Source organism: Myxine glutinosa, chromosome 5, assembly GCF_964187855.1.
Source record: "Myxine glutinosa chromosome 5, kmMyxGlut1.1, whole genome shotgun sequence".
Lineage (NCBI taxonomy): Eukaryota > Metazoa > Chordata > Myxini > Myxiniformes > Myxinidae > Myxine > Myxine glutinosa.
In genome coordinates this window covers 49800637-49913856 of record NC_136265.1, presented here as the reverse complement: position 1 = coordinate 49913856, position 113220 = coordinate 49800637, and the positions used below count along the sequence as shown (strand labels likewise).

Below are 113220 nucleotides of genomic sequence, written 5' to 3'. Positions count from 1 at the left end.
AGGCTGATTGGTCTGTAGTTGCTGGGATCTGTTTTTGCACCTTTTTTGTGCAAAGCGGTGATGTTGGCAGATTTCCAAGCAGATGGAAGATAACCTTGAGAAAAAGAGAGGGTGAAGAGAATAGAGAGAGGGTGTGAAAGAGCGGCAGAGCAGGATTTTAGGACCCGTGGGCTGATACCGTCAGGTCCAGTTGCAGAATCAGAGTCGAGGGTTGACAGAAACTTTTCCACCTTGTCAGGAGGAAAGGACACAGAGTCCCGGAGCAGCTGGGTACGACTGGGTATGGTGGGTACAGAGAGGGATGGGTTTTGGACACAAGATTTAGAGGCAAACACAGAGTTGAGGCATTCAGCTTTTTCTCGTGTGGAGTCAGCCGTGTGGCCATTTGAGGTGAAGGAGGGGATGGAGGGGGAACAAACACCAGATTCAGATTTGACCAGACGCCACCAGGATTTGGAAGAGGGAGATAGATAAGAGAGTTCGGTCCTGAGAACGGAGAGATATTGTTTCCTGGCTCTCCTGAGGGTGGACACACACTTGTTTCGGGCTTTGTGAAAGGAAATGAGATTTCCTTCTGTTGGATTTGCCTTCCAGGAGACGAAAGCAAGTTGTTTCTGGGCAATAGCCTCACCACAAGATTCTGTGTACCATGGACGGGAGGAAGGGTATGACAACAGAAGATGAGATGGGATAAATCTGTGCATGAGAGAGAGCAGTTTGCTTTGGAAGAATTCCCAGGAAGAATTTATGTCAGAGGCATTAGAGATGTGAGACCAGTCCAGATGATTGATGGCTGCTTGAAGACCGTGCCAGTTGGCCTGAGTGAAATGCCAGACTCGTCGATGCTGAGGAGGCTCTCTGAGAATGGTCAGAGAGATGTCCACTTTAACAAGCACATGATCAGAAGAGCCGATTGGAGCACAAGAAGAGCAGCAGACATTTTCAGGGAAGTTAGTCATAACCAAGTCCAGAAGAGAAGATTCTCCGTTGACTGAAATCCGGGTCGGGAAATTGACAGATTGTGTCAGTCCCAGTGAGTCACAGAAGTCCTTTGCTGAAGAGCCATGGCTGGTGAGAGGGGTACCCACACCCAGCCAACTGGCATGGTGACAGTTGAAATCACCACATATGAGGAAGAGAGAGTTGGGATGGGTAGATAGAAGTTGGTCCATATTCTCAGACAGCGAGATGTAGATGGAGTCATCACTGTTTGGTGGACGGTACAACACACATATGAACAAAAGGTGGGAGCGAAGGGGAAGCCGTAGCCAAAGGTATTCCTGGGGTGAGGTGGAGAGAGGGCAGTGCAGGGCGAGTGAGGAAGAGAGTTTTTTTATAAAGATAGCAACCCCACCTCCAGGACGAGGCTCAGATTATTTGATAGCAACCCCACTAGTTATTTCTAAATGAACGTTGGCATATTTAAGGCGTCTTGTAACTCCAGCCTACAGTGGCCAGAATCTGGTGCTGCTTATCGCCATTAAGCCCCAATATTTATCGTCCGTCCCCCCACCTCTTTATCCCTCTGTAATTAATGTTCTCAATCCTTCCCCCATCGTAATTTCTCACCTCTCCGCACGATTGTAAAGTCAAGATGCAAGTCCCTTTTGCTAAGCGATCTACTGTGAGGTTTGATAGCACCCTACATGTAATATACTCGTGGTGCGTGCTTGCAGAATGCAGCAAATACTCAATGTGCACCTTACGTGCATACATTTGTTGAAGTGCATTGTGCTTGCATTCTGCAGGCAGATATGTATCTCAAGTAAATTAAGAATTAGTGATTTAGAAATGAGCTCATTTTTTTCTTAAGTTTACATCCATAGTCATTTTTTAAATGTAAATACGACAAAGGATATAAAGTAAGAGGTGGAAGACGCACGTGTTAGTGTTGCCGAGCAACCAATTCGAGTGTAAGCTCCATTGTCTTGGGTCACGTGACCTGCCATGTGCAGAGCGAGACTGCACTAACTGACCTATTTCTGGATATTATAATTTATGGACATTTTCCAGCGGTTTTGTGATTTTTATTTCCTGGGATATAGGCTTCGAGTTGCATCAGCATGCAAAATTTCAACTTTCTATTCCAATTAGAAAGTATGAGACTGCTGAAGATGAACTCCAAAGATGCCGAGGGGAGGTGACTCCGTGTGTCCCACAACCTGCAGTCTGTCTGTGATAACCCCGTGTGATGACGTTACCCACACCCGTTCACTTATCACAGACGGATTGGTTCAGAGATGCAGGGATGGATGGGGTAGAGGTTTGTTTTTTGACTTACCTTTTGCTGGGACGTCAGGAAGTAAGTACAACGTGGTTGTGCGGGACAACGTGGTTGTGCGGGTCAAGCTCTCCTGCATTCTTGTGGGATGCTCTGGGCACTGACTCGATCCAGCATCCGTTTATGGTGCCATTGGGATGAATTATTTTGGCCATATGGCAGTTTCCGCGTGCGTACGTTTTTGAGGCGAATTTGGTTAGACTGGACTGTGATTCCGTGGCTGAAAATCCGCAATGAATACACTTAAAAAACTCGATGGTATTTGTAGAATACTTACCCGGTGCAGTCAACTTGGTGCTAGACAACTGTTCTCTGTTTTTGAAGGTTTTTTTTTTCTTTGATCCAATATGGCTGCCAGACCACGTGAGCGATTACATCATAAATTTATATTCTCTAATATTATTGCTGTGAAGATCACACTCAATACATTTCAAACTGATTTCAATTTCAAAAAGATTAAGTGTTGTCCCTGTCGAATTATGACGTCATCATCAACATATCTTATTCCCCATGGAGAGTACTTGACAATGAGCCATGTTAAAAATTTTTCCCATTGAGCGGTTTGGGAGATATAGAAGTGTAGTGTTTTTCCAAGATGGCATCCGTACCACCTGACCTATGACGTCATAATTATGAATTTTAAAATTCTACAGACAGAGGCACTCCTATGGTAAACTTTTGTGTCAATCAGACCAACGGTTGCCAAGAAAATTAATTTTAATAACTGGAGACACGTACGCCACACGTATACACGCAACCGAATGCCTAACCATGCTTTTCGCTTCGTAAGCGCAGGGTAATAAAAGAGAAAGTGTGTCAGTCAGTGTGTCTCCTTCATAACTCCAAAACCATGAAACCAATCGGCCTGAAACTTTTCATGCATACTAAGGGAACTCCAAGGGAGTGCATGAATAAAAACTGGGTATTTGGGCAAATATAAACACCCATTTTAAAAATAACTAACGGACTTATTTTATTAAAACAAAAACAGGCTTTATCCTTTTTCAGCCTGTATTCACCTCACAGGGGTCTTAATCTGCCATTTTGCTTCGGCCTAATAAAAAATGCCTTGCCTTGGAACCATGATTACCACTCACGGACTAATTAAAGTACAGTGTATAATCAAAATCCGTCTTCAGATTTTAGGATCGGAGCTGGTGGACTAAATAATTGTTGAAATCTGGAGTGAAATCTGAAAATTTTGAGAAACTACAGATTTTTATAACTACGCGTATATCTTACTATCAATACGCAAGTTTGTGCTCCCTTCTTCTCCATATTTACAAAATAAAATGTGAAATTGCCAAAGCATTAACTTTTTCTACTGTTCTGTTTCCCTACTGTTTTTCCCAAAGTATCACAGAAAAGGAACAAAATGGTTCCATCGCTTTCCTGGACACCATGGTGACAAGGGTTCTAAATGAAGGTTGAACATTACTGTTTACAGGAAGTCCACTCATACTGACCGTTACCTGGATATTGACTCTTGCCATCTCATGAACCCCAAACGAGCTGTGATACACACCCTCCTAAAAAGAGCACATGATTTACGATTGACAATCAAAGTCGAGAGGACAGAGGTGAGGCGTTCCGAAGGCCAATGGCTACCCTGACAGATTGTTACCTAAAAGGGAAGCAATCTTGGCGGGGCCAAAACGCAGGACTGCCCCACAGCAACAACCAAAAGGTTATTGTGTTTTTCCTTTTATGCTGGGTGTGTCGCAAAGGATTGGCGGAGTTTTGAAATCGGCAGGTGTGAGGGTAAATGGCAAACCTGTATTCACAATGAGGCAGGTGCTAATGCATGTTAAGAACAAGCAGCGCAGGAAAGATCAGGGCAGCGGTGGTCTACAAGGTTCCCTGTGTTTCGTGGGCTGAATATGTTGGTTAGACAGGAATAGACCTAAGGACAACACATCACCAAGCATCGCAAGACCTTCAAGTGTAATTATCCTCGGAGATCTGCCGTTGCCAAACATGGGCTGAAGGCTGGCCAGTGGCCATGTTCCACTATGGGGTAGTGTCAGCATTTTGGGTGTGACCCCCAGTAAAGCCAGAAGATGGGTTTTGGAGGCATGGCTTGTGGAGGATACCGTTGCATCACTCAGTGAGGAGGTGGTTGACTTTCCATGAGCGTTTGGCTCACTCATGCGGGAACACACCAGGGATACTCTCATTGTAACATCATTATGTATTGCCCAACACAGAAAAAAGTACTCAGTCACAGGTCTCGTTCTAGAATGGCATTGATTGGTAGGCATGGCTGTGCCCACCCCCTTTTCACATTGATATGAGGGATTTAGAGTTATTTCTTTACTCTTCAGAGAGATCGGTGGATGTACGGTTGTTTTGGGTTACTGACCGAAACTTCGAGTAATTGTTTGCTCAAATTAAAGGTTGGAGAACACAAGATGTATTCATTTGATTTCACTCCCAACCACAAGTCTTCACTTAACGTATACTAGCAGAGCCTACCTGTCGCTTCGCTGACAGACCAATTAATTCATCCTGTGTGCCAAGAATTGCTATATTGGTCACTTTGGCGTAACTTTTCCCGGCTCCTTCTGCTTATTATTTTTCCACTTTGACAGACCCCTCCATTTTGGGCGAGAAGGAAAGGAAGACAGATTTACCTGTGTATGGAGTGCTTTAAATCCTCCCACCCACCCCTCCTCGTCCCAGTCCTCACATCCCACACCCCCTTTGCCCCCCACCCCCTCTCCTGTTTGTCCTGATGTCCCTTCCCACTAGAAATCTCCCACACACGATGACAGGCCTCTATTTTAGCGGGGAGGTGGGGGGGGGGGGGGGGGGAAGACGGGAAGGAGGAGGAAATTTTAATACCCTCTGCCACCACCGCCAGGTTAGTCCAGGTAGTATTGCATCGGTGAATCCCCCCCCACCTCCCCGTTAAAACAAAGGTGCTACACAGTGCACATTTACATAGAGAATTTACACTTCACCCCATCCCCCATATCCGTCGTGAGGCCACAGCTGCATAACCTATAACCTATCTCCACCCCTCCCCCCCCCCCCTTCCACACAAAGTTGTAATTATACGCCGAGTTGGAGTTTGTAAAGTGTTAAAACATGTGGCCATGCATAAGTAACAAAGCCAGGGTGTTTCAAAAAGAGTGATACAACTTTAAACGTTTATTTACAAAGAAAGAGAAACCTCAGGAACGTGAACCAAACATTTATTTAAAGCTTATGACATGGTATTGTTGTGTGCCTTCCCTGTAGTGAACACCGCGGGGCAACACGGATTACCAAACGAGCTTTACTCCAAGGCATTCAATCCAAAACCGATGGTATTCTTTACACGCGAGGGAAAGGATGATGACGAACTTACCTGGACGGCTTCCACCCGACGTCTTCACACCGAGATAATCAATTAACTCAAACCACACAGACTTCAATGTAAATGCCAATAATGAAATGATGTATGATAAAATAATGTCCTAACTGGAGCGCCCCCACACAAACTCAAATACAAACAATGGGAAAAAATAACTGTGAAAATAAATGCGTTAATTTGTGGGCACTTAGCTCCGAGGTGCTCTTGAATTTCATCAGGAATCGTCCCATTCCCTGCGTCCTTGTGCGCGAAAATATGCTCATTGGCGCAAAGTCTGTGTGCGGGAACAACCTTGGCGCGCAGCTCGCTTGTCCAGCCACTGAGCTCAAAGCGAGCAGGCTGTGCTCGTCCACTCGCCGTCTGCTCCACACCAGCACCCATGGCTCCCAGCACAAGAGCGCTATGAACTCCGACCACTCGCGGTGAACTCCCGAAGCAGAGCGAGATATGAACTCGTCACAGTTCACCGCCAAAGCCAGAAGTTCAGAGCCAGCCACGAGAAGACGAAGAAGAGAGGAGAGAGAAAATGTCAGGCAGAGCATTCCTTTATACTCAAGGCTCTGACGTCATCTCACGACGTCTCCGTGTCTGCTCCTATCAGCGAGTGCCATCTTAGCAGACCTTACTTGAACCAAATTCCGGACCAATCACTGCTCTTCAGGGCGTGGCCTCACGGACCTCCTGTGCCTGTGTGTTCACCAGTCCGGTGTTATCAGCGGTAGTGCTCAATGTCCTGCTTCGGGTTGGTTGTTATTTAGCGTGGTAAATGCGCGATTTCCTGGCTAGGTGTGTGTGCTGCATGTGTCATAAGGAACAGAGGAAAAATAACAGAGGCCATTACATACAGGGGATTAATTACCCATGATCCCTAACTAATTAACATAACCCCACCTCTTGTAATGGGAACGAAGATACGCGCTTACAAGACATACGGTCTGACTTATGTACATCAAGATGGCTACACGACATTCGGAGCATACTACCTATGCAATTCTGCCTGGACTAAGGTAATCACTGCCTACCCCCTACAAACATATCAGTATTTTCTATCACTGATTGCTATTGCAGTAAGTCACTGCTAGAGTTAGTGAGAACCCAAGGTCTGAAATTGACATTTACAGAAAATCCTTGTAATTGACGTTCTCGATATGTGCCCCTGTTCAGACAGGCATTGATCCTCACTCCAAATTTCAGTCCAACTTTCCTGTATGTCTCATGTGGCACTGTCTGGAGGTAGTCTGACACCTCCTGCTTCAGATCATCCAGTTTGGCAGGGCGGTTGACGTAGACAGAGCCCTTGGCAGCCCCCCAGAACCAGTAGTCCAGAGGGTTCAAGTCTGGGCTATGGGGCGCCCAGTCATGAGTGGTACCCAGGGCAACGAAGCAGTTTCTGAAGAGCTGCTGCAGGAAAGTGATGGCGTCACCAGCTGTATGTAAGGGTGCACCATCCTGCATAAACCAGGTCATGTTGAGCTGGTTTGGGGTTAACTTTTGGGCTCGATCATTATGGAACTTCTGGAACACGGCCCGGTAGCGCTCACTGTTGATCGTCACCATCCTGCTGTGTCATTCTCAAACCAGTAAGGCCCTAGCATTCCCCATCTGGCATTGAAGGTGCAGAAGCATGTGACCTTAGGTCCTTTCAGGTACCTCTCAGTGATCTCCTCAGGTGGTTCTGCCCACCAGAAAATGTTGTTGTGGTTGATGATGGTCTCATACCACAGATCCACCACTTTTGTCTTCTGCTCCACTGTCAATGGTGTAGTTGAGCTATGAAGCTAGAAATCCCAGGGAACAAATACCACGATAACACCACCAAACCCTGAAAAGGAAAACGGTATAGGTCAAAAAACAAAGACATGGCAGGAGGTCAGAGTTGTATCAATCTTTTTGAAACATCCTGAAAATATCCATACTGTATATGAAAAAACAAAGACCCACCCACATCTCTCATATGTGAATGGAGGAATAACCAATCCGCTCTCACCCAATCAATTACTCCAGGTGGCTAGGATTATATAACTAAATTGACTCCTGCCATGCTCTTCCAGCCAAAGAAAGCTGCATAACTGCAACCATGAAAGTTCACAAGAGAAAGATGTTACCCTTTAAATAGGAATTGTGGGAGCTATGCTCGCACGATAAAATCGGACAAAATGGATGAGGCCAGGAATGAAGTTTCTCTGAGCTATTTATTCCAAGCTCACTCAAACGAACTCAAAAGCACTGAATCAGCCCATCGAACGGGGGGCAATATATATCAGAAACTCAACACACAAAAGCCACGCCTCTCAGGCGGGGCGTGGTATGCAAATAGATAAGCCACGCCTCTAAACGGGGCGTGGTATGAAAGGCAAGCGTTCGCCCGGTAAAGGCAAGACTGAACACGCCCGGGCGAGTCCGGACACATGACCGCTCGCCGGTTGCGTCATCGGCCGGTGCAAGGTAATTGTGTCATGCTACCGGGTAACCGCGACATGCGCCCCCCCAGAATTAACATGCACCGGGAGAGTCAGTTTGAGGGGGGTCTTGATGACCCGGCCGAAACGACCACTGGCGATTCGTGTGGGGGTGGTAGGTGGCGTGGCGGTGGATGGGCGGGCAGGGGGCTTGGTTGACGGGGGACGGCCCCGTCGTGGAGGGAAGGGCCAACCATGGAGGTTGGTCGAGGTCCAAATGGGCCGGCTTGAGGCGGTCCACGGAGATGCGGTCCGGATAGCCGCCGATGTCGATGGTAAACGACTTGTCGTCCCTCTTCAGGACCCGGAAAGGGCCATCGTATGGCGGCCGGAGCGGTCCCCGGTGTGCGTCGTGCCGGATAAAAACGTACCCCGCAGTGCGAAGTGCTGGGGGGACGTGGGGTTGAGGGCAGCCGTGGTGGGCACGGGGGCAAATCTCCTGGCGGCCTCCTGGAGGACCGAGCGTTGGCGAGCCGCGGACCAGGGGCTGGTGGCATCAGGGATGAATTCGCCCGGCACGTGCAGTGGCTGGCCGGAGACCAGCTCGGCGGTGGAAGCCTGGAGGTCCTCTTTAGGGGCCGTTCGGAGGCCCAATAGGACCCACGGGAGCCTGTCGGCCCAACCGTCATCCTGGAGGCTGGCCCTGAGAGCGGCCTTCATCGAGCGTTGGAACCGCTCGCACAAGCCATTGGCTTGGTGGTGGTAGGCCGTGGTGCGGTGAAGCTTGACCCCCAAAGCCTGGGCGACCGCGTCCCAAAGCTCGGAGGTGAATTGCGGGCCTCTGTCGGAGGAGATGTCCGAGGGGGCGCCGAAACGGGCAATCCAGGTGCCAATGAAGGCCTGCGCCACGTCGGCGGATGTTGTTGATGCCAGCGGGACGGCCTCCAGCCACCTGGTGGTCCTGTCCACCATCGTGAGGAGATGGGTGAAGCCCCGCGAGGAGGGAAGGGGTCCCACCAGGTCCACATTGACGTGGTCGAAGTGTTGCGCAGGCACGTCGAATGGTGCCAACGGGGCCTGGGTGTGCCGGTGGACCTTCGCGCGCTGGCAGGCGACACAGGCATTGGCCCAGTCGCGGACGTCCTTGCGGAGCCCGTGCCAGACGAATTTCGCTGCCACGAGCTTCTGTGATGCTTTCCGGCCCGGGTGGGAAAGGCCGTGGAGGGCGTCAAAAATGTGCCGCTGCCATCCGGTGGGCACGATGGGGCGAGGTTGGCCCAGGAAAACGTCGCACAGGAGAACTGTGCCTGTGTGCTCGAAGGGGACGTCGGTCAACCGCAGGCCTGTGTCCACCGTCCGGAGGGCTTGCACCGTGGGGTCGGCGGTCTGGTCGGCCGCCATGCGGGCGAAGTCCACACCCAGGTGGACGGCGTTCGCGCCGGACCGGGAGAGGCAATCGGCCACAGCGTTGGCCTTGCCCGCGACGTGCCGGATGTCCGTCGAAAATTCGGACACGGCGGAGAGGTGGCGTTGCTGGCGGCCGACCACGGCTCCGTAACCTTGGCCATGGCGAGACCAAGGGTTTGTGGTCCACATGCTGTGGATGCGCAAGATTGGAGGTCTCGTCTCTTCAAAGCTGTCCATGTGCGCTCGCTTTCGAAGTAAAGTAACTTTTCACAATTGTGTTTTTGTCGAAACTGTATCTTTCTCTCGGTATATGTACCTATTGGGGTGTCTTTAATAGTATTCTTGGCGTTGGTTTTTCATACCTGTGTACAGAATCGTCGGTCTTTCTTATTGCGTATTCTGAGGCCTAAGTGTAGTACTAGGCTACCGTGTCCGACCTTGGCTTGAGGCTTTGTTTTTGTCTCAGCGGTTCTCCGATCGCACTGCAATTACTTTCCGGTCTCTGTTTTTCACGGTCTTTTCATCCCATACTTCCTTGTTTTAAAATCTAAAAAAAAACAAAACAAAAAAACATTTCCTTCTGTTCTTATTCGTTTATTCGTTCTTATTTGTTCGTTCGTTCTTCGACCACATTGTTTGTGATCACGTGATCACGTTGTTAAAAAATGTCTCATCTGACCCCTGAAGACCTGTATTCTGTCATATTCTATAACACCTTTTTCTTCTTCTTCTATAAAAGGATGCTTTCGACTTGCTCACCAAATCTATTCATTCCAAAAAAAAATTCCATCTCTTATAGTGCATCTTTCATTCATTCCCTAAACTCTCCAGCACTCCATCCTCCCTCCAGCGTCCTCAAATGTATTTTTGACTCGAATGTCTCAAGAAACTCATTTTGCAATAAATGTTCGTTTCCCATTAATCGTACATTTTTCAAAATCCCATCACCCCAAAATCCCATTTCCCATCACCCCTCCCCTCTAAATCTACCCCCTTGCCCCTCCCCTCCAAATCATCCCCATCACCCATCTCTTTCAAATCTTCCCCCTTGCCCCTCCCCTCCAAATCTTCCCAATCACCCATTCCTTTCAAATCTCCCCCCACACCCCTCCCCTCCGAGACTCTCCCTCGCTCCTCCCCTCCTAGACTCCCCTCTCACCCCTCCTCCTCAAAGCATCCTCCCCGCTTCTTCCCCCTTCCAACTTTCACCTTCATCTCCCTCAACCTTCTGCCTCGCTCTTCCCCCTCGTCAAATAACACCTCACTGCGCCCCTCCCAATCACCATCAAACCTTTTGTCTGCCCCATTCTTCCCTTTCTCCAAGCTATTCTGTAATCTCTGACACACCTTCAACAGCTCTCCCTACCTCTTCCTCCTCTTCCACATCTTACCCTACCGCTCCCCCCTCGCCCCTGTTCTGTATCCGATGCTCCCCCTTCCTCTTCCTTAACAGTATGGACCTCAAACATCCGGGGCCTTCACTCAAACTTGTCTGATCTCTCCATACAGGTTGCTTCTGACAAACCAGACGTGATCTGCTTAACAGAAACTTTCCTCCTTCATGATGTCTCTGATTCCTTGGTATCTCTCCCAGGTTACTCCCTCCTCCGGTATGATAGACCTGAGCCTCGTCCTGGAGGTGGGGTTGCTATCTTTATAAAAAACTCTTCCTCACTCGCCCTGCACTGCCCTCTCTCCACCTCACCCCCAGGAATACCTTTGGCTACGGCTTCCCCTTCGCTCCCACCTTTTGTTCATATGTGTGTTGTACCGTCCACCAAACAGTGATGACTCCATCGACATCTCGCTGTCTGAGAATATGGACCAACTTCTATCTACCCATCCCAACTCTCTCTTCCTCATATGTGGTGATTTCAACTGTCACCATGCCAGTTGGCTGGGTGTGGGTACCTCTCTCACCAGCCATGGCTCTTCAGCAAAGGACTTCTGTGACTCACTGGGACTGACACAATCTGTCAATTTCCGGACCCGGATTTCAGTCAACGGAGAATCTTCTCTTCTGGACTTGGTTATGACTAACTTCCCTGAAAATGTCTGCTGCTCTTCTTCTGCTCCAATCGGCTCTTCTGATCATGTGCTTGTTAAAGTGGACATCTCTCTGACCATTCTCAGAGAGCCTCCTCAGCGTCGACGAGTCTGGCATTTCACTCAGGCCAACGGGCATGGTCTTCAAGCAGCCAGCAATCATCTGGACTGGTCTCCCATCTCTACTGCCTCTGACATAAATTCTTCCTGGGAATTCTTCCAAAGCAAACTGCTCTCTCTCATGCACAGATTTATCCCATCTCGTCTTCTGTTGTCATACCCTTCCTCCCGTCCATGGTACACGGAATCTTGTGGTGAGGCTATTGCCCAGAAACAACTTGCTTTCGTCTCCTGGAAAGCAAATCCAACGGAAGGAAATCTAATTTCCTTTCACAAAGCCCGAAACAAGTGTGTGTCCACCCTCAGGAGAGCCAGGAAACAATATCTCTCCGTTCTCAGGACCGAACTCTCTTATCTGTCTCCCTCTTCCAAATCCTGGTGGCGTCTGGTCAAATCTGTTTCTGGTGTTTGTTCCCCCTCCATCCCCTCCCTCACCTCAAATGGCCACACGGCTGACTCCGCAACGTGAAAAAGCTGAATGCCTCAACTCTGTGTTTGCCTCCAAATATTGTGTCCCAAACCCATCCCTCTCTGTACCCACCATACCCAGACGTACCCAGCTGCTCCTGGACTCTGTGTCCTTTCCTCCTGACAAGGTGGAAAAGTTTCTGTCAACCCTCGACTCGGTTCTGCAACTGGACCTGACGGCATCAGCCCACGGGTCCTAAAATCCTGTTCTTCCGCTCTTTCCCTCCCTCCCTCTGTTCTCTTCACCCTCTCTTTTGCTCAAGGTCATCTTCCATCTGCTTGGAAATCTGCCAACATCAGCGCTTTGCACAAAAAAGGTGCAAAAACAGATCCCAGCAACTACAGACCAATCAGCCTTCTCCCAATTATCAGCAAAGTCATGGTGCGGTGAAGCTTCAAGCTTCATCATTGCTTCAGATATGAAATCTTTCCTCTTCTCCAATGGCTTGATCTCTGATCATCAATTTGGTTTCAGACCTGGACACTCTACTCTGGACATGCTGCTTCTGCTTTCTAAACAATGGATGGAGGTCCTCAATGCCAAACAGGAAATTAGAGCAGGCTCCCTTGACATATCACGTGCCTTCGATACGGTCTGGCGCCCCGCTCTGCTCACCAAACTCTCCTCTTTTGGTATCCATGGAAATCTCCACGCATGGCTGGCCAACTTCCTCTCTAGTCGTAGTCAACGTGTGGCCCTGAATGGGTTTCTCTCATCTCCTCTTCCTGTTCAGGCTGGAGTTGCACAAGGCAGTGTTCTGGGCGCTGTGCTTTTTCTGGTCTTCATCAATGATCTCTCTGACTCTCTTGAAAATCCTCTGTATCTCTTTGCTGATGACTGTACTCTCTGTCGCTCCATTCTTCATCCCTCAGATCGGCAGTCTGCAGCCTCCTCACTCTCTGCAGACCTGGACAAAATCACAGACTGGGCAAACAAGTGGAACATGTCTTTCAATCCTGACAAATCTCACACTCTTACGATGTCTCTCCGAAAAGACCGACTGGACAACCCTCCCATCCACTTTCTGAATAATCCTCTCCAAGAAGTTCTGTCACTCAAGCTTTTGGGTCTCACTATCTGCCATGATCTTTCCTGGGAAAACCACATTTCAAATCTGGCATCCAAAGCCAGTCGCCGACTGGGCATCCTCCGTCGTGCGAAGTCCTTCCTTGGCACACCTGAGCTCCTCACCACATACAAGGCTTTCATCCGCAGCTCAATGGAATACTGCTCTCCCCTCTGGGCTTGTGCTCCTGCCTCACACCTAGCTCGTCTTCACGCTGTTGAAACCAAAGCATTCAGAATCATTGGAATCTCCCGTGATGAAGCTAACTCCAAGGGTCTTTCACTCACTTACCGCAGGCAGGTTGGTGGTCTTTCCGTCTTCTACCGACTCCTCTCTGTCCTTGCCCCCCCAGCTCTCTCTGGGCTCTGTCCCGCAAATATTCCTGCAGGTCGCACAAGATCTGCCTGCAACCCTCTTATGGTCAAACTGCCAAAATCAAGACTCTCTGCTCACCTTCACTCCTCTTTTCTCCTGCCTCTGGAACAAACTCCCTCACTCTCTTCAATCCCACTCCACCCTCCAGGTCTTTAAAACAGCTGTTCACCACCATCTCTTATCTTCCCCCATCCAAAACCTTGATCTTTTCTACCCCCGCTAATTTCACCCCAATTCCACTTTTTTGAAATACCAACTTCTGTCCTGGAAATCCTTGGTGTCCTTGTGTTTTATTCTTCTCCCTCCGCCCCCCCCTCCCACACCTCCTCCCCCCCAAGCCCTCTCCCTTCCACACATCTCCCTGCTCTCAAATGTTGTGTTTGTGTGCTTCCCCTTCTCTCCCCATCTTGTTTTCCGCTCCCTCTTTTTATATATTTTGTTTTGCTGGTTGATTTGTTTGTGAAGTAAATGTTAGCTCTTTAACGAGCCTCGATTCAGTATACAAAAAAAAAAGAAAAAGAAAAAAAAAGCTGTTCACCGCCTTTATTAACTCCGAGGTTTCAACCAGTGCACCGCCATCTCATGTTATCCCCCATCCATACCCACAACCCTTATTACATCCACAAATCCTTCCTAATCGAACCCTTTTGCCTGCAGGTTGCTGTTTCCTCCCCTTCTTTTTCCCTGTTCCTTCATTTTCTTGCATAGTGTTCTCATACTCCACATCACTTTGCTCTTCCATGAGCCTCCCTCTTGTGGAGAATTTTTTCTTCTTCAGTATTTGTACATTTTGCTCATTCTTATTTTCCGACTCCTTTGCCCGGATGTTCAAAACTTTTCCGAATTTTAATTGTCCGACTTTATATATGATTTATGGTGAGAGATTAAAGCGTTTTGGAAAACTTTTCTCATGGCCTGGAATTTTTTTCCCTTTTCTACAAGATCGAGGCTCATGGAAGAGCAAGGTAAATTTGACAGTGGTGTAGCGGGGCAACAATTGGGCACAACCAGCAAGGGAATAAACTAACAAGAAAGGAAGGGAGGGAGAAGGAGAGGAAACAGTGAAACCAACAAGAGGGTTGGGTTAGGAAGGGTTAATGGAGGTAATAAAATCAAGGGTCACGATGGGGGATGACATGAGGTGGCGTTGCACTGCCTGCTTGAATTTCGGGAGGGAAGAGTGGGAAAGAATGGCTTTATTTTGCAAAGAGTAGGCGAGTTATCGTTGGTATTAGTCCATTTTTTTAAAAAGTTAGCTCTTCTTTTTTTTTTAGTCGTTCTATAGTGCCCGTGAAAAAATTATATAGTGCCTTTCTACCTATGTGAAAGGTAATATTACATGATCCCCGACCCCATTCCTGAGGGGGCATAGGGAAGTGTTTTAGCCCCCCCCCCCACAAGAAAAAAATAGATTCTTTCAAAATACCAGCAGGATTCGAACGGCACGGGACAACACTGGGTACCCGTGCTGCTTTGTGTACCGGTGCAATCGGATAGTTCTTAATAAATTGCAAATTCCTGCCGAAATCACCTTGTTCGAACGTCAGGCCTGTCCAGCCGGTTTGTGAAAGACTTGGGCAAAACAGTTCCCAAGCAAACACTACAAGATGGGTATAACTGCGGCTGTTGTAGTAGTAGTAGTAGTAGTAGTAGTAGTAGTAGTAGTAGTAGTAGTAGTAGTAGTAGTAGTCGATCTTGTCCTATCTATCTATAATTCCAGTAATCTCTGTGTGTATGTATGTATGTCTGTATGTCTGTGACCGCTGTTTCTCGACAACCACGGGTCCGATATACTTGAAACTTGCCAGGTATATTGCTGGGGACCTGAGGATGTGCCTTTTCAAGGTTTCATATTAATCGGACAAGTAGTTACCGAGCTATGTCCAAAAAACGATTCAACCAATCAGAGAGCAGCGAGCTATCACGTGTGCCGAACGTGGCGAACAGACTCTGCCTCGGACGGCACATTTGAGAGCGTATTCATTTATTTCACGTTGGCAAACTATGTTGGCGTTCAACTATGTTTTAAAACTAATTAAAACTAATTTGCGATTCATCATAACTGCGATATGCGACCTTCCGGACAGTGAAGACTGCACTTCCGGCAGCCAATCACAGAACGCGTTGTTGCGTAGGCGTGGCCGATGTGAGAGCGAGCCGAGCCGAGCGCGTGCGCCATTACGGTTCGTAATTCGATTTCTTCCGGAGAAAATAATAATTTCTCGATTTCTTATGCGCATTATTTCTCCCAATTCAGTCAGAGCGAAGGGCGGAAGCGAAGAGCGTTGTTTTTTTTGTTTACGGGCGTACGGGCGTACGGGCGGGGTAGAGCGTACGGGTAGCGTTTTTTTTTTTTTTTTGGCAAGGAACGGGCACCCACGTACGGGCATGCCCTAGTCTATATAATAATAGCGTAAGGACTCGACTTTGTTATCCCTTTTATGCCGCACCCAGTGACCCGATGCCCACGGCACTAATGGATTTACGATCTACGAACCGTTTATCTACGAACCTCTTTGTTTATCACGTACAGGCATACTCGAAAAATCTGAATTAGCCGACATTGGGGCCCAAAAGCATCCGATTAACTGCCGATACGACGCCATCTTACGACGCCATCGTATTGGCGTCTGCTGGGTGAAGGCAAAGCAAGCCGTCCGCTGATTGGACAGGCGAAGGCGACAGCAAGCCGGCCACTGAGTGGACAATCCCAGAATGGTGCTATGCCGATTCCTATTACGAATACATTCATTTTTCAAAAGTATATCGTAGCTTTGTCATTTAAGTAGATTGCAATAAATACGTTGTTCATATACGCACTCTTCATTCTCATCTTTCTTCCTAACTCTTACTCGGACAAGCAAATCCCCTATGCCATCCATAATGGTACACTCTATCCATACACCACATCCTCCCTTCCGTGGATGTTCCACGGGTTTCGGCTAGTCTATATAATAATAGCGTAAGGACTCGACTTTGTTATCCCTTTTACGCCGCACCCAGTGACCCGATGCCCACGGCACTAATGGATTTACGATCTACGAACCTCGCTTTTTGTTTATCACGTACAGACATACTCGAAAAATCTGAATTAGCCGACGTTGGGGCCCAAAAGCATCCGATTAACTGCCGATACGACGCCATCTTACGACGCCATCGTATTGGCGTCTGCTGGGCGAAGGCGAAGCAAGCCGTCCGCTGATTGGACAGTCGAAGGCGACAGCAAGCCGGCCACTGAGTGGACAATCCCAGAATGGTGCTATGCCGATTCCTATTACGAATCCATTCATTTTTCAAAAGTATATCGTAGCGTTGTCATTTAAGTAGATTGCAATAAATACGTTGTTCATATACGCACTCTTCATTCTCATCTTTCTTCCTAACTCTTACTCGGACAAGCAAATCCCATATGCCATCCATAATGGTACAATCTATCCATACACCACATCCTCCCTTCCGTGGATGTTCCACGGGTTTCGGCTCGTATTGAATATTCACCTAATCTGATGAAAAACCGCTCTTCTGGTGCTTTTCCTGCAGATGGCTCTACAACGTGGCGCGAAGAACATGCAATAACATGATGCAAGGGCTGTTTCCAATGTATCACAATATACACATATTACATACGCAAATGGCTGAATCTTTCAAAATCCTTTTTCTCCTCGCACATTCCACACATCCGACTGACATCTCCTCTCACACTCGTCCATCCAAACTTTTCACCATTATCTTTCACTTTACATTTATTTTATTAACAAATTATTTTTGTTAATTATTTATGAAAATAATTACTTTTGTTAATTACTTATTAAATTATTTTGTTAATTATTGATGAAATTAATTTTTTTTGTTAATTATTTCGTAAATTTTTTTTATTATATGATTTTAATTATTTTTTTAATTAATTATTTTGTTAATTATTTATTGATTTATTTTGTTATTTATTTATTAAATTAATTATTTTTGTTAATTATTTAGTAAGTGAGGAGGAGAGTGTCGCTGAAGCTGAAGGGAAAGGTGTATGCTGCATGTGTGAGAAGTGTTATGATTTATGGGAGCGAGACATGGGTAATGAACGTCGAGCAGCAACGAAGGCTGGAAAGGGTGGAAATGCGAATGGTTTGATGGATGTGCGGAGTATCGTTGAGAGAGAGGAAGACAAATGATGAATTGCGAAAGATGATGGGAATATTGCCTGTGATTGATGCTGTGAAGAGGAACAGGTTGAGATGGTTTGGTCATGTATTGAGGAAGGATGAAAGTGACTGGTTGAGAAGAGTGATGGAAGTTAATGTAGAAGGAAGTAGAGAACGGGGAAGACCGAGAAAGACTTGGCTAAAGATGGTGGAAGAAGAAATGCGGGCAAGGGGGTTAACAAGGAGAGATGCAGAAAATAGGGCAAAATGGAGAAGATTGTCATGGGGACCGCAAGGCTAACACCCCCGCTCTAGCAGGGAAAATGGCCTTAAAATGCATGTTGTTGTTGTTGTATTTAGTAAATGCTTTTTATTAAATTATTTTAATTATTTTTAAAATTAATTATTTTTGTTAATTATTTATGAGATTAATGATTTTTGTTAATTATTTAATAAATTAAATTTTTTATTACATTTTTTTTTTTTGTATACTGAATCGAGGCTCGTGAAAGAGCTAACATTTATTTCACAAACAAATCAACCAGACAAACAAAATATATAAAAAGAGGGAGCGGAAGACAAGATGGGGAGAGTAGGGGAAGCACACACACAAACACAACATTTGAGAGCAGGGAGAAGTGTGGGAGGGAGAGGGTTTGGGGGGAGGAGGCGTGGGAAGGGGGGAGGAGGCGTGGGAAGGGGGGGGGGGGGGGAGAGGTATAAAACACAAGGGGACCGAAATTAGCGGCGGTAGAAAAGATCAAGGTTTTGGATGGGGGAAGATAAGAGATGGTGGTGAACAGCTGTTTTAAAGACCTGGAGGGTGGAGTGGGATTGAAGAGACTGAGGGAGTTTGTTCCAGAAGCAGGAGAAAAGAGGAATGAAGGAGTGAAGGTGAGCAGAAAGTCTTGATTTTGGCAGTTTAACCATAAGAGGGTTGTAGGCAGATATTGTGCGACCTGTAGGAATATTTGGGGGACAGAGCCCAGAGAGAGCTGGGGGGGCAAGGCCAGAGAGGAGTCGGTAGAAGACGGAGACCACCAACCTGCCTGCGGTGAGTGAGTGAAAGGCCCTTGGAGTTAGCTTCATCGCGGGAGATTCCAATGATTCTGAACGCTTTGGTTTCAACAGCGTGAAGCCGAGCTAGGTGTGAGGCAGGAGCACCAGACCAGAGGGGAGAGCAGTATTCCATAGAGCTGCGGATGAAAGCCTTGTAAGTGGTGAGGAGCTCAGGTGTACCAAGGAAGGACTTCGCACGACGGAGGATGCCCAGTCGGCGACTGGCTTTGGAGGCCTCTCTGATTTGAAATGTGGTTTTCCCAGGAAAGATCATGGCAGATAGTGAGACCCAAAAGATTGAGTGACAGAACTTCTTGGAGAGGATTATTCAGAAAGTGGATGGGAGGGTTGTCCAGTCGGTCTTTTCGGAGAGACATCGTAAGAGTGTGAGATTTGTCAGGATTGAAAGGCATGTTCCATTTGTTTGCCCAGTCTGTGATTTTGTCCAGGTCTGCAGAGAGGGAGGAGGCTGCAGACTGCCGATCTGAGGGATGAGGAATGGAGCGACAGAGAGTAGAGTCATCAGCAAAGAGATAGAGAGGATTTTCAAGAGAGTCAGAGAGATCATTGATGAAGACCAGAAAAAGCACAGGGCCCAGAACACTGCCTTGGGGAACTAGAGCCTGAACAGGAAGAGGAGATGAGAGAAAACCATTCAGGGCCACACGTTGACTATGACCAGAGAGGAAGTCTGCCAGCCATGCGTGGAGATTTCCATGGATACCAAAGGAGGAGGGTTTGGTGAGCAGAGCGGGGTGCCAGACCGTATGGAAGGCACGTGAAATGTCAAGGGAGACAGCTCTAATTTCCTGTTTGGCGTTGAGGACCTGCATCCATTGTTGAGAAAGCAGAAGCAGCATGTCCAGAGTAGAGTGACCAGGTCTGAAACCAAATTGATGGTCAGAGATCAAGCCATTGGAGAAGAGGAAAGATTTCATATCTGAAGCAATGATGGATTCCATGACTTTGCTGATAATTGGGAGAAGGCTGATTGGTCTGTAGTTGCTAGGATCTGTTTTTGCACCTTTTTTGTGCAAAGCGGTGATGTTGGCTGATTTCCAAGCAGATGGCAGATGACCTTGAGCAAAAGAGAGGGTGAAGAGAACAGAAAGAGGGAGTGAAACAGCGGAAGAACATGATTTTAGGACCCGTGGGCTGATGCCGTCAGGACCAGTTGCAGAATCAGAGTCGAGGGTTGACAGAAACTTTTCCACCTTGTCAGGAGGAAAGGACACAGAGTCCAGGAGCAGCTGGGTACGACTGGGTACGGTGGGTACAGAGAGGGATGGGTTTGGGACACAAGATTTGGAGGCAAACACAGAGTTGAGGCATTCAGCTTTTTCATGTGTGGAGTCAGCCGTGTAGCCGTTTGAGGTGAGGGAGGGGATGGAGGGGGAACAAACACCAGAAACAGATTTGACCAGACGCCACTAGGATCTGGAAGAGGGAGACAGATAAGAGAGTTCGGTCTTGAGAACAGTGAGATATTGTTTCCTGGCTCTCCTGAGGGTGGACACACACTTGTTTCAGGCTTTGTGAAAGGAAATGAGATTTCCTTCCGTTTGATTTGCTTTCCAGGAGACGAAAGCAAGTTGTTTCTGGGCAACAGCCTCACCACAAGATTCCGTGTACCATGGACGGGAGGAAGGGTATGACAACTGAAGACGAGATGGGATAAATCTGTGCATGAGAGAGAGAGAGCAATTTACTTTGAAAGAATTCCCAGGATGAGTTGATGTCAGAGGCGGTAGAGATGGGAGACCAGTCCAGGTGATTGATGGCTGCTTGAAGACCGTGCCAGTTGGCCTGAGTGAAATACCAGACTCGTCGCCGCTGAGGAGGCTCTCTGAGAATGGTCAGAGAGATGTCCACTTTAACAAGCACATGATCAGATGAGCCGATTGGAGCAGAAGAAGAGCAGCAGACATTTTCAGGGAAGTTAGTCATAACCAAGTCCAGAAGAGAAGATGCTCCGTTGACTGAGATCCGGGTCAGGAAATTGACAGATTGTGTCAGTCCCAGTAAGTCGCAGAAGTCCTTTGCTGAAGAGCCATGGCTGGTGAGAGTGGTACCCACACCCAGCCAACTGGCATGGTGACAATTGAAATCACCACATATGAGGAAGAGAGAGATGGGATAGGTAGATAGAAGTTGGTCCATATTATCAGACAGCGAGATGTAGATGGAGTCATCACTGTTTGGTGGACGGTACAACACACATATGAACAAAAGGTGGGAGCGAAGGGGAAGCCGTAGCCAAAGGTATTCCTGGGTGTGATATTAATTTTGTTAATTATTTAATAAATTTAATGTGAAATTCACTTTACCGGCCTTTCACTCACTCACCGCAGGCAGGTAGGTGGTCTTTCTGTCTTCTACAGACTCCTATCCGGCCTGGCTCCCCCAGCTCTGTCTGGGCCCTGTCCCCCAAATGTTCCTACAGGTTACACAAGATCTGCAGCAACCCTCTTCTGGTGAAATTGCCAAAATCAAGACTCTCTGCTCACCTTCACTCTTTTATTCCACTTTTCTACCACCTCTGGAACAAACTCCCTCATTCTCTTCAATCCCACTCCTCCCTCCAGGTCTTTAAAACAGCTGTTCACCACCATCTCTTATCTTCCCCCATCCAAAACCTTGATCTTTTCTACCGCCATTAATTCACCCCAGATCCACTTTCTTGAAATACCGACTTCTTTCCTGGAAGTTCTGGCAGTGTGCATGTGTTTTACACCTGTCCCCCCCTCCCTTCCCTTCCCATGCCCCCTCCCTCCCACAGATCTCCCGATGTCCCTGTTCTCCGCTGTTGTACTTGTGTGCTTCCGTCTCTCCCCCCATCTTGTCTCCCGCTCCCTTTATTGTATGTTTTATGTGTCCGTTTTTTTTTTTTTCGTGATTGATGTTAGCTCTTACACGAGCCTCGATCTTGTATACAAAAATTTTTTTTTTTAAATTACATATATTCTTTTTGTCTTGACTGCTTTTCCAACTTTCTCGTAAACTCGCATTCGCGGTGTTCTTTAATTTTAGAGGATTTTTTTAAGACGAAGCAGTGCTGCCGATGACGTCATAAGGCAGGAAACGTGCAGACAGCAGGTAAGGTGTTTCCTAAAGCACACGATTCAGCCAATCGAATCGTCACAGATTCATCAACCGCCGATAAGCTTGTATTGGATTTACTTGATAAGGAAAGATAAATTTTGTGGTAACTTACTCGAGTGAACGTACAAATGTGCCCGTATACATACTTTTAACCTCTTTGTAGTCTTTCCTCAGAATAGACACCAACCCCACCTTTTCAAACCTCAGGTCTTTCCCGACCCCGTCACCCCAACCGCTTCCTGGCTGACCCGGTGACCTATCCACATGGTACAGATCTTTCACTTATTCCTTCACTAATCTCAATTGTGCTTCCTCATTCATTCTTTTCATTCGTTTCCCAGTGAGATACAGTATTACCTTCCGCTGTGACCGTCCTCGTCATCGCACAAGCTTCTCGTTCCTGTTTTATTGATTTCGATCTTACTTTGGCTTTTATCGTTGTCTTACGTACCTCATTCGTATTAATCGTTCCACCTCTATAAGTATAATAGTAATATTGAACTTATCTCTACATCCTTCGTCGTTCCTTAAATTTGTTCATTCTTTCCTTCAGAATATTTTTCTGTTATTATCTTCCTATAGCTCCGCATCAAGACCTTCGCTGCACGGTTTCTTCTTCTTCTTCTTCGCCCACTCGCTATCATTCTGTGTTGTTATCGTCGTCGTTCGTTCGTTCGTTCGTTCGTCATTCGTTCGTTCGACATTCGTTCGTCATTCGTTCGTCATTCGTTCCCTCCGCACCATCTGCCATGGCTTGTGACGCGGCGCAGCGCGGCGGGCTACACGGCTCGGCAATTCGATGTCCGATTTTCTGTCACGGTACGGCCGGACGTTCGGGGAGCTCGTCCGTGGACTCGCGGCCGAGCGAATGGAGCGATTCTCGGTAGAAGTCGTGGATAACGTCCCTGGGTGGTAGCGGAGGACCGCGCGACCTAGATGCGGAGGGCGGAGGTGCTGGGCTGTGCTGGGCGGTGCTGCGGCTCCAGCTGGCGCACCCCCAGCTGTTTCCCGCCATTTTCGGCGACGCTGTTTGGGCCGCGGTCCCAGCCGCCCCCAGCCCCGCAGACAGCCCGGCGGCTCCGAGGCCCGGGCCTGCGCGCCCTGCCCGCCACTCGGGCATGGCGTACTACGTGGTGTCCGCGGACAAGGCGGGCTGCGCGCTCGGCGAGTTCCGCAAGGCTGAGAAGGAGGTTATCGGCGGGCTTTGTAGGTGGGTTCGATGCGTATCATTTCAGAGGCCTCTCTCGTCCCCAGCGGTTCGCAAAGCAAACGGAAGCCACTTTCCTCGTTTTATCTCCACGCTCCTTCCTCCCGTTCCGTCTTTCTCCTCGTCAAAAACATTCCCACGTGGTCGCCATGCTGCCGCCCCGGGCCGCGTGTTTTTCCCCGCCCTGACTGACGAGTCCCCCCCCACCCGCACCCCCACCCTCCTCGCACATGCACTCGGATAGCATTTTAGCGCGTTCCGGTGAACCTTTAATGGCTGTTTTTACTGACAAACCATGGTTGGTAACGTTTTGACTGCGTGGGAGGGTAGTGTATGAGAGGGATGGGAAGGGGGAGGGGGAAATTCCTCCCTTCACCTTCGATGGGGCACCGGAACGTCTGCGCCCCCTCATGGTGGTCTTCGAGATACCTGTTTTCCCCTGTTGGGTCCTGAAACGACCTGCCGGTCTTCAGGTTCGATGCACTCAACCTCCTATCGATTCGGCCTCACCCCGTCCATAACAGCCCCGCCCCTAACAGCCTGCCCCTAACAGCCTGCCCCGCCCCCCCTAACAGCCCCGCCCCGCTCCTAACAGCCCCGCCCCTAACAGCCCCTCCCTGCCCCTAACAGCCCCGCCCCCTAAGAGCATCCCTCCCAGCCCCGCCCCCTAAGAGCATCCCTCCCAGCCCCGCCCCCTAAGAGCATCCCTCCCAGCCTCGCCCCCTAAGAGCATCCCTCCCTGACCCACCCCCTAAGAGCATCCCTCCAGCCCCGCCCCCTAAGAGCATCCTGCCCCCTAAGAGCATCCCTCCCAGCCCCGCCCCCTAAGAGCATCCCTCCCAGCCCCGCCCCCTAAGAGCATCCCTCCCAGCCCCGCCCCCTAAGAGCATCCCTCCCAGCCCCGTCCCCTAAGAGCATCCCTCCCAGCCCCGCCCCCTAAGAGCATCCCTCCCAGCCCCGCCCCCTAAGAGCATCCCTCCCAGCCCCGCCCCCTAAGAGCATCCCTCCCAGCCCCGCCCCCTAAGAGCATCCCTCCCAGCCCCGCCCCCTAAGAGCATCCCTCCCAGCCCCGCCCCCTAAGAGCCTCCCTCCCAGCCCCGCCCCCTAAGTGCATCCCTCTCAGCCCCGCCCCCTAAGAGCATCCCTCCCAGGCCCGCCCCCCTAGAGCATCCCTCCCAGCCACGCCCCGCCCCTATCAGCCCGTCCCCTAAGAGCATCCCTCCCAGCCCCGCCCCGCCCCTATCAGCCCCGCCCCCGAAGAGCATCCCTCCCAGCCCCGCCCCCTAGGCGCATGCCTCCCAGCCCCCTAACAGCATCCCTCCCAGCCCCGCCCCTATCAGCCCTGTCCCCTAAGAACATCCCTCCCAGCCCCGCCCCGCCCCTATCAGCCCCGCCCCCGAAGAGCATCCCTCCCAGCCCCGCCCCCTAGGCGCATGCCTCCCAGCCCCCTAACAGCATCCCTCCCAGCCCCGCCCCTATCAGCCCTGTCCCCTAAGAACATCCCTCCCAGCCCTGCCCCGCCCCTATCAGCCCCGCCCCCGAAGAGCATCCCTCCCAGCCCCGCCCCCTAGGCGCATGCCTCCCAGCCCCATAACAGCATCCCTCCTAGCCCAGCCCCACCCCTATCAGCCCCGTCCCCTAAGAGCATCCCTCCCAGCCCCGCCCCCCTAAGCGCATCCCTCTCAGCCCCGCCCCCTAAGCGCATCCCTCCCAGCCTCGCCCCCTAAGCGCATCCCTCCCAGCCCTGCCTCCCACCAGCCTCACCTATCATTAAATTGCCCGTTTATCTGCCCATTGCGCTCCTTACATCAAACTCTCCAGGCGATCCTTTGTGTACCCTAAATGTCAGTGGCCCCTTGTTTGGAAGAGTAAACTGTCATGATGAGTGTTTAGTTTCGCTGTGGTTTGTTGGTTTTATTTCTTCATTTACTTTAACTCTGCGCTTGCGGATGTGGCTTTTGAAACCTGATTGCCGGCTGACATGTTGACTTGTCAGTATTTGTTAATTTTGACTGTGGTTGGTTGTATCCATTACAAGCTTGAAAAGATGGCACGGAGGAAGCGCATTCACTTCTCACCTGCCGATCCTGGGCTCAATTCCGGATTTGCGACTTTAATGGAAAACTCGTCTTTGCGAAGGCTCCTTTCGTTGTCTGCGTCGGCAGACAATGCGAACGGCGGATCGAATCGTCGACAGACCGTTGATCGGAGTATGCTAGCCGCCGTGGATATCAAGGAGAAGCTACAGTAGTGGTTAACGTACTTTTTATTGACGTTTCATCGATTTATTGTCACGTCTGTGCCCCGCAGGCTCCTCGCGAAGTGTGCCATCCTCCAGATGGACGTCGGTCTCCGATGACCCATTTTTGATTAGTCGGTGAACGTTAAAGAAACCAATGCAGTTTTTGGATGAAAAGCAGGCACGTTATCTCCAGCATGCTGAATAATTTGCAAACCTTCCTGCTCTACTGCTGGAAAGGCGCACCACCCAGGATAATCTTGTTTTTATTATATATATATGTATACACACATGTTTTGCCTTACAAAGGTAACGGTGATTTTGAGCACCTGCGGGTATAAACAATGCGGAGCCTTGCCACAGTATATAGATCAAGGTAGATCTGAGAATGAATGATCTATAATAATCTATATTAACGTAGATGTGCATGGACACAGAGTCAGACACACGAAGACCCACCATTGTTACACTTGGTCAGGTGTTCTTCCGGAGTGTTAAGAGCATTGTAATTTGTTCCAACAAAGGACGGGCCTCTACTAAGTTGGAGCTTTCGGTTGAAACGGAACATTTCGAATTGGAATATGAAAAAGGTTGGAGGTCCGAGTTTTGCAAGAAATGCAGTTCATGTGCATGTTTTTCATGAAATCGAGATTACTCGAGCTGGTTGTGTTCTCCTTCACGAGTTTCTAGGGTAGAACAAAGTCCTCTCCATAGTACCCAAAGTATCCACCTTTAGGACCGTGTTTCAAGGACCAAGTTGGAATGGTTTGCCCAACTGAAGCTCAGACGGCCTCCAGCTGTCTGAGAACCTGTGTGGCTCCAGTTTGAGTGGCTCTGTGCGACTACTACTCCCGCTGGTGTGGATTTTCTGCCTTCACTCGATATTCTATTTTACGGATTTATACAAACGGCATTTCACAGATGTCGCTCTTTAACATCTGAGGAGAAGTTTGCCATCTTTTTTTTTCTGCCATTCTCCATGGACCCCCGCTAGAATAGATTTTTTGACTTTTCGATCTTCTAAATATTTTTCCTATGTCAATATCTTAAAAGCTCGGACGTTGTTGAACATCTGTCATCCGACACCAGAGGAAATATTTTGTAATGTTTTTTTTTCCCAATCGTCTTCATGGCGTGGTGATCCGATGTTCTCCACAGAAGAGGAATAGCCTGTTATTACCTCCGCCAACAAAGGTGGATGGGCTGCATGTTTTCACCCCCGGCTGTCTGTCCGTTTGTCCGTTTCTGAACAGGATATCTCAAAAAGTTGTGGACGGATTCGGACGAAATTTGGCAGAGACGTAGCGTATGTGACAAGGACGAAATGGTTAGTTTTTGGTGAAGATCCGGATTCGGATCCGGCTACTAGAATTTTTTAAGTGAATCTTCACCATTAGGAGATAGGGCCAAAAAACGATACATAGCAGGATATCTCAAAAAGTTATGGACGGATTCGGACGAAATTTGGCAGAGACGTAGCCTATGTGACAAGGACGTAATGATTAGATTTTGGTGAAGATCCGGATTCGGATCTGGCTACTTGAATTTTTAAAGTGAATCTTCACCATTAGGAGATGGGGCCAAAAACTATACATAGCAGGATATCTCAAAACGTTGTGGACGCCTTCTTTCAATTTAATGAGATTCTGTATTGTGATTTTCTGGTCTACTCTGGGATACAAAACGTAAACTGTTCACCTGGTGGAGGTATGCTCTCTATTGTGCCGTTCTAGTTGTGCGCTGTTATGGTTACCCTGCACATCCGAAGCAAAAAGTGCGGTTAAGCAATTGGTTAATCTCCGTCCGTCTGTCTGTCTTGTCATTTTATGATCGAGGAACAACTTACTTAAATTGAATGTGATATTTTGAACACGAATCCGAACATGAATAGAAAGACAATTTTCTCGTTTTACAGAACTTTCTGAATTTATCCCGATTGTACATGTGCGGAGAGGATTGAGATTTTTTTAAAAACTCTGTCTGCCTGTCTAACAGTCAACATTGAAAATCATTCCAAACAGGAAATTTAATGTTTTCAAGGATGTCTTAATTGACACATACGACAGGCAAGAATAACTAATGCAACGCGTTAGATAAGGTGATGTAATAGACGTTGTGGAAAATGGCTGTGCAACCATAATTAATTAATTAATGACTTTTACAATCTTTATTTTATTCAAATTTCATTATACTAGGGCATGCCCGTACTATATATATATGTAAAATTATATCCCCCCCCTCTATTTACATGAAATGGTTTGGTCCATTCGCAAAGCCAAAGCGAACGGCTTGCGAGTACGGTGACAACCCCCCCCCCCCCTCTATTTACATGAAATGGTTTGGTCCAAAGCGAACGGCTTGCGAGTACGGTGACAATCCCCCCCCTCTATTTACATGAAATGGTTTGGTCCAAAGCGAACGGCTTGCGAGTACGGTGACAATCCCCCCCCCTCTATTTACATGAAATGGTTTGGTCCAAAGCGAACGGCTTGCGGAGTTTGGTAAAGAAATCGCCATAGCGTGCACAAACGCGCAGGAAAGCGAAAGAATCGCAAATTAGTTTTAATTAGTTTTAAAACATAGTTTAACGCCAACATAGCGGCAACATAGTTTGCCAACGTGAAATAAATGAATACGCTCTCAAATGTGCCGTCCGAGGCAGAGTCTGTTCGGCACGTTCGGCACACGTGATAGCTCGCTGCTCTCTGATTGGTTGAATCGTTTTTTGGACATAGCTCGGTAACTACTTCTCCGATTAATATGAAACCTTGAAAAGGCACATCCTCAGGTCCCCAGCAATATACCTGGCAAGTTTAAAGTATATCGGACCCGTGGTTGTCGAGAAACAGCGGTCACAGACACACAGACATACACACAGACATACACACAGAGATTACTGGAATTATATCATTATATTGTTACGGTTTTCCACCGCCCTTCCTACCCTTACCAAGGGGGGATTAAGCCCCTTGTTATTTCTGGGCCTGGCGTAACCGAGACTTGAAACGCCTCTTCCGGGCAAACGCAAGGTAGGGTTTCGGGACCAAGTCTCGCTCGTACCTAAATACCTGCGCCGCCACGGAAGCGGGGAACCAAGCCTCGCACGAGCCACGTGTAATTTGAGTAGACCTAGCGGATTGCGTACCACGTGGTCCGTGCAGTCACCGTTAATATTGGACCCCGATTAGAGCGGTTCTATTCGTACTACGCTTAGTCAATGAGGGAAAACACGAGGCGGTCGAATAAAAGGAATAACACAATTTAATTATTATTTACACGTATGTACAATTTGGTAGAAAGCAGACACAGAGCAGAACTTAAGCAGTCTTATTCTTAAACCCCAGACACGGGCCCGGATCACACACACACAGGGAAATTGCAGGCAGAATGGTGTCCACGTGCTGCCTTGGTCATCCAGGAACGGCGGCCCGGCGTGCTCTCCACGGTCCCAGCATGTCCCGCCAAGATGGCAAGCAGGTGGTGGAAAGGGTCCTCGTAGCGCGTCTCCCGAACAAAAGGCAGCAGATGAGGCAGGAACGAAATGTACACGTCTCTCAGCGCGGCTGGGCGGTTCCACAGCGCGTTTAGTAACCAGCGCGCTATCACTTGCGTAACTCAATGCAACAGAGGCTCGTCCTTAAGCTCAACCGAGCGCCACTTTAATATGAGCACGTATCTTTGTTCATGCGCGTCTTTCTCCGATCTCGCAGCTCTATACTCTGCCGCGCTCTTCAATGCCAACTGCTCGATACTCTCCAAATGCCAACAACTCGAGAGTCCTCTTACTCTTCTGCTGACCACGCTCCTTCAACTCCTCTTCTTCTCCTCTTGGGGGCTTTGCACGACGGGTTATATGGATATGTCCTGAGCCCTCTCGAACGTTCCAACCACGCCCTGTGACGCATTTTCGGAGCCACTCCCTTTGAGCCCTGATTGGCGGCTCGCGCTTACCGTCAGCTTCTTCGCCGTCCTCATTCGGTCCCGACCCGACCTGCTAGGCCTGCCTCGTGTTAATTCGCGCCAAAAAGCCAAAGGCAGCACAAAGAGGCGTAAGAGGCATAAGGCAATGGAAGCGGCATAAGGCAATCGAGGACCTACTCCCATTATTCTACTCAACGCAAAACTAACACAGGAAAAGGACTATTCTCACACATACTAAGAGATAACTGCACTATCGCGAGGCTACATGTTGTTATGTGACTAAACTATGAGGGGGAAATTTAAACTTTATTGTACAAAACTCAAAACCGCAACAATATACTTTAAGACTGTGCAACACAAGTCGTCTGTCCTAATACAGGGAGTCTTCGATTTACGAACGTGTTCCGCTCCAAACTTGTTTTTAAGTCGGAACTTGATTTCCCACAGGCTCTGTTATAAGTGGTGGATCGGTTTTACAAAATAAGCCAAGAAAGCCAATTTAACACACAATTAAGCTGAAATATTGTACATTTTCAATAAATTATGGTAAATAATGCTCCTTCAATCCACTCAATTATAATAAATACAATTAAAACGTACTGTAAAACAACGTACTGTAAAATTCTTATTTTGTCCATCATTGTTACCTTTGCCAGAGGAGAGGAGGGTATTGCATTTGCCTCCGTTTCTTTGTTACTTGCAAAAATCGAAGATGTTCCAAGTATATTCGTTGGTCGTATGCGTTATTACTTTGCAAAAAAGGGAAAAAATATTTTGGCAAATATGTTCATCACATCACTTGTGTGTGTTTTTTGTGTTCCTCGTGCCATGTATACACACATCTGTCTGCTCACTAGGGGGTCTGTCTGATCACTTATACTTGCCTCTACAGGTCACAATTTTAAACCGGATCTTCACGAAACTTCACCAAATGGTAGAGTTCGTGGTTTGACAAAATCCTATCCATTTTTTAGGTCAAAAGGTCAATATATGCTGAAGGTCAACCACTTTTTATCAAATTTCAAAAATCCTCAATTTTCATCCGATTGACTTGAAGCTTGAATAGGATTTACATATCGGCTAACTGAATTCAACCACCAACTATTTTTGAGATCAACGTAGGCCAAACGGTCAACATAGGCCAAAGGTCAACAACAATAATTCCAAATTTCTAAAATCCTCAATTTTCATCCGATTGACTTGAAAATTGAATGGAATTTACACATCAGTTAACAGAATTCAACCATCAACTATTTTTGAGGTCAACATAGGTCACATAGTCAACATAGGCCAAAGGTCAACCACTTTTTGAAATTCCTAAAATCTAAATTTTCATCCGATTGACTTTGAAATTTGAAAAGGATTGTCATATCAGCTAACTGAATTCAACCACCAACTATTTTTGAGATCAACTTAGGTCATAAGGTCAACATCAGGCCACTTTCTTTCAAATAACTAAAATCCTCAATTTTCATCCGATTGACTCGAAATCTGAATAGGATTTGCATATCAGCTTACTGAAACCAACTACCAACTATTTTTGAGGTCAACATAGGCCAAAAGGTCAACATAGGCCAAATTTCTAAAATTGTCAATTTTCATCGGATTAACTTAAACTTTGAAGACGATTTACATATCAGATCACTGAATTCAACCACGTTATTTTTGAGGTCAAAAGGATGCTCTACTGAGTGCCATTCTACTTTGTTATGTTTTGTCAAGTGTCGCTCGATGAGTGATTTTTCATTCTGTCTGTTTGTATGTTAGTCGCCTACAGGTGACAATTTTCAACTGATCTTCATGAAACTTCACCAAATGGTAGAGTTGGTCATAACCAAGAAGCCTATTGGTTTGGGGGTCAAAAGGTCAATAGGTGAACAAAGGCCAAATGTCATCAACTTGGTCAAATATCTAAAATCCTCAATTTTCATCTGTTTGACTTGAAATTTGAAGAGGATTTGCATATCTGGTCAATGAATTATACTACCAAGTTTTTGTGAGGTCAACATAGGCCAAAACGTCAACAAAAGCTAAAAGTTCAAGACAGGCCAAATTTTTTAAATCCTCAATTTTTATCTGATTAACTTGAAATTTGAAGAGGATTTACATATCTGGTCACTGAATTCAACGACAAATTATTTTTGAGGTCTTCATATGCCAACAACTTATTTTAGGGATTTTGCAAGTATCGTGCTATGCACAACATATTTCTTGTTTGTTTGTGTGTCTGTTTGTCCCCACAGAACGCGAGTTTTCTCTAACCATTGGTCCGATTGCCAAGAAATTTTCATCACAGGCACACCTCCTCCTTTTGTTTTTTTAATGAAAATTATGACGTCATACGACACGTGGTATGGGCGCCATCTTGGATAAACCAAAAAAAAACTGCATCTCTATATCTCCAATACCGCTCAATGGGAAAAATTTGAAATGTGGCTAATTGTCAAGTACTACTCATGGGGAACAACATATATTCATGATGTCATTGGTGCCTTCATTATGACGTCATAATTAGACAAGTAGAGCGCTTGATCCAATCATTTTGAAATTGCTTGTGCACGATCTATACAAAAATTATATGGGATAATTAAATTGATGGCCTTATCGGTCATGTGGTTCGGCAGCCATATTGGATTGCACATAAATCTATGTCATCAATAAACCACACAAACACAGCAGCTAATACACACCTCACAAAATACAAACATGTCAAAATACATCTCCGATTGCTCTTTCTTGTTCCATTTCTGAAGAACGAATGACTGATTTTGGGAGGAAGTTTCACCTTTATCAGACATTTTACAACATCCCGTTTCATCTCCAATGTCAAGGTTCTGTGTTTCTTCATTGCAGGAATATCATTGCAATGTTTATCAGCCTTGCTCAGGGTTTGTTGTCACTAAAACGGTAAAATACATGGCACTACGAATGCAAAAGTGTGTGTAAAGAAAATAGCTCCGTGTACAGCACACTGAATACTGCAGACCACTCGACGCGCGGACTCTTTATGATGCGCACACTCTTTACGACGCGCACACTCTTCACGACGCGCACACTCTTCACGACGCGCACACTCTTCACGACGCGCACACTCTTTACGACGCGCACACTCTCTACGACGCGCACACTCTCTACGACGCGCACACTCTCTACGACGCGCACACTCTCTACGACGCGCACACTCTCTACGACGCGCACACTCTCTACGACGCACACACTCTTTACGATGCGCGCACTCTTTACGTCTCGCGGAAGAAAGATTCACACTCTGCCCAACCAATGAGTCCCGAGTTGCCCCACTCATTTATTGGTTCGTAAGTACGAGCGAATGTTCACATCTCGGACATAAAAAAAAAATATTGGGGTTCGTACGTAAATCTGGATGTTCGTAAGTCGAGGACTCCCTGTACGTCCAGCTCAACCCCAAAAAAGGAAGTACGTACTGTATGGCCACCCTCCCATAACAAAAAGATTGCATGGTAATTCTCATGATCTTGACTCCATCTTGAGAAAGTTGCATTTGATGTCTGTGATATTTCCGCCTTTAGCAAGATTTGGATCCACAAACTCTGGGGTGTTCTGTGCTTATGACTAGGGTGTGTTCTGCTTCGCTTGACCACCTTTATAACGCGGCAATGTGATTAAAAATTTTTTTTTTTTAGGGCTTGATTATATACTTTTGAAAAAACACTTTTCACCTTGTAATGTGTTTAATCCTCCGTAAACGCGTGTACTTCCAATGTTTAGGCAGTCGGTTGGGCATTGTGTAGTGTGATGAGTGACGATCAGACTCCACCCTCGTCCCAGCCAGTTGACACAAAGCAGCTGTGTAGCGAGCGAATGCCGTTTCTTTCTCCTAACTCATGTTACATCGGTGCTGTGTTGGAGCCGTGCCGGGGCCTTGTTGTACCGCAACATGCTGCGTTCAGGATTTCCGTTGCAGTTATCGGCCCATCGAGCTCGTGCCTGATACTGAATCGTACGTCGTGTTGTGCGTAGCGGTGCTCCTCATACCGAGGACGTCGCATCGAGGTCTTGCTTACCTTTTCCATGTGTTTCAAGGATTGGGTGAGGGGACGGGCGGTTGTTAATGGAGAAAATTAAAATTGGTAAACCGAAGGGTATGAGCAGAGATATGAGAGTAAAGGAAGGCTATGTTAATTAGGGAGGAGGAGGAGGAGGAGGAGAAAATGAAAATATTTGGTTGTGTGGGTGGGTGCAGCTCGGGTGGGTGCAGCTCGTTTATTAATTATTTTTTGTACGATTTTTCGGTTTCATACATATTTTTTGTAAATTTTATTTTGTATTTTTTTTTTATTCTGAGTAACTTTAGAAGTTGCCATTATTATGCACGTGTTCAGAATCGACTTGCATTTGCACACATTTTTGCCAGGCCGTAGCTGTTTGCGCAGCAAGCGAAGTCTTGGCACGGCAACAGGGTAGATTAGATTCGTGGGCAAATGGCTTGCGACATGTGCCACGGTAATTTCCAAGTTTCAGCCACGAAACCTTTCCTTCAGCCTGAATTTTGAGGAATAAACCGTTTATCTCCAATGGACATTGTTCTGTGGACAGCCAGGCTCGCGTTGTGCGTCCAGATGTGGCTTGTCTATGCCAGATGCTCGATGGCTTTGTGCCGTCTAATCTTTTGTGTGTGATACTTTAAAGTTGCAATCCCAAGGGTTTGGATCGAGCTTCATCAAACATGCTTGAGACTTCCAATTTAAGCCGGATATGAACAATTGCATGCAAACAAATTTTGAAAGGGCCATATTTTGATGGTGAATCCTGATGAAGTTTTTTTTGTGGGACTACGATGCATCATGCTGCCAGGAACACTCAGAGATGCGTTTTATACCCATCCTGACTGTAGACTGCTTTGCAAACTAGGTATTGCATCATTACCTCCGCTACCAAAGGTGGACGGATGTTTTCACCCCTGTCTGTGTCTGTTTGTCCGACTGTGAACAGGTTACCTCAAAAAGTTATTGACGGATTCTGACAAAATTTGGTGGAGACGGGTGTGTGACGAGGACAAAATGAGTCCGATTTTGGTGAAGATTCGGATACGAGAGTTTTTAAGTCATTCTTCACCATCGAGAGATGGGGCTAAAAACGATGTATAGCAAGATATTTCAAAACGTTATGGACGGATTTGGACAAAACTTGGCGGGCAGGTTGGGTATGTGATGAAGAATTGATTCAATTTTCAACAAGATCCGGATCCGAGAATTTTAAAAAGTGATTCTTCAGAGAAGGCTAAAAACGATATACGTATAGCACAACATTTCAAAAAGTTGTGGACGACTTGTGACAAAACTAGGTGGATGAGTTGGTTAGGTGGCAAGACCAAGCGGATTCAATTTTGGTTCAGGTCCGGATCCAGATCCGGCCTATCAGTGGAATACAAGACCTAACCTGTTCAGCCTGGTGGATGTATGTGCTCTACCGAGTGTCTCGTAAGGTATGATTTTGTTATTGGAAAGGTGGCATCCGATGACGGTGCCACATTGAAAGTCACCGAGTTCTTCAGTTCGGCCCATTCTACTGCCAATGTTTCTCTATGGAGATTGAATGACTGTGTGCTTGATTATATATACCTGTCAACAATAGGTATGGCTGAAACAGCCGAATCCACTAATTAGAAGTGATGTCCGCATACTTTTGGTCATTTCGTGTATTTTTTTTTTTTTTTTTTGGCAGAGGGATGGACAGAGAAATCCGACTGTTTTAATACATAGATGTTGCATGGCTTTAAAAAAAAGTTTCCTGCCCCCTACCCATGCCCCCTCCACCCTTCTACTGCTGCAAAACCAGTATTATATACGATGCAAATGTACTTTGTACATATGTACCATTTGTAATTATAGTTTTATAAACCATCCTGAGCCATGCAACGCATGAAAGGCTTATATAATATGTTGGCCTTTTATATAGTGTCGCACCTCGACATTCGCAGACCCCGCATATTCAACAACAACAACAGGCATTTTAAGGCCATTTTCCCTGCTAGAGCGGGGGTTAGCCTTGCAGTCCCCATGACAATCTTCTCCATTTTGCCCTATTTTCTGCATCTCCCCTTGTTAACCCCCTTGCCCGCATTTCTTCTTTGACCACCTTTAGCCAAGTCTTTCTCGGTCTTCCCCGTCCTCTACTTCCTTCCACATTCATTTCCATCACTCTTCTCAACCAGTCACTTTCATCCTTCCTCAACACATGACCAAACCATCTCAACCTGTTTCTCTTCACAGCATCAATCACAAGCTCTATTCCCATCATCTTTCGCAATTCATCATTTGGCTTCCTCTCTCTCAACGATACTCCGTACATCCACCGAACCATTCGCATTTCCACCCTTTCCAGCCTTTGTTGCTGCTCTACGTTCATTACCCATGTCTCGCTCCCATAAATCATAACACTTCTCACACATGCAGCATACAGCTTTCCCTTCAGAGACCCCGCATATTCGCTGTTGATAAAATGTGACTTGCTTTGCGTATCCACGGTTTTTCTGACCTGCTTTGACATTCATTACCCTGTGATTCTCGTATTCGTAGTTATTCGCGGCTTCTGACCTGCTTCGACATTTGCGGGTGTATTCGAGGTTTCTCTCGGGATTTTTGATTTTCCCTGATGAATCACGAACCGCCAGGAACTTAGCCCCCTTTTTCTCCATTGAAACAATGCCCTGACATTCGTGGATTCAACATTCGCGGCATTTTTCAGGAATGTATCTCCACAAATGTTGGGGGTCTAGTCGACAGTATTATGGTTAGCTGTAGACTCGTACATACACATCTCTGTGCATTTAGCCCTCAGGGCAGTAGGACGTGCACACGTCGCGGAGCAGTGAAGAGGTCAATCACTGATACTTGTGTTTGTTTTGAAACCTGCTGAGGGTGTTAGTAAAATTCCACGGTATGAAATTGTACTTTTCAATACTTGATGTTGCACATGCTGTCAAAAGTAATATTTGAAGATGAGAAGATGAGTCGCTGGAATCACATTCAGTAAGTAATATGCTTTCTTTCTGACCACAGCCTTGGAAACCTGGCTGTGTCTCCTGAGAGCCAGCGTGACCAAGAGCGGCGCATACGCCGCGAGATCGCCAACAGCAACGAGCGACGAAGAATGCAAAGCATTAATGCTGGCTTCCAGTCCCTCAAAACGCTCATCCCACATACAGATGGAGAGAAGCTCAGCAAGGTTAGCCATAACTTGAGCACACATCGCACCATTTGTTACTCCTATCAGTGCTGTGCCCCACGCCTGTTGGCTTGTGTTGCTAAGCCTTCATATTATGCCTGCATGCTTCCACCACTTTTCTATGCACGCAGCACAATTATTGTACCCGACTCGTTTTCTATTCCATCTCCAGGTGCTGCATGACGTCATCGACGGGCACCGAAGGGGGCCCGGAGATGACGCGTGCGCTTAAAGGGAGCACTCAGTTTTCACTCCGTTTTTGTTACTCCCGCTAGGGAGTAGTGCGTGCGTGCGTGCGCGCGCGAGTGTGTGTTCGTGTACAAGATATCTGGAAAAGTTCTGAATGGATTTGGGTGAAAGTTGGTGGGATGATTGCCCTTGGGATAAGGAAGAATTGCTAAGTTTGTGGTGAAGCTCAGGATATTATTCCGGATCCAGGAATTTTTGGGGGGATTTTTTTGGGTAATTTTTTTTTCTGTTTTACTGCATTAAAGCTTTTATTCTTATTCTTATTCTTAAATGATGTTTTTCTCCTCTAATTCCGAAATATATCAAAATAAATTCTCTGACAGGGCCTACTTTCTTTTTCATTTATTGTTTTGGGGAGAGGGGATGTTAAACAAAACGTATTATTCCAATTTGACCCACGGTGGGAGTATGCGCTCTACTGAGTGGCGTTCTAGTTTTTGTTTGTTTTCTTGTTGTACAACGCTCCTTTCCTATTCCATCTCCAGGTGCTACATGACGTCATCGCCGGGCACCAAAGAGGGCCCGGCGATGACGCGCTGAAAGGTAGTACTCGGTTTTCACTCAGGTTCCTTTCTTTCTTGTTACCTCCGCCACCAAAGGTAGATGGAGGTTAAGTTTTCACCCCTCTCTGGCCGTTTGTCTGTCCGTTTGTTTGTGAACAAGATATCTCAAAAATTTGTGGACGGATGCGGAGGAAATTTGGCAGAAATGTAGCATATGTGGCAAGGACGAAATTATTAGATTTTGGTGAAGACCCGGATTCGGAGCTTGCTCGTATAATTTTAAAGAGATTCTTCACCATTGGGAGATCAGGCCAAAAACGATACATAGCAGGATATTTAAATAAGTTGTGGTCGGATTTGGATGAAACTTGGTGGACCGGTTGGGTGTCGGACAAGGACAAATAGATTCGATTTTGGTGAAGATCTGAATATGGATTCGGATATGAGAATTATTTAATTGTTTAAGTGATTCTTCACCATTGGGAGATAGGGCCAACAACGATACATTCATTGCAGGATATCACAAAAATTTGTGGATGGATGTGGATGAAACTTGTTGGACAGGTTGGGTATGTGACAAGGAAGAATCGATTCAATTTTGGTGAAGATCTGCATCCAGATCTACCTAGTAGAATTATTTAAGTGATTCTTCACCATTGAGTGATGTGGCCAACCAGGCTGAGGTATGCTCTCTACTGAGTGCCATTCCAGTTGGTGCTGTGTTACGTGTTAGTGAAGCTTATTAGTGCTGTGTTATGGAAGCTTATTGGTGCTGTGTTATGGGAGCTTATTACCTCCGCCACCAAAGGTGGATGGAGGTTATGTTTTCACCCCTGTCTGTTTGTCTGTCCGTTTGTCAGTCTGTTTGAACAAAATATCTCAAAAAGTTGTGGACGGATTCAGACGGAATTTGGCGGAGATGTAGCGTAAGTGAGAAGGACGAAATGATTAGATTTTGGTAAAGATGCGGATTTGGATCTGGCTACTAGAATTTTTAAAGTGATTATTCACCATTGGGAGATGGGGCCAAAAACGATACATAGCAGGATATCTCAAAAAGTTATGGATGGGTTTGGACGAAACTTGTTGGACAGGTTGTGTGTGTGACAAGGAAGAATCGATTCAATTTTGGTGAAGATCCGGATCCGGATCCAGCTGGTATAATTTTTAAGTGATTCTTCACCATTGAGTGATATGGCGGAGGTATGCTCTCGACTGAGTGCCGTTCTAGTTTTTTTTTTTCCTTCTCTCTTGTTTTTTTCGGGTGATGTCCCAGCCATCCTTTGAGCTAGGAAGCTGAAATGTTGGCACAATAGTGAGCAAGTACTTTGGCAAAAACGTTATTTTTTGTTTTTTGATTAATCAATTAATTGATTAGTTACTTGTTGGCTTAGCGGTTAGGGTGCCGGCTTGGGATCCAAGGATCCTGGGTTCGAATCCCGGTCGATCGCTGAATTAACGCCAGGGGGGTTGACTCAGCCTGTCATCCTTCCGAGGTCGGCAAATTGAGTACCAGCTTGCTGGGATGAATGATCCCGGTGTGTAACCCGGTTTAGAATAGGTACACCGTATCCCTGCACATCGTAAGAGGCGACTAAAGGTTGGCGTCAGGAAGGGCATCCGGCCATAAAAATATTGCCTCAAACAGGGAACCATGATTGTCATGGGGCCCGCAAGGCTAACCCCCACTCTAGCGGGGAAAATGGCCTTAAAAACGATCATTCATTCATTCAATTACTTAATTATTATCGATTAATTAAGTACTTATTTATTTCCTTTCTCTCCTGGGCAATATCTCAGGCACCTTTTGAGCTGGGAAGCTGATATTTGGACATGATAATGACCAAGTGATTTGGCTGTAAAGGGTAGTTTTAATTGGATGAATCAATTAACCGATTATTTATTGATTAATCAATTGATCTATTAATTATTTATTTTTTGATTAATTAATTATTTAATTACCTTTGAAAAAGTTACAGCTTCAGATGAAACACTGGTGGTTTCGGTATGCTATTAGCCAATTGATTAATGAATTAATAACTTTACGATTATTATTTATTTATTTTAATTACGCAATTAATCAATCAATTATTGTCACACCTCTCCCTCCCAATACCAATACCGTCTCTATGCGTTGCATGGCGGCGACGAAGGAGCCCAGCAATGCCGTGTGCTGGAGGATATGTTATTTATTTGGCATGGGGGTACTTTGAATGTATCTGTACCTGTTACTTACTTTGCTTATACTAGGGCATGCCCGTACTATATATATATCTAAAATTATATCCCCCCCCTCTATTTACATGAAATGGTTTGGTCCAAAGCGAACGGCTTGCGAGTACGGTGACAATCCCCCCCCTCTATTTACATGAAATGGTTTGGTCCAAAGCGAACGGCTTGCGAGTACGGTGACAATCCCCCCCCTCTATTTACATGAAATGGTTTGGTCCAAAGCGAACGGCTTGCGGAGTTTGGTAAAGAAATCGCCATAGCGTGCACAAACGCGCAGGAAAGCGAAAGAATCGCAAAGTAGTTTTAATTAGTTTTAAAACATAGTTTAACGCCAACATAGTTTGCCAACGTGAAATAAATGAATACGCTCTCAAATGTGCCGTCCGAGGCAGAGTCTGTTCGCCACGTTCGGCACACGTGATAGCTCGCTGCTCTCTGATTGGTTGAATCGTTTTTTGGACATAGCTCGCTAACTACTTGTCCGATTAATATGAAACCTTGAAAAGGCACATCCTCGGGTCCCCAGCAATATACCTTGCAAGTTTAAAGTATATCGGACCCGTGGTTGTCGAGAAACAGCGGTCACAGACATACATACATACATACATACATACATACATACATACATACATACATACACACAGAGATTACTGGAATTATAGATAGATTTGCATGCATCATAAATGTGATGATATTTGAAACGAGGCTTGATTATAATCTGGTATCTCAGACCTAAAGCAAGGTTTACCCCTAAGTGATCAGGTGAGCATTCAAATCTCTCTTTAAATCACAAAATTTCAATTGTGTGCATTTGTTATTGTCCCTTGAACAAATAGTTGCACAACAAGTTGCCCCGTTTTTAGAAGTGTGTGCGTGTATTCAAGAGTTCTACAACCAGTCGAAGCAGGCAAATGTACATGTGATAAAATATGTCGCTACACCCCTCCCAGCAGATGGCTTGGAAGTACAGCCTTTACTCTGCCGTAACCAACCAGTTCCGCAACTGCTCGCAAGCCATTTGCAGAAATGCCATCTTGTTAGCGATTCAGTTGCGTCTGACCAAGTAGTCTAGTAGGAAGACTAGGTCCCTCTGCACCCCCCGGAGATATACTTCTAATCAGTGTTTCTAGATTGGAAAAAATGTGTAGAAAATGACTAGCTATGGCCCCAAGCTGAAAAAATGTCCCACATACCATTTTTATGCAAATTACTGCTGCAAATTTTATGCAAAATTATGCAAATTTTATGCAAATTTTTGATGAGGAGTAGAGTTGAGGGGTCTTTGAGGGCTTCATCGAGGTGCTCTCGGTTGCAAGACTGGGTCATTCTGAGAAGCACAGCAGGGTCAGAGATCATGATGTTCTCCTCCTCAGTGAATCTCTCCATCAACAGCCTCTCCATTGCCTCACACACTGTTTTGAGGCAAAAGAGGGACTTTGCGTAGGCCTTTCCACTGAGAACACCTTTGAGAGATCCACTTGTTACTAGTTGTGCCTCAAAGAGAATCTCTGCATATCCAGAACCACGCATCTTGTGTCCAGTGAGCATCCCGATGTAGTTCATGGATGTGTGGAAGGGTCCAATCGTTACTACATGACTAGCAAATTCATTTGGCCAGCGCCAGATGATGGGAAGGGCTTTCATGCAGACACCCAGATCAAATGTATTCAGGACCCATCTCTGACCCACCTCAGCAGTTGCTGCCTCGGAACGCTTCAGTAGCTCACGAACAACTGCGTTGTCTGTGATCGGTTGGTGGATAGGCGTGCAGTAGTCGACTGTTGATTTGCTGGGTGGGGGAGAACCAGTTGCAGAGGTGAAACCCCCTAGCCCAGGCACAGGCTGCAGGCCATTGCCATGCCATGCAGGCACCAGGCACAGACCGATCACAGACAACGCAGTTGTTCGTGAGCTACTGAAGCGTTCCGAGGCAGCAACTGCTGAGGTGGGTCAGAGATGGGTCCTGAATACATTTGATCTGGGTGTCTGCATGAAAGCCCTTCCCATCATCTGGCGCTGGCCAAATGAATTTGCTAGTCATGTAGTAACGATTGGACCCTTCCACACATCCATGAACTACATCGGGATGCTCACTGGACACAAGATGCGTGGTTCTGGATATGCAGAGATTCTCTTTGAGGCACAACTAGTAACAAGTGGATCTCTCAAAGGTGTTCTCAGTGGAAAGGCCTACGCAAAGTCCCTCTTTTGCCTCAAAACAGTGTGTGAGGCAATGGAGAGGCTGTTGATGGAGAGATTCACTGAGGAGGAGAACATCATGATCTCTGACCCTGCTGTGCTTCTCAGAATGACCCAGTCTTGCAACCGAGAGCACCTCGATGAAGCCCTCAAAGACCCCTCAACTCTACTCCTCATCAAAAATTTGCATAAAATTTGCATAATTTTGCATAAAATTTGCAGCAGTAATTTGCATAAAAATGGTATGTGGGACATTTTTTCAGCTTGGGGCCATAGCTAGTCATTTTCTACACATTTTTTCCAATCTAGAAACACTGATTAGAAGTATATCTCCGGGGGGTGCAGAGGGACCTAGCCTTCCTACTAGACTAAAGTGGTGTAACTGAACCGCCCCGGGTGTGGATCTGGCTAAAGGCCATCAAAATTTTACTGCACTCTGAACTCATTGCCACCGTCAAGTGAGCACTCTCGAAGACTTCCACCAATCAATAGATTTCCGCTTTATATGGATCCAAAATGGACGTTCTTAATTGCATTTATAAACACCCTTCTTTCTGCTTGAAGCTGTGATAGCATTAATCAGGATTGTTTACAGTTTGTTTCACATGAGTGAGCAGTAGAAAAGCTTTTTATTTGTTTGCATTTTTTATGCCTCTGCTGATGAAGTCGTTCGTCGGAGGCATTATGTTTTCGTGTTTTCCGTCCATCCGTCCGTTTGTCCGTGATGGGTTTTCGTAAACCTCGATAACTTAACAGCTGAAGGGATCTCAGTCAAACTTGGTACAAGTATGTATAATGATGCAAAGATTAACTGATTAGATTGTGGGGTCAAGAGGTCAAAGGTCAGAGGTCCCGTTAGGTAGAAATTCTGTTACCTAGGTAACTTGTGAGTCAGTGATGCGATTTTGACCAAACTTGGTAAAGGTATCCATTGTGATGCAAAGATGAACTGATTAAATTTCCGCATCAAGAGGTCAAAGGTCAGTCTTTAATAGGTTTTCGTTACCGCGATAACTTAACAGCTGAAGGGATGGATCTGAGTCAAACTTGGTACAAGTATGTAAAATGATGCAAAGATGAACTGATTAGGTTTTGGGGTCACAAAGTCAAAGGGCAGAGGTCATGTTAGGTAAGAATCCTGTTACCACGATAACTTGTGAACAAGTGATGAGATTTTGACCAAAGTTGGTGCACCTAAGTATTATGATGCAAAGATGAACCGATTAAATTTTGGGGTCGAGAGGAAAAGGTCAGAGTCTTTAATAGGTTTATAACTTGAGAACGGCTAAAGGGATCTTAGTCAAACATGGTTTCGGTATGTATAATGATATAAACATGAACTGATTCGATTTTGGGGTAAAGAAGTCAAATGTCAGATGTTCCGTGAGGTAAAAATTTAGTTACCGAGCTAACTTGTGAACCAGTCATGGGATTTTCACCAAACATGGTACAATTATATATTATTATGCAAAGATGAACTGATTAGATTTTGTGGTCAAGAGGTCAAAGGTCAGATGTCATCTTAGGTTACAATAATTTCGTTACCGCGATAACTTAAGAACAGTTGAAGGGGTCTCAGTCAAACTTGGTCCAGGTATGTATAATGATGTAAAGATTAACTGATTATATTTTGGTGTGTAGAGGTCAGAGGTCATGTCAGGTAAAAATGTGATAACTTTGAGAACATCTGAAGGGATTAAAATAAAGCATGGTACAAGTATGTATAACTAGCAGAGTTACCCGGCGTTGCCCGGAAAATAAATGGTCAGTCACGCATGTGTAGTGGGCTTTTTATCGTCGGAGGAAGCCAAGGGGAATCTTGCAGAAGCCCCTCTGCCACGACCCTTGGGCATACCCCTAGTCTAAATCTGATGCGCCCATGTTTTTTGTCGTGAAAAGTTACCCTCATGGAACCCCTCTTCCCTCTCTAAGTCACTTCCTTAGGCTGTCCATGAGGCACAACCGAACAAGCAGACGTTCACAAATAGGGTTGGTTGTAGATGATGTTGAGAGCCTGGTGTTTGGCTTAGTGGTTAGGGTGCCGGCTTGGGATCCTGGGTTCGAATCCCGGTCGATCGCTGAATTAACGCCAGGGGGGTTGACTCAGCCTGTCATCCTTCTGAGGTCGGCAAATCGAGTACCAGTTCACTGGTAATTCCCTGTGTGTCACAAGAGGCGACTAACAGGGTTGGCGGCAGGAAGGGCATCCGGCCATAAAACATTGCTCCAAAAAGGGGACCACGGTGCCCGAAAAAGGCCAACCCCTGCTCTGCGGGGAAAGATGGCCTCTAAAGGTGGTTCATTCATAGATGATGTAATAATGTGGGCGGAGGCATGTCGATTTCATTTTTATTTTGTTTGTTTGTATTTACTTTCTCAGGTCTTAGATTGATTTGCAAACACAGAATCGCATTACAAATCATATTTGGTCAAAAGGGCTTGCAGAAGTCTCCACTGTGTGCTTTGGATCACGTTGGTCATTGCTTGATGTGTGCTGGCAGGCGGCGATCTTGCAGCAGACGGCGGAGTACATTTTCACACTGGAGCAAGAGAAGACGCGCCTGCTGCAGCAGAATTCACAGCTGAAGCGCCTCGTGCAGGTGTGGGAATCCTGGCAAGGCCACACCTTGCATGTAAACTTTATTGAATCAAGGTTTTCGACCGTAAACCTAATTACGTTGGCTCAATCTATTTAGTTTCATAATTTTATCTAATGATAGTCTTTTCAATTAGTGTTTCATACTCTTACTTTATTGTGTGGAATGTAGACATATGTGGCATGGCATCAGGTGATGACCCAAGTGTTTCAGTTATCTAGCATTGGGTGCATTATTTATACTAGCAACGGTACCCGCCCTATCGGCGGGGCTTCAATTGGGAGGCCCAAATGAAAAGGCAAAATATCAGAAATTGAAGTTTTTATTTATTTTAAACGATTCATATAAACATCCGTTGAATCATATCACACGCAAATCATCAAAATATAAACAGTATCTTTGGAATTTCAATAAAAGCCACATCACTGTTCATATCGGTAAATATTATTCCATCGTGTTTCAAATCGTGATCGATACACTATGATCGTGATTATCGTGATCGATAATTGTGTTCGCAATCGCTATGTCGTATGTACTCCCGATACGTGTACCAAATTCCCGATACGTGTAATTGTACCAAATCAACAGTTAAAAAGATTTTGAGCCGATAGCTGTTACGGCCTTGGCAAGATCGATGGAGACAGCGATCTGTTAGCGATCGATGGAGACATGTTGCTTTCCCGGGTGCCGCACAAACGGCTGCACCGATCGCGCGGCACCCGGGAAAGCAACATCGGCACAATGAGAACAATGAACGTTATGCGAATGCGAATGTTATGCGGGAATCCAAACCTGAGAATGCTGGAGACTAAAGCTGAAATTGGGAAAACTAAATAGCCTATTTTACTCCTGGAGATCCCAGGATTATCCACCCAAAATATCTTTGCGATCGGTTCAGCAGTTTTTACGGTACCTTCGAACAGACAGACAGACAGACGGACGGACATTTGGTGAATTATAGTAAGATTAAATAGCCTATTTTACTCCTCATGGTGCGGAGGGGGTTGGAATTCTCTCAAGCAGGGATTCAACCTGTGTCCTTATAAAAGGTCTTTGTCTGAGGTCACCGAGTCCGATCGGTGCAGCAGTTTTTACGGTACCTTCGAACAGACAGACAGACAGACGGACGGACATTTGGTGAATTATAGTAAGATATAAACATTCACGACATTCTTGGTGCACGCGACGACATTGCTGTTGTACTACTTGACCAGATACAGTTTTAATAGTCTTTACTTTGGCTGCTGACATGGTTAATGCTTTTACGGTGTTTCCCCGTCAGGTAAGTGTTATCTGTCTATTTCCCACAAGGTTCCACAAGGAATGACCCCATATCAAATTTGAGTTAAAATTTCTTGAAATGTCTACCTTCTTGGGTGAGAAAGATACAAATTTCAGTCGACAGTGGGTATGAGGGTGTAACATGGGGACAATGGGATGGGTTAGATACGAGAGATTAGACGTTCTGACATATCTCTGGCGGGGTCTGAAATATTACAATTTGAGGTGACAGAGGGAGGGGATGCACAGGGAGCATACATCAGAGACCGACATGACAATGCGCCACCATGACTTGGAGGAAGGATACCAGTTGGAGAGTTCAGCGTTGGGATTTGCAGGATGGCGTTTTCTGGTATGCCTGAGGATGGAAACGTATTTGTTGGAAGGTTTAGGGAATTAACTAAAGTTGCCCTCAATCGTGTTTGCTTTCCATGTTGAAAAAGCAAGGTGCTTCACTGCAACAGTCTCTCCGCAGGATTCGGTGTGCCAGGGTCTCGATGTTGGATAGGATAGCTGCAGGTGGGATGGGACAAAACGTTAGAGAAAGTTGGCTTTTGTGAAAGTACTCCGAGACAGAATAAATATCAGGTGCTATGGAGACGGAAGCACAATCCTTTTGAGTGAGAGAGGGCAGATTGCAATCTTTGCCAGTTGGCCTGTGCAAACAGCCATATTATGCGTCATTGAGGTTGCTGCCTTACAATAGCCAAAGGGAGAAGGGCCTTGACAGTTATCAGAAGAGCCAATGGCAGCAGAAGATAGATTGGACTGAAAATCAGTCCTTATTCGATCCACGAGGGAGGACGTCGAAGTAATAGAAATCCTGGTTCGGAAGTTTGTTTGGTGAAACCCACAGTGTCACATAAGGCCTTTGCTGCAATGCCATGGCTGATTGTTGCCGAGCCAACATCCAGCCGGCTGCCATGGTGACGGTTGAAATCGCCCGAGATGAGAAACAGAGTTGGGATGGATGGTAAAGAGTTGATCCATATTGGAAATAGAGGTGTACATGGAGTTTCTTGATAAATAAATAAATAAAATTTCGCTGGGATGTCTTCAGGGTATTACATGCTTCCTCAAGACAGATCGATTCGAACACTGCTTGAATTATTTTTTGTTTTTTTCTTTTGTGGAAGTTTTGCTGAAAGCAGCCAGTCAATTGGGCCCACGTCCCCTTGTGGCCATTTCACTGAAATATCTATTTAGCTTTCGATTTGTTATTTCTTGCATATCTGTAAAACATTCTCCATTTATTTCCATCCGTGTAATCTTCACTGGCATATAATATTGCAATAGGAGTAGCACCTGTCTGGATGTCTGTCTGTGAGCAGGATAACTCAAAAAGTTATGGATGGATTCAGACAAAATTTAGTGGCCAGGTTGGGTATGCAACAAGGACAAATTCATTGCATTTTTGGTGACTATCTGGATCCAATCAAAAATTTTAAAGTGATTTTTCACCATTGGGAGATACGGCCAAAAATTATATATAGCACGATGTCCCAAAAGGTTATGGACATATTCAGACGAAACGTGGTGGACATGTTGGGAGTGCGACAAGGACGAATTGGTTCAATTTTGGTAAAGATCTGGATACGAGAATTTTTTTTCCATTTTTTAGTGATTATTTAACCATTGAGAGATTGGGCCAAAACTGTGTGTGTGTGTGTGTGTGTGTGTGTGTGTGTGTGTGTGTGTGTGTGTGTGTGTGTGTGTGTGTGTGTGTGTGTGTGTGTGTGTGTGTGTGTGTGTGTGTGTGTGTGTGTGTGTGTGTGTGTGTGTGTGTGTGTGTGTGTGTGTGTGTGTGTGTGTGTGTCAGTGTCAGTCAGACGTTAGCACAAGGGGCTCCAGTTGGTACATTAAAACACGTTTTCTTTAATATCACAAAAAGACACCAAATCAAATTAGTAAAATACAATACGAATAGTAAAAATATTATTCATGAGATCTTTATGTAAACACAGTACAATATAAGAATTAAATACACGACAAATCAATGTTGCTAGGAATCAGTGGTTGCTTGGATATGGCAGCATGCAAAAAACCGTTTTCAGTGACAGTTTGAACATTCGAAGTACAGTTTGATATAGAGGTAGGTGGTGTGGTCGTGCTGGTTGGTAGATATGGTTTATTTAAGGTAAGATGTGCATGATTTAATGTATTATCATAGTATGGAGTGTGTAAGGAAAGTTATAAATATATGATAATGCAATAAATCCGAGAGCGAGTAAAGTTGGAATAAGTGATGTTGCATTGATGGATTGACTGACTGCCTGGACGCAACTGAGGTTGTGGATCTACTGATGTACCATCTATTGATGTGGATCCATGATCGAGGTTGTGGATCCGCCAGTTGGAGAGGTCCTGGGCTGAAAGGATTGAAACCTCGAGGAAGAACGGTGCCCAGCTGATGATCCGTGCAGTCGGGAAACTAGTCAGTTGCTTACGGGTTAAGGTTCTTGCTTTAGGTGGAGAAACTATGTTTGAGGTTTAAAATTTAAATAAAGTTGAATTTGGGATGTTGTGAAATTAACATCATTTACAGCAATCCTTTAAATTATTTAAGTTTAGGAACAACCGATATACTGTACAATTGATTAAATACATTTTTAAATAAGAATTAAATAAGAGAAAAATAAGAATTGAAAATCATAAGAGATAGAATTGTGAGAAACAAAAATAAAAAAAACAAGGTGTGTGTTGTGTGTTGTGTGGATATGTGTATAAATATGTGTTGTGTATAAATATGTGTCATGTATATGTGTATAAATATGTGTCGCGTATATGTGTATAAATATGTGTCGTGTATATGTGTATAAATATGTCGTGTATATGTGTATAAATATGTGTCGTGTATATGTGTATAAATATGTCGTGTATATGTGTATAAATATGTGTCGTGTATATGTGTATAAATATGTGTCGTGTATATGTGTATAAATATGTGCCGTGTATACTGTATATGTGTATAAATATGTGTCGTGTATATGTGTATAAATATGTGTCGTGTATATGTGTATAAATATGTGTCGTGTATGTGTATAAATATGTCGTGTATATGTGTATAAATATGTGTCATGTATATGTGTATAAATATGTGTCGTGTATATGTGCATATATTTATGTGTGTAACTAATTACAAGGTCAATCATGAGGGGAACAGGGAGATTCGGATTTCGTGTGTGTTTGTGTGTGTGTGTGTAAAAAAACAAGTGTAAGTAAGAGAGAGACAGAAATGAAAAAAACAGATGTGTGTGAAAAAGTTGTCGGCGGGTTGGTTACAACAAAACTTGGTGGATGAATTGGGTAGTTCCCAAGAACAAGCCGATTAGATTTTGGATTTCTGGATCCACATCTGGCCTATCAGTGGGATACAAACGTAAACTGTTCAGCCTGGTTGAGGTATGTTCGTGACCGAGTGCCATTGTAGTCTCCATTTGGATTGGAGGAATTTTATTTTTATTGTGGGATTATCAAGTCTGGAAAATGAATTTTATGTCAAACGATTGCTGGACCCACAAATAATACCTCATCCAAGAGTAAGATTAAGATGGCATGGAACTTTTCAAGTTTGTTTGGTTGTTGCTGTGATGGCTCATGTTGATGTAGTATTTGCTGGTGCGCTGCATCCCAGGGATGTGATGGAGCTTCACCTAAGCGTCGCCGTGCAGAGGACCGGGATGAGGGCATCGGCTCCCCAGACATCCTCGAGGAAGACAAAGTGGAAGAGCTTCGCCGTGAAATGATTGAACTGCGGACACAACTGGACAAGGAGCGGCGGTTGAGGCTGGTGCTCGAGGAGCAGGTTTGTGGCATGAGCGGCGGGAGTTTTTGGGAGTGCGGTTCATTGTATGGATTTGTCAACCGGCTTTTCAGAATAGGCCAAAACGATACTTTTCTATGCATAGACAATCTGGTTTCAATTGGAATTGCTCAACAGGTTCGAGGCATGGAAGCTCAGCTGTACCCAGAAAAGCTAAAGGAGATTGCGCAGCAAGCTCAGGTGGAAGTACAAGACGTTGAAGGAGAGCACTCGCCCTGTGACCCTCGTATCGCGACGCACGACGCTGATATGCAAGATGCCAGTCCCTTAGGCGAGGTAAATAAACCTCTGGGTTTTTTTTGTTTGGTTTTTCCCAAGTTTGGAACTTTTCTTGTGACAAACTCACTTTTCCAAGATTATGATGGAAGTTGTGCACAGTTTTTTGATTGTTTGAAGCGTTTCCTTTATGCATTTAACAATATCTTGTGTTGTGCTTCTGCAGTTGCCTCTGGCTTTGTCCTCATTGCAGCATCCAACAGTAATTGTTCCAGCACCAACACCGCCCCACCACGTGACTGTGGTTACCATGGCACCACCATCGGTCATCAGTTCAGTTTCCACATCTCGGCAGAACTTGGAAACGATTGTGCAGGTAGACTTTTTGGCTTTGCCTTGTCCTGACGATTGTGGCTCTCCCCAGTTTTATTACGCCCCCCCCCCCCCACCCCGCACTCACATCATGCCCCACCCCTTATTCCGGCTCATCCACTTCCACTCCCTGGTTCCAGATATTTTCGTCCGTTCCCCTTTTGAGCTTTCCAATCCACTCCGTTGTCCTTTTAGGCTATCCAACATATCGAAGGGACACAGGATGAGGAAGAGCGTCGTGAGGTCATTGTAAGGGGGACCAGGAGGAGAGAAGATGGCACTGTGGAGGAGGAAGGTGGAGAGATGCGGCGCGTGGTTGTCGAGCTCATTGAGCAGGCGTCGTGATGCATCTGCTCGCCACCTTCCACGCTCTCGCCCCTTCTCCAAGTTCTTCTGTCCCCTCCTCCAACACCCTCCCCACCAGTGGATGCACGGAATCTCCCAGGCAGCTCATTCCACAAGCACGCGCAGGCACTTGCTTGCATCGTTCTTGGCGTTCCTAATCCGTTTTACATGTTGATTCCTTTGTGGATATGTGTTTTTATTTTTTCTTCGTGCGTCTTGAAATGTTTTGTGCTGTACAGCTCTCGGTAGCTGTGTGACTGCTCATCGAATACTTGTCTCTGTCAAAGGGAGAGCACTTAATGCTTATGACTCGCCTCGATTGTCAGGCATGAAGGCCTGTATTTGGTCCGGCCCAAGGTTAGACAGCATAGCCCAGTTTTTTTTAGTTGTCTTTTTTAAATGAAAGTAAAAAGTCTATTTTGATAAGAAAAGAAAAAAAAGCCGAAATGCAACCCTGTGCAGAAACTTCTGAGCTTGCTGTAGGGATTGATGGAGTTGGGATTGGGATTTTGAACCTGGGAAAAGGAGCTTCTGATCGGGACGTGTTGCTAAAGGCCACGCGCTGGCGAGTTGCGCTTCGGGTTGGACTGCAAGCATCTTCAACCTTTGCTAGCTAGCATGTAGGGAAGCAAAAGTTAGGCCAGTGCGAAGCTAGCTGTGTAGGCCTGAAAAATCAAATGCGATTCTGGGTCACAGCGCCAGAACGATAAAGCTACGTTGCTGGGCAACGAAGCGGTGCCCAGAGAGCTTTCCTGCAGCCAAATGTGCCTTTCCTCGTATCGGGGCACCTCGTGCAGCCATTTCGCCTCTCTCCGCTGGCCCCGTCTTTGTTAGGGTCTACTTTTCCATCGACGGCAAAGGGAAACATCTGGTCGAGCATCTTTGTTGAAACTACGGATACGGAGCAGTGCGATGACATAAGAGAGAGGAACTAGGAGCAAAGTTGATAAAACTTTTATGTGATAGAGTACTGTGTCGCAATGAAATGCTCCCTTTTTTTTTTTTTTTTTTTTTTTTTTTTTAAACAAGGTTAGCTTTGTTTACCTATATGTTTTTATATCTCACGCTAGCTCCGACGAGCATCGTGCAGCCACGCTGTTGGCCTTCAGCAAGAGCAGTACGCTCCCAGCACTCGCCCTGCTGCCCGGAAGCCTCTTTTTGAGAGTCAAATCCCAACGCCATAATGGTGCCGAGTTGCTATCTCCACGTTCGGGAGGTTTTCGCATGCGGTTTGCATTTTTCTTTTTTCCGTCGAAAAAAGAAAACAAACCGCCGATTATACTTTTGCGTGTTTTCAGCATGAAGCCTGCGATCGATACCACAGCATGTTCCGTCTCTTCCCCGTGAACCTCCCCGTCCTCTGAAACCCTACGTTGGCATGTACATAGGATTTTGTAGCATTGCAAAGCTGAGAACTGCCACTCTGTAACCTGCTGCTTTTACACGTACCATTTCAGATCCTGTTTTTCTTTTTCAATGTGGCTTGACGGTGCAACTTGAAACACACTGAAACTGTTAAACCAAGAGTCGACGGCATTTCAGAAGAATTGACCTTTCTGGGTATTGTCCGAGACATTTAGCTTTTTAACCCCGGCCGCACCCCCACACACTTTTTATCAATGTCGACAGTTCCCTTACAACGATGTATATGATCTAATTTGTTTTGTAAATGTAAGGACAAAAAAAAAAAAGCACATTTTTTTTCCTTTTGTCCCATACTATTGTGCTTTTGGTTCTGTCTGCCTGCAAAGCTGGGCCTGTTTTGCTTGACTCGCCGTTATTCGCACGTTTGTCATTGTCTGGGCTCGGCACCGCTGTGGGTGGTGCTGCATTGTGATAGCACATGTTTGTATGGGATTGTGATGACTATGGACTGCAAATTGTTTTGGGTTGGTAAGGCGTTTGGGGTGAGGGTTGGGTAAGGCATTTCTAAAAGGGTCATGAATTGCTTTTAATTCTACTGGATTGGAAGTTTTTAATGGGACCGTGGGATCAAAACTTGACAAAGCTGCCAGATTATGGCCTGTAGAACCGTAGAACATTTCTTCTTTTTTAAATAAAACAAGTGAACAGCATTTTTACTTTTTTGTTGTTGTTTTTTTTTTTAGGGGGTAGAAGGGATGTAAGATTTGCAAATGATGCAGTACAAAGAAGATTGAAAACAACACCAACAATCGGCCCTTGATTTGCAAGAGCAGCGTTTTCAATGCCAGGTGCAGTGAATTGCCTATTGAATATATTGTAACGGTTGTTGGCTGCTCCGGTTGCCCAGTACAAGTCCTATGCGTCGTATCAACACGACTGCTATGGTCGATTGCTTTGGGGTCTTCCTTGCCAGACACGATACTGTGCGAATTGGAAATCCAAATACACCGGCCGATGAGGCGTGGCACATGGTCATCTGCAAATAAGGCCGAGCGAGCCCTCGCGTTCTGGATGTATGGTGTTGGCTCACTCACTATTGCCATTTACCCTGTAACCGGTCTTTCTTTATCACTGTCAAGAGAACTCCAACAACCAGAATTCATCAAGTGGATTCACTAAAGAAACAATAATTGTCCTCAGGAAAGAATTTAAAAGAAAGCATTAAGAACAAATACATGATATGATGCACCCAAAAATAAATAATCCCCTTACCCACAACCGGTGTGTGCTACCAAATGAACGAGTTAGGACCTTACTTAACTAGAGAGTCAATATAACACAATATCCCACGCAGTCTTACACAAGGAAACTATACGCAGGAGGCCATTCAGCTCAACAAGACTGCACCGCAACACCAGAGTAATTTTTTTATCCGACAAAAAGACGCAATTTCATTGGGGGAATGAGGAGAGGAATGTGGATGAGTGGCACACCCAGGAATATCCCAAAGGTGTCAAAAAAGGGGAAACAAGTACAGATACATTCAAAGTACACCTCCCCTATGCCAAATTAATAAATAACATCCTCCAGCGCGGCATTGCCGGGGCGCCTTTGGTGTGCGGCGATACCGCCATGCAGCGCATAGAGACGGTATTGTGAGGGAGAGGTTTACATTAATTGCGTAATTAAAATCAATAAATAATGATCGTGAAATAATTTCTTAATTGGATAATAGCATACGTGCTTCATGCACCAGTGTTTCATCCGAAGCTGTAACTTTTTGAAAATTAATTAAATAAGTCATTAATCGAAAAAAAAGAATTACTTGATTAATCAATAAATCAGAAATATCCTTTATAGCCACATCACTTGGTCACTGTCATGTCCGAAAATCAGCTTCCGAGCTCAAAAGGTGCCTGATATATTGGCCAGATGGAAAATAAAATAAATAAGTACTTAATTAATCGATAATAATTAAGTAATTAATCAAAAAACAAAAAATAGTATTTTTGCCAAAGCACGTGCTCATTATTGTGCCAAAATTTCAGCATGCTAGCTCAAAGGATGGCTGAGGTATTGCCCGGACAAACAAACAGGAAGACGTCATGCAGAGCACAATACTTGCAAAATTCACCCCTCCCCCCCCAAAAAAGGTTGCCATGGATACATCAAATTGTCAATTTCATTATGATTAAAATTGACGATCTTAATCAAAGCTCGGGTCAATCAGATTAAAATTGATGATTTTGCAAATGAAAATTAGAAGTTTGACCTTGAGTTGACCTTTGACCTTTTCACCACAAATAGTTGGCTTCCAAATTCAGTAAGGCATTATGCAATTGCTGTTTACTTTTTAAGTCGAGCATGAAAATTGATGATTTTTTAGATGAAAAGTAATGATTCTGGAAGTTTGACCTCGAGTTGACCTTTGACCTTTTGACCTCAAATAGGTGGTTTCTCAATTCAGTAAAGCATTATGCAATTGCAATTTACTTTTCAAGTCAATCATGAAAATTGATGATTTTGAAAGATTGACCTTTTGACCTCACAAAATAGTTGGCTTCCCAATTTAGTAAGGCATTATGCAATTGCAGTTTACTTTTCAAGTCAATCATGAAAATTGATGATTTTTTTCCATGAAAATGAATGATTTTGGAAGTTTGAACTTGAGTTGACCTTTTGACCTCAAAAATAGTTGAATTCCCAATTTAGTGACTCGATATGCAAAAGCTGGTCAATTTTCAAGTCAATCGGGTGAAAAATGGCAGTTTTAGAAATTGGACCTCCAGATGACCTTTGACCTCAATTTTTTTTTTTTTTTTTTTTTTTTAAGTATACTGAATCGAGGCTCGTGAAAGAGCTAACATTTATTTCACAAACAAATCAACCAGACAAACAAAATATACAAAAAGAGGGAGCGGAAGACAAGATGGGGAGAGAAGGGGAAGCACACAAACAACATTTGAGAGCAGGGAGAAGTGTGGGAGGGAGAGGGCTTGGGGGCAGGAGGCGTGGGAAGGGGGGGGGGGGGGGGGAGAGAGGTATAAAACACAAGGGGACCGAAATTAGCGGGGGTAGAAAAGATCAAGGTTTTGGATGGGGGAGGATAAGAGATGGTGGTGAACAGCTGTTTTAAAGACCTGGAGGGTGGAGTGGGATTGAAGAGAGTGAGGGAGTTTGTTCCAGAGGCGGGAGAAAAGAGGAATGAAGGAGTGAAGGTGAGCAGAAAGTCTTGATTTTGGCAGTTTAACCATAAGAGGGTTGCAGGCAGATCTTGTGCGACCTGTAGGAATATTTGGGGGACAGTCCAGAGAGGGCTGGGGGGGCAAGGCCAGAGAGGAGTCGGTAGAAGACGGAAAGACCACCAACCTGCCTGCGGTGAGTGAGTGAAAGGCCCTCGGAGTTAGCTTCATCGCGAGAGATTCCAATGATTCTGAACGCTTTGGTTTCAACAGCGTGAAGATGGGCTAGGTGTGAGGCAGGAGCACCAGACCAGAGGGGAGAGCAGTAATCCATAGAGCTGCGGATGAAAGCCTTGTATGTGGTGAGGAGCTCAGGTGTGCCAAGGAAGGACTTCGCACGACGGAGGATGCCCAGTCGGCGACTGGCTTTGGAGGCCAGATTTGAAATGTGGTTTTCCCAAGAAAGATCATGGCAAATAGTGAGACCCAAAAACTTGAGTGACAGAACTTCTTGGAGAGGATTATTCAGAAAGTGGATGGGAGGGTTTTCCAGTCGGTCTTTTCGGAGAGACATCGTAAGAGTGTGAGATTTATCAGGATGCCAATCAATAGGCTTCTCAATTGTGATAACCTCTACAACCTGGTGAAGTGTCACAACAATCGGTTTAGAATTGTGACCTGTAGGCGAATGACAGACAGACAGAATAACAAACTCAACTGACCAATATACTTGAAAAATCTTTGATTTTGCAAGTAACGAAGTGAAAACTGAGTACTCCCTTTCAGCATGCGTCATCGCCAGTCCCCTTCAGTGCCTGGGGATGACGTCATGCAGCGCCTGGAGATGGAATAGGAAAGGAGCGGTGTACAATATATTTATTTTCATTATTAAAAAAAAAAACATTTTTGTGTTTTTTTATTTATTTTCGTGGGTGGAAGGAAAAGGTGTTTTTGGGTGAGAACACAAAATCAACCACACCACACACCACCCCTTGACGAGACCTCACAGATGGGACACACAGACAGGATGCACAGAACCACCCATCCATACTTGACCTACCTAAAAGTCTTGCCAACCTCCCTCTTCCCCTGTATCTCCAATTCTTCCAGGTACCTAACTAATTCCAATTTAAACTTATCTACTGTTGCTGCTGCTTCTACTTTTCCAGGGAGTCTACCGTCTACCGTCTTAACCCTCCTTAACTCCCCTCTCTCTTATTTTGTCTATAATCCTTCATTATCTTAATCATATCCCCTAGTAACCACCTCCTTTCTAATGTATAAAGCCCTGACTCCTTCAGGCACTCCTCATAGCTGAGTCGAGCTAGGCCCGGAATCAATCTAGTAGCTCTGTGCTGAACCCTCTCCATGGCAGCTATGTCCTTCCTCTGGTGACCAAAACTGCATACTATTCACTGCACCAAAACCTCACGAAGTGTTCAATATATTGTCCTGTGGATGGCTCTATGAAGACAGAGCACCCACGGATGACGAATCGAGCTTATTTTGAGGCATTATCCAATTCATGGCGGATGATACGCGAGACGGAATTGAAGAATACCGACACCTGGACAGCCGGCGCAGGCGTCTTCACCCTGCCAAAAGTAACGCAACCCGAGGCGGAATTAAAGTGTACAAAAATAAGATTTATTAAACGGAACCTGATAACAAAGAACGCGACGATAAATACTACAACCTAGGTTGGGATCCCACACACCTCACTTCAACAACAGACAAAGGAAGAATTAATTTTAAAAAACCGTTGTGTTCTGTGTGGTGCGGCTTATCTCTGTCTGCAGTGTCAGGGATTGTCGGCTCCAAGCGCACAAGCCCGCCGCGGCTCCGATGTTGGCGGGAAGTAGACCTCGATACGCCCCCGTTCGCGCACTGCTGGGCCAACATACCAGGGAGACCATTCTCCGTTGCGCTGCAAACCTTGTTTGCACCTCGGTCCCGTACGCGAACGCAGGTAAGGAGGATCGTCAGCGCTCCACCGTATGTCGTCGCCCAACAAGCAAGGGTCCAAACGGGAAGAGGTCCAACGCAAGGAAAGAAGGGAAGAGGAAGAGTGTGTCCAGGGCAAGCAGGAGATCCAAGCGCAAGGGACAGTTCCAACAAGAGGGCAAAGGGAGAGAGCCAAAAATGCCGGCGAGCGAGTGGTTTTACCAGCCGTCTCCTGACGTCAGCCCTCTTTCTCTCAAATCCCTGCCTCGCTTCTCGATCTCTCGAATCTTCTTATTGCGTCCGTCCCTTCCCATTGGCCGAGCGCTTCGTGCTCCTTCCCTCATGCCATCGGTCCGTGGCCAATCAGCTCATCTCTTCCTACTCTGCCAATCGGCGGCCTGCTTCTTACTCGCCCCTCCCCCTCCCCTCCCCCTTACTCGCCCCTCCCCCTCCCCTCCCCCTTACTCGCCCCTCCCCCTCCCCTCCCCCTTACTCGCCCGGTCAATCACGAGTCCTTCTGGGCAAGGCTATTGCCTGCCTGAGCAATGTTCCATTGCCATGGTGCGCAAGGAGCAGCCGCTTCCTGACTGTTCTTCCTGTCAGTTCCATTGTTATGGTGGCAGAGGGGGATTAATTAATGTGTGCGCTAATGGGAATGGATTCCTAATCTACGTGTCTATGTGCGTTGCCATATGGGACAATGGGATGATCACAGTTTGACACACCGGGGAATTAGCATAAACCCTACAACTACTTAACAAGCCCCATTCCTCGTAATGGGGACAAAGATACACTTAATCCGAACAAACCGCCTAAACAAACTTATTACAGGTGAGGTTCCCTATCACGACAGTTGAAGCACCTACCTATTCAGATCTACCTGGATCTATATATGCCCTACCCCAAAATTCATAACAATATGTTCTTCTTCTTCTATATGTATTATTTATTTTATATTATATTATATCTATATATATAAAACACAGTTTGTGTGTGTGTGTGTGTGTGTGTGTGTGTGTGTGTGTGTGTGTGTGTGTGTGTGTGTGTGTGTGTGTGTGTAATGTTACCGATAGACTCCTAAACGGAGAGGCTTACGTGCTTGATATTTGGCATAGACATGGCCATTGAGCCTGGGACGAACATGGCCGAACTCAAAATATTTGACGATCCATATTTTTTATTCATATTTACCTCAGCGCATTTCAGCGCACGGAATCAACGAAATCAGAGCAGGTGGGCGCTGATTCGCTCAGAGCGATCACGTGATGACGCTATGACGCTATGAACGCTATGACGCTATGACGCTATGAAAAAAAAAATCGCTATGACACAATGAAACGCTATGAACTCGATAACGCTATGAACGATATGACGCTATGAACGATATGACGCTATGACGCTATGAAAAAAACAAGTACAAAAAGTTTTAATTAAAACAAAAGCCGCGTCGATGTTACACAATGCCTAGATGCAGCTGTGCCTATAACGTCGATGTTATAGGCACAGGACATTCCTATTGATTCGATTACTTGATGTTATTTTTGTGCAAAGTGAAAATATATCTCGGCAATTTCCCGTGTGTGGCGACGAATTTTTAATATATCTCGGCATTTTCCCATCTGTTATTTCAGGCGGTGTATGACTGACCATGCCGCGATTTAAAATATATATACATATATCGGCAATTTCCCGTGTGTGGCGACACGTGAACGAAGCTATGCTCCTCTCTCCACATTATTGTGACGACGTATAAATTAAATATTTCATCGTGACGATTGTCATCAAATGGACGAATTTTTAATATATCTCGGCATTTTCCCGTCTGTTATTTCGGGTGGTGTATGACTGAGCATGCCGCGATTTAAAAAAAAAATATCTCAATGGACTTGAAGTTACAGGCCTTTGAGAATTCATTTCGTTCTATAAAGGGCAACTTTCATCGGATTTTCTTCCCGTTTTTTTTCAACCGAGTCTAAAACTATGTTAGCGACTGTGAAAAATGAAATGATATATCGAATTTGATTTGAAATAAAACTGTGTGAGAGAGGAAGACACCACGGGCCTACAAAACAGGCCTCAAAGCTATGCGAGTTAATAAAATGGTGGATATTTTTTTGTTTATATGAAGCCTCTCCCACAATGGGTGGAGCTATGTTTCCCAGAATGGGTGGAGCTTTGAGGTTTTGTCTTCTCTGCAAGAACAAGAAGAAGAAGAACAAGAAGAACAACAACAACAACAACAGCAGAGGGCACTCTATGACCAGCGTCTTACGACGCGGCTAAAAATCGCTGTGACGCTATGAAACGCTATGAACGCTATGACGCTATGAATGATATGAACGCTATGAAAAAAAAAATCGCTATGACGCTATGACGCTATGAAATAAAAAATCGCTCGCTTTACCAAGGGGCTCGCTCTCCCCCCGTTCCCCTCCCCTCCCCTTCCCCCTCCCCCTCCCCTCCCCCGCCCGGCAATGCCGGGTACTTCTGCTAGTATATATATATATCAGAAAGTTTTCGTTTGTTTGTTTGTCTGCACGCGCTACTCTCCTGAATTGTGAAAGATAGGAGGAAACCTCTGAAACAAAAAATGTCGGGAAGGGCCCCGGGAAGGTTATAGGCTAGGTGGCGAGGCCGGTCGAGGCCGGGCTGGGCCCATTTCGCAATAAACCTTCTTCTTCTTTCAAAATCTCTTGAAGTACAACTTATGCACTTTATAGGAATATCTGACTGATTGCAACACATGCTTTCAAAATTCTCGCGGGCCCCGACAGAAGAAAGAGCAAGGAATCGTTGAGCACTAACTGATAGTGGGATCGCGTCAGACCCATGTACAGAAGATTAAATTCATTCAAAAAGAACCCGGGCAACGCCGGGTGCATTCAGCTAGTCTACTATAAATGGATATGGTGTGTGTGTGTGTGTGTGTGTGTGTGTGTGTGTGTGTGTGTGTGTGTGTCTGTCATACTTTTGTTTCTATTAATTAAGTATTACGTACTATTGAAATGTACCTTTTATCTATTTAGACTGCCGAGACCCTTCGACTTTTGGAGACCCTTTAAGACCCTAAAGACCCAGGGACCCAAAAGTTCCCAAGGACCCAACACACCCAGATGACCCAAAAGTTCCCAAGGACCCAACACACCCAGGTGACCCAAAAGTTCCCAAGGACCCAACACACCCGGATGACCCAAAAATCCCCAAGGACTCAAATGACCCCGAAGACAAAATACCCAGAAGACCCAAAAGTCCCCGATGACCCAAAAGACCCAAAAGTCCCCAAGGACTCAATTGACCCCAAAGACCCAAGAGGCCCAAAAGACCCAGAAGACCCAAAACACCCAGATAACCCAAAAGTCCCCGAGGACCCAAAAGACCCAAAAGTCACCGACGACCCAAAAGACCCCCGAATCTGGCAGGCAGGTATGCTACAAGGTGTTGAATACCAATTAAAATTTGGTCCAACGGACCAACAGGCCCCCTAGTACTTAATAAAATAATGATATTAAAGATTGTTTTAAAAATCCGGAAGTTTTGCGCTGCTGAAGCATTCGTACATCGCTCTTATGACCTAAACTAATAAGGCGACGGTGAGTCGCAGGTTATGAGATGGAGGCTTTATTGATCACCATAGAATGCATGGTCAATTGGACTCGTACTTACATAGCCATATTGGCAGAGTCTTCTTCACCCCAATACTGTCCCACTCATGCCACACCCTCATGATATATATTAATATGTAGCGGTTACCGCTGGATGCACACAATCGCCTTGCACCGGCCAGAACACGGCCAGACGCGCCTCTCCTGGGCATGCCCGGACTCACTGTTCCCGGGCACGCCCGAACCTCCCGGGCACGCCCGGTCTCGTCTTTCCCGGGCTCGCCCAGAGCGTCCGGGCATGCCCTCTATCGCCTTTCCAGGGCTCGCCCAGAGCGTCCGGGCATGCCCGCTATCGCCTTTCCAGGGCTCGCCCAGAGCGTCCGGGCATGCCCGCTCTCGCCTTTCCAGGGCTCGCCCAGAGCGTCCGGCCATGCCCGCTATCACCTTTCCAGGGCTCGCCCAGAGCGTCCGGGCATGCCCGCTATCGCCTTTCCAGGGCTCGCCCAGAGCGTCCGGGCATGCCCGCTATCGCCTTTCCAGGGCTCGCCCAGAGCGTCCGGGCATGCCCGCTATCGCCTTTCCAGGGCTCGCCCAGAGCGTCCGGGCATGCCCGCTATCGCCTTTCCAGTGCTCGTCCAGAGCGCCCGGGCACGCCCAGCCTCAACTTGCCAGGCCGCAGCCAAACACGCCCGGGCAGGTCCAGACTCGCCTTTCCAAGGCTCGCCCTTGACACCCGGGCATGCCCGGTATAGCTTTTGCCGGGCAAACTTCCCGACATAAATGTGTATATATATTGCTGCCCGATAAACGGGCTTGTCAGAATACCTGAGCTGTTTTGTTTCAATAAAGCAACTCGGACGAATTCCGTCTTTGGTCGCGTCAATTCTTTCGACTCGCGTTGGAGCGCAGTTCCTTCATTGGTGACCTACCGACATGGATACGGCAGTGACGCTTAAACTGCCTACCTTCTGGGAGGCTCACGCGGCTGTTTGGTTCGCTCAGGCGGACTCTCAGTTCGCCCTGCGAGGCATCACCGCGGACAACACCCGCTGCCACCATGTTGTGGCGGCGCTCGGTTCCGCCACCGTGGCCCGCACCTTGAGCCTCCTCGAGCACCCGCCAGCTGCTAACAAATACGACGCGCTGAAGACACTCCTCCTCGACGCTTTCGCCCTCTCACCGGCAGCACGCGCACGGCGCCTGCTCGCTCTGCCCGAGCTCGGCGACACGCGCCCGTCCGAGCGCATGGACTATATGCTCTCGTTGCTCGGTGAGCACTCTCCGGATTTTCTGTTCTGCGAGCTGTTCCTTCGCCAGCTGCCTCACCCGGTACGCCTCGCCCTGGCTGGCACGTTGATCACGGATTCCCGCGCCCTCGCCAGGGAAGCCGATAAGATCTCCTCGGCGGGCCAGCACATCGGCGCGGTTACCTGGAGCCCGCCGCCGTCCGAGGTGACGCCCACGACGCCCGAGCGCCCTGCGCGGTTGGAGGCCGAAGTGCCGGTGCAACTGGCGGCCGCCGCGCCGCACCGCCCGCTTCCGACACGACGGCCGGTGCCTCCACCTGACCGGGTGTGGTGTTATTACCACGCCAGGTTCGGACACAAGGCTCGGACGTGCCGGCCCCCGTGCACTTTCGGCAGGTCGGGAAACGGCCGGGCCGGCGTTCATTCCCAGCCATGAGCGCCGGCCACTCGGGCAACTTGCTGTTTTTTCGGGACAAAGCGTCTGGGCGGCGTTTCCTGTGTGACACCGGCGCCCAACTGAGCGTCATACCCGCCTCCGAGCAGGACAGGCAGGACGCCGTTTGCGGCCCCTCTTTGGTCGCTGCTAATGGCTCGGCCATACGCACTTTCGGCCCACGCGTCATCACCCTCTGCTTCGGCAGCCAGCATTTTCAATGGACTTTTGTGACCGCCTGCGTCCCCATGGCTTTGCTGGGCACCGACTTCCTCTGCGCGCACGGGCTGCTGGTCGACGTCAAACGTCGTCGCCTTGTCAACACCGAGACCTTCAGCTCCCTGGCGTGCACGATGAGCAGCTCCGCGCCGACCGAACTGGCGTGCGCCCTCCCGGCAGCGAACGAGTTCGCTCGCCTGCTCGCGGAATTCCCGGCCCTCACGCGGCCGACGTTTTCGGCCGTCGCGGTGCGGCACGGGATTGAGCACCACATACCCACTACGGGCCCGCCGGTCTACGCCAGGGCCCGCCGCCTCGACCCGGCCAAGCTCGCCGTGGCGAAGGCCGAGTTCGACGCGTTGGAGCACCTCGGCATTGTGCGGCGCTCCGATAGCGCGTGGGCCTCGCCACTGCACATCGTGCCAAAGCCGGGGGGTGGATGGCGCCCGTGTGGCGACTACCGCCGTCTCAACGACGCTACCACCCCCGACAGGTACCCGATCCCGCATATTCAGGACATTTCCGCCCGTTTGGCGGGACGGGTCATCTTTTCGAAAATTGACCTGATACGGGGCTACCACCAGGTACCTGTCCGGGCGGCCGACGTCCCGAAGACGGCCGTCATCACGCCGTTCGGCCTGTTCGAATTTTTGCGGATGCCGTTTGGCCTCAAGAACGCGGCCCAGGCGTTCCAGCGCTTGATGGACGGCGTGCTGCGCGACCTGCCGTTTCTTTTCGTCTATCTGGACGATATCCTCGTCGCCAGCACGTCCCGCGCCGAGCACCTCCTCCACCTCCAAACAATGTTCGGTCGCCTCAGCGAGCACGGCTTAATTGTCAACCCGGTCAAATGCCACTTCGGCGCGACGACCGTTGACTTTTTGGGCCACCGTATCACCAAGACCGGGGCCGTGCCGCTGTCGACCAAGGTCGAGGCCATCACCACGTTCCCGCGTCCCCGTTCCATCAAGGCCCTCCAAGAGTTCCTCGGCATGGTGAATTTTTATCACCGATTCGTGCCCCGCGCTGCTCAGCTCATGCGGCCCCTTTACGAGGCCCTCCGGGGCAAGCCGGCCAAGCATGACATTGTTTGGTCCGCGGCCATGGACGCGGCCTTCGCCAGCGCCAAACGGGCCCTCGCCGACGCAACGCTGCTGGCTCACCCTGTGCTCAACGCGCCCATCGCCCTCACTACGGACGCCTCCAACTACGCGGTGGGCGCTGTCCATGAGCAATGGGTGGACGGGGTTTGGCAGCCACTCGCTTTTTTCAGCCGGCAACTCCGGCCGAACGAGTTAAACTACAGCACGTTCGACCGCGAGCTGCTCGGGCTATTCCTGGCCATTCGCCATTTCCGACACCTCCTGGAGGGCCGCCCGTTCACGGCTTTCGTCGACCACAAGCCGTTTGGTCTACGCAATGGCTAAGGTCACGGAGCCGTGGTCGGCCCGCCAGCAGCGCCACCTCTCCGCCGTGTCGGAGTTCACCACGGACATCCGGCACGTTGCCGGCAAAGACAACGCCATGGCCGACTGTCTTTCTCGGGCCAGCGCGAATGCAGTCCACCTCGGCGTGGACTTCGCGCTCATGGCGGCCGACCAGACCACCGACGCCTCAGTGCAGGCACTCCGTGCGGCGGACACGGGCCTCCGCCTGGCCGACATTCCCTTCGCGGGCACCGTCCTGCTCTGCGACGTCTCCCAAGGCCAGCCTCGCCCCATCGTGCCCGTTTCCTGGCAGCGCTGCATCTTCGCCTCCATCCACGGCCTTTCTCACCCGGGCCGGAAAGCTTCTCAGAAGCTGGTGTCGGCGCGTTTCGTCTGGCACGGCCTTCGACGAAACATCCGCGACTGGGCCAACGCCTGCACGGCCTGCCAGCGGGTCAAGGTCCACCACCACACCCAGGCCCCGCTGGCACCTTTTGCCGTGCCTGAACGGCGTTTCGACCACGTCCACGTGGACCTGGTGGGTCCCCTGCCCCCCTCGCGGGGGTTCACCCACCTGCTCACCATGGTGGACAGGACCACCAGGTGGCCGGAGGCCGTGCCCCTCGCCACCACCACCACCGCCGACGTGGCGCAGGCGTTCATCGCCACCTGGGTCGCGCGCTTCGGCGCACCAGGGGACATCTCGTCCGACCGCGGCCCACAGTTCACGTCTGAGCTTTGGGGCGCGGTCGCCCGTTCGTTGGGGGTCACGCTGCACCGCACCACGGCCTACCACCCCCAAGCCAACGGGTTGTGCGAGCGGTTTCACCGCTCCATGAAGGCCGCACTCATGGCCGGCCTTCAGGACGACGGTTGGGCCGACCGGCTGCCGTGGGTCCTTTTGGGCCTTCGCACGGCCCCCAAGGAAGACCTCCAGGCGTCCGCCGCCGAGCTCGTCTATGGCCAGCCGCTCCGCGTCCCGGGTGAATTCGTGCCCGACGCTACCAGTCCCTGGTCCGCCGCTCGCCAGCGCTCGGACCTCCAGGAGGCCGCCCGACGATTTGCCCCCGTGCCGACGTCCCGCCACGGTGGCCCCCAGTCCTACGTCCCCCCGGTGCTTCGCATAGCGGAGTACGTCTTTGTGCGTCATGACGTGCACCGGGGGCCACTCCGGCCACCGTACGACGGGCCCTTCCGGGTCCTGCGACGGGGCGACAAGTCTTTCATCGTCGACTTCGGCGGCCGGCCGTACCGGATTTCTGTGGACCGCCTCAAACCGGCGCACATGGACGTCGACCGACCACCACGGTTGGCCCTTCCTCCGCGGCGAGGCCGCCCCCCGTCCACAGTTCCCCCCGCTCGACCACCCACCACCACGTCGGACCCCTCCCCACGACCCTCCAGGGGTCGCTTCGGCCGGGTCATCCGGACCCCCCTTAAATTGACCCTGCCGGTGCAGGTCGATTCTGGAGGGGCGTGTGTAGCGGTTACCGCTGGATGCACACAATCGCCTTGCACCGGCCAGAACACGGCCAGACGCGCCTCTCCCGGGCATGCCCGGACTCACTGTTCCCGAGCACGCCCGAACCCTCTGAGGTAAATGATCCGTGACTGACAGCCCCAATACCAATCCCGTTCTCCTGCCAAAACTCATTACAAACAGACATGAGGAGGGGTTGGCGTCATCTCTAAACTATTACATAAAAGCAAATAACCTGCACATTCTCAGTGGTTTCACACACTTCCACATTATTTTTACCTGTGGAGTTTACCAGCCATACAACTCTGCCGTACTGGGGTTATACTCAAAGCCAAAGTTGGTACAGGTGCCGGGATGGTGCTTGTGATGTACGTGTTTTTTCAGCTTTACTAGAGTTCTTTAGTCTTGCATCATGCCTCCCTCAGGTACGAAAGTCTGCTTTGAGCCAATCTGCAGCTCTGGGAGACACTTGTGCATGAGTTTCATTTTCATGTGAGCTTGTCAATATTGGATGTTCTTCCTTTCCAACAAAACTGGAACTCTTGTAAGTATCCTCTTGTGAGTTTAGGATATGGAGCATCATTATCCCCACCCCTTGTTTTTTTTAAGGGGATGTTGTTATTGGCTCTGTCTGTCTGTCCGTCACGCTATCCTAAATGGTTGTGCAGAAATTCACCAAACTTCATACTTATGATCACCACATGACAAGAACGTGTGGGGACTTGGGGTCAGAGGTCAAAACAAGAAAATACTTTTAATTTGACATTTGAGATTGGGTCATAACTGGTGGAACCTTTTGCCCTCTTTCAAGTTTGCTTTATGTGGGAAGCATGGGGACACTCGTCCCTCCACTCGGGCTTTGCCCCAACCGACATGGTCGGGAGTTTGCAGTACGAGCAGGTGCCTGTTCGGCGAGCTGAGACAGATCTCCAATTCTTTAATTGTGCGGAGACACAACCGTTTTTCTCAGTTACTTTACAAATATTTTCAGTTTCTTTCAGAAGCTTAGTCAGCCATTTCAAGTAACAATCATTATTCCAGACACATTTTATTTCGTCCCGACCTGGGGTTTACAAAGAGTACTCGAGCTATCCATGAACAAATTCCAAATCCCTGCCCTAACTTCCTGTGTAGGAGTGGCGACCAACCAGGATTGTAGCCTCGTCACTGTTTCAGCACCACCAACAGCTCTGCATAGGGCATGATACAAATTGATACATGATGATGGAATCAGTGGCAAAATAGACTTTCACTGATCGGTTTCCACAGAACACAAGTCAGAATTTTAATTTATATAACCAGTGCTGCTTTGAGAACATTTATAATCCTTGAGCTATCATATCTGATATCTGTCATTCGACCAATCAGTGTTGAGAATGATAGAGATGTCATTGGTGGAGTTGGAGTATCACTGGGTGAGGTGGTGTCTTCCCTCCAGGCTTCAAGACAGCTGTTCACCACCATCTCAAAGCCTGGTGTTGGCTTAACGGTTAAGGTGGCTGGCTTGAGATATTAGGGTCCTGAGTTTGAGGCCTTGTCATGCCGCTGAAATAAGACCAGGTGGGTTGATTCAGTCTGTCATCCTTCCGATGTTGGCAAAATGAGTACCAGTTTGCTGGTAATGGGGGGAATTGCATTAGCAGCATAGCCATGCCCCCAGTTAATGATGCAGCCAAGCAGCCACATGCTGCATATGAACCACCACCATCTCAGATCATTCCCAACCAAAACCATGATCTTTTCTGCCCCCATTAACCCTCCCCAAGTCCACCTCTTTCCAAGGTTCCAGTTTTTCCTTCTTGAGAGTTTGTGGCTGTATCCATTTTGTCCACTCCATGTATCCTCCCCTAGTATCCCCCACTCTTCCTGCCCATCCATTATTAGCCCCTGTTGGAGTTAGAAACGGGGGCTTATGGATTTGGTCTCGTCCGTCCGTGCATCCTCACCATATCTCGGAGATGCATGGTTCGATTCTGTTCAAACTTGAAAAATCAGAGTAGATGATGGCATGCACGAGCACCTCACTTTATTTTGCGATCTGATCAAAGATGGCCGACTGGTAGACTGGCGGCCATTTTAGTTGTAAAAAACCTGATATTAACCACGTCCTCAACCATATCTCAGACATGCATTTACCGACCTTGTTCAAATCTGGCACACTGGTAATGAAAGATGGGTTACGTTTGCGCGCCATTTTCCTTTGAGAACAGATCCAAGATGGCCGAATGGTGGCCTCTTTGTTACTTAAAAGTGTCCCCATTCATTTCTTGGACATGCATGGACCGATTTTCTTCGAACTTGGCACAAAGACAATAAATGAGTATCCATATATAGAAGATTTTGTTTTGTCATCCGACCAAAGATGGCTGACTGACGGCCTTTATCTCCGTACAGCAAAATTACTAAAACCATGGCAGGGGTTATGACATTTTGTCTTTTTCTTCTTGTTTCTCCAAATCTACCTTTATTTTGCTCTGGTTAGGGTTAGCCCTGCTATTAGGTTTAGGGTTAGCCCTGCTATTAGGTGTAGCCCTGCTATTAGGATTAGGGTTATGGTTGTTAGGTTTAAGGTTAACCCTGCTGTTAGGTGTAGCCCTGCTATAAGGGTTAGGGTTAGGGTTAGCCCTGCTATTAGGGTTAGGGTTATGGTTGTTCGGGTTAGGGTTAGCCCTGCTGTTAGGTGTAGCCCTGCTATTAGGTGTAGCCCTGCTATTAGGTGTAGCCCTGCTATTAGGATTAGGGTTATGGTTGTTAGGTTTAAGGTTAACCCTGCTGTTAGGTGTAGCCCTGCTATAAGGGTTAGGGTTAGGGTTAGCCCTGCTATTTGGGTTAGGGTTACGGTTGTTCGGGTTAGGGTTAGCCCTGCTGTTAGGTGTAGCCCTGCTATTAGGATTAGGGTTAGCCCTGCTATAAGGGTTAGGGTTAGGGTTAGCCCTGCTATTAGGGTTAGGGTTATGGTTGTTCGGGTTAGGGTTAGCCCTGCTATTAGGGTTAGTGTTGTTAGGGTTAGCCCTGCTCTTTCTTAGAGTTAGGTATTGGGTTTGGGTTAACCCTGCTGTTGCTATGTTTTCCCCTACTCTTTCTAATGTTCATTTTGTTTTGTTATGTTCTGATCCGTTCTGTGTTCTAGCTCATCACAAAACAAACCGAGTGCTTTTCAGCGATGCCAGCAGCAGATGGCACTGCTTCCTATATACATGGCAACGTCCCATTCTATCAACCGATTTCCTCTGGGCAGCAACAATGAAGGGCTTCATGTTCTCTGTGGAGCGAAAAAATAACAAACATGCTGGTGAGTGCACTCAACAGCAGCTTTATTAAACGATCCTGGTTTATCACGAGGGCCGCGAGTACATGATCAATATGTCATCCTAAATAAGCCATATAAATACAGTAATATGACTGTGGCTTGTTTCACACCATCACAACAGGATGCTGGGTGCCTCTGTGTTCTACCTGTGCAGGTGATAAGATATACAACACCAGATGGGCAGGTCCTCAGGTCTCACACCTTAAGACGTAATTATTATTAATAATAATGATATTCATCTTGGATCAAGACACAGAAACACTCGATGTACATCCTCAGAAACCTTGGCTGCAGGACGAGCCTTAAGTTTGTCCTGTGAGTTGCTGCAAACACCTTTGGCTTTTAGACCTAACTGATGTTACGATGTGGTTTAACCCCCACACTCTCCAAACACCTTCAGACTGCCAGAGATGGTAACGAATGATTGGCCCACCATAACGGAACGACGGTTGATGGTCTCGATTGAAAGGTCTGTTTCTGTTCTTCCGCCAGTTGGATCTCGAGAGATTACATACAAGGAAGAATAGATGCAGAAAAAAAGAACATTTCTCCTATTTAATCTTGGTTGGGCCATCCACTCCAACAAAGTTGTCTTAAATTACCAAACCTTAAAAAAAGCCTTTGTCCATAAATTGGGAAAGCTTTTTCATAGGTCGTTTCACCTTATTTGTGGAATTAAATAATAATAATAAAAAATCAAGTGTCGGTTACATTCAGGAGCGACGTTCTAGTACAGAAGTTTTAGTTACTTTAATCTTGCGGCTTGAATATGTACTTTGAATTTTCGATACAATGCGGACAAATGACTATGTTGTGGTTCTCATCGGATTCCGATTGGCGGCGAAAAATCTAGTGCAATAGGCTGTGGAATCTGTTCCCACCAAAAATGGAACCCTCGGGGCCATCTTTATTACGTATGCACAAAGAGGAAGAAGAGGAAATAAAAAGGAATCGAATGGGGCAGGATAGGGTAAAGAGATTCAGGGAGTGTGGACGGAAAGAAGGCTAGGTTGTTGTTGTTGTATAGCCCCAGACTGTTCTCTCTAACAAGCTTGTGGCACGGAGACAGCTGATTGATGTCGCAGGAGCCACCCAGAGATCCCCCACATCCAGGATGGTGTACCCCCAGCTTCACGAGGTCAGAGCCACAGCAGAGAGAGAGACAGATACAGAGAGAGAGACAGAGAGAGAGAGACAGAGAGAGAGAGACAGAGAGAGACAGACACAGACAGAGAGAGACAGAGAGAGACAGAGACAGAGAGAGAGAGACAAAGTGAGACAGAGAGAGACAGACAGAGACAGAGAGAGAGAGAGACAGAGAGAGACAGAGAGAGACAGAGAGACAGAGAGAGACAGAGACAGAGAGAGACAGAGAGAGACAGAGAGAGAGAGAGAGAGACAAAGACAGAGAGAGACAAAGACAGAGACAGAGACAGAGACAGAGAGAGAGAGAGAGAGAGACAAAGACAGAGAGAGACAGACAGACAGACAGAGAGACAAAGAGAGACAGAGAGAGAGAGAGAGAGAGAGAGAGAGAGAGAGAGAGAGAGAGAGAGAGAGAGAGACAGAGGGACAGAGAGAGAGAGAGAGAGAGAGACAGAGACAGAGAGAGAGAGGGAGAGAGAAAGAGAAAGAAAGAAAGACAAGAGGGAAAGGGGCGGTCCATGGGGACCGATCGGTCTGACAAATCCGGGTAGCAGGGGAAAATGAGGAAGATTTGGCGCCCGATTTGCGTTGGGGGGTAAACCACCATGAAGAGGCATCCCCGATAGTTGTCGAAGGGTAGGTGATATGGGACTTTGTGAACAGAAGGGGCGGAGTCAAAATTATTTCATCTTTGTGCATGCAATATATAGATGCTCCTCTTGAAGTCCTTTCTTGGAAAGGTTTGTGTTATGAAAATGATTTATTATTATTAATATTCTCCTTGAAAATGCAGTCTCTCGTTTTGTTGATTTTTTTTGTAAGTGCTCCTAATTCCCATAAAGTCTGGATACACTTGTCTAGGACTTGTTTATGTAAACTTTATCAAACATATTAATTGCACATTGCCCCTTTTGGATGGTTTCCCACCGTTATCTTTTGGACATTAATCACTCGCTTCTCCTTCGGACATATTTCTCCATCTCATTTTTCCTGCATTCCTCAAAATTTGAGTTATCTTTGTCTTTTAGGATTGATTTCCTATTTCCATCTCACCCAACTTCCCCTGAACGACTTTGTCTTGCTCAATCGACCCCAGAAAGCCCCCCTCTCGACTCACCTCCCCAAAAAAGAAACACCTGCTACGTCAAGTGCAATTCCATAATCAGGATGTCATGAGTAAACACGTCACACGTGATTATAGTACAATTCTCCTGTGCCAGTAGGATTAGGGACAAGGAGGAATTCTGGTGATAGGAGTGAAAAGGTTGTGGGAGTGAAGGAAGTACATGAAAAGGATTGGAAAATTGCGGTTGGTGTAAATTTGAGGTTGGAGGATGGAGGAGCAGCATTTAACACTGATAGATGAAAACAGGAACCATCCACAAATCCTTTTCAATATCCCTATCCCAATACTAGAGATCTGATAGGATAGGATGTCCACTCGGCATGTCAATGGAAAACCAAGCTTGGCCTGTTGGATTAGGCCTCACCATACAGCAAGGCCTGATGATCACTCGATGATGAGGCAGTGTGGGAGGTAGCGTGCCAGGTAAGGAAAAAGGTCTGGAGTGGCTCCAGGACAGTTGGTAAGCTCCAACTCTTCAAGGTCTCTCATTTGGACAAGACCTGAAAGACCAGCTGTTGAAAGCAGGGGACAGCCTGTCCAGATATCAGGAAGAGGGTATGGAGGGGCAAGAACAGATTCACGTAATGAATTAATATTATATATCAATTTTTTTTTAGCAGTTTGCAAAAGTAAAAAAGAAAAGAAAACCTGAATCATTGGGAATGAAGACAATACAAACTAGAATGGCACTCTGTAGAGCGCATACCTCCGCCAGGCTGAACAGTTTACATTTTGTATCCCATGGATAGGCCGAATATGCATCCGGACCTCCAAAATCTAATCGGCATTTTATTGTCACCAACCTAACTCATCCACCAAGTTTTGGCATAACTCGTCCAAAACTTTTTGAAATATCGTGATGTGTGTGTGTATATATATATATATATATATATATATATATATATATATATATATATATATATATATATATATATATATATATATATATATATATATATATATATATATATATATATATATATATATAAAAATAAAATATATCGTTTATGGGCCCTTCTCTCAATTTAGAAGAATTTAGCTCAGGTGCAGCTAATTTCCTTTGATCATCCTTGAGATGTCTACACCTTGATTGGAGTCCACCTCTGGCCAATTCAATTGATTGGACATGATTTAGAAAGACACACACCTTTCCATACAAGGTTCCACAATTAACAGTGCATGTCAGAGCAGAATCTTTACCATGAAGTGTTACGTGATCTTCCCCAAACCCCAGTCACAGTGTACCTCCGAGCCCCGAGAGGAGTCACGGCAGAAAGATGTGTTATTTTGTGTGTCAAAGATCAATGGTGAAACCACACCAATTGTTACCAACAAAAAAGTATTGTATTAAGGTCACACAAGAATAACAGTGCAATAACAATATTAATCAATTGTACAACCAATATATCATTCCTATGATGGTACCATCAGTTTCGTACAATATAACTCACTGTGCTCCAAGTGAGCGAAAGGAACATTCCCAATGTCTCTGTCCCAGCTTCGAACCAAAGTCGATCCACGCTCCAGTGATCGTCAGAATGATGTTGTATCGAGACTAGAATCCCGCTCGGTTGACAGTCACACTGCCAAAGATGGGGAAAAATGCCCTCAAGAGGCGGCTGGGAAATCACACCTTCGGGTATGGACGTTCAACGGCTCCCAATCGGCGAACCGTAAATTCACTCAAAATCCACGTTACACACACACACACCAGGTTAATGTCTGGATGCGGTGAAATAGTTGAAGCGAGCTGAAAAACCTGGAGCGATGCGAAAATCCAGCGCGAGGCAAAATGGCCAACGGTCCGTTTTCGAGACGTAACGGCACTCCAATGATTCTCTTCGGAATCAACCGCAAAACCTGTCACGCAGGTTTATCTGTCACAGCGATAACAACTCTGTCGCAGGAATCCCTTTCCCAGGAAACCCCAAAGTTCACTCATGACCCTCGTTCGCCAGCGTTTGCTCAAAACCTCAACGCAGCTCGGCTCCTTCTCCGACCTCACTCGCTCCGTCTCCTTTTCCTCCTCTTCTTCCTCCTTTTCTTCATCCGGTTCCCGATCCGGTTTCCGGTTTCTTTTTAAAACATTAATTTTTTTACCTTTTGAAAATAGTTATCCCCAATTCACTTAGACAATAACAATAATAGTACATGCCACCAAAAATGTTTACAGTGGATGAGAACCACAACAACGGAAGTGACGAATCTGTAACAGAAGTCCAAGGAACTATCCGTAGAACTCCATGACAGAACTGTGAGGAGGCATAGATCTGGGGAAGAGTATAAAACAATTTATAGAGTGTTTAAAGTTCCCAAAAGCACAGTGAGCTCCATCTTTAGGAAATATAAAGAATATGGAGCTACCCAGACTCTTCCTTCAACTGGCCGCCCGACCAAACTGAGCAACCGGGCAAGAAGGACCTTGGTCAGGGAGGTGACAAAGAACCCAATGACCACTCCGACAGAACTATGGAGTTCCTCAACGAAGATGGGAGAGCCTGCCGGAAGGACAACAGTCTCTGCAGCACTTCACAACTTTAAGCTTTATCAGAGAGTGGCCAGACGGAAGCCACTCCTGAGAAAAAGGCACATGACAGCACACTTGGAGTTTGCAAAAACGCATGTGAAAGACTCAGAGCATGAGGGAAACAATTCTGTGGTCTGATGAGATGAAAATTGAATGATTTCGCCTGAATACAAAGCACAACATCTGGAGGAAACCGAGCACAGCCCATCACCCATCACCCATCTAAAACAATCACCCGAAGTATGGTGACGGCAACATCATGCTATGGGGATGCTTTTCAGTGGCAGGGACTGGGGGACTTGTAAGGGAACTCTCCGATTTTTGCTGCGAACCGCAAGAGCAGAATTAGTCTCAGGCATATACATACATATTGTCGTGTTCCTTCCGGTTAAAATCTTTCCAAGGAACGGATAGCCGAACAAAGCTGTTACTCCGAAGCGTTCAGTTCAATATGTGGCAAAGTTAATACACGCCCGGGGAGGGGGGGGGGGGGGGGGGGGGAAGGGGAGAGCGAGGAGGAGGAGGATGCTGAAGAGCACTTACCTGCACAGATCCCACCAGCAGTCCCCTCTCCAAACCTTTCAATAAATAAACTCAAACAAAAACGGATTTAGGATGTTCATAAAGAAACAGGTTTATTAAAATAAATGCCGGTAACAAAGAAACGCACGATAAATTAAATTCCTAAATGGGACGTCCCCACAAACACTTGAAAACAGACGAAAGGGAAGGATAATTGAAAAGAATGTACGTGTGTGCACTTAACTCTGATCACTGGTGGGGTCTCGTCAGGGGTCGTCAAAATCATCCGGGGCGTTGGTGGGAACCGCTCGCTCGTTGGGGGGAACCACTCGCTCCCATGCTGCTCGGCCACCGTACACCTTCGTTCACTAGGCCGTGCCTGCTGGCGCGCAACAGGCTTTCCACGTGAATCGAATGGGCCGCGTGCAGCTCACTCCTCCAGCCGTGCCTGTCTTTGTCATCTTTTGTGGGAAATTGCAGCCCTCGGTCCTCAGCTCTGCCTCTACCTCTGCACATCTACCAGTGGTGTCTCCGAACACGGCCGGTCCAATCGCTTCCTTGAGCCCGTGGAGCAAGCACAACCATTCTCTTTAGTGTCCAGAACGAGAAGAGCAAGAGCAAGAATGAACGTCGACACATGACTGTCCACTATCGCATCCAGAATCAAGAGAGATAGATCCCGACTGCACGCGATCAAGACCAGAAGCAGAGAGCCAAAAATGTCTGCCAGCGCGTTCCTTTATCGTTACGGCTCTGACGTCATTTGCCCTTCCTTCACCAATCAGCGAGTCCCTTCTTACTCGTCCTTCCATTCAATCAAGAACCCTGGCCAATCACGGCTCCTCGGGGCGTGGCCTCGGCCTGCCCGTCCTGTGCGCTTCCAAAGTCAATGTTTTTAGCGGCAGCGCTCAAATGTCCTGGCTTCCGGTGGTTTTATTATTAATGAGTGAAGTTAATGAGCGATTTTAACTAGTGTCTAATGCGGTGCCATAAGGGACATAGGGATAACTTACAGAGGGAACAACATATGGGATTTAGATCTGGACTCATTGCTGATCACATCAGTCTAGCGTTTTGTCTTGAACCATTCCTGGGTGCTTTTTGAAGTGTGTTTGGCATCATTGTCCTGCTGCAAGACCCATGACCTTCGACAGAGACCCAGTTTTCTGACACTGGGTTGAACATTGTCCTCCAAAAGGTCTTGGTAATCTCCTGATTTCATGATGCCATGCACACATTCAAGGCACCCAGTGCCAGAGGCAGCACAGCAACCCCAAAACATCACTGAACCTCCTCCATGTTTGACTGTAGGGAAGGTGTTCTTTTCTTTGAAGGCTTAATTTTGTTTTCTGTAAACATAGAGATGATGTGCTTTACCAAAAAGCTCTAATTTGGTCTCATCTGTCCACAGGACATTCTGCTAGAAGGATTTTGGCTTGTTCAGGTGTGTTTGGAAAACTCCAGTCAGGCTTTCTTATGTCTCTATCTCAGCAATGGGGTCCTCCTGGGTCTCCTACAGTAGAACCCCTTTTCATTCAGTTGGCGACGGATGGTGTGAGTTGAAACTGTCATGCCTTGTGTATGAAGGTCAGCTTGAATCTGTTTGGCAGTTGATTGAGGTGCTTTCTCTACCATTCGAACAATCCTTCGCTGCAACCTTTGATCAACTTTTCTCTTGTGGCCACGTCCAGGGAGGTTGGCTGCAGTGCCATGGGCCTTAAACTTCCTGATAACATTGCATACAGTGGACACAGGAACATCAAGGTCACTGGAGATGGACTTTTAGCCTTGAGATTGTCCATGCTTGGCTACAATCGTGTATCTGACCTGCTCAGACAATTCTCTGGTTTGCTTTCTTTTGTCCATGCTCATTGCGGTATACACACTGACACAAACAGCAGAATGGCTCCTTTTCTCTTTTCAAACTGGATGAATGAGTGATTTGTATATTGCAGGCACCTCCAACTCACCACAGGTTAGTTCACTTCCAAAGTAAAGGAGAATCACCTGCTTGAAATCTAATTATTTCTAAGAATTTCTAAAGGGTGCCATTAATATTGTCCGAGCCATTTTAGGATTTCTGTGTGGGATAAGCTAAGATTTGGTGATTTTTTTCCAGCTGTTTTTGTTTTGATCCACTGCAAACCAAAGAAATGCATATGTGGGTACCAAAGGATTTTTTTTATTTCAACAATTTTCTGGAAGAAATTGTGCATTATTTGAAAAAAGTGGGAGGGTGCCAATATTTTTGGCCACGACTGTATATATTATGTGTGTTTGTGTGTGTGTGTGTGTGTGTGTGTGTGTGTGTGTGTGTGTGTTACGTATATGCTGGCAGTGTGGCCTTGATGGATGCAAAGTCGCCTCTCAGCTGTCTTTTCTGGGTTTGAATCATGACCCAAATATAAACTGTCGTCCTGGTGTTTCACAGGCTGGATGATTCATCAATGTGTGTGCGGTGCTTCGGATGGATGTTAAACTGGGCGTACCACCTTCCGGCATTAGTTAGTGGATGTCAAAGATCCCACGGTGGCCTTGGGAAGAGTAAGCGACCTATCGCCAGAACCACGGTCAGATTACAAATTCCTGCTCTAACTGAGGCTGGGTAGGCAATGGCAAACCACCCATTATAACCTAACTAGTCCAGGTACTCATTGTCGGAGCTGAGGGCAGGGTCTATTGGGGGTGTTGGCATACCAGACATGAGCTCAACAACCATAAACATAAAATCTGAAAGAACTAGGGGATGCATTACACAAGAAATGGCAAACAGTCCAACTTTCCACCTAATTAAAAAAATGGTACCAGATATGAGAGTAAGGGCCCAGGCTGTGAGTAGAGCATAAGGAGGTGTCCCACAAGATATCGAAAATGGCTGCACACAAAGAATTGTTTGTTCTGCGTTGTCGATGAACAGTGAATATATGCCATTAATTTTTGTCAGATAGTGTATTTACTCCACCTGTGTTTACACACCTGCTAAAGAGAGGATACGCAGGTTCCTCATGCTGTACAGATGTTGAAGTCCAAAGTCCTGCACCTGTGTGGAGAAGCAGAATGGAGGGTCAGCTGTAGAGAGCTTGTTCGGGCCTAGGTTTACAAAACTTAAATTTCATAAAATAAATGCACGTCTGACGAAGTTTATGGCTTTCTGTCAAGAATTTTGAACAACATTGCAGACTAAGCTCTTAAGGGCACATTACACCGGCCGGCATTAGTCGTTGGCATTAAAGATGTCACAGTGTCCTTCGCGAAGAGTAGTCGAGCCATCGCGGGCACCCTAAAAAAATTCAAAAACACTGCTCCAACCCATAGGGGGCCATGCCCCCAGCCACGCCCATAGACAATGCTGCCACCTGCAGTCATGTGCCACACGAGAGGAGAAGAACCAACTTCCTAATCGACGTTCGTTGTCGCGTTAAACTCTGAGAGGAGGCAGCTGGCCTTGTGAAAGACTGTTTTTGGTGTCCTTTCTCTTATCAAAGCTCACTGGTTGCAGTGCCAGATTTCTGCCCACCGGTGGCAGCACCAATGGCTGGTACATCAGATTTGGGGAGCTTATGTCTGTGTCAACTGTAAAAAATAAACATCATTGAGCTTACAGCTCTTAAGCATGCTTGACCGAAAAAGAGTAAAAATACAACTGGAGATCTCAGAGAGTGAAACAGAACATTCCAGAAAGTCAAGTAGGAACTCCAAAACCATGAATGTCAAATCCCAATAGTTAAACTCTCATTCTTTACAAGTTTACAGCATTTGAACATTCTCGATTGGGACCCCACTCAGACTTCAAAAAAGATGAGTGTTCATCTCATGCAATTTGAAGATTATGTTATGACTGAAGCGCATGTGTGTGTGTGTGTGTGTGTTTGGGTTGGAAAAGGCCAACGAAAATGCAGGTTGGGCCCTAACCTGGCAGCACCAGCGCAGGTAAAGTGCTCTCAAAGATGGCATCGTGGAAAGGTAACCAAGGCCAGTGTCCGTGATCCTCACACACCTGCTGGTAAACACCGAGAGTCAGGGACAGTTGCAATGGCAAAAGAGCACATTAGCAAAGCCAGCATCCAAAAAGAGCGCACAGGTCCAGAACCTCAAGGTGCTCAGTGCAGGGTGTAGACGTTACACATATAACATAATATCCTGGGTTTGTGCAGCTGGCAAATCTCTGATGTCGTTCCCATGATCCGAACACCATTATCCATCGTTCTTCAAAAAAAGAGTCTGTGCGGGAGGCTCGTACAGGCCTCCTGGGCATCAGACGTGGAGAAACAGCCCCTTTTCTTCAAGTGCCAGGAGCCAGAATTACCCTCACGCACAGTATGTGACCATGGAAATATAGCACTGTGCTGATATTAATAGATGGTTCTGGGAAAAGCAAGAGGGCAGACTCACCACACTCGACATCGCTTCCTCTTACATTATTTCGAGTAATCACACTGGACAACATCGTATGAGAATTCACATGCTTTTGAAACTACAAGCCTGAAAAGATCTGGCCTTGTAGTATCAAATAGAATTGTGTGGAGGAAGCACATTGATCTTTGAGAAGTCTATTCTAGTATTGATACACGACCCTAGGATAGAATGTTGGATCGCGCCGTCGTACGCAGGTTGTTGCTTCAGTGAGTCTGCTGTCCTTTGGCTGGACGTTAATGTGTGGACCCGTCTGCCAGCATTAGCTATTGGATGTTGAGGATCCCTCAACATCTTGAGGGATTTGAGGTTTAGGTCTTTCGCAAAGGGTAGGTGACTGCCACCGGAACCTTGGACAAATCCCAAATTCCTGTCATACCCAGCATCCTGTGGTTACAGAAACACATAAAGGGGTTTAATAGGCAAAAGGCAATCAGGAAAAAATGTACAAATTATTGCTCCATTTTAAGCCTGCCATCACCCAATGGGCAAACAACACTCAATGGCTGACACCACCCATGGGTGAATTTCTGCAGTGTAAAAGATGCCCTTAAGAGAGTGAATATAGTAACGTTACCTAATCTTACCCTAAGAGACGAGACCCAGTCTTGCCAGAGACTTTTTTTTAATGTTAAAGACTCCAGTTACAGACTGTGGCCAGACCTAACCTCATCGAGGCCAGGCCTAAATTAAACTAAAAAATAACTGAAGAAATAGAGAAGTGATGAGAATGAAAAATCATCAGAGTTTTTGAGGAACTGGAAAACCTGCCTTTTGAAAAGAGACAGGATATAACTGTTGGTGAAAGACATGAGAAGGTAAAGAATTCCAAAACTTAGCAATCGCTGGAAAGAACCAAAGATCCTAACGGCCCACCCTGGAGTGGACAATGGTCACACAATGATCATGTGACGTTGTGACTTGTTGAGTATTTCATGGTCTAGCTCATGGCGGAGGTATACGAGCAGCCAGTTCTTAGAAGCAGAAACCGAAGTAATATCTATAGACATTGGAAAGAGCCAACATTGCGGAGTAAATCAAGCGGGTTGAGTATGGAGGGCAGATTGGGAGAGTTGATAACTCTGATTGCTTTAGACTTGACTCTGTCGAGTAGATATGTCGAGCTATAACCTCCCCAGATATGAGAGCAGTCTCTATTTGAACAGGATATTTGAACAGGATTCCCAGTTTCTTAGAGACAGACTTGGCTATTTGTACAATGTGAGGTTTCCAATATAGATTTGATGTTATAGTAATAATAAGTAAAACTATAGAGTTTTCAAATGAGATGGGAAAGTTGAGAAAGAGTCTTCAGAGAAATAAGAAGATTTTGAGTTTTAGAAGCATTAAACTTAACTTGATTACATTTGCTCCACTGAGAAATCCTGTCCACATTTTTTTATGGAAATCACCCCAAACAAGGCATAAAGCCACTCTAGGTAAGTGGCTAAGGGAATGTTAGAAAAAGATAAGGATAAAGCAAAACAAAATAAAAATAAATACATAAAGAAAAAATAATAAGAAAACATCCAAGACACAGGAAATAGCAGGTCAGGTTAAAAATAACACCCAAAACATCTGGATTAATAGAGGTGGTCGTAATAAAATGAGATGTATAATCCAGCAATAAAAGATGGAGCAGATGTGAAAAATGTAGAGGAATATAATATTCAGTCATCAGCATACGAATGCAGATCTGGGTATTTGTAGAAGAACAAAGATCACCTACGATAAATGGAAGAGTTGTGTGTGTGTGTGAGGCATGTTTTTTTGTGGAGTTATACTGGAGCTTTCTGATGTGGAATGTGATGCACCAAAATGATCGTCATGATATCCTGAGTTGATTAGGCTAATTAACTACAAATAATCGAGAAGACTTCCCATGTTTTAAATGAACGCCATGTTGAGGTGTATACAGGACTGGCGCCAGACTATTTTGCGCCCTAGGCAAGGCCAGCTACTTGCATCCCCTCCCCCCCCCCAATAATTTTTTTTTTGCCAACTTCGATTATTAAAAAGATGTTTTGTAGAAAAAATAAAAGGCAGAAAACTTGAAACTGCTAAATTTATTTTAAATTGCAAGAATAAGTACCGTAAGATGCCAACAGCACCAATATTAAAGGCGCAATATCCATTAATATGGCAGTGGCCCTGTTACCCCACGCTTTGGGGCAAATGGGCTTTCACTTAAAAAATATGACACTACATGTGGTGTGCAATGCAAAATAAAGAAAGCGGTCCCTTTATGAGTGTGTGAATGGAAATTACAGATAAACAAAACAGTTTTTGCTTTGAGCAATAAGTTTTACATATGCAAAATCAAAATTTTTAATAATCAATCTTTGATTATTATCTTTCAACAATACAAAATAAAATATTTTGGCACACATCATTTTGAACTAAAGGGCACTCGGTATAATGCATACCTCAGCCATTGGCAACACAACATTCAAACCTTTTACTTCACACACCTTTAAGTATATATACCATTTAAGGATACTTGGCGGAACCAACCCATCATGTTACCACAATATTTCGCTTACAGTCAGACAGAGAAACAAACAACAAAACAGACAAACAGAGTTAAAAACGTCTCATAAAAGTTTCAATTTCAGACACATCAACATCTCACTTTGCGTGCCTTTTCCTTTGCAAATTTTGTCACAGATTCAACCAGATCAAGTGCTGATGCCTGGGCATTTTCAATTGATATAGTTGCCACGCCAACTAGTCTCTTTTCCAACATTGTAGAGCATATTTTTTTTAAATTTTATTTTATTTTATTTTTTTTGTATACAAGATCGAGGCTCGTGAAAGAGCGAACATTAATCACACAGAAAGACAAACAGACACATAAAACAAATAACATCGGGAGCGGTAGACAAGATGGGGAGAGAGGGGGAAGGACACAAACACAACATTTGAGAGCAGGGACCGAGAGACATGGCGACATCGAGAGATCTGTGGGAGGGAGAGGGCTTTGGGGGGGAGGCATGTGAAGGGGGGGGGGGGGGGTGGGAGAGGTATAAACATATGGACACTGCCAGGATTTCCAGGAAAGAAGTTGGAATTTCAAACAAGGTGGATCTGGGGTGAATTAGTGGGGGTAGAAAAGATCAAGGTTATGGATGGGGGAAGATAAGAGATGGTGGTGAACAGCTGTTTTAAAGACCTGGAGGGAGGAGAGGGATTGAAGGGAGTGTGGGAGTTTGTTCCACAGGCGGGAGAAAAGAGGAATGAAAGAGTGAAGGTGAGCAGAGAGCCGAGATTTCGGCAGTTTAACCATCAGAGGGTTGCTGGCAGATCTTGTGCGACCTGTAGGAATATTTGGGGGACAGAGCACAGAGAGAGCTGGGGGAGCAAGGCCGGAGAGGAGTCGGTAGAAGACAGAAAGACCACCTACCTGCCTGCGGTGAGTGAGTGAAAGGCCCTCAGAGATAGCTTCATCGCGGGAGATTCCAATGATTTTGAAAGCTTTGGATTCAACAGCGTGAAGCCGAGCCAGGTGTGAGGCAGGAGCACCAGCCCATAGGGGAGAACAGTATTCCATTGAGCTGCGGATGAAAGCCTTGTATGTGGTGAGGAGCTCAGGTGTGCCGAGGAAGGACTTCGCACGACGGAGGATGCCCAGTCGGCGACTGGCTTTGGAGGCCAGCTTGGAAATGTGGTTTTCCCAAGAAAGATCATGGCAGATAGTGAGACCCAAAAGCTTGAGCGACAGAACTTCTTGGAGAGGATTGTTGAGAAAGTAGATGGGAGGGTTGTCCAGTCGATCTTTTCGGAGGGACATAGTAAGAGTGTGAGATTTGTCAGGATTGAAAGACATGTTCCACTTGTTTGACCAGTCTGTGATTTTGTCCAGGTCTTCAGAGAGTGAGGAGGCTGCAGACTGCCGATCTGAGGGAAGAGGAATGGAGCGGCAGAGAGTGGAGTCATCAGCAAAGAGATAGAGAGGATTTTCCAGAGAGTCGGAGAGATCATTGATAAAGACCAGAAAAAGCACAGGGCCCAGCACACTTCCTTGGGGAACTCCAGCCTGAACAGGAAGGGGAGATGAGAGAAATCCATTCAGGGCCACACGTTGACTACGACCAGAGAGGAAGTCCGCAAGCCATGCATGGAGATTTCCATGGATACCATAGGAGGAGAGTTTGGTGAGCAGAGCTGGGTGCCAGACCGTATCAAAGGCCCGTGATATGTCAAGGGAGACAGCTCTGATTTCCTGTTTGGCATTGAGGACCTCCATCCATTGTTGAGACAGCAGAAGCAGCATGTCCAGAGTAGAGTGACCTGGTCTGAAACCAAATTGATGATCAGAGATCAAGCCATTGGAGAAGAGGAAAGATTTCATATCCGAAGTAATGATGGATTCCATGACTTTGCTGATAATTGGGAGCAGGCTGATTGGTCTGTAGTTGCAAGGATCTGTTTTTGCACCTTTTTTGTGTAAAGCGGTAATGTTAGCTGATTTCCAGGATGCTGGCAGATGACCTTGAGCAAAAGATAGGGTGAAAAGAACAGAGAGAGGGTGAGATAGAGCGGCAGAGCAGGATTTTAGGACCCGTGGGCTGATGCCGTCTGGTCCAGTTGCAGAATCAGAGTCAAGGTTTGACAAAAACTCCTCCACCTTGTCAGGAGAGAAGGACACAGAGTCCAGGAGCAGTTGGGTTCGGAGCAGGAGCAGTATGTAAGTTTTTATAACTTTGAGCTTTGAGAAACTACGTTCACCACTTGCCACTGATACTGGAAGTGTGAGAAGGATCCTCAAAGCAACGGAAACATTAGGCACATTATCCAGGAGTTTTTGTTGTAGTATGAAGAGAAGTAGTTCTTGTGGCAGCATAGACTTTGGAAGTCTTCGAGCTATTGCTACAAGTTCAGTAATGCGCCCCTCTGATGTCTGTGCCCAAGGCGGCTGCCTAGTTGGCCTAATGGTAGTGCCGGCCCTGGGTGTATATAGCAGCTCAATAGGTCATTCCATGGCATGGCATTGTAATTACAAAATAAATAACAAAAACAATGATAACATTGTTACAAAGCATATATGAATTAATACTAATAATATTGTTATGTCGGTGGGGTAAAGCAATATCTAGAGTCAGGTAGATCTGAATAGGTAACATGCTTCGTCTGTCGCGATAGGGAATCTGCCTTGTAATAAGTTCTGGGTTTAGTCCGGTTTGTCGGGTTAAGATGTCTGCTTGTGAACATACCAGGATGTTTGGGTGTTAAATAGTTCTAGGGATTAAGAATAAACCCCTGTGTGTCACACCTGGTAATCAAACCTTTGTCCCTTATGGCAACGCACACCTGTAGACACTTAGATAGGCCCTGCAGTGCACACAGTAACTAAATCCCCATCCCTGACAATGACTTTGGAAGAAAACAGACAGGAAACCAGGCCAGATAAGACCGCGCACCACATACACACCATAACGAACGGTTCTTTTCGTAATTCTCTCCCTCGTTTCGTATCTGGAATCTGTCGTGTGTGGACGTCCCGATTAGGATATTTATTACCGGCGCGTGCTTTTCCTGTCCCACCTCCTTGTGAATAAACTCTTGTATTATTTTCCATTCCCTGCAAAACTTGTGCCGTTTGAGTTCGTTCCCCTTCCACACTTACACGCTCCCGCTTCTTCCTCTTCCCTTCTTCTCTTCCCGCGTTTGATAGCACAATCCGTATTGATCGTCGCCTCCGTTAAAGCCGTTCTGGTCTTTCGCAGTCCCTGGTATTAACCGAAGGGTCCGCGCGACAATATTAACAATAATAATAGCAGTATAACTTTGCAATAATAATGACGAACATATAATCCCTGCCCTGGCCACATCTGGGCTTGGTGAAAGCCAAGTTAATGCTCTAGCACTACATCAGGTAGGTATGCTAGAAGGCCGTTAAGACCAATTAAAATTTGGTCCAATGGACCAACTGGCCCACAAGTTGATAAAAAGTAGCAAGTGTATAGGAGACGAGACAGAACCCCGAGGGACACCGCTGAGAGTAGGGAAGGAGGGAGAGGTTGAACCATCAACAATTAAAGGGATAGAAAGGCCAGAGAAAAAGCTCGATATGAGGGAGCAGAGTGAAGGAGGAAAGCTGAAAGAGGAGAGCTTGGAGAAAAAGACCAGACATTTGTAATATAGGAAAGAATATCACCGGTATATCTCGCCTTGCGAATGCCATACTGATGGTTAGAGAGAAGGCTGTGAGATTCAAGATGCTTGAGGAAATGGGAATTGAGAAGACATTCAATGACTTTGCAAATAGTCGAAGTTGGAGCAATAGGATGGTAGTTGGAAGGGTTTCAATGAGCACCCTTCTTTAGAATAGGCTGTAATGACACGTCAATTAGCAATGCCTTCTTTTATTCTTTGTACCTCAGCACTATGTTCGGTCACAGTGCTTTGTTTTCTATATTCACACTCGATGGGATCATTCAGTTGTACATGAGCATTACTTCCTGGTTTTCAATTATCGCTTTTGGTTCATGCTTCCACAAGTTTTCTGGAACTGTGATATTGAATTTTTTGTAGATGTGCCGGTGGATTACTCTCCATACTTTGTTGTGCCTTTGTGTGTACAGCTGTTCTGACATGAGTCTTTTACACCCCGAAAGGAGGTGAATCGGACTTTCTGTTTCTACCTTGCATAACCTACACTTGTCCGATTTACTCAGTCGCACCATTTTCTTCAAGCCATTGGTGTAATGTCCTTGTTCTTGTACATTTCTAATGATTCGTTCTCCATCCCAGTTGAGCTGACTGCCTGTTTGTTACTTGGGGGGGTGGGGGGAGGGATATATTTTTTTGCAAGTATGTTGATCACTCCGGTTTGTGTGTGTGTTTGTTTGTCCGTCCGCTCACTTATACTTGCCTACAGGTCACAATTTTAAACCTATCTTCAAGAAACTTCAACAAATGGTAGAGTTCGTGGTCCGACAAAATCCTATATATTTTTGAGGTCAAAAGGTCAACATAGGCCAAAGGGCAAACACTTTTTTCACATTTCTAAAATCCTTAATTTTCATCCGATTGACTTGAAATTTGAACAGGATATACATATTGGCTTCCTGAATTCAACCACCAACTATTTTTGAGATCAGCGTTGGCCAAAAGGTCAACATAGGCCAAAGGTCAACAACCATTTCAAATTTCTAAAATCCTCAATTTTCATCCGATTGACTTGAAATTTGAATAGGATATACATATCGGCGAACTGAATTCAACCACCAACTATTTTTGAGATCAGCATAGGCCAAAAGGTCAACATAGGCCAAAGGTCAACAACAATTTCAAATTTCTAAAATCCTCATTTTTCATCCGATTCATTTGAAATTTGAATGGGATTTACATATCGGCTAACTGAATTCAACCACTGACTATTTTTGAGATCAGCATCGGCCAAAAGGTCAAAATAGGCCAAAGGTCAATCACTTTTTACAAATTTCTAAAATCCTCAATTTTCATCCGATTGACTTGAAATATGAATACGATTTGCATATCAGCTTACTGAAACCAACCAGCAACTATTTTTGAGGTCAACATAGGCCAAATTTCTAAAATTATCAATTTTCTCAGATTAACTTAAACTTTGAAGACGATTTGCATATCAGGTCACTGACTTCAAGCACAAATTATTTTTGAGGTCAAAAGTATTCTCTACTGAGTGACATTCTACTTTGTACTGTTTTGCCAAGTGTCGCTCTATGAGTGATTTTTCATCTGTTTGTCTGTCTGTCTGTGAACACGCTATCTCAAAATGTTGTGGACAGATTCGGACGAAATTTGGTGGAGATGTAGCGGATGTCACAAGGACGAAATGATTAGATTTTGTTGAAGATCTGAATATGGATTCGGATATAAGAATTATTTAATATTTAAGTGATTCTTCACCATTGAGAGATCGGGCCAAAAACGATACATAGCAGGATATCTCAAGAAGTTGTGGATGTATTTGGACGAAACATGGTGGACGAGTTGGTTAGGTGACACGAACAAGCCAATTAGATTTTGGTTCAGGTCCGAATCCAGATCCGGCATGTCAATGGGATACAAAACATAAACGGTTCAGCCTGGTGGAGATACGCGCTCTACCGAGTGCCGTTCTAGTTCTTCTCGTTAAATATGACTTGAATTGTTGACCGGTTCTGGAAGCTGCAAATATATAAACAAGAAGAAGAAGAGGTGGATGGGAGGAAGAAGATCAGGATGCCGTTGTGGGTTTGCTGCATAATTGATGGGAGTGTTACTGAGCAGCTGAAGCAGAGTATCCCATGTAGGTCAGAAGAGTGGAGGAAGTGCTTCAGTCACATTTTTGGGCAAAGTGAGTTTGAACCAGGAACTCCATCTGCATTATGGTAACAATCATCCATGTCTGTAATAATATTACATAGTATTATTTTGTGACTTGAGTATGTACTTCTTCCACTCGGGTCTTCAATTTGAAATTTGTTCAGTATGCCGGCGATAACTCAAAATTGGCCTACTCTTCACAAAATATTCCACGTCCACCAACGACGAGTTGCTGGGCTGGGCAACATTGCTGGCAGATAGATCCTCAGTTCAAAATCACATAAAACATGGATATCTTTGTCCACTGAACTATATACAGGGAGATAAGTGCACACAATGAATCATACAAGGAACTTCACATGATGACGCCATTAGCCATTAGGCCCATGAAGCCTGCACAGACCTGACAACACTCACATATTCCACTGTTCCCACTGCTTATAATTACTTATCCAATTGTAATTTAAATCCATCCACCGTCTCTGCTAACACCACTTTTCTAGGGAGACCATTCCATGCATTAAGCACTTTCACCTACATGGGACATCAGCAGCAGAGTCACATTCCCATCCTTGACCTTCACACCCTCGTGCAAGCACCCTCTGCCTTCAAAAGGATGCTCCCCTCCTCTACCCCACCATTTGTCTCCTCTTATGAATACGTTATCGATGGTTCGGATAAGTTGCGCAATGATTAGGTTTTGCATCTAGAATAAGTTGTTCCATTAATGTTACTGTGCCCCATCACTTTTGATTATTTATTAAAGTCATTATTTTTAATTAATCGTCACTGGGGTTTGAGCTGTGGATTCGCCCACCAGCGTCACTACATTATTGTTGAAGAGAGCATACACCATAACTTTGGCGTGCAGACCTGATTAATTGGTTCACTTCACTTTACCACGTCGCTCACTCGACACGCTCACTCGGCACTGCCGCAATGTAAAAAGATGTTTCTGAACACTGTGAGGCCACATCGTAGGTCTCTCTCAAAATCCTACCCATCACTTCACTCAGTATGGAGAAGGAGGGATCTTCTTCTTCTTTTTAGGTTTTATGATGTTTTCAGAGTCGCGAGGCTCGATATATGCCAGGCGGCCAGACATAACAATGGTGATCGAAGGAGCCTTCAGGTAAACCATAATACTGTATTTAAAAACCATAATACGCCTTGAAGAGTCGGTCATGCTTCTGCTTCAAATGATCAAAAATGTTAGGGAGATCCGACAAGCCAATCCTTCCCTCTTTAACACTTTGAAATCGACTCAATTTGGGTCCGTCACATCGAGGAAATTTTAAAAGCAGATGGTTCAAATCTTCAGGTTTCCTGCAAGTATCGTGCGTCCTAGTAGAGTGACACCCTATCCTATTCAGGTATGAATTAAGACGACAGGGCATAAGGAGGGATCACAGCCTTGCTTAAGTAAATATGCGTAGTGACAAGAATCACCGATTTTTTTAATTACCAGATTTCACTCCAGATTTCAACACTTATTTAGTCCATGAGATCCAATCTTCAAATCCGAAAACAGATTTTGATTATATACTTCAATCACTCCGTGACAGTCGATCGTGGAAAATGGCATCATATAATGTATGAAATCGATCCAAGCTCCTAATTTGAAAACTATAGCACTTACAAAAGTGATGTTTACAGCGATTCATAGGTATGAAGATCAGACATTTGATGATATAAGTGATGAAAGTGAAAAAATTGAGCTCTTTATCGTTAAGAACCATTGTGGCCTATTCCTATTCAAGGCATTGTTGACCCAAAATGGCGGCTTAATACCCCAGTGCGGTGACACGAGGACGTTTTTTAGACAGTATCTCACTTTCACAATTTGCTCAGCAATCCCAACCACTTGCTCTCATGATTATCAACCCTGATTTCCAAAATTAACCTTTAAGCTGACACATTGTTGGGTTATCAACTAATTTTTTTCCCACCTGTCGAGGACAATTTCTTGCAGACCAGGAAGCTCGCAGGCGAGGGCCTCTAGAGTGATATCACTGAGCTGGGGACACCAGGACAGGTCGAGGCTACGCAAGTTACGCATGCCTGATACAACCGCTTCCACACCTTCGTCTGTCAGCTTCGAGCAACCTGAAAGGCTAAGCGTCCGCAGCACTGGTAGGCCACGGCTCAGGCTGGCTGCACCCCGGTCAGTTACTTCCCAGCAGGAGTGCAACTGCAAAAGGCGTAGAGCAGGCAGGCCCGGGCGGGACGAGAAACATGCAAGCCCGGCATCCGTAACGTGGTATGCCTAAAAGGAAGGAGAAAGGTAATCAGGTACTGGTATCAGGTGCTGTATATTGAGTGAAAGGAATTTGTTAAGGTACACTGAATGGTGCCTAGTACTGCACCCTGGCTGCCCTACCTGTAGGCTGAGTTCTGATAGGCGTGGCAGCAAGTGGGTGATGGCTGCTATGGCATCATCAGCAACATTGATGCAGTCACTGAGGCTAAGAGCTTCAAGGCGTCCGTTCAGTCCAGACCACAAGCCTGCTTCAGTGAAGTCATTACAACCAGAGAGTTCCAGCTTGACCAGATCCTGCATCTGCTCCAGAAGCACCTGATAATATAGGAAGAGATAAAATCTGAGAGAAAATAGTAAACAAGGAGAGAATGATGATGTATCGAGCAAGGTAGACAAAAATTCTCTCTTCCCTCCTCACACCGCCTCCATTCCTTTTCACCCACCGACCATACATCCTCCTCAGTCCGGTTATGCGGGGGAGGTCCTTTCTGAGCACTTCTGAGCTCCTCAACACATACAAAGCTTTCATCTGCAGCTTGATGGAGTACTGTTCTCCTCTCTGGGCTGGTGCTCCTGCCTCACACCTAGCTCGGCTTCACGCTGTAGAAACTAAAGCTTTCAGGATCATTGGAATCTCCCACGACAAAGATGATTCTTCTGAGGGCCTTTCACTCTCTCACCACAGGCAGGTTGGCGGTCTTTTTGTCTTCTATCTGTCATCCGGCCTAGCCCTTCTCCGGCCTAGCTCCCTCAGCTCTGTCCCCAACTATTCCTGCAGGTCGCACAAGATCTGCCAGTAACCCTCTTCTGGTGAAACTGCCAAAATCAAGACTCTCTGCTCACCTTCACTCTTTCATTCCTCTTCTCCCACCTCTGGAACAAACTCCCCCACTGTCTTCAATCCCACTCCTCCCTCCAGGTCTTCAAAACAGCTGTTCACCACCGTCTCTCATCTTCCCCCATCCAAAACCTTGATCTTTTTTACCCTCGTTAAATACCCCAAAAACCCACCTCCTTCAAATTCCGTTTTCTTTCCTGAAATCCCTTGTGGTGTCCATCTTGTTTATCCCGTGTACCCTATCCAAGCCCTCTCTCTTCCACAAATCTCCCGATGTCCCTGTTATCTACTCTTGTTGGGCTTCCCTCTCTCACGCCCTCTTGTCTCCCGCTCCCTTTATTTTATATTCTGTTTTAGCTCTTACACGAGCCTCGACATAGTTTACAAAAAATCGAAATCAACCTTTTCAAACGTGCCTTGCCTTGGAAACACGATCCACTCTCACGAACTGATTAAAGTATGTAATTAAAATCTGGGTTCGGATTTGAGTGCAGGAATGTCAACAGCTCACTTCAATTGTACTTTCAACATCTGAAGTTAACAATCTGTGTTATTCAAACTGCATGTTCCACAAGCTCTTCTGTTTTCCCCAGGCTCCTCAAATCACACCTCTGACCATCAAGGTTTCCATGGTACTTGCCTCCAGGCCAGCATCGGTGATGGTCGATCTCTTGAGGCTAAGTGAGCGCAGACCGCGCTTGGCCAGAGGGTAGTTGTCGATAAACTCACAGATGTCCAGGTCGGAGACCCCCACGAGGCAGAAGGAGTCGAAACCGCAGCGAGAGAAACTGTTGAGGCTGACAAACTGCTTGTCTGAATGACTGCCATCTGTTCGGGTATAGCGGGTATGATATGGAGAAAAGTCTTACAGAAGAAATCTCCCTTTTGCTAAAGCAACATTGAAATTCCCCCTTACAAAGACAAGCTTGGGTTTCAGGTTAGAAGCAAATCCTAAATACCGCTGCCCTCAGCTAGATATGAACCCACAACCACAAATATTATTCCAAGGCCTCTGTTACATACCTACATATTTGGTTTGTCTTACTCTGACTACCACCGTATATTGCACTTGATTTTCATTAGGTCATCTCATCTCAATTCTCGAAGAGATGAACTTATAAAATTGGTCCTGATGTCTGGATACCTGTCTGTCCGTCCGTCCGTTAACTTTTTCCTATTTTTGCTACTCCTCTCTTATCTCTTGGCTGATTGTTCTGAAACTTGACACATGAATACAAGAGAGGATCCCGCCCAATCGGGCTTCGATTTTTTTTATTTTTGGCTCCCAGTCGGGGTTACCCCCTGAAACTTCTTATCCCTATTCCTCCCTCGTCCGGTATGATAGACCTGAGCCTCGTCCTGGTGGTGGGGTGGCTATCTTTATCAAAAACTCTCTTCCTCACTCTCCTTGCACTGCCCTCTCTCCACCCCACCCCCAGGAGTACCTCAGGCTACGGCTTCCTCTCCGCTCACACCTTTTGTTCATATGTGTTCTGTACCGTCCTCCAAACAGTGATGACTCCATTTACATTTTGCTGTCGGACAACATGGACCAACTTCTATCATCTCATCCAAACTCTTTCTTCCTCATATGTGGCGACTTCAACTGTCATCATGCCAGCTGGCTGGGTGTGGGTTCATCTCTCACCAGCCATGGCACCTCAGCAAAGGACTTCTGCGACTCATTGGGACTGACACAATCTGTCAATTTCCCGACCCGGATCTCAGCCAATGGTGTATCTTCTCTTCTGGACTTGGTTATGACTAACTTCCCTGCAAATGTCTGCTGCTCTTCTTCTGCTCCAATCGGTTTATCTGATCACGTGCTTGTTAAAGTGGACATCTCTCTAGCAATTCTCAGAGAGCCTCCTCAGCGCCGACGAGTCTGGCATTTCACTCAGGCTGACTGGCACGGTCTGCAAGCAGCCATCAATCATTTGGACTGGTCTACCATCTCCACTGCCTCTGACATAAATTCTTCCTGGGAATTCTTCCAAAGCAAACTGCTCTCTCTCTCTCATGCACAGATTTATCCCATCTCGTCTTCAGTTGTCTTACCCTTTCTCCCGTCCATGGAACACTGAATCTTGTGGTGAGGCAGTTGCCCTGAAACAACTTGCCTTTGCCTCTTGGAAGGCAAATCCAACTGAAGGCAATCTCAGTTCCTTCCACCAAGCTCGGAACAAGTGTGTGTCTACCCTCAGGAGTGCCAGGAAGCACTATCTCTCCACACTCAAGATTGAACTCTCAAACCTGTCTCATTCCTCCAAATCCTGGTGGCGTCTGGTCAAATCCGTTTCTGGTGTTTGTTCCCCCTCCATCCCCTCCCTTACCTCAAATGGCTACACAGTCGACACCGCACGTGACAAAGCCGAATGCCTCAGCTCTGTGTTTGCCTCAAAATCTTGTGTCCCAAACCCATCTCTCTCTGTTCCCACCTTTCCCAGTCGAACCCAACTGCTCCTGGCCTCTGTGTCCTTCTCTCCTGACTAGGTGGAGAAGTTTCTGTCAAACCTCGACTCTGTTTCTGCAACTGGAACAGACGGCATCAGCCCACGGGTCCTAAAATCCTGCTCTGCCGCTCTATCTCACCCTCTCTCTGTTCTTTTCACCCTCTCTTTTGCTCAAGGTCATCTGTCAGCATCTTGGAAATCAGCAAACATTACCGCTTTACACAAAAAATGTGCAAAAACAGATCCTTGCATCTTCAGACCAATCGGCCTGCTTCCAATTATCAGCAAAGTCATGGATTCCATCATTGCTTCGGATATCAAATCCTTCCTCTTCTCCAATGGCTTGATCTCTGATCATCAATTTGGATTTAGACCAGGTCATTCTACTCTGGACATGTTGCTTCTGCTGTCTCAACAATGGATGGAGGTCCTCAATGCCAAACAGGAAATCAGAGCTGTCTCACTTGACATATCACGTGCCTTCGATACGGTCTGGCACCCAGCTCTGCTCACCAAACTCTCCTCCTATGGTATCCATGGAAATCTCCACTCATGGCTTGCGGACTTCCTCTCTGGTCGAAGGCAACGTGTGGCCCTGAATGGATTTCTCTCATCTCCCCTTCCTGTTCTGGCTGGAGTTCCCCAAGGTAGTGTTCTGGGTCCTGTGCTATTTCTGGTCTTCATCAATGATCTCTCCGACTCTCTGGAAAATCATCTCTATCTCTTTGCTGATGACTCCACTATCTGCCACTCCATTCCTCATCCCTCAGATCTGCAGCCTCCTTTTTGGATCTGCAGCCTGCAGCCTCCTCGCTCTCTGCAGACCTGGAAAAAATCACAGACTGGTCAAACAAGTGGAACATGTCTTTCAATCCTGACAAATTGCACACTCTTACAATGTCTCTCCGAAAAGACCGACTGGAAAACCCTCCCATCTACTTTCTCAACAATCCTCTCCAAAGAAGTTCTGTCGCTCAAGCTTTTGGGTCTCACTATCTGCCATGATCTTTCTTGGGAAAACCACATTTCCAAGCTGGCCTCCAAAGCCAGTCGCCGACTCGGCATCCTCCGTCGTGTGAAGGCCTTCGTTAGCACACCTGAGCTCCTCACCACATACAAGGCTTTCATCCGCAGCTCAATGGAATACTGTTCCCCCCTCTGGGCTGGTGCTCCTGCCTCACACCCAGCTCGGCTTCACGCTGTTGAAACCAAAGCTTTCAGAATCATTGGAATCTCCTGCGATGAAGTTAACTCCGAGGGCCTTTCACTCACTCACCGCAGGCAGGTTGGTGGTCTTTCTGTCTTCTACCGACTCCTCTCCGGCCTTGCTCCCCCAGCTCCCTCTGTGCTCTGTCCCCCCAATATTCCTTCAGGTCGCACAAGTTCTGCCTGCAACCCTCTTATGGTTAAACTGCCAAAGTCTAGGCTCTCTGCTCACCTTCACTCTTTCATTCCCCTTTTCTCCCGCCTCTGGAACAAACTCCCCCACTCCCTTCAATCCCACTCCACCCTCCAGGTCTTTAAAACAGCTGTTCACCACCATCTCTTATCTTCCCCCATCCAAAACCTTGATCTTTTCTACCCCCGCTAATTCACCCCAGATGCATATTTATTTATTTATTAATTTTTTTGAAATTCCAACTTCTTTCCTTGGAGTCCTTGCAGTGTTCCTATGTTTTATACCTCTCCCACCTCCCCCAAAGCCCTCCCCCTCCCACATTTCTCCCGTTGTCCCTGCTCTCAAATGTTGTGTTTTTGGCCTTCCCCCTCTCCCCATCTTGTCTGCCGCTCCCCTTATTTTTTGTGTTTTGTGTGTCGTTTTGACTTTTTGTGTGATTAATGTTAGCTCTTTCACGAGCCTCGATCTTGTATACAAAAAACCCCAAAAAAAAACAACCCTAATCGTCCCTTATTTACCAACCTATTGCTCTGAAACTCGAGGCAGCCCTTCTACTCGATGGTCCGTAGGATCGCTCGGTCTTAGATTTTTATGCCTCCGCCGACATAGTCGCCAGCTTGGATTAAAAGCAAATAATTAATAAATTATTTCTCGGAAACCACCGAATAGAAATGTTTGAAACTTGGCACATTGTCAAGTACTTCCAATGGGGAACAAAAGCATGATAATGATGACATCATAGGTGAAGTGGTATACCAGCCAAAAATGTTTTAATCGAAATCCTTATCCTAAAAATCTGAAATTGCATGCACATGATCTATGACCCATTTGTATTGAAATATTAAATTTATGACATCATAGGTCACATGGTTTGGCAGCCATATTGGATTGAAGGAAAATATTAAATAATTATATCTCTGAAACAACTCACCCTATCGATGTGAAATTTTACAAATGTCATCTAACAGCATTGTTGCATATAGTTTGAAAATGATGTTGTCATCGGTCACGTAGTTTGGCAGCCATATTGGATGGAAAAACGAACCTTATCCGATCAACATTAAACTTCACAAATATGATCCCTACCCATACATATGCAGAGTGATGGCATCTACCCGTTGTGGGACTGTGTGAAGGCATATTGGCGACACAGTCACATTGTTCGAGTTCGATTTTGGATAAGGGGGCTCCCAGGGGATCAGGAGGTCCCCTAAAATCAGCAGGGGTCTGAACTACAACCTCATGAGATGACCGTCAGCCCACTTGGGGTATTTATTTATACTTGCAGCAATGAGTCAATGAGTACAGGATCAACTTAATCGCGAACCAGCAGTGCTATTGTGGTGTAATTTCGGGATTAATGCCAACCATACTAACCACCTTTGGTTTAGTCTCCCTTCCAGACTATTTCAATCCACTGCAGGATGAAGGCCTTGATCAACTCCCTCTCAGGAGTACTAGCATACTCACGATGCTCGACAAAACCGGGTTGGCGAGAAAGTCAAGGAAGGAATTTTGGGAGACGGAGAAGAATTTCATTTCTTGGAAAATGATTCGGTGAAGGACAAATAAGTTACGCATGTTTATGTGGGACGTTTTTGAATCAAACTAATGATCTCATAAGGCAGAGGTAAAATCCATTATTTGGACCATTGTGACTGTGCTATATCCACATTCCACACCCCAACCTACCACAAGTTGTTATCATAAATTATACAGCAAAGCCACAGTCGTGGATTTGGCAAGAGTACTACTGGCACACAACAATGGCCTACTGTCTTCAAAAGCCACCCTAGTACTTTTAATGTCCACAACTGGAGATGGAAAAGGTGGCTCTGATCAGTGCGTGTCCACAATGGCGTCGATGGCACCAGGCCCACAATCAGAAGAGGCCTACAGCGACCAATATATATATACAGTCACGTGAAAAAGTAAGTACGCCCCATGTAAAGTTTTGACTTTTTCAACATATTTCAACATACAGCTATTTGATCTTCATTTCAACAATATTGAAAGATAAAGGTGATATAATATAACAAATATCATGAAACATTTACATTTTGTCGTCCATTGTATAATTTAAATAAACATAATTGCAAATTTCGCATGTGGAAAAAGTAAGTACACCCTTGGCTCTAATAGGTGGTGTTGCCCCCTTTGGCAGAAACAACCTCAAGTAGGCGTTTCTTATAACTGTCTACCAGTCTCTGACATCGACTGGGAGAAATTTTTGCACACTCCTCCATGTAGAATTCTTTCAGCTGTGCGATGTTTGAGGGGTTTCTTGCATGCACAGCTCGTTTCAAATCCCCCCACAACATCTCGATGGGATTTAGATCCGGGCTTTGACTTAGCCATTCCAGAACCCTCCATTTCTTTCTTTTCAGCCATTCCTTGGTGGATTTACTGGTATGTTTAGGGTCATTGTCATGTTGCAAGGTCCACCTTCGGTTGAGCTTCAACTTTCCGACAGTTGGCCTCACATTATCCTCAAGCATCCTCTGGTACAATGAAAAATTCATAGTGGATTATCTGATGGTGAGCTGCCCAGGCCCTGATGCAGCAAAGCTGCCCCAAACCATAATATTTCCACCACCATGCTTTGCAGTTGGTATCAGGTTCTTGTGGTCAAATGCTGTCCTTGGTTTTCACCAAACAGGTCTTCTGGTACTGTGGCCAAATAGCTCCACCTTTGACTCATCTGTCCAGAGCACATTGTTCCAGAAGTGCTGGTCTTTGCCGAGGTGTTCATTGGCAAACTTTAGTCTTGCCCTGATGTTCTTTCTGGACAGCAAAGGTTTCCTCCTGGCACACCTCCCATGTCGATCAAATTCGTGCAGCCTCTTTCTAATGGTAGACTCGTGCACTTTGACATCAACGGTGGCAAGAGCTACCTGTAGGTCCCGTGATGACATTCTGGGGTTCTTCGAGACTTCTTTCAGCATCTTGCGGTCTGCTGTCGGGCTGAACTTGCTGGGGCGGCCTGGCCTGAACAAGTTGGCAGTTGTTTGGAATCTTCTCCACTTGTAGATGATCTTCCGGACAGTCGAATATTGATTTCAAATTGTTTGGAGATCTTTTTACATCCCTTCCCAGACTCGTAGGCATCTATAACCTTCTTTCTGAAGGCCTCAGAGAGCTCTTTTGATCTCGGCATGGTGATGCCGCACACTTCAACAACAAAGAGCAAACCAAACTAAATGTCTGAGGTTTAAATAAGGCAGGTTCCTCCAAGATCCTCTCTAACGATGTTCTAATCATTTGCACCTGAGCTGGTGCACCTGATTCTAATTTTAGGTATTTGAAGTAGTGATAAATGTAGGGGTGTACTTACTTTTTCCACATGCGAAATTTGCATTTATATTTATTTAAATTATACAATGGACTACAAAATGTAAATGTTTCATGGTATTTGTTATATTATATCAGCTTTATCTATCAATATTGTTGAAATGAAGATCAAATAGCTGTATGTTGAAATATGTTGAAAAAGTCAAAACTTTACATGGGGTGTACTTACTTTTTCACGTGACTGTATATATATATACAGTATATATATATATACCATGAAACATTTACATTTTGTAGTCCATTGTATAATTTAAATAAATATAAATGCAAATTTCGGTGCATTCAGGCATATATATACAGTGCATTCAGAAAGTATTCAGACCCCTTCACTTTTTTCACATTTTGTTATGTTGCAGCTTTATGCTGAAATCGTTTAAATTCATTTTTTTCCCTCATCAATCTGCACTCAATACCCCATAATGACAAAGAGAAAACAGGATTTTAGAAAGTTTTGCAAATTTATTAAAAATAAAAAACTGAAATATCACATTTACATAAGTATTCATACCCTTTGCTATGACACTTGAAATTTAGCTCAGGTGCCTCCCATTTCTCTTGATCATCTTTGAGATGTTTCTACATCTTGATTGGAGTCCACCTGTGGTAAATTCAATTGATTGGACATGATTTGGAAAGGCACACACCTGTCTATATAAGGTCTCAGCTGACAATGCATATCAGAGCAAAAACCAAGCCATGAGGTCGAAGGAACTGTCTGCAGAGCTCAGAGACAGGATTGTGTCGAGGCACAGATCTGGGGAAGCCTACAAAAACATTTCTGCTGCATGAAGGTTCCCAAGAGCACAGTGGCCTCCATAATTCTTAAATGGAAGAAGTTTGGAACAACCAGGACTCTTCCTAGAGCTGCCCGGCCAAACTGAGCAATCGGGGGAGAAGGGCCTTGGTAAGAGAGGTGACCAAGAACCCGATGGCCACTCTGGCTGAGCTCTGGAGATCCTGTGTGGAGATGGGAGAAACTTCCAGAAGGACAACCATCACTGCAACACTCCACCGATCTGGGCTTTATGGCAGAGTGGCCAGACGGAAGCCTCTCCTCAGTGAAAGACACATGAAAGCCCACAGAATCTTGTTTCTCACAGTCTGAGAGTCCTTTAGGTGCTTTTTTGCAAACTCCAAGCGGGCCAATCCTGATGTGAAGTTCCGTAGGGTTGGGTGAACACAATTACGAATTCAAAATCGTAATTGTATTCACTCAATTCAAATCATCAATTGATACTTTAACAAAACGATTTAACACGATTAACGTTTAACGATTTAACATTACGATTGAATGACGGTTGTATTGGGATATTATCAAACCCGCGCATTGCGTAATCTGTCCACTGCCGCACACGCGGCAGGTTCGTAATTCTCATCAAAATCTAAACAGTATTTGTAGAATTTCAATAAAAGCCACATCACTGTTCATATCGGTAAATAGTATTCCATAATGTTTGGAAAAATTGGAAAACTTGGAAAAACAATATACCCTATTTTACTCCAGGGGGTCCCAGGATTACCCACCCAAAATATCGTTGCGATCGGTTCAGCCGTTTTTGCGGTACCTTCGAACGGACAGACAGACAGACATTTGGTGAATTATAGTAAGATAGATAAAACTTATATATAGCTGTGTTCTGTGTCGATCTCCTGTCTTTTGCAATGGTTTCCCAAATAGGGGCTTACAAGAGGGTATCTGGCCCTGGCTTTGATGCACCTGCGACGAATGTTGTCATACTCCGAGGTGTAGCGCCACCTGCTGGCATTGCACCAGGTTGCCAGTATTTAGTGAGCATGCCACCTGCTGAGCTCCTTTGTCACCACGTCTTGTGAATAATGGCTAATAACTTGTTTCTTAAGAATTTGAGCATCTAATGTTACAACAGAGGTTTTACTGAATTGTCTGTTTGTTGAGAACCCTTCCCATTCCTACATTTGCTTGAAGCACGTGACTGCTGGCTGCATCATTTCTGGGACCCTGGCAGTGCCCCTGGAGATGGAGCGGGGATTTCGAATTTGTCCAGGGTACGGCCTACTCTTCGAAAGGCATTATGGGATATTTACATCCACCAGCAAATTGCAGCAGGATGGACAACCAGCTTTATGTCCCTCGGAAGGATGGTGAACTCAGTTATGTAAAGGCCTGCAAAGCACCAGGATGTTAGTTTATAGCCGGGTTGGGAATCAAACCCGGAATAGATAGCACAAACGTGAGTATGCCATCCATGTGCTGTCCTGCCAGCCAAAGCCTCCCAATGGAATTGTGCCACATTGTGGGGTACTCACCGACAGGGACAGACACATTGTTGGGGGAGCAGCGATACAATTCGGAGCAATGCAGGACCGGGGTTATTCCTTCCCAAAAACATGGTTGATATAACACCTGGCGCCATTTATGGCACACCTGAAAATACAGACAAACATCCCTTTTTTATATTCATATTAATGGTGATTTGGTCGAACAATGTCGGGATTCTGTGAATCGTGATTTGGCAGAATATTCATCGCAACCAATAAACATGCGCGTGCACACACACACACACACACACACACACACACACACACACACACACACACACACACACACACACACACACACACACACACACACACACACACACACACACACACACACGTACACACACAGACACAGGTACACACACACACACACACAGATACACACACACACACACACACACACACACACACACACACACACACACACACACACACACACACACACAAACACACAGACAGAGGTACACACACAGACACAGGTACACACACATACACACACACAGACACACATATACACACATATACACACACAGACATATACACACAGATACACACACACACACACACACACACACACACACACACACACACACACACACACACACACACACACACACACACACACACACACACACACACACACACACTGCTTCCCCAACCAATAGGGACATGACAGGCAAGGCATGACCTCCTCCACACACATTCTCCAGATTCTAGGCAAATCCATTGAAGTAGAGTATGAGGATGTAAAGTGAAAATGGATTTTAAGCAGATTTAGGAATACTTAGGTTTTAAAATTTCACATTTTCTCTTGTAGATAAATTATACCAGGGGTATTAATCCCGAAACCCTAAAGGGTATTTTTTTTTTTTTTTTTTTTTTACCTGAGCCAGTCCACGTCTTTCTCCACCGTAAAAGTACCAGAAGAGGCGCGAAAGGAACTTCTCATTGAGCAATAGGTCACTCTGGGCAGAGCTGGAAGATGCAGCGGCGGAGGTGGACGTGGAGAGAGACAGACCAGCGAGGGTGGGGGGGCCCGCAGAGGGCTGTGTGGAGGATGGGGTTGCGTGTGAAGATGAAGAAGAGGAGGACAGTGGGGACATGAGAGAAATCATCGCCGTTGACGGCGTCGAAGATATGACGTGTTGTCTTGGCCGGGTTCCCGGTGTACCCTTGGTGATGCTGGCCGGCCCATTGCACACAAGACCATTGCGGATGACCGTGCCGCCACCCGTGCGCTCCGCCTGCGCCATCAAGCTGAGCTGCAACCAATGAGAGAAAAAGGAAAGGAAACCCTCAAGACAGATCTCCACAGACAAAGCAACACGTACCACGGCCCACGGGTCGTCTGGGTTTCCTGCTAGAACTGCCCTATGAAAGCACAGAAACCCATAAGACAGCACAAAGGGGGATGTATCGTACAGTGCATTCTCCAGTGGTGGAGGCGTTAAGCTGGCTGTCCCATGTGCTTGCATTGTATCAAAGTTAAAGATCCAATGATATCGAGTGTACCGCCATGTATATACACTGAAACACCTTGTAGTAATTAACAGCCTTTCGCAGTCGGGTTATTATCAATATTAAATCAATATCAATCAATAAATTATCAATAAATAAAATTATCATTAAATAATTAAAGCAAACCTCAAACAGAAAAGCCATTTATTGAATGTACGTGTGGTTATGGGGCAAGGGTGGTAAGTGGTGCGGTTAAAGGAGAGGTTTTGAGGCTGCAAATAATGAAGATAAACACAGAGACAAATAGACTATCCACTTACAATCTTAAATCGTCTACATATTACGTACAACATAGAAATATGAAATAAATATTGCGTGCCCCTTCCGAGCTCTTTGACCCTAATCGGTCCCTTTTCATACGTCACACACACTTTAGCCTATATTTCGTCCCCTGCAGGACGCTGACCGCTCTGGACCATTGGCCCACTGGCCAGGCTTGCCAGGTGTGAGACGGTGAAAAATTGGGGCAGGAAATTGTAATTTGTTCCGGGGGCTTTCTGGCCCTCACTCTCATACTCTTTCTTGAAAACAATCTTAGCATCTTCAATGTCCACCAACGACCAATGGTGGCAGATACGTCATCCGGCTTACCGTGTTTCCGATGACTCTGCCCTGCATGCGAAATATCAGGATGACAGTTAACATCTGAGCTGAGATTTGAACCCAAGTACGACAGCTCAGAGGCAAGTGTGTGTATCTATGTATGTATGTATGTATGTATGTATGTATATGTGTACCCAGGTTCAATGACCACGGTATACAAGTATCAATTTGACAATGGTGTACGAGTATCAATTTGAACACGGTGTACGAGTATCAATTTGACCACGGTGTACGAGTATCAATTTGACCACGGTGTACGAGTTTCAATTTGACCACGGTGTACGAGTATCAATTTGACCACGGTGTACGAGTATCAATTTGACCACGGTGTACGACTATCAATTTGACCATATATGTACGAGTATCAATGTAACCACAGAGTACGAGTATCAATTTGACCATGGTGTACGATTGTCAATTTGACCACGGTGTACGAGTATCAATTTGCCCACGGTGTACGAGTATCAATTTGACCACGGTGTACGAGTATCAATTTGACCACGGTGTATGAGTATCAATTTGACCACGGTGTACGAGTATCAATTTGACCACGGTGTACAAGTATCAATTTGACCACGGTGTATGAGTATCAATTTGACCACGGTGTACGAGTATCAATTTGACCACGGTGTACGAGTATCAATTTGACCACGGTGTACGGGTATCAATTTGACCACGGTGTACGAGTATCAATTTGACCATGGTGTACAAGTATCAATTTGACCATGGTTTACGAGTATCAATTTCACCACAGGGTACGAATATCAATTTGACCACGGTGTACGAGTATCAATTTAATCATGGTGTATGAGTATCAATTTGACCACGGTGTACGAGTATCAATTTGACCATGGTGTACGAGTATCAATTTAATCATGGTGTACCAGTATCAATTTGACCACGGTGTACGAGTATCAATTTGACCATGGTGTACGAGTATCAATTTAATCATGGTGTACGAGTTTCATTTTCACCACGGTGTACGAGTATCAATAATTTGACCACGGTGTACGAGTATCAATTTGACCACGGTGTACGAGTATCAATTTGACCATGGTGTAAGAGTATCAATTTGACCACGGTGTACGAGTATCAATTTGACCATGGTGTACTCGTATCAATTTGACCATGGTGTACGAGTATCAATTTAATCATGGTGTACCAGTGTCAATTTGACCATGGTGTACGAGAATCAATTTGACCACGGTGTACGAGTATCAATTTGACCATGGTGTACGAGTATCAATAATTTGACCACGGTGTACGTGTATCAATTTGACCATGGTGTACGAATATCAATTTGACCACGGTGTACGAGTATCAATTTAATCATGGTGTACCAGTATCAATTTGACCACGGTGTACGAGTATCAATTTGGCCATGGTGTACGAGTATCATTTTCACCACGGCGTACGAGTATCAATTTGACCATGGTGTACGAATGTCAATTTGACCATGGTGTACGAGTATCAATTTGACCACGGTGTACGAATATCAATTTGACCACGGTGTACGAGTATCAATTTGACCACGGTGTACGAATATCAATTTGACCACGGTGTACGAGTATCAATTTGACCATGGTGTACGAGTATCAATTTGACCACGGTGTACCAGTGTCAAATTGACCACGGTGTACGAGTATCAATTTGACCATGGTGTACGAGTATCAATTTGACCACGGTGTACGAATATCAATTTGACCACGGTGTATGAGTATCAATTTGACCACGGTGTACGAGTATCAATTTGACCATGGTGTACGAGTATCAATTTGACCATGGTGTACGAGTATCATTTTCACCACGGTGTACAAGTATCAATTTGACCACGGTGTACGAGTATCATTTTGACCATGGTGTACGAGTATCAATTTGACCATGGTGTACGAGTATCATTTTCACCACGGTGTACAAGTATCAATTTGACCATGGTGTACGAGTATCATTTTCACCACGGTGTACAAGTATCAATTTGACCACGGTGTACGAGTATCAATTTGACCATGGTGTACGAGTATCAATTTGACCATGGTGTACGAGTATCATTTTCACCACGGTGTACAAGTATCAATTTGACCACGGTGTACGAGTATCATTTTCACCACGGTGTACAAGTATCAATTTGACCATGGTGTACGAGTATCATTTTCACCACGGTGTACAAGTATCAATTTGACCATGGTGTACGAATGTCAATTTGACCACGGTGTACGAGTATCAATTTGACCATGGTGTACGAGTATCAATTTTACCATGGTTTACGAGTATCAATTTCACCACAGGGTACGAATATCAATTTGACCCCGGTGTACGAGTATCAATTTGACCACAGTGTACGAGTATCATTTTCACCACGGTGTACGAGTATTAATTTGACCATGGTGTACGAATGTCAATTTGACCACGGTGTACCAGTGTCAATTTGACCACGGTGTACGAGTATCATTTTCACCACGGTGTACGAGTATCAATTTGACCACGGTGTACGAGTATCATTTTCACCACGGTGTACGAGTATCAATTTGACCATGGTGTACGAATGTCAATTTGACCACGGTGTACCAGTGTCAATTTGACCACGGTGTACGAATATCAATTTGACCATGATGTACGAGTATAAATTTGACCACGGTGTACGAATACCAATTTGACCACGGTGTACGAGTATCAATTTAATCATGGTGTACCAGTTTCAATTTGACCACGGTGTACGAGTATCAATTTGACCATGGTGTACGAGTATCATTTTCACCACGGTGTACGAGTATCAATTTGACCATGGTGTACGAATGTCAATTTGACCATGGTGTACGAGTATCAATTTGACCACGGTGTACGAATATCAATTTGACCATGGTGTACGAGTATCAATTTGACCACGGTGTACGAATATCAATTTGACCACGGTGTACGAGTGTAACTGTGGCGTACGAGGGGTGCGGTGTGCGCGCGTGCCGCAGCGTGGGGCGATTTCAGCACCAGGGAGAGCGCATCACGTTCACCAACCTGCAGCCTCGTCCGCCTCTCGTCTCTTCACCCCATGCGCTCTCGGACCTCGTCCCTTTCGCGTTCAAGGTGCTTGGGCTGAGCAGCGAAGACAACGTTTCACGGTTACCTGCCGGCGAGAGCGAAAACAGCTTTTCAACCTCGGATCGGATTGACGAACGTTTATTATACACCGGTGTTGTAAAACCGGAGAGGTGTCATCCCGGTGCCGGATTTCTGGTTCTCTATTAAAACACGTAATCTGAAAATGTGCCTTCGGAGCCGCCGTTCGCCAGCCACAGGCGCCGCTCGTGCCTTCAAATTGCTCGTGACGTAAGCTCGAGACGTGGGGACGTCACTCGCTGTTACGTCCGTAACCGGGAGCAAATGAGATGGTCACGTGTTTCATCGAGCATCTTCCTGTCTTCAGAGGAGGTGTATAAGCACAGGCACAATAATTATCAATCTCAAGTCCACACTAACAACCCGACGACATGGCAAAGCTGGCATTCAAAGCCAGCTGCAGATTGGAGATCCTTCTTCGTGTCAATCCGTGGCTTCCTTTGGAAAATGTGAGCTGCTCAGTCTCCATGGCCTTTGTCCATAGCTCATTGTGAATGGAGGACTGCTATCTGCTATGGCCTGGCGCTGCAGCATCACATGTCTCTCCTGGAATCTGTGGAATCTAAAGCTCTTAAAATTATTGGAACCGAAGAACAAGGTCTGCTGTGAGTTGCTCTCACATCACAGGCAGGTCGGTAGTCTCTCCGTTTTCTACCGTCCATTCTCCAACATTGTTCTTTCCACTCTCCGGGTCCTCCGACTCTCCCCAGCAACTCAAGGATGCGCGCGTTCTTTCGGTTAGCCCACCTGCCAGGTAAACTTCCAAAATCCAGGCTGACAGCACACCAGCTCAACTTTTATTCCTCACTTCTTCCATCTATGGAGCCGCTTTCCAGATTTCCAGAGACTGTTCTGCCATTATTCCTTCCAGAGCTCCAAGCAGCCATTGCCCCTCAAGCTTTATTTAACCCTTTGCTTCCATGAGCCTCGTTCTTGCAGAAAAAGATACGGTCATCACATACGCTTGGATGAGGTTCATGAGAGTGGTCCTCCTCCGGTTGTTGACTATCATAGATGTGTTCATTTGACAATCCTTCTCGAGTGGCAGGGGGAGAGTGACATTTGCCTGGATTGAGAGACATGTTCCATATATCAGATCAGCCTCTCATAAATTCCAGATCAGCAGAGAGTGACACAGCTGCTTTCTGCCTGTCAGTCGGACAGTGTACTGTACGATACAGTGTGGAGTCATCTGCAAAAAGGAAGAATTTTCCAGAACATCTGAGAGCTCATTAATGTAGATGAGGCGAAGAACTTCAAAGTTCTGGCCTCCAAAGCCAGTCGCGACTGAGCATCTTCCGTCGTGCGAAGTCCTTCCTTGGCACACCTGAGCTCCTCACCACATACAAGGCTTTCATCCGCAACTCAATGGAATACTGTTGCCCCCCCCTGGGCCGGTGCTCCTGCCTCACACCTAGCTCGTCTTCACGCTGTTGAAACCAAATATTTCAGAATCATTGGAATCTCATGTGATGTAGTCAACACCGAGGGCCTTTCACTCACTCACCGCAGGCAGGTTGGTGGTCTTTCCGTCTTCTACCAACTCCTCTCCGGCCTTGCTCCCCCAGCTCTCTCTGTGCTCTGTCCCCCAAATATTCCTGCAGGACGCACAAGATCTGCCTGTAACCCTCTTCTGCTGAAACTGCCAAAATCAAGACTCTCTGTTCACCTTCACTCTTTCATTCCTCTTTTCTCCCGCCTCTGGAACAAACTCCCTCAATCTATTCAATCCCACTCCTCCCTCCAGGTGTTTGAAACAGCTGTTCACCACCATCTCTTATCTTCCCCCATCCAAAACCTTGATCTTTTCTACCGCCGTTAATTCACCCCAGATTCACTTTTTTGAAATTCCGACTTCTTTCCTGGAAGTCCTAGCAGTGTCCATGTGTTTTATACCTCTCCCCCCCCCCCCCCCCCTTTCCCGTGCCTCCTCCCCCAAGCCCTCTCCCTCCCACAGATCTCCCAATGTCCCTGCTCTCAAATGTTGTACTTGTGTGCTTCCCTCTCTCTCCCCATCTTGTCTCCCGCTCCCTTTATCTTATGTTTTATATTTCAGTTTGTCTTTTTGTGATTAATGTTAGCTCTTACACGAGCCTCAATCTTGTACACACAAAAAAAACTTGGAACAAGAGTGTCTTGAGCCACTCCCACCTCTCCTGGAAGAGAAAAGGAAAGGGTTCCAATGCTCGCAAAGCATTGATTGTAAGTGGAAGGAATATGTCGGTGGCCTTGTACGCCACAGGCAACGAGCTTGGCAAGTAGAGCCAGACGCCAAAGTGTGCTAAATGCCCAAAATATGTGCAGGTCGATGATATTAACCTCTGAAACAAGATTTAGGGCCTCCAACCTTTGCTGAGAACGAAGCAGCAGCATATTCTGTGTTGTAACTGGAATGGAATCACAGAGAAGCAAGACCAGCGGAACAGGATTCTCTGACATGTTATCATGATCCTGATGCCAACTGAGTCCATTGTTGAAGCTTTCGATACCTTCTCAACTGAAAAGGACACAAATTCTGGTAGACAGTGATATTCTAGTAGATTCTGGAACAAAACGGAATGGGTTGGGTCCCCAAGATTTGGAGGGAAACACCAAAGTTAAGACATTATATCTTATCTCGAGCAGTCTGCGGTGATGCCACTTGGGAGGGGACGGAGGGGTAGCACACTCCAGGGACGCACCTGCCAAGTCATCAACGTGACTTTGAGGATTAGAAACTGTTTGGAGAGTTCAGTTTTGAGAGATCTTTTCCGTCTTACCTAAGGATGGACAAACTTTTTGGACTTGTTGCACAGTTCACAGAATGACGTAAAGTTGCTCTCACTTGGGTTAGCCTTTCAGGTTGAGAAAGCAAGCTTCTTGACTGCAATTGCATCGCCACAGGGATCACAATCTCAAGGCCGGGAGGTCGGATACAGGAGCCGCAGATGGGATAGAATAAACTGGTGAATAATTATTCCCAGATGGAATCAATAACAGAGGCTGTGCAGATTGCAGCCAAATCCTTTTGTGAGAGGGCTGATTGCAGTCCCTAGAATTTGGCCTGTGTGGTCGGCCATATTCTGCGGTACTGAACATATTCTGCAGTCCACTCCCTCTGCCCCCAACCACCTCTGTTTCCACTGTTCTCTTTGTTATGTTATGGCCTGGTTTTGTCCGTTCTGTCCTGGCTCTTCCATGAGCCTCGGCTCTATATACAAAAACAAGATTTTGGAAGAAAACAAAGAAGTATGGTAGAGGGAAAGTAAAGATGAGCTTGAGGGAGGAAGAAAGGAGAAAGACAAGTGTATAATAAGACTCATAAGCACGCTGCCTAGCTGAGGCCGAGACACAAATTTGGAATTGATAACAGATACGGACAAGAAGACACAAGAACAGATTGACGATACAATTAACAGCGTAGGGAATAAACACCAACAGGTAGGCCTAGACGTGACAGATCTGGTGCAACAAACCTAACTTTTAGAGAGAATCTCACAAAGATCAGGGAGCAGACTGTACTTGTGCAGGAAAAACGCAACTGAAATGTCTTTCATGGAGAGTTTGTCAGTTTTTTTTTTTTGTTTTTTTGTATACAAGATCGAGGCTCGTGAAAGAGCGAAACTGGAGCTGGTTTGGGCGAGAATTTGGGGTCAGGGTACTTCAGGTACCCTGACCCCAAATTCTCACCCAAACCAGCTCCAGTCCAACATCAGGCCTGGCCATTTTGTTCGCGCAAGACTCTAGGCGATAAACCTTGACCCCGAAGGTGGAAATAATCGCAACACTAAAGTGCAGGGTGGGCCATTTATCTATTCTGATCCCACACAAATCAGAAATCCCCAGAAGAAGAAATCGCAAGGGATGAGGTCTGGCGAACGAGACGGCCGTGGCATATTGGGCGAACTGTGACCCATCCGACGGTCGGGAGAGGTCTTGTTGAGCCGTTCGTGGACTTGGAGATCCCAGTGGGCACGGGCGATTTCTTCTTCTGGGGCTTTCTTAAGGTCAAGGTTTATGCAACTCAGCCAGCGAACATTCAAGATCTAAAAAGAGCAGATTCAAGCAGCTTTTGGAGAAATTATGGTCGAATGTGACAGAGTATCGTGTAAGGATGCATGCACTGCTTGAAAATGATGGAAATCATGTCGAAATTCCCAACTAATTTTGTACACTCCTGAATTCAATAAAATTCCCCCCCAAAAAAACTTGAAATATGTACCCATAATCCTTGAAATATTTTGTTCCATTTTGTGTCTTAGCAACAGAATTGCAGGGGTTCAAACCCTGGAATAGACAAGAAGAACAGGACAAAATGTCATAGCCCCTGCTGTGGTTTTAGTAATTTTGTTGTATGGAGTTAAAAGCCGACAGGCGGCCATCTTTGGTCGGATGACAAAACAAAATCTTCTGCATATGTATAGTCATGTATTGTCTTTGCGTCAAGTTTGAACAACAGCGGTCCATGCATATCCGGGAAATGGATGGGGACACGTTGAAGTAACAAAATGGCCGCCAGTCAGCCATCTTGGATCTTATCTTGAAAAAAACCCAATGTGCATTTGTAAGCCATCATTCATTTATCAGTGTGCCAAATTTGAAGAAGATCGGTAAATGCATGTCTGAGAAAAGGTTGAGGACGTGGTCAATATCGGGTTTTTTACAACTAAAATGGCCACCAGTCGGCCATCTTTGATCGCATCGCGAAACAAAATGGTGTGCCTATGTATACCGCCATGTTTGTCTTTCTGCCAAGTATGAACAAAATCTGTCCATACATCTCCGAGATATGGTTGCTGATGCACGGACGGATGGATGAGACAAAATCTTGTCTTCGACCAAGACAAGATCGGGCCTTCGTTTCGGACCAAGTCTAACGGGGCGAATAAATGGCCCACCCTGTCTGTGGTACGTAGTAGATGTTGTTCCATGCCAATACAGAGTTACCTGTTGACACGTCTTCATGAGTTGGTTCTGATGCATCACTGCATTGGCCAATGGCAGTGAAGGACTCAACCTCAAGGTACGATGACGTCATCCTGTGAAAAACTACTGCTGTCATCCAAATCATTGCTAAACCACAGGTTGAATGGCGTCTTCCTGTGTCAGAACATTAGTTATGTTACATACACATTGTAACACAAGGTTGTAAACAGCAACATTTGCAATTGACTATTATATTATTGATGCTTTGTGTTTTGGCCAAAGATTTATTTAATATCTGTCTGCAGAGAGCGGAATAAGGGGCAAACTCGTATACGGGTTGCTTTTTTCTTTCTTTTTTAAATAAAGGAAGCACAAGAAGTGCTTTGGTCATTTTGGGCCTTAGTAAAAACCCAAGGCCTGAGGTTCATTCTACATACAAAACATGATGTAACATATATACAGTAGATGTATCCACAGCATAATATTCGACGTCGTCACAAAAGAAGGCCTTTGGCACATGGTTACAGAGCAAAGAGCAGGAAGTGAGCAGGACAACATGTCCTGATTCACAAGCTGTAACTGGGTGTTTGTGTGTTTTGTGGTGGTGTTAGGTGAAAAGGTGGCCGGCCTGAGATCTTAGCGTCTTGAATTTGAGCTCCTCTCATATCCTTGAATTAACACCGGGTTGGCAAAATGAGTACCAGCTTACTGGTAATAGGGGGCATTGCATCTGTGATGAGTACCAGCTTACGTGTAATAGTGGGCATTGCATCTGTGATGAGTACCAGCTTATGGGTTATAGTGGGCATTGAATCTGTGATGAGTACCAGCTTATGGGTAATAGCGGGCATTGCATCTGTGATGAGTACCAGCTTACGGGTAATAGGGGGCATTGCATCTGTGATGAGTACCAGCTTATGGGTAATAGCGGGCATTGCATCTGTGATGAGTACCAGCTTATGGGTAATAGGGGGCATTGCATCTGTGATGAGTACCAGCTTATGGGTAATAGCGGGCATTGCATCTGTGATGAGTACCAGCTTAAGGGTAATAGGGGGCATTGCATCTGTGATGAGTACCAGCTTACGGGTAATAGGGGGCATTGCATCTGTGATTAGTACCAGCTTATGGGTAATAGTGGGCATTGAATCTGTGAAGAGTACCAACTTATGGGTAATAGCGGGTATTGCATCTGTGATGAGTACCAGCTTAAGGGTAATAGGGGGCATTGCATCTGTGATGAGTACCAGCTTATGGGTAATAGTGGGCATTGAATCTGTGATGAGTACCAGCTTATGGGTAATAGCGGGCATTGCATCTGTGATGAGTACCAGCTTAAGGGTGATAGGGGGCATTGCATCTGTGATGAGTACCAGCTTACGGGTAATAGTGGGCATTGCATCTGTGATGAGTACCAGCTTATGGGCAATAGCGGGCATTGCATCTGTGATGAGTACCAGCTTACTGGTAATAGGGGGCATTGCATCTGTGATGAGTACCAGCTTACGGGTAATAGGGGGCATTGCATCTGTGATGAGTACCAGCTTTCTGGTAATAAGAGGGCATTGCATCTGTGATGAGTACCAGCTTATGGGTAATAGGGGCATTGCATCTGTGATGAGTACCAGCTTAAGGGTAATAGGGGGCATTGCATCTGTGATGAGTACCAGCTTACGGGTAATAGGGGGAATTGCATCTGTGATGAGTACCAGCTTATGGGTGATGGGGGGCATTGCATCTGTGATGAGTACCAGCTTACTGGTAATAGGGGGCATTGCATCTGTGATGAGTACCAGCTTATGGGTAATAGGGGGCATTGCATCTGTGATGAGTACCAGCTTATGGGTGATGGGGGGCATTGCATCTGTGATGAGTACCAGCTTACTGGTAATAGGGGGCATTGCATCTGTGATGAGTACCAGCTTATAGGTGATGGGGGGAATTGCATCTGTGATGAGTACCAGCTTACTGGTAATAGGGGGCATTGCATCTGTGATGAGTACCAGCTTACTGGTAATAGGGGGCATTGCATCTGTGATGAGTACCAGCTTACTGGTAATAGGGGGCATTGCATCTGTGATGAGTACCAGCTTACTGGTAATAGGGGGCATTGCATCTGTGATGAGTACCAGCTTATGGGTGATGGGGGGAATTGCATCTGTGATGAGTACCAGCTTATGGCTCATAGGGGGCATGGCATCTGTGATGAGTAGCAGCTTATGGGTAATTGCATCTGTGATGAGGACCAGCTTACTGGTAATAAGGGGGCATTGCATCTGTGATGAGTACCAGCTTATGGGTGATGGGGGGCATTGCATCTGTGATGAGTACCAGCTTACTGGTAATAGGGGGAATTGCATTTGCGGAAGCCGTGCTCCCAGAAAATGATGCGACCACAACGAGAGGCTGAATGCGAACCACCACTAACTTCCTGCTCTGCACTCCATAGCCTTATCTTCTCAAGACTCCATCCTATACATTCCAAAGATATCAAATGTTTCGGAAAGGCCCATAAGGCGCATGGCGAGATGGAAGAGCGAAAGCAAGACGTCGAAGGCATCTTGCGTCAAGCATGTCATGTAAGATTGTTCCATCTGATGATGCAATCCTGCAGAGGTTGGCAAAGACCGCACACCTGGAATGTAGCCCCGATTTGCGGAGGCCCGGTGCGGTGCCAGGAGCACCCGCAGCGCTGCTCGTTTGCGGCTCCAGCTGGCAAACTGTACGACCTTGGAGGTTAAAATATGGTAGCCCGGTGTTCAAATATTAATGGCACCCTTCAAGAGCGGAGGCCTACAGGGACGGTCGGGGCACCATTCAAGGCACGTGTTTACATTCCATATGCAAAATAAATATGATTCATAAACGAAGCCAAGGTTCATGTTTCCATATGTCCATGTCTGTTTAGCATAATGCTTCGGAGTGCTCAACAAATTTGCCCCGGTGGGCTCTTCTTCACCTTCTGTTCCAATGGGAAACAATTAGAAACAAACAACACTGTCCGCCATTGCCAAAGATTCGAACTATAATCCATGGTCAAAGCATCGCATTCCTCCGATGTTTCTTGGCGTTAGAGAAACAACTTTGAATAATCTTGTGACGCAATGAAGATGTTCAAATGCATTGCGCATGTTCCCAAAGCAGCTGCCACTCAATTTCCTTGACTAGAGAGAGGTTTAAAAAATGGCCTACCGGACAGCGTAGCAGCTGTTAGGGTTATGGTTAGGTTTAGGGTTAGGGTTTGGGTTAGGGTTATGGTTAGGTTTAGGTTTGGGTTAGGGTTATGGTTAGGTTTAGGTTTAGGTTAGGGTTAGGTTTATGGTTAGGGTTAGGTTTATGGTTAGATTTAGGGTGAGGTTTATGGTTATGGTTATGGTTAGGTTTATGGTTAGGTTTAGGGCTAGGGTTTGGGTTATGGTTAGGTTTAGGTTAGGGTTTGGGTAGGGTTATGGTTAGGTTTAGATTTAGGTTAGGGTTAGGGTTAGGTTTAGGTTTATGGTTAGGGTTAGGTTTATGGTTAGATTTAGGGTGAGGTTTATGGTTATGGTTAGGTTTATGGTTAGGTTTAGGATTAGGGTTATGGTTATCTTTAGGGTTAGGTTTAGTGTTAGGGTTATGGTTATGGTTAGGTTTGGTGTTTGGGTTATGATTTTTGTTTATGGTTAGGGTAATGGTTAGGCTTATGGTTGGGTTTAGAGTTAGGGTTACGGTGAGGTTTAGTGTTAGGGTTATGGTTAAGTTTAGGGTGAGGTTTAGGGTTATGGCTAGGTTTAGGGTGAGGTGTAGGGTTATGGTGGTCTTGGGTGAGGTTTATGGTTAGGTTTAGGGTTTGGGTTACGGTGAGGTTTAGTGTTAGGGTTATGGCTAGGTCTAGGGTGAGGTTTATGGTTAGGTTTAGGGTTTGGGTTACGGTGAGGTTTAGTGTTAGGGTTATGGTTAGGTCTAGGGTGATGTTTATGGTTAGGTTTAGGGTTTGGGTTACGGTGAGGTTTAGTGTTAGGGTTATGGTTAGGTTTAGGGTGAGGTTTATGGTTTTGGTTA

At 46.1% G+C, this 113220-nt stretch overlaps 2 protein-coding genes and 1 long non-coding RNA gene across 4 annotated transcripts; 1 reads left to right on the top strand and 2 right to left on the bottom strand.

Moving 5' to 3' along the window:
- Positions 1 to 5421: 5421 nt before the first annotated feature.
- LOC144892265 (uncharacterized) lies at positions 5422 to 22063 on the bottom strand. Its single transcript, XR_013623478.1, has 2 exons — positions 21965 to 22063; positions 5422 to 7461 (listed from the first exon to the last, which is right to left on the bottom strand). It is a non-coding gene; the product is annotated as an uncharacterized LOC144892265 (long non-coding RNA).
- Positions 22064 to 22710: 647 nt separating this feature from the next.
- TFAP4 (transcription factor AP-4) lies at positions 22711 to 52283 on the top strand. Of its 2 annotated transcripts, none has more exons than XM_068117138.2 (7): positions 22711 to 23028; positions 36226 to 36391; positions 44076 to 44174; positions 49087 to 49257; positions 49393 to 49551; positions 49718 to 49867; positions 50059 to 52283. In XM_068117138.2, exons 1-7 carry the CDS (start codon positions 22937 to 22939, stop codon positions 50206 to 50208), a joined length of 987 nt encoding a protein of 328 aa, XP_067973239.1. In that variant the 5' UTR covers positions 22711 to 22936; the 3' UTR covers positions 50209 to 52283. The 2 variants fall into 2 exon arrangements, with proteins under 2 accessions (XP_067973239.1, XP_067973238.1); XM_068117137.2 differs by lacking the exon at positions 22711 to 23028 and adding an exon at positions 32995 to 33164.
- A 16121-nt stretch (positions 52284 to 68404) lies between these two features.
- On the bottom strand, positions 68405 to 104332 carry FBXL16 (F-box and leucine rich repeat protein 16). Its single transcript, XM_068118344.2, has 9 exons — positions 104173 to 104332; positions 99927 to 100304; positions 99031 to 99148; positions 90182 to 90369; positions 88824 to 89018; positions 88393 to 88709; positions 77651 to 77735; positions 76715 to 76778; positions 68405 to 71222 (listed from the first exon to the last, which is right to left on the bottom strand). The coding sequence occupies exons 2-9, from the start codon at positions 100293 to 100295 to the stop codon at positions 71074 to 71076; spliced, it is 1485 nt and encodes a 494-aa protein (XP_067974445.2). The 5' UTR covers positions 100296 to 100304; positions 104173 to 104332; the 3' UTR covers positions 68405 to 71073.
- Between the last annotated feature and the right edge of the window lie 8888 nt (positions 104333 to 113220).

What these genes read in the sequence shown, in the direction of transcription:
- TFAP4 (XM_068117137.2), top strand. Translation starts at nt 33,049, where the DNA reads ATGTTACATCGGTGCTGTGTTGGAGCCGTGCCGGGGCCTTGTTGTACC. An exon ending in GGCTGGTGCTCGAGGAGCAG is followed by an intron (nt 49,258 to 49,392) that starts GTTTGTGGCATG and finishes ATTGCTCAACAG; the next exon opens with GTTCGAGGCATGGAAGCTCA. An exon ending in ATGCCAGTCCCTTAGGCGAG is followed by an intron (nt 49,552 to 49,717) that starts GTAAATAAACCT and finishes GTGCTTCTGCAG; the next exon opens with TTGCCTCTGGCTTTGTCCTC.
- FBXL16 (XM_068118344.2), bottom strand. Translation starts at nt 100,295, where the DNA reads ATGGCGCAGGCGGAGCGCACGGGTGGCGGCACGGTCATCCGCAATGGT. An exon ending in TCACCGATGCTGGCCTGGAG is followed by an intron (nt 89,019 to 90,181) that starts GCAAGTACCATG and finishes CTATATTATCAG; the next exon opens with GTGCTTCTGGAGCAGATGCA. An exon ending in CAAGAAATTGTCCTCGACAG is followed by an intron (nt 77,736 to 88,392) that starts GTGGGAAAAAAA and finishes GTTTACCAGCAG; the next exon opens with GTGTGTGAGGATCACGGACA.